Here is a 144,179-nt window from a genome sequence, read left to right as displayed (position 1 = left end):
GTAATCTAATGTGACACAAGCAGGCAGGAAGTCCCATGATGCTGCCTGTGCTATATTAGGAAGACACTTAGGTGCCATACCTTAATACATCTAAGCAAATGATTACAGAGTTAAGATAATAAAAACATAATTTGTCTTATCGTACCTAATCATTTTAATGTTTCACATGACTCGGTAGGTAGCCCCACCCACAATGAAATATCACTAGTCCAAAATTCCACTCCACACGACCACATTACGCATAATATATCTCCCGATTGGCTGTGATTGTGTAGTGCAGTACCTTCACCATCAGCGTGGAAAGAAAAATCACTTGTCATTCAGAGAGAGAGGTATATCCAGCAGAAACGTCTCTAATGGTCCAGCTTACACCTGTTTTATGACAGATATAGTAAATCTATAATATAAACTGCATGTAAACAACTTGACTTTAAGCACTGCTGGATAAATCCACAGTCTGCGATAAAGCTTGCTGACTTATCCAGAGTTGTGAAGAGTGTGGCGACTAATCTCTGTCTTCTAAAGGGCAAAGCTCGGAGGAAAAGTTTCCTCTGTTCCAGTTTACCACTGGCGACTTTATACAGCAGCTACTGCACCTTTTCAAAGACTTTTAAACTAGTGCTTTTTTTGCAACTTTTATTGATAGTGACTACAACAATGACTGCGCCACAGCTTCAACAAATTGGCATTCATTTTATCCTGTTAATATGAATTCAGTCCTGTTACCTTAGAAATTATAGAATGTTTATTGAAAGGATAAATTAACATTTTTCAATTCAAAAACTTATTCTGTGGAACATAAAAACAGTATTTTGTAAATATATTTTTTGTTCTAAACCAGGATTCCTCAAATCTTACCCTGGAGGTCCAATGCACAGTTTAGCTCCAGCTGTGATAAAACTCAACTACCTGTGATTTTCTAATGATCCTGAAGACACTGATTAGCATGCTCAGGTGTGTTTGATTAGGGTTAATGCAAAACTCTGCAACAAATGGGATCTTGAGGTCCAGATTTGAGGATCACTGCTCTATACTGTAAAAGTGCTGTTTAGACCCCATTGACTTTCGAAGTACAAATTCTTCTTTTATGTTCAATGGAAGATAGTCAGTCAAATGGGTTTGGAATAACACAAGGGTAAGTAAATGAGAGAAGTTAAATTTTGGGGGGTGAACTATCACTTCAAGGATTACTTTAAAGAAATTATATTTATGTATTTATCTTTATTAAAGTTGTCTAAATCTTTATTATATAAATCAGTGTTTACGTCAAGCATCTAAATTCACACAATAGTCCCATATCGTGTGAATTTAGATGCTTGACGTAAACAGTGATTTATGGACAATTACGTCATTTCCATGATGCCAAATGAAAGCAACCGGGTTTACTTTTTATGAGTGTAAATATTTCATATAGCTTTGCGCAGGCAAGGTCGGTAAGCCGTTCTTTCACACCAGTCTAATGCTAACATGTGTAATGTGCTAAAGTGCTTTGGTTACTCTTTCAAAACAGTGTTATAGTTGCATATTTTATTTATTCGCAGTGCTGCACACTTGCCCGCTAGGCATCCATATTAAGTATTACTGTAAACATGTTTTTCATTTGTGTTTTTTTTTTTTTTTTTTAACTGAAGGACAAGTCAAAATTTTCAGGGGTTATCGACAGCACAGATTCTGTCCATAGATTAGAAGTTAAATGTTACCTAGAACAATATTAGAACTACAATACTTATATGGTACCTTTTTCTCCGTCTCTGACACTTTTGTTTGCATCATAATACTTTGAAAAAATTAAACAGCTGCCCTTCTTTAACATGAATGCGCATCCTAATGAGAACTAATGAGTGCCTTGTTAAGCCTGAGCTGCAAGTGAAGAGACAACTTTAAGTAGGCGAAAATATTGAGGAGGTTGAGAGACTGACTACTTCCTTATCAAAATGAATTTTTAATTAGCGATAATCAATATTCAAGGGGATGGCTTTTTGCCGTTTATAGTTCTATCAAGGATCATGAATACTTAACAGTTTTTTTTTTTTTATCTCTTCGCAGATATAGTTAATCCCTTACTGCTAAAAGGCAATCAGGCAAATCAGATACGATTAATTATGAATTGAACTATTACCGCAGTTCCGCCAACTCTGGAACCTCACATTAGCAAAGTGCATGCACAACACGATTCATACACAGTTTTGCTCTCTCCTGATATTTCTACTGGGCAAACGATGCAGGGGCCTGTTTCATATGCAGCGTCCGTCCCGCTCTCCGGGTTTCATTTATATCAAAAAGACTCAAATAGGCAGAAAGTCAGAGAGCTTCCAGAATACCATATCGTTTCCTCCTCACCTTTCCTTTGTGAATCCGGCCAGCTGAAGAATGTCTCATTAATGTTGATAGCCAAGTCTCAGACACAAAGACAGAGGGAAAAAAAACACAGCAAGAAATGTAGTGGGGTGGATGGTGGTAAAGCGGCAGTCTGGTATACGTGTCTTGCAGTTAACCAAAGGTACACCCTCCCTTCCCGTCTTCCTCCCTCATACCTCCCTTAGAAAGCCCAGCAGTCATGGTGCATTAGTGCAGTGAGCGGAAAGTCACATAGTTGAGATTTGCACTCCAAAAATAGTCATTTACCGTTGTGGCGGTGGCACAGGGTGGCATCTGAAAACCTGGATGCCTGAGGACACCCCCAAATAAATCTTCTCCATCACTTCTACCAGCAGACGGAGGGAAGGAGAGAGGGGTGCAGGGGTGCTGTAATGGGCTATGTGAGGTATGGAGGATCCTGAAGGAGGCCCACAGGAGAGATACGTCGCCTGTGGTCTTGCCTTGGGCAGGCCATGCACGGTGCTCAGGTGGGCTGTCAAACACTTGGGGTTGAGGGGAGGGGCTCCCAAAAGCCTTAACCTTCACACGGCAACTCCTAAAAAGAAGCAGCCTGGATCAGGTAAACAATCATTTGCGATAACAAACACAGAAACCTTGAACACAATGCATTAAGTTGTAAAAGTCATTACACTGACGTAATTATCTCTATAAAAAATAATAATAATATGGGTATTTTTATCTGAAAACATAAGGAAATGCAATGGGTTGACAATCAGTTGCATTTTGAAATGGCTACCAAACTGCATGCATACAGAAAGTGACGCTTTTGATAACAGCTGGGTTGTCAATGTAGATTCAAAGTGACATCTTTGTTTTCGCTTCTCCTCTTACCAGCCAAGGGCAATCATAGGAGATGAGATGAGACTTCCTATACTTGACCAGACTGGAGATTGAAGCCTCTGGCATGTCTAAAAATGGGAAAACCATACCATCTGTTCACTTGCTAATATTCAAACATTCATCATACATAAGGTCTGTATAAGAACGGATAACAACAGTGCTCCATCTCTCAATAACGTACATATTTACAAAGAGAGATGCATCGTTGCAAACATCAAAGTCTCTGAGCACTGCTCAGCGGGACATCTGGGGAACGCTGCTCTGGATTCAGCAGGGAGGTCATTATCAGCCCACGTTCACAGAGTTGTCTTCATGCACGAGTCTTTTTAACGTCTGAAAGTTAACGCTGAAACAACAGTCTGACCGTATTGTTATGGGTGGACTCCAGTCCCCGTCAAACTTCTCAGAAAGCACAGATGACTGGGACAATGCTCAGCTATTCAGATGACATGAGGTCACTGTGCGCTCGTAAACTGGCACATTGCAACAAGTGAAATCTCTATTCAACATTCACAAACTAGAAAAGGCGTGAACTTCCAAATAAGTTTGCTGTGTTTTGAAACCGGAGTGTAAATTACACATGGGCATGAAATTCCCAAAGGATGTAATAAATAAAGGGTAAAAAAAAAAAGCCATTAATAACCACGAAAATTAGAATGCATAATTTTCACCAAAAACATACATATTATTAATAGATAAGCAAACTAATCAAAAGACAGGTACACATAAAAAGCAATGGGATATAGTGTGTGAGAAAAAAGCAAGAGAAGGGGTTAAATCAAAAGAACCTTAAATCAAAAGAAATAGCCTGTAATTCTCTGACACTACATTCCATCTCCAGTTACCGCAAACAAGTATTCAAAAAGAGCAAAAAATAGCATGCATAGCATTCATTAGCTACAAATAAAAAAAATCTCTCTAATAGTTCCCTAAATCCCACAGCTCCTCGCACTATAGTGCAGCGAAAGAAAGATGCGAAAGAAAGCCGTCTCCCACAAGTGCTTGTTAGGCCCAAATTATTATTGCAATGAATAATTTTAAAAATAAATAAGTAAATAAATAAATAAATAAAGGAAACATTTATAGATCTAAGTATTATCAGAGGACCGAAAAGTTTGTTGGCAAGCTCCAGAGGCTCTTTTGAAATTTGCTTTTGTTTTTCACTTTGATCTTTAACAGTTTACCTCTCCTCCAGCACTTCACCTACCTTCCCACTAATGCGGCATCTATAATGCAAACCTTAGCAGGTTGGACACTAATGCATGACATAACTTATACAACAATTATGATAATAATAAAATGGCTGTATTTTTAAAGCATATAATTTATCATAAAGTACAAGATGTTCCTGGAACAACATTCCAATCAGCCAATCAGAGGTGAGTTTTAGGCTTATGATGAAGGTTAGGTGCTTCTACACCTTTGGTAATCAGGAAAGAATGTTGATCCAGGATCATGTCTTGCCTGGCACAAGATGAGCTTTTTGCTTCACAAGACATTAATTAATGGACTGGAGTTGTGTGAATTATTTATAGATCTTTGTAATGTATTTATCACTTATTTGGTCTCTTATTCAGATGGTGCCCATTCACTGCAGAGCACCATTGGTGAGCAAGTGATGTATTGCTAGATTTCTCCAAATCTATTATGATGAAGAAATTTACTTACATCTTGAACAGCCTGAGAATGAGTACATTTACAGCAGTTTTTCATTTTGGTGAAAAGGATGGCTACCACCAAGAACTAATCACATTTTACATTATATTAAATTAAAGGGCACCTATTATGACTCTTTTAACAAGATGTGATATTGGTTTTGGGTGCCCTGAAAGTGGGATGAAATCCTAACCCTATCCCTAAATGTTCAATTATGGTCTGATCAGTGAGTGAAAGTTAAAGTACTTTGATAACATAAGCAAACAAAAATGGTCAAGACGTCAACTAAGCACTACAAGACATGACATTTATTATGCAGTCTGGAATAAAAAATTTATTTTTGATTGATTTTGAGGTGAATTATCTTGAAAAATAAAAAAACAGTAATCCAGTGTGTCCTCAGTGGTTCAGATAGAAAATCCAAACACAGAGCACAGGGATTGCTTATTGTTGTCATTACAGATGCTTGACCACACAGAAAATAGAGGACAGTGTACAATGGTTGAGAGCAGAAACTGTGGCAGCTCAAGACTGTCAGTCAGAGCCCATGGGTGGGGCTGAGAATCAAGACAGCTTGCCTAGTAAGACTTTTTTGGTTTAATGGGGATTAAAAAGTGGGTGGATTTTTAGCATTATTGTGTGGTTGCCAACACACATTTATGTCCAAACACCATGTAAAGTGGATTTTGCATAATAGGTGCCCTTTAATTAATATTTACAATAAAATCTTTCTTAATTTGTTTATAATTGAGTTTCATCTTTGACGAAAACTGCTTCAGACTGTTACTCAGCATAGCAGGGTGCTCGAGGAAGGCCTGGGCTGTGCAAGAAAACTGTCTAGACAGAAAAACACAGCAAAATAAATCTGAGGAAAATGGGGCAAGAGACAAGGCACACAATGAGCACAAAATTGGGGGAGACAGGCAGAGAGAGCAACACTCGTACTGGGCTCCAGACAACTCTCCATCCCATCCCGTGGGGATGTGCACCAGCAGAGGGGGAACAACTCAACCCTCGGCTCAGGTTCTGAGTGATATTGTAATGAGCCAGTTTCACTGGCCCTTCAACAAACCCCCCCCTCAACACACACACACACCTCAACCAGCTCCCAAAGCCCCCGAGCGGCTCGCTCCATTCCGTTTCATCACACTTCAAACGGGCCTGACGCACTCCGCAGGCCTGCACCAGACCAGGGGACCGCAACATCTGCATGAGGTGGGAGGAGGGGAGGCGTGTCTCACGGGGGGACACGTAGTGTCTCGGAGCAGATGTCACACGAACCTGAACAGCAGGACGGGGGAGGGATGCCGTGAGGCACGCTGCAACAGGTTGAGAGAAAGAGAGAGAGACCGTTCCAGCATTGTGGCATCCCCCTGTTCCAATTGCTGCACGGGGACCATATGATTCAGATCTTTCCCTGTTGTTGCCCCCTTCTGCCCCCTTTGACAATAAAATTAGGTAATTAGTTACCCTCACCCTAATAAGCTAATCATGGTCCATGTGCTTTTTTCCATTATTAAAGTCATGTCATCCCAGGGTGCTCCCCAAGGGCTTCTCGTGCCTTGCAGGAGATGATGAGGACACTGGGGTGGGTCCAGCTGGGAGAAGACACACTCCAGGCCGTTGTTTTAACAGACTCTCTGGCACAAAAAGCCATGCGTTATGGAAAATCAAACTGTCTGTAGCATCACTTAACATAAGCACCATTTCACCTCTCCCTTGTTACTGGTGGTATTGGTAAGGCCTGGTGAATTTTTTAAATGTCACGTCAGGAGCAATGAAATTTTCAATGCAAAAAACCCCCCAAATGAACTCTAACTAAATAGAATAATACAAAATTGGTAGCACTTTGTATTTACATGAGTAACAGGACTCTAAAATAATGTACTTATAATAACTAGTTAATAACTAGGTACTTACTAGGTACTCACTTCATTGAACTATATAATAACTATATAATTTGAATAAGCTTTGCCTATAAATGTATGATCACATATACTATTGCTCTGAGAAATTTTGCAGACCAAGTAATTTCAATAGGAATCAAAGATACAGAAAATGTTTCCCTCTAAAGGCCCATTCACACAGCACAATAACGATAAAAATAACTATAAAGATATAGTTGTAGAAAGCATAGTCCACACCAAAAACAATATCGATAAAGGCACAGAGAAACCGTATCCTTGGAGTCATTCTCAGAACAATTTTTTCCACCTGATGTGTGGTCCCTGAGAATAAATGAACGTTATCCTTTGCCGGTGTGGATGCTAATATTGTTATCTTTATAGTTATATTTATCGTTATCGTGCTTTGTATGAACTAGCCTTAAGATTCCTCTTGTGTTCACGTTGGTTACATGAATTTGCCTTCTCGGCCAGCAGAAAGTTGCTTGCTTTTACAGTAACATAAGTAACTTTTTCCAGCCATGAGATTTCACTAAAATGTCGCTAATGTGACCACACTGCAAGCCAATCATGTCTGCTGCTACAGTACCTGTCATCAATAATATCCCCTTAGCAATACATAAAATGCTTCCCTCTATATTGAAACTGTTAAAAGCAAAAAAAAAAAGCAAATTAAACAAGAATGACCTTAGAAAGAGGAAAATAACTGACAGATCCTCTTAAATCAGAGTGGTCCAAATGTGATCGGCGCAGTGTAATCAGGCAGCGCTCGCACTAATTACGGCAGCGGAGCAGTTGCACTCCCAATTACCAGCAAATACGGCAAAGCCTGCGTAGAACAATCAAGCACAGCATACGCTCGACTAAACTGATTCCCCATGCTGTTGTCGGATAACTTCTGCTGCAGTGGGCCTCGATTGGAAACAAATACCTTTCGCTGACCTCCACCGACGAATGTAGCGGCAGCCGAACAACCGCTGATTCACCCCCAACCCTTTCACTCTGCGTCCATGTACTCTATCTGCTGCTGTGGCTAAATGTAATTAGAGAGCACATTAAACTTTGCCACAGCAGTTTCCAACATCGTTTCCGTTCGTTTTGTTGCCTTTATTTGTTTTGCAGAGTGAGGCGTCCCGCAGAGCGTGGAGACAAGCTGCCGTGTTCTTCTCATTACACATTCAGACTGTTTTTGTCACCCAGTCGACTGGTGCCTCCAAACAGCTGTTTTCCCTGGCAGTATAAATAAGCATTTGTTCTGACATGAAGGGGAAAAGAGGGAGAGAGATAGATGGGGTAGAAAAGCCAAGCTCTGAACAGGCAACATCGGGAAAAGGAGAAAGGATACCACGGAGGCTTTGTAGCAGGTAAAATATTCTTATTATAACCTCAATAGCCAAGCAACAGATAACATATTACGCTGTTGACTATTCAGTCAGGATGTTTAGAAGAGATTTGAATACTAACGCAGAGCATAAGCGTGGTTTTAGCTATTTTCAGCTGTGATGGGTCCTTCCAACTTATTGCTTGAAGCTGAAGTTGAGCTTGGCAGCTGAAATGTCTCTACGCTGCTTCTTTTTCAGAAACATATAAATAAATAAATGGAGTCAGGAGTATCACTGAGGGGTAACAGGCCTTCACTACATCAAAGCATTGAGGGTACCAGTGGTGCGGGTGTACAAATGCAATAGCACTTTTATCACAGCCCAGTAATGAGGGATAACTTCACCACAGTAATGGCAATCCCAGGAACCCCATTCATTATTTATCAGCCACAATTACTAATTTCTGTTGATATTTCTAATCAATTTCTACCCGTTTGACACTCAGTAATGCAAGGGAAACTCCTTGGTTATTTAATATAAGAAAAAGATGGATAAATCTTATGAAGAACTGAGCTTCAATTCTGTTTGAGAATACTTTCCAGCAACTTGTATGCACCTCATTCATTGAGCTGAGGGACACAAAAATAGCTGTAAATAAAATATTTAGACTATTAAATAAGATAATAAGATATTTAGATTGGTTGATAAGGGTTTTGTTTTTCCAAAATTATTTTTACAGCTGAATTTTGAATCATTAACATAATTTTGAAATTAAAATTCTGTCATTTGTTCACCTTTGTGTCATTCCTAACTTGCATTACTTTACACATAAGGAGATATTTTAAAGAAGGTTCAACAACATATTATCCATACAATGAAAGTCCAAGAACACTGGACCCCACATTGTAGGAATAAAACACAAAATACAAAAACTCTCTTCTTGTGATGTGCAGAAGAAAGAAAAAACTGTTTAGAAAAACACCAGGGTTGAGTAAGTGATGACAGAATTACATTTTTTGTTGAACTCTCCCTTTAAGGAAAAGATGATGACAGATAAAGCAGAACAAACCTGTAGTATCACGAAAATGTGGAGGGGGTGTTCAAAAAAGATCTTCCACATTGTGATTCAACAGCATACTAATAGCCCTCTAATTAAACATCGTCTCCACTCAGTAGCTCTGAAGGGATCTGCCAATCATCCTGCAGGAACGCATCACATCCTGTTAGCTGCCAATCACGCAGTGCTGAGTTCATGACAGGTGCCCGCAAAACCGCTTTTGTAAAATATGGACCTGCTTTGCTTCAAACCCACAGCTGGAAAAGGAACAGAAAGAGCACACATGAATGTCCTGCTGGAGTTCCATGCCGTTTATGTAGATTAAGTGCATAATAAATAAGTAAAACTGATAGCTACTTTCAGACATTAGCCTGAGGGGATAAACATCTATTAGCAGATTAAACAAAAATAATAACCGCAAGTCACTCATCTTAAAAAGTAGGAAGTTAAAAGACGCCAAGCTAAGGGGGGATAAGTCATATCAAATATCCTTTCAAAACAATTGACAGAATTTTTCATGAAAGAGAAAAGAAAATCAACATTTTCATTATTCAGCTGCAGCTAATTTTTTTTTTTTTTTCAAAGAAAGTGACACTTAAGAGATGCTAACCACCCTTGATAATCTGCAGAACACCCTTAATTGAGAGTAATTAATTACATATTTATGGCAAGAATAGTCTCGTACAACAGAGCTGTTAAGGAGTCCTAGGAAGCACGACAAAGAGGAAGTTTAAGTGAAGCTGAAAGTGACAGCTGTTCCTCTGGGAGCCATAACTCTGGAGAGTGAGGGCCATGGAGAATACAGGTGTGCGCACACAACTGGGTTGATGCATACTGGTGCTGAAGAACACATAATGGATTCAGGGTCTGACAGTGCGAGTAGACACATCGTTCACTTGTGCTTTGAAATCCAGACCAGTTGCTATCAAAGAAATGCTTCACATGCCAAGAATGAAACTGGAGACGAGGTGAAGATTTTACTGCACAGTCATGGGTACAGAACTACGAGAAGAGCCCCTGACGCTTAACAACTGATGTCCAACCTGCTTCCATCAGCAGCATCATGTGGGCCAAACATATTTGCATCCATTTTGGATTGAGATTAACACACACTACCAAACAGTTCCAAAACACAAAAAATAAAATAAATAAAAAAAGTTCAAAAGAACAGAAATGTCTGTTTAAAACAAATGTTTTTGTACCATTATTACTGTCTTTACTGTCACTTTTAATCAGTCCTTGCTAAATAAAAGCATTAATGTTCTTTCAAAAAAAGCAACACTGTGAATAGTACTGTAATCAAACCTGCTGTGCCATCCAACGCAGTGTCAACAAACAGTGTGTAACATCTATTTGCAATTATTGACAGTCTTAGACTGGTTATCAGAGCTTGAACTCGACTTTCCTGATACGATTTTACAGTATGCATTTAAAGGCCAGCTCCCTTGGAGCCATACATCTAGCCAAGCCCCAAACATGGTGTATTGATTTTTCTAATCTGTTTACTCCTCTCCTGCACTTTTGAGTAGACTGCTGGAGAGCATGGTTTGCCCTGGGGCGTTCAGTGGGGCCCAGCATGTTTTAGCTTTGATCATCGTTCAGCCAGCGGATTAACATATGCAGACTCTCTTCCTTCCTTTGTCGTCAAGCCTACTAATAAATCTATGGCTTCCCTCTGATCAACGGCAAGCCATGAATCAATCAACCCACCTCACTATCTAAAATGCAATCTCTTTGTCTGCTAAAAAATGCAGACAATATCTAAGACGCTAATGTCTATTCATGCAAAAAGTAAAGATGTAATATACATTATGAATTTAAAAGGGATTATATGCGTTTTCAAGTTTTCCTTTTTCTTTTGAGTGTTGTAAGCTGTTAGTGCATAGATAGTATCCCTAAAGTAGCAAAGATTAAATTTTCAAAACCAAACAGATATTCTTTATAAAAAATTATGATTTTTCCACAAAAAACTTAAACGTGCCCCCACTAATCTACGTCACAGAGTGAGTTTATTTTCATAACACCCCGCAAATGTTTAGACAATGAAAGAAGGCGGAGCTGTTTTAAAGTGCCGGGACACGTCATCACATTACGTAGGGAGTGTAACATTTCCGACACATGCTTGAGGTATTCGGCCAATCAAACACACAGGATAGCTGGCCAATTAGAGCACACCTCGCTTTTTTAGAACAATAAGCTTTGTACGAATCAACCGGTTTCAGGAAGGCGGGGCTTAGAGGAGAAACTTCAGAGGTGGAAACTTTATGCGCACATTGCATTACACAAAATACACGCGTATGATGATATGAACAATGTTGTCACATGACTGCATTTTTGTAAGTTTCAGCTGGTCCACACAAGAGCGAACAGTGTGGTGTGAAAAGGAACCAAAGCAGCTGAAATAAGCTACCATGTATAATCTTCTTACTTTGGTCCAGACCGAATTAACCTTTCTTTTTCAGGTCATGGTCATGGTACACACCGGGAAACACCAGGTCGTGGTATTTTTGCTGTGAAAACAAATTTTCAGAAACTAAACATAAGAATGACTTTTATATTAAAAGTAATATTTCAAATTGCACACTCACTGGACTAAAACAACTTTAAAGGAAAACATTTTTCTAAAATTGTTATGTGTAAATGGTTAAACATTTAAATGAGTATAATACAGGCTTTTTGAAGAACAACTATTTGTACATCTTCCAGTCATTTTCATTTTTCAGTCATTTAAACATCACCTTACATTATTAACATTATTGGGAGATATAGTGACAACTTTATATGCATTTTATGTACGTTTCTGCTATTCCATCATAAATATCTCATTGATTTACGTCAGAACTATCAGAACTTAATCTTACTTTTTGGCCAAATAAATATCTGTATCTGCATTTTTTTCTGTGTTTTTGTCCTTCTTAAGTTTAAGCTTTATATTCTTCTATATTGGTAAACTTTTACTATGAGGTGTCATTTGTTAGCATTAGTTAAATGTACTAACTACAAACCATGAACAATGCATTTATGACAGTATTCATTCATCTTTGTTATTGTTAGTAATTAAAAAAAAATACAACCATTCATTGTTAGTTCATGTTGGCTCATAGTGCATTAACTAATGATAACAAACCCAACTTGTGATTTTTATAATGCATTAGTAAATGCTGAAATTAGCTTTAACCTAGATTAATAAATTCTGTAAGTATAGTTCATTCTTAGTTCATGTTATCTTTATTTAACTAATTATTTTAACTAATTTTAACTATTGAACCTTACTGTAAAGTGCTACCCCTATCATATTAAGCCATAATAGCCTGATGTATCAAATGCAATTTCTTTATTAACTTCATTTTGTTTAAAATATGTAGAAAAAAGTCAGATTATTATTTCTTGTCAATTTGTCAATTTCTTGGGCTAATAGACAGAGAATGCACTGACACAGGTAATCTATCCACCCAAATAGTAAGTGGTACAATCTTTAAGGATGACCCCCTGAAATCCTCACAAAGTGTGAAAATAAGTAGTGCGAAAAGACATGACCTAAAAAAGAAGAGATTATGTATTGCCGTGGACTAAAAGCTTAATTTGTCTTGAAAAAAAAAACAGAACAGAAAGCAAGTTTTTTCTGTTTCACCAATGGTAACTGTGCACTACACTCTTAAATACAGACAAGTGAGTATATGACCTCCTATATTTGTCTGCACTGGCAAACACAGGCATTCAGTTTAACAAAAGCAAAAGCTCATTGGGGACTGTAGAGTACTGGCCTCATTGGCAGCTGATGGAAGTAGGGCAATAATGTTACCACTGAGCATTAGCTCTGCTAAATATTTTCTGCCCTTTCAGAACGCAAAAGCCACTGGTTTTGACTGATGCTGCTAAGAAAAGAAAGTTATTTTAATAATCACAGCCTACATAAATTAAGACTATATTGTACAAAGAGAGGTGAAAATGCAAGGAATGATCCAAGTACAATATTAGTTTATTGCCACAGAATGTGACTTCAAGTCTTAAATTAATGAATTGGCACCTCAGAAATCAATCTACCTAAAAAAAACAAAAGGCATGGTTTAGAAAAATGGAGAGCTCCAAATAATAAAAATAAATAAATAAATAAATAAATAAATATAAAATACTAAAATATGTATTTTTGCCCTGATTTAGTTTCACTGTGAGAGGCTAATTTTAAAAAGAGACCTATGCTTTTTCTAAACTGAATGATGAGTTATATTATTGATGTTAATCAGCATTATGCCACAAGCTGGTTTAAAATGGCTTAATTTTGGCTAAAATCGAACCTGGAATATTAAGATGATTCACAGAGCATTTTTACTATGCATTAGAGATCTGTTTAGATGTGGTTTATCGTGTAACTGTGAGATAAGACAACTGAGAAACACATCTTCCACGAGACTACAGAAACAGGCGTGCTACACATTGCACTGCTAATGGGCAGAAAACTGCAGTGAACTAAGTCCATAAACAATCCTGTGCAAGCAGCAAGGAGTACAGCGACCTTTGAGTTTGGAGTTGAGGCCCTATTAAAACAGAGCCCAGCTTACTGCTAGGACGCATATCCCCTAACCGTGGAAAAGCAATCTCGCAGCAACTGCTAGGCAATCAGCGGTGCACCGCGCAGGGTTGAGACAGCGATGACCTGCTGATTCCACAACAGCAGAGGTGAACCAGCCTCAACACACTGATGAGCGCTGCACAAACATCAAACAGGCACAGAGGACCTCCCTACGACCTGCTTCGCCAGCCCCGTCTGACGCCCGTGCCTTTTATTTGGGCTGATAGTGGAGGACGGATTGGCAAATATCGATCATGGCAGTGTTCGTAAAACTCTCCCTTCAGATTTGAGAGGTGATTATAGTTGGACCCAGCTGATGCCGCTATGTGACTGTCTGGTTCAGTGTGTGTGTATGGTGGGTGATTGTGATCAAACTAAGAATTCAAACAGCACAATCTCATCTTTTGTGAACTGCTCTTACCCTTTAAATCAGCGTTTCCCAATGCTTTTTGTCTTAAGTACCCCCCGCAGCCACATCAGTAAGGCCCAAGCAGCCCTTCATTGATACAAAACATTAATGTGTTCCTTTTAAATGGATAGTTCACTCTGAAAATGAAAATGATGCCATTGTTCATTCAAATTATGCCATATGCCATCGTTCACTGCCATGTCATTTCAAACCTATATGAGTTTCTTTCTTCCATAGAACACATTTCAATATAATATTGAACAATATAATATTGTTGGGGTTTATTGCCCAGACAATGGGAGTTAAATGGGTCCAATGCTCAATAACGCTGAGGACGATAATTAAAATGTTAATAATCATTGACAATAGGGAAATTTATACCACAGCTATAACAATACCGACACAGAGGAATGTTACTGTTGGAATAACTTTTTTTTTCAGCTGATGAATGATAAAAACATTGACAGCCAATCAGAATTTGTTTGTTGTCTGGTGTGGATGCTATAGTTATTCTTCTTGGTGTAATTGGGCCTTTAATAATGACAGAATGTTCCATTTTCGGGGTGAAATAGGCCTGCATATTATATGTATGATGGAATTGATTATCATAAAAGTATGAAAGATCACTCACAAGTGAAATACACAGCCATTTTAACATGTTTTATACAAACTTTTCAGTAGACCAAAAACATAAGCTATTCTCAAAACTTTGGAGTCTACATTTTTATTCCTTCCTCGAACCACCAAATCGTACGCACAGGATTCTCTGATATATTATACAGCAAATGATACTGTTGCAGCTGAAGGCATGTTATACAAGAACACCAGATTCGGACAGGTCTTGATGTCTTCTTACCTCTGTATGCTGCATTTTTCAGCTCTCGGAGAGCCGAAGTTGAACATATCCACTTGAATCTTCACAAATTATTCCTTAGGGTGCACATTCCCCTAGTTGACATTGATTGAGAGGCATCCTGAGTAAAAACAAAGACAGAAAGGTGAGAAAAACACTGACATTACAGGGACACATTTTGCAATAAAGCGTAGCCTAAATTCCAACAGATATTGGTGTAACAGATAACACCGCCTTCATTTCCAGCACAACTCGTTGTCGGAATTGAGACTCCAGTAACGAACAGTGCCAGTGGACTCCAGACGGGCACTCTTTCTCCCCCCTCGTGTTTGCAATAGGAAAGGAGTGTTATTAATTAAGGATACGAAGCAGATTTTGACAAGGGTTCCCGAGTGGCAAGCGGTGTGGATTCTTGGCGTTGACCTGGCCCAGCGGGGGTAGCAAGCGCCTGTTTGAGGAAGGGGGTGGAGGAGGGTTGGGTTGGCTCCATGCTGGCAGCCAGGCCTTCCACGTCTGCGTTGGTGCTTTGAAGTGTCACCTTGAGAGAAGAGCCAGTGGCCGGGTAGTGGAGGGAGCAGGAGCAATGAAAGGAGTGGCACCGCTTGCGTTGCCAGACACGGCGCTTTTAATATTACATGGGCTCCCGTCCATCTCTCTACACATGCAGGATATTGCTTCTGCTTGATTTATTCAGAAAGTGGATCTTTCTCTGCTCCTTTTCATGCTGTGGTTCAACACCTGTGCAGGTTTTAGCCGGGCTTCTGCACTCAAGCGTGGTGTGTCAGGTTCTCTGTAACTTTCGATGAAAAGACATTAGGTGTCTGTCAGAGAGTAGTTAGTCAAAGTGCGAGTGACGTTTCGATCACAGCAGGTGTTTGAACAACGGTGCTTTAATGGGCAATTGAAAGGTTCAATTAAGATGGGTGGGCAGTCACAAGTCACATCATGTCATCATCCCATGTGTGTACGCAATAATGTTCATTACACAGCTTTGATTAAATGATGATTCCAGTTGAAATGATTGTACATACATACCTGAATACATTAAAGCTTCCTCTAAAGAATGAGTCATACAAAGCAATCCTAAGGAACAGTCTAAAAAAAGCATTTGTCCTTGCAAATAACGAATACTGCTACAATATTAATGCTAGTTACCAGAAGGAGCCTGCTATGTACCGCTTAGCCATGGGAAAATTACCGCTGAAATCCAGGACTGGCCAATCAGAAGCGAGTATTCCAGAAAGCCGCAAAAAAATGTCTGTTGAGATGTGTTAACTGACATGTTAAAAACAAACAGATTTCTATTTGTCAATGAGGCGAATCCACGCGGCCAATTTCAACCACTTGTAAAATCTGCACGGGGAAAATCTTTCTCCGAAAAGTATATTTCCAGTCGCTGAATTGAAATTATTATAGAAAATAATTGGAAAATTCAACAAACAACGGGCCTGAACTAAATCACACATTGCACAATGTAATTAAAATATAAAAAGTAAGCTGGCCAAGCTAGAATTCTGTTCATAATTACATCTATCTGCAGTGATGATTTGAAGGTGATTGAAACAGGAGAAAGGTATTTTGAACAGATTTTTTACAGCAGTCCCAGATCATAAATAGCAGCTTTAACTCTCCTGATTAGTTCTGACATCCGCAGCCTTTTATCTCTCCCTCCATCTTGCTTTTTTTAATCAGATTAACCCAAATGGGCATCCTTTAATGGCCCCTTTTTTTAGAAAAGCCGAAAGAGGATGATAATTAAAATAATTAAACCACTGGGATTGGCGCGCGCATCCCTTGTTCTCTCTCTCCCTTTCCCCTTTTGCTCTCTTTTCCTTTCTTCTCTCCTTTTTAAGTTTTGAGTCTACTTGGCTAACAGATTCAGAAGTGAGGAAAACACAAACCACCCTCGGTTAATTGAATTTACTCTCATCTCAAAGGTCCAACTACGCAAGCTTTTTCCCCCTCCTGTGAAACCGGATGTAGAGGTGTGTGTGTGTGTGTGTGTGTGTGTGTGTGTGTGTGTCAGCTGTCTAAATGTGATTGCAGGGGTGGGCTCAGGGATAAACGCTCATATTCATTCAATTTCTGTGCACTTTGCGTTTAACTAAACATAAAGCAAAAAGTATCCTTTTTAACGATTATTTATTCATGGACTTTTAAGCTATTAATGAGGACAAATGAAGTCGTTTTTAGGAGTGTCAGTATGAAATATGCTTACCAAAATTATCTTGTTTAGCATTTCTGCTTCAGCATGCGTCCATGTGGAATAAACACAAACATTTAAATATAACCGGGACTTTAGGATGCTGGAAAATGAGCCTGCACAGCATTAAAATAATATATTAAGATTTTTAAATCACACTGAGACACTTTAGTTCCTGGAAAGATAAGGGGGAAACACGTTGCCATGCTGCAAAAATAATAACCAATCGTGTTAATTGTAATTAGTTTTGCCTTAACTGGGTTTCTAATTACACCCAAGACCTAGATACTACAATACTGAAAGTATTTCACACATTTTCACAGTTGGATGCAGTTATCCTTTAATTATAATTTTCAAATGCATGAAAAAATAAAGACGAGCCCTTGATACCAGGAATCTACAGCACTTTCAAGAGAAAACGGAGAAATAATGAAATAAAAATAAGACTCTTTATAGCCCAATCATGACTGCATGGCACTGCTTTAACTCCACGGCTTGCCTCCTCCTGTGTCCTGACAATTTCACTGGGTTGCATTTCAAGTTGGCAAAGAGAGAAGAGAGAAATCCCTTTGCTGTGAATACTTAAGATTTATACTTAAAATTTCATACAATCTTTGAAAACATTGAGGAGCAATTTCATATTTGCACTGACATCTAATTTCTCAAGTAGATTCTGAAATCACAAATTGGTATGGATTCCCTCTGCGTCCAATTATTCTGCATCAGTTTCCCTGACCCCTCAGAGTACTGCTAAATTAAACATAAGATTTTTTTTTTTGACTCCGTCATGAAATAGTCCTACATATGCACACGTTTGATAAACTAATCTTACTTTCTCAGTTGTAGCAGCTCTCGTCGTGTTTCGCTCTGCCACTGAATTTCAACAAGATGCACAGAGAGGGAATAATTGCACCCTATGTGCCATATGTTTAGGTCAGTCACTATCTACATAAAAAATAAGCAGTTTTGAACTCCCTTCTGTTCACAGACTTCACTGATATATAATATTTTGACATCGAGCTTAGGTGTATGAAATGTAATTATTTTGTAGATGAATGATTAAAATAAAGATACTAAAAAATACTAATCAAATCCATTTGTTGGTCTAAAATGGCAATGCTAGGTTAATAGTGTTAGCAGCTAGCTTTCCCAGGCTGACCTGCTGTACTCAAAGCACTTGAAAAACCAATCAACTGACCAGACCTCCTAAAACCAGCAAGTTGATTTACACCGTTTCCCATCTCAATTAGGACATCGACTGAATCTTACAGAACTGTACGCTTTTTCACAGCGAAAAGCAAAGACTTGAATGCAACGTATCGTTTGACCTCAGATGAACGTCCATGCTAATCTGTAGACATGTTTTTAGCCATAACGCTCAGGAAAGTCGATAGCGATTCGGCTGCACCTGTTGATTAATGGCTGATAATCAAGAGCAACAGTGCCCTCTAGTGGTCGACCAGTCCATCTTTATAAAGAAAAAACATAGGTAATTTTGGTAGTAATAATAATAATTCAAGTGTCTTCAGTTGAAAGAGAGAATGTTAAAGTGATTCTAAATGTATGTGGAACTTGAAGAGAAAATTCATTCAGAAATGAGTAAATCACTCACCTTCATGTCATTCATAAACAATGTTTGTCATCTGTGGAATTCATGGGAAATTTGGAGGGAAATAAAATATTGACATGAATAAGTCACTATGTAAAGTCACTATGTATCATGTCAAATGTAAAAACAGACAATAGGGTCTTCTAAGTCCTTTAAGAGAATGTTATTTTGCTTGTTAAGATTCATATACAGTAGCCAACAGTTGAAGCGGATCAAAACCTGTCCTAAACCAAAATGCATTCTTGTCTTAGGACAAATTTCTTTTCACTTCAAATGCTGACTAGCATATATATATATATATATATATATATATATATATATATATATATATATATATATATATATATATATATGTGTGTGAATTATCTTTTAATTAAACTATTAACTAATTAAAAATAAAAATGAAAGCTTAAAAACCAAATTCTTACATATTAAGTGTCTTACGTGTGTGCAATAATATATAATAATTATAATACATAAAAAAAAAAACTAATTGTTGTCAACAAATATTACCTATTTAAATCAACTTCAAATAATTATATCTGGCAGCCGCGGCAGTGATGTTTCTTGCCAGAGTATCTTGTAGGCCTCAAATTGTGTTTCATTTCCATTTCAGACATCAAAGGGAAATTAATCAAGGAAGAAAATAATCAAGACAACCCCAAATCTGTAGTGCAAAACATTGAAGACGATTTTATTTTTGTCATTCACAGTTAACACAAGCAACTGCTTTAAGAACCTTTTCCAACCGACCCTGCCTTTCCTCCCCCAACAAACCCCAGAACTTTCATCTTCAGCAAAGGAGCTCGAATTCATACCTTCCTTTCATTTCACACTGATTGTACCTTGTATCTTGTTAAGTCATAGTTCCTGTTGTTGGCATTAAAAGAGGATTGTTGTACATGCTCTAGATAGCAAGGCAGAAGGAACAGCAGAGACTTCAAGAGGACAACAGGATTTGGGAACGATTTGTGTATGACCACCCCATCCACAATTCCTAAACGTAGCCTATTATTATGGCCATTTTGTCAAAGAAAATTGATATTTTACACTGTCTACTTGGCATTGCACAGATCTCATTGCTTTCAGCTCATCAAAATCAAGTCTTATTTGCTCCCTCAAGCTGATATGTGGTAGTCTTAAGTATATATGTGCTTGAATATTAGAACAAAACCAGTACATTTAAGCTCTACAGAATACTGTATCGGGTATTTGGCACTGAGAAAGCAGAGGGTAAAATACAGATCACCGTGTCCTACCGTGTTTTCAGCAAAATATGACTGAGCTTGAGACTGAAGGTTAGTATCGTTAAAGCAAATTACTTGACTGATGTCTGACTTATTATTAAGATAAGGCTTCGAAAATAGTAACTAGATGTTTTATAGAGATTACTGAAGGATAGGATTCATAGGTTTGACTCGTGGGTAATGGTCAGGAATCTATGGCCGCTGTTCGTTTACGTTGCTTTACAGCTTTTAAAAGAACTGGTAATACTTGAAAATCTAAAAAGAAGAAGAGGACGAAAAAATAAATAATTAAAAAAATATATTAAAAAAAACACGTTGAACCTTCCTCTCGTTGTGGCTGCATCATCTCTCGGATCCAGATTTAGTCTAGTCCAAGACTGTAACAGATTTTTTTCCGTAATCAGTAACAACTTACAGTGCAATTTAACCCAGAAAAAAGTCTGGGATACAGGCCATCACTTTCTCTCTCACACATACACACACACACACACACACACACACAGAAAAATAGTACAGAAACATGATTTGAGCACATATAAATGCACCTGACATGTCTGAAAGGTAAAACCTGATGGTTTTAAAAAGAAACACTGACTTCTGCTTGGCACAAGACAACCATCCACCTCCTGGCATCCAAGCACACACTTCAGCTCTGTGCGGGTGAGCTGTGAGGGTGTAAGCATTGTACCATCACTACAAATCAAATCAACTTATATTGCTTCTAACAACATAAATGCAAAGTTTCCACGAGCTGCAACAACTTGGTTAAAGGGAGCAGATAAATGAGCAAAAAACAACAAATAAAAAGATGCAGCGGTGACATTTCTGGTGAACAACGCAGTGGGGTTGCTAGAAGACATTTTGTGACCACTTATATGTTGGTTTAGTCTATTCTTTTTACTCGTCCCATCTTAGTGAGGGTTTTACTGATTTATTAACTCCAAATCCTGTTGTCGGCTTGTGGAAATGGGACAGATAACACTGAAAATTGAAAGAGTCTTGCCTTGCGCTCTAATATTCTAAATTTGCAATCTCTCGACCCTCTACCACTCTTTTTCTCCATTTTTCCATAACTTTAGCTGTGCTCCTGATGACTTTTGTTATAGTCCATGATCCTTAACGGTTGCTGCCTGGGCCTCTCTGGGCATCTTGACCCGAACGTGTCTCGGTTTTTGGCTCTCTGAGCATCAGGTTGGGTTTCTTTTGCGGATGTGATGAGCGTGAAGCTCTGCGCAGTGGTGGAGCTGGATGTACTCTTCGCTGTCGGCTCCACGCAGAGCTCAGTTTTCAGACCCTGTGATAGGCCAGTGAGACGGGGGGGCGGGGCTTCATCCTCATCGCACTGGCTCTCGCTTTTGTTGCGAAATAGCTCTCTTGCACGCATACCCAGAAAGCTCTTGGCGCTGGGGTAGGAGCCTACAGTGAGTGGGGTGTCAGACGGGACCAAAGGTCCTGGGGGTCCCAGCGGGGAATGAGGACGGTGAGGGGGCGGTTCCACTAGGACAGGTGGTGGAGTGTCTCGATTGCCGTTTACAGAGTTGGCCGGGGAGGAGCTGGCCTTGCTTGGCCTTGGCTGTGCTGGCGATAAGGTGCTGCCATTGCCATGTGGAGACTGAGGTGACTTGCCGTCTTCTTTGGTGGCTGTTTTTACTGCACCATCAACCACTATGACACTGTGGCACAAGAAACAACCAGAAAAAAGGTCACAATTGTAAGAATTATATATATATAATTTAAAGTTTCAAATATACGGATAAGTCTAACAAGGTACCCTCTTCATGGAAAGTGCCAACAGCACAAACTAGTATGATACAAACTCAGAAGTAGTAGCATGCTGTACTGGATAATGGTATCCTTGTTTTAAATGTTTTTATATTTACCTGGGCTCGGGGGAACTGCGGGGTTCAGTGGCGCTCTCTGCTGGTAAGGCTGAAGCAGTGCCAGAGGAGTCCTCTGTTTCCAGCCTGCTGTAGAGTTGCAGAAGCTCAGTCTGCAGAGCCAGAGTCACTCGCCTCTGTGCCTGATATCTGCTCTCGGAGGCCTGCAGTTCCCCTCTGAGTAGTAGGCAAATAAGAACGATTGTGAGACATTGACAGATGATGGAATTAAGAAAGAAAGTATATTATATAGAAAACTGAAGGACTGAGGAAGCTTTGTTTAAAAGGTATCAATAAATGCAAATAGAGGTTACTAAAACAGATCATACTTAGCCTGAGCCTTGACATCTTCTAGAAACTTTTTTTGCTCTGCAATTAGGTGCTCTTTCTTAGCGAGTTGAGTCTCTAGCTCTGCCACTCTCTGCTGAGCAGCATCCAGCTTTTGGCTCTGAAGTAACAGATTCTGCTTTAGACGCTCCGTCTCCTTCCCCCAGGATGTCTGCAGCATCTGGACCTCCTACAAGCGAGAAGTGGACAACGGCAGAGAAGAATGAGAAACTGTATTTATGGCAAAGATGAAAGAGACAGGTTTCTTTTTCCTTTGACTCGCACCTTGCTAGTATCTGGTCCAGCCTGATGCAGCTCTTGAACACACAGTTTATGGGCTTCTCCTAGCAGCAGCAGCTGCTTGTTTAGAAAACTCAACTGCTGCTGAATACTTTCACTCGATGACAACTGAAGAAAGGACAAAGTAAGGGAAGATAATGACACATAGGCACAAAATCTTTCAAATTAATCATTCATTGAAATTACAAGTGATAGTTTACTTTTGAAATGGATTCAAATGGACTACAAGATGGAAGACCCACTCTTTTTGGAGCTCAAGAGATAGATTGTTTTTACCTTGGCAGTAAGCTGATTTAGCAGGTGTCCTGTGTGGCACACTTTGTTGTTCGCCTTCTGCAGCTCCGCCTCCATCTCACCTATTCGCTTCTGGCATTCCTGTAGTTTACTCTGATTGGAGGATCACAGGTACATGATAAATGCCACTACATTATAGCTTAGAATCGGTTTGATTTTCATTTACTATTATTAAATTACATACAATACAGCTTCAAGGTTAGCTTAGAAAAATGAATAAATCGATTAGCACCTGTAACTCCTGGTTTTTGGTGTAGTAGTCATCTCTGGCCTGTTGTAGCTGGCGTATCTGGCTGTGCAGGCGTGTAACTACAGTCTCTCGGTCGTCCCAGAGCTGCCGGTATCTCTGCTGCTCTACCTGCAGGCTCTCTCTCAAAGACATGATATCCACACTCTGCAGGTTCAGCTGGTCCTTCTGTACAAACAAACACATCCATACAATCAAATGCATTGGTTTCTACCGCCCTCTAGTTGTCAAAGTTTATATCAAGTTTATCTAGCCTTGACTCCGACTGAATGCTGTCCCATAGATCATGATTTACCATGGCGTTATTCTGCTCCTCGAGCGCGGTGGCATTGATGATTCGACGAAGCAGACGTCGGTTGCGTACGGCGTGCTGCTCCCGCTTGTAGCGCTCGTATAAGAGCTGGTTGTGTAACAGAAGCAGCTGACTGCGCAGTGTGTGCAGCTCATCCAGAGGAGCAGAGCCTATGCATGACAAAATAAAGATTTCTCAGAGATCTCAGAGAATTTTTGAGTTTTGTTATTCTTAAGCATTAAAGGGATTTATTTAATGTTTTATCATTCGACCATTTAAGCACACCTTTCTACATTGATGTCCATCTAAATTTAGTTTTAAGCAAAATATGAAAAAGGATTAGTTTTTACCATGTTTTACAAGCAACATGCCGAACAATGACATTACTGTCTTTCCTAGAGCTCCTTTATAGCAGAATTTAAACGATTTAGACATTAGATTGTTATTTTTCCATTTATTAATGTAAAACTGCTTTGAAACAATCTGTATTGTATAAAGCACTATATATTCAAAAACAATCTATTCATAGGTATATTTGTCATCTATGATTAATTGCACAACCGAAAGTGTCAGATAATAGGGGTGTTACTACAGTGTGTATTAATTAACTTGTCACATCATGACCACCAGCATATGAGGAGGTTTTAAATGGAAACAATTACTTAAAGTTCACACAAAAATGCATTCTCTGTCATCATCATTTTGTCAAGCTCATGTATTTACTTCTTCTGTAGAACATAAAAGAAGGTTTTGTCAAATGTCTTATACCTGGGGGGGGGTGCAAACTGTTAGATTGCCAACATTCTTAAAAATATATTTTCATATGTTGTAACGAAGTACGAAGTCATGCAGTTGGGCACCCTATTCTTTTAATAGTCCTTTAAATGTTTATCCCCAGCGGTGCTTCTCGGTACTCCGAAATAACTACTTTTCCACAAGTAGCAAATGTGTGCTCATGTAATGTTGTTTACCTCCAAAGTGTGTCCAGTCAGCTGACTTGCTTGGCAGAGGCAATCTGAGAATGATTGCGGAAATGTTGGAAGAAAAGGAAGGGAGAAAACACAGGATCAACAAGGTCAGTGGCAATGTGACAATAATTTCGGACACACTGCTTTTCTGGCAGAAGAAGCCTTTCCACACAGAACCCTCTCTGACCAGAGCCAAAACACCTCAATTTGTGTGAGGCCAGTAACCCAACTCAATTACGTGTCTTCTAGTATGGCCTGTGCAGGGCAGAGAGAAAGAGCTCTGATTGTGTTGTGATAACACAGGCTCTGCTGTTGCACTGTGGACTGATTTGCGGGCAGTGGATATGACTCGTGACAATGCAGATAGTTGTTTCAGTGTTATAGCGAGTTAGTGAGCAAATCTGCAACTAGTCTGACCCAGTTCTTCCTGGAAGAGCCTCAGAGCAACACATGGTTTTACTACAAATAAAACTTTGCAACCATTAATTAACCATAGTTTTGCCACGCTAACAACAGTTTTTACAAATTGTTACGACACTACCATACAATGAAATCATGGTTAATTTTGGTACAGAGTAGTAGTCTATTAGTTCTAGTTCAGAACCTGAAAGGTAAGCTGTTCGCATTTTCTAAAGAAAACTATTCTTGTTATGTTTAAACCTCCTCATCACAAAGAAAAGGTGTTCTGAGAGCTTGTTATTAAGTTGCTACTTGATTGCTAAGATGTTCCAGATGTTTGTTAGCATGTAGCTATGTGGTCTTTTCGGACTTTTTGGTTGGTGTTTCATATGGTTGACAGCTTCTCACTGTGTTAAGATGCTCTCAATGGTTGTTATGAATGTTGCTAATGTTTCCTTTGTGTGGAGTCAGAAATATCGTAATTAAGAGATCTGAGTCTGACTGAGCAAATTGTAATTATGAGTGAGAAACATAATGAAACCTTTCTCTCCACCATATTACTCATCAAGTAGGCCTATGTCTTGATTGGCTTATTTTGTTATGTCACACTTTGGTTAGCTTTGACAGAACCAACTACTGGCCTGACATACATAATACTATTTTCCATTTTTGACTATGTCCTTGTTGTGTAAAAGTAGCCCAAGTGTGACAATTTTTATTTTTAGGTGAATTATCCCTTTAAGTGCCTTACTCAAGAACAAAACAGAAACAACTAATTTCAATGCCTTGCTGTGTTTGAACCTGTTAAGTCACATGACCACAAGCAATAACAAGAGTTAACAGTGAAAACAAAAGGTTTACCTTTTTAACACTTTGTCATGGGCGTCACCGCCCTGCTGCACGAGGCGATCTAGCACCTCCAAAGGTGAGGCAGACACAGCCCCCTCAACACACCCCTCCTCCACTTGCTTGCTCACATCACCTCTCTGGATCCTCTCCAAGGCTACTCGCTGCACAATCTCCGAGGTTTTCCTCCCCACGAAGAGAGAGGCTGCCCGAGGCAGGGCCAGGTCAAACAGAGCCTCGTAGGCAAGGGGTGGGGGCTTGCTTGGGCTCGGGGAGCAAAAACTGTATTTAAGGGCCTCGTCCTCAGGTGCGGAGGGGCTCCGATGGAGGTGGCTGTGTGTTGGGTGTTCGATGGGCATAAACACTGGCCGGAAGTTCCAGGGATGCTCCTGGGATGGGCCTCTGCTGACTCTGCCTCTGTCGCTGGCCGTGATCTCGGCCTTGTCAGGTGTGGAGATCATGTTGTGAGGGTCTCTAATTGAGCTGCCTAGGATAGAAGAAGGAAGGGGTTTCTCTTGCGCTCCGGTCAGGGTCTCTGTGGTGCTGAAGAATGGAGAGTCAAAGCCACGAAGGCCAGCTAAATCCCGCTTTTCCTCTGTTAACTTCAGAAGCTCCTCTGTAATGGCAGCTGAGAGGATGGAAGATGGAAAGTTATAAAAGGATATTTCCAGAGCATAATGGTCTAGTTTAGCCTGTCAGGAAAAGACACAACTGGTACGAAGCAGCTCAAAATACAGCAAAGGCCACACACAACCACTGAGTGCTAGTTCATACCGTCCTCGCGCTCTTTCTCGATCCTCAGTTGTTCTTGCTCCTTCATGTACACAGACAGCTCGGTCAGGGTCATGGGCATGTTCTCACCTCTCTCATCTGGGTCAGATAAAGACTTTTAAAGAATTCTGAATGACTCATCTAAAAGCTCATTTACACAAAAATTGTGACTATATCATTGGAAGCTTGTTTACAGTTTTTTTTACTGCAAGAGATAAATGCAGTATTGTGAAAACAAGACAGAACAAACTCAGAATTCAAGACATACATGATAAGTCAGTATTGTGTGACAAACATATGAATATGTGAAAACTGAGAAAAGTCCCAATTACATAAACAGACTTGTGAAATGTAACCTTAAAATTGTTCAACTAAAATTTCTCACAATTATTAATCTATCACATTTCAGATTTTTTTTTAAGAATTGTGAGAAAAAAAAATAATTGTGAAATAATAACCTGCAATTACATTGTTTTGGTTTATTCTGTGATAGAAATGCTACCATATTTTATAGTGTTCATACCAATGGACGATAACTTATAACAATACCTCACCTATTAAAATGGTTTATTATAAGAGTGCACTGCAGTTATGTTGTCTGCTGCTTTTAATGCTCAAACATTTTTAAGTGGATTCTGACTGGTTATCAATGTTTGTTTTATTCATCAATGATTTTCCTCTGTGCATTTATTGTTATAGCTGTGTTGTCGACTTCCCCATTTCCTTTTCTGCTTGGTACTTTAAAACGCTGACCAAAGATTATAGAATTATTGACAATTATTTTTAAGGGAATTAAACCTTTAATTTAATGTTGCAGGTTTTAAGGTAATATTATGTATTAGATATGTCAAAATACAGTTTTTGTGTTTTAAGTGATTCTAAAATGTAACATACCTCTGTGATTGATGGTTTCAGGTCCAGTTTTCTCAAACTCTCTTTCTAGCTCCTGTCTGACTGGCTCCTGTCTGACCAAGATGGGTTTGGTGTGGTCTAAAGGTCTACCATCCTAAAGTTAAAATAACTTCTCGTGAAACCATACACAAGCAAAAAGGTCTCAAACTTGAAGTTGTTTTAACAAAGACAGTTTAAGGATATTTCACTCAAAAACGAAAATTCTAGAATGTTTTATTTGTCCACGCAATAAAATGTCAAAATCAAACTGATTTTTATTTGTTCAAATGTACATATTTTAAGTTTTTTGACAAGTAAACTTTCATTTTTGTGTGAACTACCCCCTTAAGTGAATACTACTGATCCACACACAAATGTCACCCTCCATAGAAGTACCTTGCATGGTGGACTGGCGGTACTGCAAGGCAGAGACACAGGGAGAAACTCATCAGAGAGGCTAGGAGGAGGTGAGGCGGCCGCAGGGGTGCTAGAGGACGGGGTGCCTTTACCACCTACCACAGGGAAGATGACAAAACCAAATTCATACTAGAGGAAATGGAGACCCGGGCTTCCTGTGCCAACAAGCTAAATGTCAATATTGTCTTTGAACAAGCACAGGCAGTATAGTCACCAGGTGTGCTGTAGAGGCGGGTTGGTAGGTGAGAGGCACTCTGGGACACTTCCGGATTCGGTGACATCCCACGGGAGGAAGGAGGTGTGGCCATGCCACACTGAGAGGAGGGGCTCCAGAGGGAATCCTTAAAACCATATGTGGCATTAAATTCACAGCTGGAGTTCTATAAATAAACACAAGCACACACAAAATCAGTCCCATGACTGCTCATGCAGACTCCAGTGATTATCAGAGGGCATCTAATAGATTCATGTTTTATCCATCCAAAACAACCAGTTCACAAAATGTAAATTTTATCAGCAATTTCAAAGTATAATACATTGTGTGGTGGAAAGTGTAATAAAGCACATTATATTTATAACATACTGGTTATGAAACAACACTGCATATTTTAGAATCAACTAACATTTAAACGGTTAGTTTTTCAAAAAAATTATAACTAATTACTCGAGTTATTAGTTTTGTTAGCTTTGTGCACAAAATGTATTCTCATAGCTTTATGAGAATGATCTAAATCTTTTTTACAATAGAATGTCCTTACTATGTTTCTTGGTCTAAAAATATTTCAGTAGCATCACTCGCTATGGTGGGTCAGAAAGCTCTCAGTTTTCATTAAAAAAAATATTGATATCTTAATTTGTGCCCAATTATTTTAATTATAATTATTTTAATACTGGCATCTTTATCTAGAACAAACATCAAGTTTAACTCTTAAAACCGCTAGATCTTGAAAAGCACCTTTTCCTTTTAAAGAGATGTTGTGTGCTGAGCTCTCTTTGAGAAAATGTAGCAATCAGATTGTAAAATAACCATTATCTGCTTCAGCCTCTAATTTCCAAATCAATGCACCATAATAGAAAGTATTTATCAAAACACAACAAAAATGTGAAAGCAACCTTCAGTTGTGACAAAAAAATGGATCAAATGTGCTCATTAGAACACAAACGCAACACTGTTTGTTTTCAGTCTGTAGAGGGTTCAGCTGAATAAAGGTCCTGACCGTGGGAGGTGACAGGCCTGGAGAAAGCTTCGGCGTCATTCACATTGCCAAGACAACCGTTTCTGCGTCAGCTAAGAGATGGCATGTTTTTCTCTTTTTAAAGCCCTGCACACCCACCGGAATGACTCAACACCTCTCCCCTCCTTTCCTCTCAGCTCCTCAGCCTGCCTGGAGAACAAGGAGATGATTCATGGTGGGAGAAGGAGGGGGAGCTCTGGTGTACAGCAGGAAGGGAGGGGTTCAGGGATGGGTGATTTATGGACAACAGCTGACAAGCTGACAAACAACAAGAGGGAGGAGGGAAGCAGACGCTGATTCCTGCACTAGTGCTGTTGCACAAACTAGTGTGCCAACCCCGGATCGGTTTATATGCAGAACACTGATTCACTGGATTCAAACAGGTAGTCCCAAACACAAGCTCCAATACTCCAACGAAGCTGCTAAAGCAAGTTTGACTTCCAAGTTTGGCGGACCCTCACCTGTCGACGGGTTCCAGTAGGACTGCGATAGGGGGGCTGAGTCCCTGAGAAAGAGGACAGGGCCAAGGGAGGGACGACAGGCTGACGAGGGGTTGAGAAATGAGTCGAGGAAGAACTTCCTGGAAAGGCACCGAAAAATTATGTCCACAAAAAAAACATCCTGTCACTGCTATAAAAACAGAGTTTGCCTGAAAATAAGACGTGACTGAATTATAATGTTAGCTTTTATCTTGCCTGTCTTCTTTTGCCATTACATTTTATGCATTTGGCCCAAGTTTTTCATTCAGTTGTGTATTTGAGGTATACATTTTATCACTTCACACATTCCCTAGGAAGTAAACGTATGGCCTTGCAGTTGCTAGCAGAAAGACTGTTTCTCTAAATCATAAATCTATTTATATAGCTCTAAATAAACACTGAGAAGTGCTATTACATGCGGAGGTTAAAAAAGTAATTCAAAGAGGATGAGAGCGTTACCGTAGCTACTGTGGAAGTCGCCGTAAGGGCTGGCAGTGCAATCAGCCGGACGTTGTTGTAGATGAGCACAGAAATGCTCAGGCATGCTGGCATAGCCCTCTTCGCAGGACGCCTCCTTTGGGTCCAGAGAGACTTTGGCACACTCAATAACGATATCGTGGATTTCAAATTTCTTCCACCTGGAGACAAAAAAAGAGACCAAATGATTATGACTATAACACTCATGGTTTATGCATTTAAATATGTGACACAAGTCAGTATTTTCTCACCGACTGGGGTCTAGTTCATGGTCCTTGGTTCCAGTCACTAATTCGGGATGTATTCTCACATGTTCAAGCATGGGCTGAAACACGGACACATACAACATAAAAACCATCAGTTAATCACACCATCACTAACTAGGCATTAGTCATGGATTAAAATTCTGACATACATTACCATTGAAAAGTTTGGGGTTAGCAAAAATTCTTTAAACTGAATTAAATGTTACAGTAAAGACATTTACAGTATGATTTCCATTTTAAATGAATATTGTATTTTAAGATTCAAAGAATTAAGTTTCCTCTAACATAAAGCAACATGACTATTTTCAACATTATAAATGAAAAAAAAGTGTTTCTTCAGCACCAAATCAGCATATTAGAATGATTTCTGAAGAATCATTTGACTCTGAACATTGCAGTAATGCTGCATAAATTCCAGCTTCAGCATAACAGGAATAAAATACATTACATTTTTCAGTTGTTTTAAATTGTGAACATTTTTTACAATATTACTGTTTATACTGTGTTTTACTGTATACTGTATTTATCAAATTAACGCAGCTGTGAGCATAGGAGATTTATTTTCAAAACCATTAAAAATGTTACCACCCCAAATTTTTGCACTGGTACTGTATAATGATAATAATTACAGTTAAATGGTAGAATACTATTTTTCTCATATAAATTAAAAATAAAACAGTAAAAACCAAAATCATAGTTTTCACCATCATTTTAAATGCTACAAGTGGCATTAAAGTATTATAAGTAAAAAAAGCTGATTCATTTCGAGGTTTGCTAAATATTATTTTTAACAGTATCATTTTAGTGTTAGATTAAGTGAGAGTTACAAAGGTACAAAAGTACGTACCTCCCAAACAACTAATATTATTTTCTGATAATCAATATATTGCTCATTTATCCTGATCATATTTTATTCACGTTTATTCTATGGAAAATCATTATGGACAGAATGGAATTTCATTAAATCTTGTGTATTTGGAAAACATCCTGGGCAAGCACCTGCATGACTGAAAGCTCACCTTGACCACCTCCTCAAAAGTATCCATGTTTTCCTTCATGCTGTAATGGGAGCGCAAGTAAGACACAAAATTGCAGGGATACATCCCATACAGCCGGTGGAAGAGAGAGTAGACGCTTGCATGCAGGTGGATGAGATAAACCTCTGGGACGTGTCCTGTCAACAGAGATTGACCACACAGCTAGTTAACCATCCAAAAATATTACTAAGCATCTTATTACGAATCATTTGTAATGGGATGCCTCACTATATTTTTGGATTTCTGTGGGAGACTAAAACCTTCCGGAGGCTTTCGATACATGCCTCAGTGATACAAATATTGCATAACTGAGTCATACAGTACTTGCATGCTTTGTAACTCTTACCTGGGTTTCTCAGGTTCCAAGAAGCCAGACGGCCAAAGATATCAAAAAATTCATAGAGATGCTGCTTGCCAGCTTGGGGAATCATGGGTAATAGTGTGATGAGCACAAGGACTCCAGTTATAAGAACCACAACATCGGTGTCTGTCTGTGGAAACAGAAATCATCATATGTATACTGTAGGTGACAAGATACAATACCAAAAGGCATATATGAGAGATCTATCACATTATCAGCTTACCTTGAGGCATTTCAGGAGAGATAGCAGCAGCGGATAGCGAGCAATCTTGTGGATCCAAGATGGCTGCTTACGGACAACGTGCCCCAGAAGAGTGAGTGTGGGCAGGCGACAGGGGGCTTTAGCCATGCATTCATTCATTTTATCAAAAAGGTGCTAAGAAACAGATAGGAAAGAGACGTCAAACTGCAGACAAGACTCATAAGGAATGATAATGTATTCTCTGCCCTAGACGTTTATTGCTGTTATTAAATATTAATGAAGTGAAAGAGAAATACTCCATGAAGAGGTTTTGATATGCTTTAGTTTAATGCTGACTTTAAATTAAGCTTCTTAAATTTGATTATATTTCAGGTGTTTTTTTTTTTTTTTTTTACCATAAGTAGGCTGGTTGCATATTATATTCACGCTTCAATGGTTATGCTTTTTAAAGGTGAGGTAATATTTGCATTACTGATGGGAACTAATCTGGACTGTAAGGTATTGGGATGAAATTGATGGTGAGATATTTGATATTTTAAAAAAATTATTTTCACCAGATGAAACCATTAATAATTCTAGAATGATTGGGGATGATTTTGTAAGGTAATGCATTTGCATAAAAATATAATTTAAAAGGCTGATTTATTATTATTATTATTTTTGTGAGTCTAAGACTAAGTGCAATCCATGCTTTTAGGGCATGATTTAGAAAATATTTTTAAACAAAGACATAAATTTTAATGATTTTTGCATATTTTTTTTTTTTTTTTTAAATCAATACAATTTTATGCAAAATGATACAAATGTATTTTTTATAGCTTGTTATTGGTTTAAATTACATTTCCCCACTTCATTTACCACATTTCAGCTCTTTTAGACTCACTAACTTTCACTATAAAGTAATGATTTTATAAATTATAAAATAATGCTATTTTTATTGTGAAATATTAAACAAAATAAGAATTAAACTGTAATAGAAAAATCTCATGTTCAATAATAAAAATAATATTTTACTTCATTGTACAACAGTAAATTACATTCTCAGAGGTAATATTATCATGCTTTTAATTTGACAGGAAACTGATTGAGTAAAAAGCACAATATTGCAAAGATTTTTTTCTCTACGTTTAGGCTATGTTCAAAATAAAACAGAGAAATCAGTGGGCCGCCAGTCACCTTATCATGTGGCTCCCTCACTGAGGACAGGATGTGCACTGCCTGGGCGGAATTGGTCTCCAGGAAATAGTCCACCAAGCCGTTCAGCAGCATGGACCCTCGATCTGCAAAACATGAATCGATCTGAACAGTCAGTCATGCAATCAAACACCGCAGGGATTTATAATAGGGATCCAGTAGCAAAAATCGAGCTTAAAAATTCAACACAAAATCTAGGTAAAAGCTCTAAAGGCCGCCTCTGCTGAAAGTATTTGGCTGGACCTGTGTTGAGGTGTTCATTGATGAGGCCTTTGATCTCATCCAGCTGGCGGAGGTCAGAGGTCTCCAGCAGAGGAAGCAGGTCCCCCACGCTGAGCTGTTCCCTGGACATGGTGGTATGGAGGGTTCGGAGGCGGGTGTCTCTAAAACAGTCTAGGGACAGGGGAAGGACTCTTAGATGTCACTCTCACGCCGTCCCGTGTCCTGTCCAGCCTGGAGGGGTCCCTGGGCCACCCATCAATACAGTCTCCAGGCACCACTGCAAGACACATTAGAGGACTTACATCACTTGTCTAGAAACACCTGTCCGTCTCGGTGAAATATTCATGAGAACATCCTGAGGTTTCTGCCTTTAAGTAAATTTTCCAATCGAGAGCGAGTAAAACACTGCAAGAGTGTGCAGGAAAATTCCCCCAGAATTACGATGTACCATTACAAGCATCATTAACGTCGGCTGTGGCGATGTGGGCTGGCTGTTTCAGGCAAGTGAACAACAAACCCGACAGATTCTGAAGCATACAAGATTCACATGTTGCGACCTGTTCTTGCACAGCCGCGACAAGAGTGAGCAGTTGTCACACCAGCCTGACAACATTAGGTCAAAGCATGAAAATTCAAGTATACCAGGGAAATGTGACATACGAGAATACACTACACATCACAGGAGTGTTAAACACACACAACACACTTTTTTAAAGTTAAGCAGTGAATTTTTGATAAAGTAGCATGTTAAAGGCTAAAAAAAGTTGTTTTTTTTACTGTGACAGCAAAGCTGAATTTTCAGCATCATTACTCCAGGCCTGAGTGTCTCATGATCCTTCAGAAAGCATTCCCATAGGCTGATTTGGTGTAACTTTGAAAACATTTGCTGACGCTTTATATTTTTGTGCAAAACCATGATCCATTTGTTATCAAAAGAAGAGCATTTATTTGAAATAAAAATCTTAAGTCCATTACAAACGTCTTTAATGTAACTTTAAATCAACTAAAGCATCCATGCTGTAAAACAAATCAGCTGTTTACAATAATCATATACAATAATTCACAAAAATACAAATGATTGTCGATCAATGAATAGCAAAAAAAAGTATATGATCAAGAAATGCCAAATTTAGTAATTTGTCACCTAGTAACAATTCCATCAACTGACACATAAAGCCACAAAGTTTAAAGGCAGACTTTCAGGACATCATTTTTCTCATGTAGTAATAGATATTCCGTTTAGTATTTGACTCTAAAAGGTCTGCCACCTTCGACATTTTATTATATAATAATTGTATAATTATATTGTAATTGCTGTTTTAACAATGTGCAAGTTTGACAATTGAGTATTTTGCAAAAACCATTCAAAACAGAGTGCACACATACAGTGTGTTCTTTTAGGTCTACTGCATGATGCAGTCTAGTAAAATATCATTTAGATTGATCACATATTTTTATTCATACTACTACTACTACTACTACTACTACTACTAATACTATAATAATAATAATAATAATAATAATATATATAGAGAGAGAGAGACAGAGAGAGAGAGAGAATTGATATCATGTCTACAATGACTCCCTTGTTAACAGTGACTTTCTTTAATTTCACATTTAAAGTATCTGATTATTATTTAAATGCTTACAAATATTGAATGTTTTAGGCTTAATGTATAAAACATAATTTATGCATTTTTAACTGTTAACAGTTTTTTAACAGTTTAAATGCATTCACATCCTGCATTAAACAGTGTGTAAGTACATATAAATGCCATTTCAGAAGTTTAGATGCAGCTGTTTCTGCACAGCAAACATTTATTTTGTTGACATTTCATCATTCAGTGATTAAATGTTAGATAATAGTGGACAACAAAATGGCTTTATAAAAGATAAAAATAGAATCAAATCCAGAAGTTTAAATTGATATCAGTCTAAACTGATCACCACACAGACCACGAAGAACATCAGAAACTTTATGAATCAGATGTCCACAGATACCAGCACAACGACACATTATTTTTTGTTAATATCGCACAACCCTACTCTTCACAGCAATAACTTCCTCTAGATTTGAGTCTAATCCTACATCCTAAACCAGCTTGATCTTGACAGTAACGCGAGTCACCAACACCTCAAGCTGACAGTCAGACATGCAACATGAAGAACTGCTAAAAGGACGCCGTCTCCTTGCTGGAGACCATTCCGGCTCTCGACCAAACACACAGCTGTTATGAAACACAAAGCACTGCTCTAAGCATAACTTTGTGCAAAGCGAGAACCGTCTAGGGAAGGGTGGTGGCAAACTGACCTCTCAATGGAAATCACTCAGCACAGTAGATACAAAGAAGTTCATTGATTAACTTCATGATCGTAGCCCACAAAGAGCACGCATTGCATTCAGAGAGAAAAAACACTAATAAGATGAAGTTCTGGACGACCTCAACACGAACTGTGGCTGTGCCTGCCAACTAGAAAACAGGGCAGTTAACAGCACAAAGAAGCTTTATATCCCACATTCAGGACCACATAAGCTAATTCCTTAGAGAGGTTGTGTATAAGTTATCATGTCTTCCTTCCTCTTGCTTTTTGAAGCTTTTATGTCACTTGAACATTCATACAGAGAGGTACAAATGTGCATTTTTTTTAATGTAGTTACTATGTTAAAATATACAGTAACTGTAAGACCGTTATAAACAACACATACGAGTTATAGTGCACAAATGCAGATATGCAATGATCACAAAATGAAAAGAAGGCTATGTTTGAGGCTGCATTGCTTGATTTGCCTGCACAAGGATTCCTGTTTAAAAACGCGCAAGAGCGTGCAAAAGCCAGCAAATCCCTTAACATATGTCTGCATTTCAGCTGCAAAACGGTGCACACATGTGCAGATAGATGTTGTGGTTTCGGCTGCATGCACTGACAGCAGCTCTGTGTTGAAATGACCACTGGCGTAAACAACGCGAGAGAACAATGGCCAGAATCTGCGGGACTGTCTCCAAAAAATGCGCCAACAAAATGAAACACTCCCCCGTGCATTTCAGTTTCCCTCTTAAACTCGTGCATATGCACGCGGAGATTTGTTAAGATTCAATTCAAAATTGTAACAATCACTGAAGACTGTTATTTCACTGACACTGACAGTCCCAGACAAGAGAGCCTTATTATCGACAAGCTTAGTGCAAATCAGAAAAACCGCCTGAAAGACTCCATAATGCACGTTAAATACTGAAGAGCGAGCAAATCTAACATTCTGACTGTCACTGCATATGATGCAAAAATATCACTACAAAAAACATCGTTTAATAAACCTGTTTACCTGTTAGAGCAACTGCACTCCACAGGGCGCCGCCATCTTGAACACCTCACAACCCTCCCTGCGCAGTCACCCTCCGCAGCTGTGCAGGAGAAATAATCCCAGAGCGCTCAAAAACACGCCTGTATCCGGACGCAAAACATGGACATACGGCGTGAATATTGTCTGAAATCACCGGCAGTAATACTTTATAAATACTGTGAATTGTGACGGGAGTAAGACTCATCTATGAAAGTTTTAGAGAATCCTGCAGTTAGGCCCTGAGTTGTTTTTCTGAGGGGTGGAGGGATGCAGCGCGCTGTGATGCGGTTTTCGCGTGACTCAGGTGGTGAGCGCAGACGCTGAATCTGACCAGCAATGGACGCTAATTAACAATTTATACTTAAAAAGTAAATTGTATTCATACATATAAATAAATATATAACTTAGCCGTGATAACAAGCTGGCGAAGAACATATCAAGATTTTTTTTAATATAGACTAAAACACTATTTATATACGTTTATATACTTTTAATATAATAATTTAAATTTAAGGTCATGAATTTGAAAAAAAAAAAAAAAAAACATTACCTAAAATTAAAATTTTGTCATGTATGTCATGCAATCACATGAGGGTGAGTTCACACATTTTCAAAGAAGAAAACAGGTAATCGCTGTGTTTATTCACAGCCTTATCCATCATTTTCTAACATTATACTCATTATCAGTTAGACTATCTCACCTCTTACAGAAATATATACCATAAATATAAGAAGTGAAAAATAATTTCTGACATATAATAAACGCATGCAATGGTTTAACGGCTCTGGGAGACAGTTTTTTGGTGGAGAGGTCCCTCTAGTGGTTCATCATGGTCATTTCTATTTATTCCACTTTCCTCAAAATACTACAATTTAAATAAACGCCTTAATCCTCAAGTGTTTGCTCACTCGCACTGGTGTTTTCCGTATCTGACTGACCAAATCGGTAAATATTTTGAGGATCCAAGATCTACATGAAGCTTAGTGTTTAGTCTCCAGTAATTCCTACAGCTGTACACAGTATAATTTTGCACTACTGCAGTACTTTTTATATTTTTCATTAGTTAGTTTTTAAATTAAACTTTAGTTCAAAAGTTCGTGTTGTAATGTCTTTTTTTAACCACTTATTTTTTCACATTTTGCTATGTCGCTGCCTTATAACTGCTCTAAATTACTTTTTTTTCCCACATCAATCTACACTCCATACACCATGATGGTGCAGCAAACATGTTTTTAAAATATTTGGCAAATATTTGTTAAAAACAAAAAACTGAAATAATTCACACACACACACACACACACACACACACACACACACACACACACACACACACACACACACAAATAAATAAATAACTGAAGCATCTTTAGTCTCAAGCAATTTGCTCATCATCAATTTTGCAATGATCTGCCGTTTCGATTTCAACTGTTCCAGATATGAATACTCATGCAGTGGAATCCTTTTAGCTTTTTATTTGTAATAAATTTGCAAAGATGCTTAAAAACATTTTTATTGCCGTACAGTTATGGTCTATGGAGTGTAGATTGATGTGGAAAAAAAAGTATTTTAACATAAGTATAACATAAGGCGGCAATATAATATATCAAAAAGAGAAAAAAATGTAGGCACTGTATTTTACAACTCGGATGTGTTTCACTTATTAAATTATTAAATATATATATATATATATATATATATATATATATATATATATATATATATATATATATATATATTTTTTATATATATATATATATATATATATATATATTTAGTTCTTTAATATATATTTTCTTTCTAGCTAATTTATGCATGGTTTTAGTTTTTTAGTAACGTAGGTCTATAATAACCTGGTTGCATAAACTATATTTAATTTGAGATTGCACGCTGTATATTTAAATCGCCAAACAAAACAACAAGCCTAGCAGAGGATGGTTTCGATCCATCGACCTCTGGGTTATGGGCCCAGCACGCTTCCGCTGCGCCACTCTGCTCATGAAAAAGCATCCTGAAATGCTCTGTAATGAATCTCGCGACACCCAATACCTCAAATACAGCTTTTATTATAACACCATTTGCGACATTGAGCCGAACCGGGCTGTCAAAATAGCAAACGTTAAATCTGCTTCATGCAGACATTCAAATGTTAGGGGTTTGAACAAAACGTTTACACTTGTATTAAATACGAAGCAAAGCTAGCTGAATAATAATAAGACTACAACGCGTTTTTTGAAGACTGACCTAAAGATGCGGCGCAATTCACCACTCATCCACACGGGGGCGTAAATACATTAATCGATTCCATATTTCGCGCATGAGGCGATAATAAAATTGACCTCCGGTAATCTTTAAACGAACAATGTGGAATGGAGAACAACGGACCTAGGATTACAGACACTCAGTAAATAAAGACACAACACTCTTCCAGCGCTTAGTTTGACAAACAATGCGTTAATAGCTTAACGTCGTGCTTTTAATAATCAAAGATCTCATAAAAACGCCTAAGGCCGCGACCAAAAACACAACTGCGCAAATAAAAGTAGGCAAACATTAGGAGATACCAACTTTACAGGTTTGGTGTGTAGTTTGAGGGGTATGTTCAAGCAAAGTTTGTCGCTGGTTTATTGGTTTTATGTTTTAAGCCCGCTAGCTGTTCTACAGCAGATAAGTCAACAGATGACCATTAACAAAGATGATAAATTACCAAACTGACAGGAGATAATTAAAAGAAATGTCTTGCATGATATCTCCGGCTTTTCGCGGGTTGCTCTGGTATCAAATTAAGCCCCTAAAAGTCCCTTAGAAGTAAAGATGTGGGCTGACGCAAAAATACATTTTACAAAAACATTGGGGTTTTTTTTTTTCAAAATAATACTAATAAAATAGACTAATAAAATATGTAAAAACGCTAACGAATAATGTCAAGTATTATCACGCAGGTCTATTTGTTAAAATATCTTAAATATGCTGTTAAGTCATTATGGAAAAGAGTGCCCACACCAGGATGTTTAAGTTTGCGTTTAGTAGGCAAATGTCGCACCTGCTCTGTCTGTAATTGGTCGAAAGCTCAGTCAGATTCCACCGCAGAATTATCGGATTGAAAATCAGGGAGGGGAGCCGAAAAAAAACTCAACGCAACTGACTCACAGCGATGCAGTGCTTAAGTTTCTAAACATCACAACGGATTTGCCTGCGCTTTTCAGCACGAAGTTTGCCACTCAAACAATCAAAGGACTTTAAACATTTTTCAGGTGAGATATTTTCACAGCCTACAATGCATTTTCAATTAAAGACAAGTTTTTAACCTCAAAACTATTATTATAGTTAGTTTTACATGTGTATATTAAAAACTATATAAAACAATGTGTTATAGAATTTGTCTACAATCAAAATTTGACTAAAACTTGCAAAACAGCAAATATTGTAGCCTGGTAGGCCTAATAGATCTTTTTCTTTTTTCTTTTTTTTTTTGGCCATTACATTTTTTAGACATATAAACTCTTATTGCGATATCTTTAAATTTAGTCGTTGCGGTTTGATATGTACAAATGATACAGTTTTATTTTTCATTATTATTATTCTTTCATTTTTAATATACCATCACGCACGTTTTTTTTTGTTTGTTTTTTTTGTAATTTTTTATTAGTTTTATACGTTTCGTTATTTTAGTTTAGTTTAGTTTAGTTTAGTTTTATAAGTCCGTGATAGTCGATAGGTTTTTCGTAGATCATAACACGTGAAAATGAAAGCGTCAATAAACAAATCTCATTTTACAGAATCATCATGCCTCGATCATTTTTGGTGAAAAGTAAAAAGGCTCACAATGTGCACCGACCCATCGACACCGAGCAAAGTGAACACAAACTCCCAGACCCGACACCCAAAACAAGTAAGTGACATTATTATTATTATTATTATAATTTTTTCGTATCACTGGATTTTTACTTAGTTATATACGTTCTGTTGAACTGTTGCGTTTTGAAGAGTTCACAAACGATTCGACTTAACCCCCAAATTCACCTGACATATGGTGCTTGTGAGATCCACACTAATATATGATTAAAACGTTCTTGTTTTTTTGTGTTTTATACCCATTGAGATAATTGTGCATCTCCTCCGTGGGGTAAATGAAGGATTTGTGTGGATGTGCTGTCTAGAATCTGAGGTGCTGAGCACCTGTCAGATTGAAGTTTGCTGATGGTGCCTCAGCCTCAGGCTGACTGCTAGATTACAGGGCTGTGTCTAAAACCCTGACGACTGCTTACTTAAGACAGCAGTGCGGGTCCCGTGTGCTGTTTACTAAGGTAGCTTAATAGGCTGTATTCCGTGGAAGTCTCTAAGCTGTTGAGCAGTTAGCCTGGATGTTACGAATATGCAAACTAGTCTTATTCAAACAAGAGAGCAGTATTGTGACTGGATGTAACTGCTCTTTATAGGGTTCATTTGGAAAAAAATTGTACTTGTGTAATGAAGTGTGAGGAACAATCTCAGATGCGTCTGTTTGATGTAGTCGAAGCTTTTCGTGCTCAAACCTCCATCTCATTGCATAAAGGTTTATTTAAATGGTCGTGCTTTACCCGTTATGCTTTAGAAAGGAGCTAAATAAAATGGTCATAAAAATGATTTGGATAGTTAAGATACTATTGCAAATGTTTTTGGATCATAATGTCATTGCATTAAAACAGATAAAAACCATAAGGGTATTTCTTTCTGAAGACACATAGCACAAGCGTACATTTGAAGCAAAACAACGTCGGATTAATATTTTGCTTTCATATGCGCTGACGTTAAGTTTTTTGGCATATGGTTCCACAAAATACTTGCAACTTCCATGAAACCTTTCCGTTGCACCAAAGGTTCTTCTAGGTGAAAAGGCTTCTTTAGATGCTCCTAATTTCTGCTGAAAGGAACCAAACATGTTCTGTTTGTGGTTTGCTTTTTGAAAATGTCATTTCTATGTTATTACATTTGATAGCTGGTCTGCTCCATTGCACCGTATGCATTTTTCAGTCCTGTGATGTTATATTTTTTAGTCCCGGCGCTGGTCCCTTTGGAACCAAAGGAATGTAATTCCCCGGAGCGGCCCAAGGTGGAACCGGTCACCCGGCCGTCCCACAGAGACCCGTATGATTTCATCAAGTGTGAGCGAGAGCCCGACTGCCCGATGCCATCTCTACCTGAACTGCCTGTCACAACCAGACGGCCATTTTACTTGTCCGGTAAGAGACGGGGCACTGACATAGATATCTGAATGTACATCTTGTTCTTCTATTAAGAAACGATGTTAATTATCATGTAACGTCTCTAGGGCAGATTTAGACTAATAATGTAATGTTTCTGCTGTACCTCTAACAGAGCCTCAGCTGGCAGAGTTCCCTCCCTACTACAAGAGCTCTTATACCTGGGATCATGTTCCTTCATCGTATGACTTCAGGCAGATGGGCTTCTCTCCATCACTACTTCAGCACGCCAGCAGCCTGTACGGAGCTCACCTGAAACAGAGCTCTGAGCCTCAACAGCCACTGGACTGCAGCACACATTACTCTCCCACGTCTAACACCTACCACTGCATTACCTGTGATAAGGTTACATTCATCTCTGATTATCTAAACTTTTTTTTAATGTATATTTCTTATTTTTATGATTATTTTCATGTTGTTATATTTTTGTTTTCTAAATCTATTATTATTATTAGCGTTAATTCCAATCCGTATTTTTATTAATATGAATGTATATTAATATAAAAAATATTATTATTTTGGAGATTTAATTAAATATTATTGTTATCAAATAAATTATACAAATTGTAAATAATTAAAATAATAAAAATGTAACATCTATAAATAATGTGTATATATATATATATATATATATATATATATATATATATATATATATATATATATATATATGTATATATATTAAAATCATCAAAAAATTCATATAAAATACATGTTTTATGTTATCATGTTTTCTATTGTTTTATTGTTTGTTAGCTGTTTTTAGTTTTATTTTTTTAAACCTAGTCACTTCATTCTTTATCGTGTGATTTTGAATATTCTTTTAGATATACGTATGTTACAATGTTAATTTAAATGTAATATAAATGCTATATTTTTATAAATATTATATATATATATATATATATATATATATATATATATATATATATATATATATATATATATATATAAAACAAAAATAAATATTTTCTCAATTCTCATTGCTGTTTTCTGTCCTCTTCTCCAGGTGTTTTCTACCCCTCATGGGCTGGAGGTTCACGTCAGACGGTCTCACAGTGGCACACGTCCCTTTGGATGCAGCATCTGCAGGAAGAGCTTTGGCCACGCTGTCAGTTTAGAGCAACACATGAACGTCCACTCTCAGGTAACAACCACGGCATTAGCACGCTGCATCACCATTAGCTGGGATTTGGACTGCCATCGTTGTTTTGCGTTTAAAGGAAAGAAGTTTCGAATGCAAGATGTGCGGAAAGACCTTCAAACGCTCCTCAACACTGTCCACGCACCTGTTGATCCACTCGGACACGCGGCCGTACCCCTGCCAGTACTGCGGGAAGAGATTCCACCAGAAATCTGATATGAAGAAACACACCTACATCCACACAGGTGAGACGCCAATGCTGTTATGTTGGGGTTGAAAAGAGATCTGTGGCGGTGATAAAGAGCACAAGCGGTTAATGCCACCTCAATAACAGTTTCCCCAAAACCCTTCCCATATTATTTGGAATCGCGTGTTATCTCTTTGAACTCGTTCCGTGTAAGTCATTACAACTATATATCCTTTCCATGCTGAAGTTGGCTTTCTAGGGTGTGTTTCTAAGAGCAGCACAGCTACAGATAAATCAAGAAAAGAAGATTAAACAAATGTTGTCTTGATTTGCATAGCTGGTCTTCCTGCTTTCCTGATGCCGCTTGGAAAGTTTGCTTTGCATGTAGCAGACAGCCACTCCTGCGTTGGAAAACAGAACAAATCTGGGTGGCACGCAAATCCAAGCTGGCTTTAAAGCAAAGACTCTTCAGTGTTTTTATACAGATTAAAATGGGTTTCAGTTGACATTTTTGGGAATGTTATGCATTTTTGCAGGTGAGAAGCCTCACAAATGCCAGGTTTGTGGCAAGGCCTTCAGCCAGAGCTCTAACCTCATCACGCACAGCCGCAAACACACCGGATTCAAGCCGTTCGGCTGCGAGATCTGCTCCAAAGGCTTCCAGAGGAAGGTAGATCTTCGCAGACACCACGAGAGCCAGCACAGCCTGAAATAGCAAAGGCATCGCAGACGACACGGAGGGAATGAAGTCCACCGATGGCTGGAAAAAAGACTGTGTTTCTGTGTGTCAGTCGACTGATGTTAAAAGCAAAAGAATTACTATTGTGTCAATTACTCACCCTCGTGTTGTTACAAACAATTTAGTTAAGCTAAGAGTGTCAATAAAAAGAAAGTTTGGTAATTGGAATACATCTGCAATTAAAAAATGTAATAAATATAAGGTGAAAAGCTTAAAGAAAAACAGAAATACATAAATTATGTAATTTGTAAATTGTTGGCAACTGAAGTCGAAAATAAAAGGAAACCTAAAAATTAAATACAAATAAATAAATGCAATATAGAAATATATATATATATATATATATATATTACACACATCTAAAGAATATAAAATAAAAAGTCACTTCTAAATATAAAAAAGCTTAAAAACGTAATAAAAATAAATTATGCAATTTCATAGATTAGTAATGTCGGCAAATGAAGCTGAAGTACTAAATTAAAACTAAAACTTAATTTAAAATAAATGAATGATATCAAGGAATATTTTTTTTAAAAGCTAAAGAATATAAAAGTATTATTAAAACAACTACTATATAATATAAACACAGTGAAAGTCAAAGGGTTAAAGTCATAAAGGTTTGGAACAACTTGGGGTGAGTAAATTATTTTCCTTAAGGCCCTATTAATTGACTTCAAAATTTAAAAAAATGTTTCTTTATTCTATCTAGTAATTCATCAAAACTGTAATCTGACACACAAAACGTCCTTTTAAATATTAAATCATAACCAGATGTCAGTCAGTGGCCCATGAAGGAGTCCAAACATATTTCTTTTATTTCAAAACTTGCTTTTTAAATGCAGTGCAAAGATTGTACGTTAACGTTAAGGTTGATCTTTGATTTTGTGTTATTTATAGAAACTCTTGTCTCCCAATAAATACTCCTCTTCGAAATTTGGCCTTGATCGGTAATTCATAAAAGTGCGTTTTCAAACCTAGAGAGGGGGAAGGGGTGCGTGTACTGTAAATGTGTAAAAAAAAAAAAAAAATCAGTCCCGGTACAGTGAAAAACGAGAAGAGTCAGCAAACACGGCTTTGCTGTGTTTGTCTTCTTGTGTCTCCGCCCTGTCGAGGATCCGGATACACAGTTCCGTTGGCCTTACTGATGGTTCTGCACACTGCCGGAGGCTGTGTGAAATCTCTGGTGTGACTGGAGATAAAGCTTCATTCAAATAGCTACCTGGAACTCTACATGCAAATCTCCTGCCTGGCAGGTTTGTAAACTTCATGCGGCTGAACGAACGGACCTTCTGGGCCCGAGCCTGGCGGAGAAAGCAGCAGCGAAACAAAGAAATCGATATTTATGAACGCAACAATTCCCGCGATTAAACTTTGACCAACCCGGGACTCCTTAGTCTTAGCTGTGCAAACATTTCGACTAAGAAAACTCAGATTTACTGACGTCTGCTTCGAGGGTCACTCCCATAAGCGGAGTTCAAGCTGCTTTGCCAAACAAATTCTTACCGACACAGCTTTGCGCACACCGCCCCTCTCTCAAACAAAACAGACAGTTAGGAAAATCCGATCAGTCTATGCTCCGCTGTATCATAAACCAACCACGTGTGGGACGCTAATCGCCAAACAGGGTAAGTGCGGTTGTTCGGCGAAGAGGAAGTCGTCGAGAAAAAAGCTGAAGAAAGCTGGTCAGAAATCTCATCACTTCCACTGCTGACCTGTTCCCCATCTGAGCCCTGCACACCTGCTCACCTGACGACAACAGAAAAAAAAAAAAAAAAAGTTAGGAACAGAAATCAGTGTTCACATCAGGGTGGAAACAGACGGTGCATCTCTAGTAACAGTCGGTAAACAAATCTGTGGTGCCCATGCAAATGATTCTTTTTATTACCTCGGCGACGGGGTGTGAGTCATGAAGAGGACAGTTACAGCCACATCCTGGAACGAGACGGTAAATCCAACAGCAAGTTACAATCTTGGCTCGGGGAGCCAATCGGTGTTGGATTCGGATGACAATGTAGGAGCAAACCGGATTTTAGGACTGAGACGAGAGGGTGGGGTGAGGTGTAGCTCTGAAGGGAGAAAAAGGGGAAATGAAGGGGCAAGCGCACACCTGAGTTCCACTTCCTCTTTTTCTGTGGCGTGTGTTGATTTTGCATGATTTTGTAAATCAGAAAGCTGTTTGTCCACCATTCATGCAACAGTGCACTAACAGTAATTTTTGATTATGAAAATTAAACTGCTCCAGTCTTACGCTATTCATCAAAAGTGTGGCAAAGACAGAAAACACAGTAATATTGTAAAACATCATTACACAATAAAAAAACATTTTTATTTTAATATACTTTAAAATGTCATTTATTCCTAAGATGGAAAAGCTCAATCACTGTTATATGATCCTTTAGAAATCAGTAAAATATGCAGAATTTATATAAAATTATATAAATGCTTGTATTGATATATATATATATATATATATATACACACACACACATATATATATATATATGTGTGTGTGTGTGTGTGTGTATACATTTTATATATTTTCTGAAGGCAAAAAAATATTTGTTACTCAAATTAAATTAAGACACAGCAAACATCCAGTCGCAACTAATAAAACTAATAAAATTTGATTTTTTTAACATGGTGCTGTAGAAGCAATATTGCATCTCGCGGAACAGCTATTGACCAATCAGAAGTCAGTATTAGGAATAAGCGCTCCTACAGTAAACATTTGCTGGCACCTTTTCCTTTTCGCCAATTAACTTATGCATTTCAAAAGCTTTTAAAACGTAATTTCTTTTTAATTCAAATCCTTTTAGTTTTATTTTGTGAAGTAACTTATAAATAAACAAACACATCGGTCTACAACACTGATCCCAAGCCTTTTTGCACATAAATATTTACATCAAACGGTTTCTAAGTTTAAATTATTTTAATCTTCTAATATATTCCAACGAATCATACACACCATATGTTATGAATTCACTCCGCTTTGGCAGCTGTTTTGTATTTGTAAAAACAGTTGATTTAGAATCAATTGTGAGGAACAATAAAGAGATGTGCTTTCAGATATTTGGACAGGCCGTCGTCATAAAAAAAAAAAATAAGTTGGGTCTGCTGCCAAAAGCTGTTAAAGCCCGCAGGCAAAAAAAGAAATTTGACCTTTAGTGTACATCAGTCCACATAAACAATGATTAAACATCCACTGAACCAGTCAGCCCAACATGACACCAATACCACACAAAAACAGATACATCTCATATACATACATATATATATATATATATATATATATATATATATATATGAACAAAAAATTACGAGAGGTCAGAACATCTTTCAAGACTACAAAAGAACAGAGCAGTAGAGCGAAAGGGAGAAAACAGAGAGAGATTTGCTTAACAAATGAGCAGATATGCAAAACACTTGCCTGAGGCAAAGTAGCAGGCAACTGTGTGAGCCACAGCAGAGACCTTATCACAGAAAGGACTATCAAAAATGAAAATGATCACATTAGAAAATATAGACTTGAGCTTTCCATTAAACTGCCTCCTAGTGCAGCAGAGCATGAAGAAGAAGAAGAAAAAAAAAAAAAAAAAAACTGCCGCTTTAGTCAAACATTCTGTTATTTTTCTTTTAATGAGCTGCTTTTAGTTTTTTAGTTCCAAAAGCAAAATTAAAAAAAATCCTGAACGGCCCTCCAAAAGGCACTGCACAAATCAAATCGTGCAGAGAAACGTGTTTGCTTTAAAACATGTTTGGTTGAGTCTCTCCGCTTGTTACAGAAGCGAAAAATAATATTTATTTTAAGTCCGGTATATGAACAGTATATGAAAATGGTGTGCATATTTACAAGTGATATTTTTTCTTGCTTGCGTATGTAGTCGTGCATGAAATGTATTTTCTTATGAGACCTCAGTCCACATATTTTAAAGTGCAACTGGCGAGTCTCGAAAACAAAGGGCCTGTCAGTGAGTTTTATGGGTTTGGAGATGAGGAGAAGACGCAGATAGACAGCTGGCACGTCATACCAAGAGCAGAGCGGTGACACAGCGAGGCCCGAACCACACTGATTAGAGTGGGACGCCAGATAAGGGGCAATCATTATTTAAATCCACTCCACAGAGGATTAGGAATGTGCCTGTAAAGAAACTAAAGATATATGGGAACTAAATGAAGTGTGTGTACGTGTGTGTGTGTGTGTGTGTGTGTGTGTGTATATATATATATATATATATATATATATATATATATATATATATATATATATATATATATTCACAAGTTGCTGCTCAACAGTTTATGCACCACTTGCAGAATCTGTGAAAATGTCATTTTAACAAAATAAGAGAGATCATATAAAATGCTTGTTATTTACTGTCCTGAGTAAGATATTTTAAATATAATTTTTTTTAAACATTTCATTAAACGTGTTTTAGTTCACACGACTAAAATCGCAGACTAAAGAATAGAAAATAGTTGAAATTATTAAAATAATCCCATTCAAAAGTTTTCACCCCCTGGCTGGTTGTGTTTTGAGTCCCTCAATTGTCCTCAGTGTGGATCTAATATCATACAGTCACTGCTGGAAAGGGTTCAATTATGCAAAAAAAAAACAAAAAAAACAACAACAACTGGACAACTGAAGAATCTGCAGGACATGAAGGATTTTTTCTGAAGAACAGGGCTCAGTTGAACTGTTCAAAACAAACAGACTCGACCATCACAAAAGAAAAAGTTGTTCATCATTCAGATCATTCAGGTTAACGAACAAAGTATTAACAACTTTTGAATAGGGTTATTTTAATCATTTCAGCCTTTTTGTGGGAAAAATGTAAACATCTTTTATGTAAAATATCTTACTCAGGACAATAAAAAAAAAAAAAAAAAAATGCATTTTGCATTTGTCTTATTTCAAGCAGCACTGTGTGTGTGTATATGTATGCTGCTTGAAATTTTAAGCACCCCTTGCAGAATTTGTGAAAATATCATTTTAACAAAATAAGACAAAATGCATTATTTATGCATGTTATTTTTCATTTAGTACTGTCCTGAGTAAGATGTGTGTGTATGTTTATGTATACATTTTCTGAAGGCATATATATATATATATATATATATATATATATATATATATATATATATATATATATATAGAAAGGATAGTATAGAAACTAATTAATAAATATACTTTATGAACTTTAAAACCTGATCTAGCCTTCCCATCATCATTAAAAACCAATATATCTTATATTAATTTAATGAATTATATAAAAACTTACTAATTTAGAAATATTACTTTATGGAGGAATTATGTGAATTTGAATACAATAAAATACTAACACAACTAAAAATCAATATTAAACATAATAAAAAATATTATTTGACCCTCTGACACTTGCACTCTCCGTTCTGTTTTCACCCTATCTACTTGTTTACTTTTTATTTATTATAAAATCATCTAATATTTCTATTCTTTTTCTAATCTCTTGCCTTGTTTTATTTTAAAAGGTCCCTCTATCACTATAGCATTCCTATTCTTTTCACTACTATACCTAAATGTTTTCGTTTTATTGATTATAAAAATATTTAATTAACAATTCAAATATATTAAAATCCTTGCACAAATTGGATTTTTAACATATTTATGAATAAACAATACAAAGAAAATAAGCATCGCAACATAAATCACTACATTTGCACATTAAAACCTTTTTTTTTTTAAACAACACACGGCTCAATACAAAAGTTCCCTCACAAGATTAAGGGAACATATCTGCCTCGCTGTGCACGCAGGAAACGTGCATCGGGTCACACGCAGCAATGGCAAACTAGTGATACCGAGTGATTGACAGATACCAGACATCAAGGGGTGGGTTGGTTTGAACAAGTTTGGTGACCGGCCAAGAGCAAAACTGACTCAGACACAACAAGGATTAACAAACCGGCCTGCAAGATGAGATGACAGAACGAGCAAACAAAAACAACACGTCTGAAGTCAGCAAACATGGAAATGAAATGGGAGAAGGAGGAACAGAAAAAGAGTTGGTGAAATCTGAAGGGAGCAGGCCTCACGGAGCAGGCAGGGCCGCGATGGGAGGGGTACGGTCTTATCTGAGCCCATCCACCCTGTAACGGTCAGAGCTTTCATGGCCTGCTGAGGGAGGAGTGACAGCCGGAGGAGACAGATAGAACCGAGGACGCGAGTAATCAGAGACAAACAGACACACGGCGCTCGCCTTCTCACTCGCTCCCATAACAGCTCTATGACAGAATGTCAGGCTGTAGTTAAACTCAGTCCATCCCTCCTGCTCCTCAAAGCTCGGAGTCTCATATTATGAACAGGAAACAGAGCTTCTTATCGGACCACAAAAGCAAAGGACTAGACATAAAGCACCAAAAATAAATCTACTACTCTGCTCTCAAAGGAAGCTGCCATCTTTCCTGATGTCATGACATGCTGATTAATACTTTTAAATAGGGAAGAATGCTCTGCGTAACGAAATACGTGGAGTTACAGAAATGGGGAGAAATAATTAAAATCCCCGTTATATCAAGTTTTCTCGAAGTCGCAGCGTTTCATTTAATAAGTGTTTTCGAACAGCCACGTGATCCGCGTTTTTTCCCGCTTAATCTATACCGAGCAGAGCTAACGTTATATTGGACAACATCTAGAACGTCAGCATCGAGGAAAATCACGTTGTAGATTACAAATAACGAGGTGAATCGCACGAGAAACATGTAATAAAGTCAAAAAAGGAAGTAGAGGAGAAAAGAGAGAGAATTTGGAAAATCGACGGCATTGTTGTCGAAACGTGTTTCTCTGTATTGTATGCAAAAAGCAGTACGTCAAATGAGCAGATTGATCTTTATCCAGATTACCTCTCCGTCCCTCGTCTCCTAATGGTAACGTTAGATTGTTATTTTTAAAGGTAGGCATTTCAGTCACATAATAAGCGTGGGTTTCTCCCCCCACCAAAATAATTAAATTGTAATATATAATACATAAAAAAAAGAGCGCCAACGAGCAAAGACGTGCTGCCCCCTGGTGGACACACTGATACATTACTGTTTAATACAGCTTTATAAACATGCACAAAAAAGTAAATTTACGAAAAAAAAAAAAATATATGTGTATATGTGTGTGTGTGTATATATATATATATATATATATATATATATATATATATATATATATATATATATATATATATATATAGAGAGAGAGAGAGAGAGAGAGAGAGAGAGAGAGAGAGAGAGAGAGAGAGAAAGAAATCTAATATTTAGAATATGTTAAAATATGTTTATTCCAGTGTAATACAATTAAATAATTTTGGAAAAAAAAAACACCACGAAACAGCAGATATTCATATACAGGAGGTTTTATTCAACATTTTGTGTATAAACATAGGCAGCAAATGCCTTCCAAACGTTTCAGTCTGCAGAATTCATTATCTATTTGTACAGTCCTATAACCAGAACATTAAGATATTAGCAAGAATAAATAGTGACAAAAACCTTAAGAGGAAAAGGGGAGGGCATCCACAGCCTGTCCCAGTGGCTGTCCAGCATGTCTTCATGTGTTTAAAGGCAAGGTTTGAACATAAACCATCATAACATTGTAATGGACGACACAGATGGAGCCTTGCAGTGCTTTCATGACCAACCAATTAAAAACGAATACTTTGTGAATACAAATAAATCTGAAGATTATAACGTCTAATGCAGGTTTTGTTTGTAGACTTGTGTGATACAATCTCATTACGTTTAAAAGAAATTTCATCACATTAGTCTTTAAACTATGTGCAGTGCAAAGAAATCGCCTCTCAAACATCATGCGCTGTATCACTCCCAATAAACCGGAGCGTGTGTCCAATATTCCTTACTCGGTAACATTCAACAATCTATAAAAAGCACATTAAATAAGCAATTAACACCACGGGAATGCTTCGAATCACCGAATGTTTTCTGATAACAATAGATCACAGTTTGATTTATGCCAAGAGTTTCAAAGATGCAAAAGCGGGGCAAACCCACGCGTGATGCCGACTTCAGTTCGGACAGGTGCAAGATACAGGAAATGTACATTTAGTGTCGACAATCAAGAAAGAGGACACACGAGATGAAAAGTCTCAGACGCACCTTTACTGCACACGTTATTGAAAAAACAAAAGACTTTGGACGGTGGATTGACAGAAGTTCCTTTTTTTAAAATTGCTGCACCCCTTCTTGTACGCACGATAAAGTCTTCAAAAACCCTTCTACAGTAGCCAGAATTTGGTTTAACGTTACAACTCAAACGCACAACACGTATCAAACTTAAAAAAACAAAACAAACATTAAAAAAAAACATGCCTGCATGTTAAATAAAGTAACTAAAGCACCTTTAACTGAAATAATAAACTTAAGAGCATTCATTTTTACTGATATAATTAACAGAATTGCTATAAAGACCTGTACTGTTCCTGTACTGCATCCATGATTAACCCTTCCTTCATTAAACAATCCGACAGGATTCAAGGATAACAGATTGTGCTATATACAGCGTTGTTTTTTTTGTTTTTTTTAACCTTAATGTCTTACGATGAGACAGAGAGGCACTGCTGTATGGTTCTCGGCGAGACATAAACCACAGTGTGCTGTGAAGCTAGAGAGAGAGCGGATGGGAAAGACAGTTAAAAACCTCTCCGTTTGGTCATCTCTCAACACTAGATAGAAGGCAGGGGAAATGCTAATGTTGTGTGCTATCCTCTGAGCATTTTCACGGATACAAAAAGACAGGAAAATGAAGAGGATATGTAAGGAATCTACAGTACTTCATAACACGGATAAGTTAGCGATAAACGTAGACGTACTTTGAAAAGACACTGATGTTGATATCTGTCCCCAAATAAATAATAATTCTTTTATATGTAAAAAAAAATCTGAATAAAGAAAAATATATTGACCCTTTTGGTAATGTATTTCTCTCCCAAAATCTCAACTAAGAAAGCAAAATTAAACATGTATCATGTATCACACTCAAGAATGCTTAAATATTGCTCGATAGAGAGGTATGGGCCAAAAAAACGAAGAAGAAAATTTGTGAGATTTTTCTCATTTTTACGTTTGTTTCTCGATGTTAACTTAGAATCACATCAACACTGACAATAACTGAACCAAACACCATCTTCTACACAGAAATCCTACTAAATTAAGCTCTTGTAATGATTGACATACACTAACAGAAGCTATTCATTTGACTTTTAAGAGTCTGCAATAAGAACTACGTTGAACCGCCATGTAATTACCTATTGTATAAAAGGATCCTAAATCTGGAACGGTTTGGAGCTGGATACTGAATTGTAGCAGCACAGAAAGAGCATCGGTGACCAGTGGGGACACGTGAAATGAGGACAAATGCAAAAAAGCCAGAAGAGACAGAATTCACCGTCACCAGCTGACATGCCTGGTCCACGTACAGGACGCGAGAGCGTGCTCAGGGTCTGGGTCACAAAATGAAGAGCGGAGGTGCTGAACGGACACTGTTCAGAGAAAAATAGGCGGAGGGTTCAGTAATGTTCAAGATGTGCTCCGAGCAAGTCCAGTTCTATAACGTTTAAAAGGGCTGCGGCGCACCCTAGCGGAAAATGCGCGAAAGGCGAAGCACTCCTGCTTTTGCCCAGGAGGAGATGCTCTTGTGCATTCCAGTGTCCTGTTATACCCAGTGGGTGGACATGCTTGCTTGATCCCTCTCCCACCGGTTTGAGACTTACAATGAAAATAAGGATTCCTTTAGACCTCTGTGGAAAACAGGATACTCTGTCTCTTACTGTCTGGCGTCGGGATGGTCTCCAGCTGAAGGAAATACAGCAAAACTTGCACCTGCAGAAGCAAAGGAGACAGAATTATGCACCTATTAGGACACGAGTAATGGATAAAACAGAAGTGCATTACTATAAACGTGTTTTCCGTTGTTTTTACAAATACAGTTATATTAGTAAAGTGATTTTCAATGGTGCTTTGTATGTCCACAGTCCTTGAATTGTAAATAGTCAGATAATCATGGTTTTGTTATGTACCTGTGACATGACTTCCAGTGACCAGCTGTCCCCCATCGTAATAGGCTGCGTGGGGTTAGTGGGGATTTTGCTGTCCTTCTCAGCAGGTCGTAGCAGGGTCGGGCCAAACACGGTGGCCAGATTGTGAAGAGACATCTTGTTTACACTCTCCTTTTCTGCAACCCTAGAAACAAGAGAAAGAACAGGAAGAGAGGAAATAAAGATGATCGGTGTACGAGCACGTCCAAATTGCCATTACAAAACTTTAAATAATTAAAATACATTACATTTCTCTCCTTCCAATTATTATTATTTTTAAATAATAATATTATATATTAATAATAATGGTGGCACTTGTAGTGAATAAATAAAGAAATGTGCTCACACAGGATATTGTAATGAATTTTTTTTCTTTGCGGTAATGTTTTAAACATAATATTCCTTAAAGCAATATTGTCTTAAACTGTAGTCTATTTTTACTTAAAATGGGGTTGAAAACTGAAATTATGGTAAGATTCACCCAATTAAAATTTTGATCTTGATGCCAGCACCACTGTTTTTTAGGAACAACATTTCTATCAGCTAATCTATAGCCTTAACTCTAACCCCATCTCTAACCCTTGGTTTCTTTAAATGAATGTTCCTGAAAAAATGGATTTTGACCACTGATCCCTATATTTTGACCCAGAAATATATCTCTCTTATTGTTAAGCCTCCTAGAACACTGCCAAAGCCATCAGAATCTTGTCTACCTCTTGAGATGATCCAGCAGGAAAAGGAAGGTGACCAGGTTGGGCTCTGGTAGAGACAGCAGGAGGTTCAGCATGCAGCTCTCCTTAGCTACGCTGTCTGAAAGAGCTGCAGAAAAACAAGGACATAATCAACATTCACAAAGCCAAGCCTGCTCAATACTTAGCAATGTGTTTTCCGAGTAAAAACAACTGACGCACCAATGCCTCCTGCAAAGTTAGGGTAGAGCTCGTCAGTGAACAGGGGCTCAGGGAGCTCCCTGAAGTATAGCTTGAGTGTTCCTGCAATGGCGTTCACATCCATCTCACTCATCATTACTGACACGTCTTTATTATCTGTTACAGAAAGACAAAGAGAGAGATCAGCAACTTAACTGGCTGACTAGATGTGTCTGATCAAAAAAAGAAAAATCAAGTATGATAGACACTTACTAGTGTCAAAGGCCGTCTTCAGTGCCTGAATGTCAGTGGCAACTCCTGAGACACGGTAGATGCCCACTTCCTCCATTCCTCTTCTCTCGATTTCCTCTAGACACTGTCTGACGATGTAGGGCACTTTGGAGCGTTCCCGTCTGAGACAAGAAATAACACCAGCATCACAAAACCAGCCAATTGATGATTTGAACAACAAAAATAATATTGTAAAAATTACATTCAGCAAAAATGTTATATTTGTCAAACTAAAATTTGTATATTTGTCATTATAAGCATTTAATTTTGACCTTAAAGCTACCATTACTATTTGTGCTTGCATATATTAAAAAAATTATATTACCGCTATTGTTAAATGCACAACGCTATCACTATGCTCACCCTTGCTGTATTTTTTTAATGAAAAATTAAGCAAAAATGGCAATATGGTAAAATATTATTACAAATAATTTTTTATTATTTTATAGCTTACTCTTTTTTACAAATATTTTTAAATGCTGTTTTTTTCCTGTTATGGCAAAACTGTATTTTCAGCAAAACTGTATTATCACCATTCTAATATTCTGATTAGTTGTACAAGAAACATTTTTTAGATTCATCAACGTTTTTCAAAATTGACAAGCTGTGTTCACTGTACATTTTAATTGTAAGAAAACGAGGTTAAGCAGAATAATGCCTACACATATACATTAATCAGCAGTAGATGCTGCTAATGTAGAGACCTTTGATGCACATGTTCAGATCTGTGCATCTGTACTGGTGTTGTCATATTGTCTTTATAGCATTAATTGGTTCTGCCCTTAAACCCATTAGGAAGCTCATTACAGGCAATCCTCATTACTGTCAATCAAATCCGACCACAAACACTGCACAGAAAGCGCAGGATTCTATGAAGCCTATGATTTTCTATACTAAATATTCAAATTTTCTTTGACACAATGAAAGCCTGAACAAGCATGACCATTTAAAGCATCAAAATGTGTGTGCATTAAACTCCTTTTTATAAGAAATATATATGTATAAAATGTGTGCTGACTCACTTTGTCACTGTGGAAATATTTACTCCAAACACACCCATGGGCTTCCGTGAGGGCATTCTCTTCAGGCTGAACTCCCGGCTGGTGAACTTCATGGATATCTTCACCTCAATCTTCAACAAAAGGTGAGCAATTAGTTATTAAAGTGTCGGATGGTAGAATTACAGCAGAGGAGCATATGTGAAAGCACTTACCCCATTCATAGGGATGACTGTTCTCTGCCAGTCCTTACCCTGGAGCATCTGAGGATCCAACTGGATAAAAACAGAAGAAGTACCATAAAATACAATAGGATTTCCAACCCAGACACAGAACATTGGTCTTTTCATCTAGAGGGATTTTGGATTGGCTACACATCCGTTATAAACACAACAGATGTTATGAAGAGCTTGAAGTGATGTGAACATTTTTCATTCTGCCACTTCTCCTTATACAGCAGTATTGAACACCACCAGCCAATTTCTCTGACCCCTCTAAGCAAACGTGCGGCCATCTGGAGTGGCCCAAGTTCAGCATGTTCCTTTCTCTCATCCTGGCCTAATCTCCATATGGTCTCGTGTAAGGCCTGATCCTGCTCTGCTATCTAATCTCATCATCTCAGTCATTACAACCTGTCTGTCAACGGGGCAGGGAGAGAGAAAAAGTGAGAACTGGGGCTTTGGCCACACACCAATGCCAGCTTAGGTCATTAGAGCTCCACTTACATAGGAAGCCCCCCATTTTTCTTACATATAAGTCCATGCGTGTGTATTTATATATACATAATATAGACAGTACAGATCCATATATTATGTAAACAAAAACATATTTTGAATGCAATTAATCACAAATAATCATTCTGACAGCACTAATATTTTTATATGCAACATCTCAGCGTGAAGCAGAAAACTGACATGATTGGCAAGCAACATAAACAATAGTTATAATATATAAATACTGTCTAACAATAAAGAGAAATTGCATGTCACACTACAATACACTGCTGTCAATACTAAACCAGTTACCCATACAAAACCATTTTTTAATTTACCTTTCTTCTGTGCAAGACATTTTGTACATGGCCCCATAACCTTGTTGCTCTGCCTGCTATGTCTACGGCCACAGCCTCTATCAGCCCCACATCACAGACCTCGACGAGCGGAGAGAAGCTCCTGTTCTCCTCGTTTAGTCCTGCCACCTCATCTTCACTCATCTCCTTCATATATAGTATACGAGCTGAGCAGAGATCTTTGGCTGGAATCGGAAATCCCTTAGGATGTGGTGTGATATGGATCTTGCAGATCCTTTGGGTTACATAGCATTCTCCAAAGATCCAGATGTCTTGCATTAAAATAAGTCAGAGAGTCTTCCGTATGAGATGAAGTGTTTAAGTAGCTCTTTTAACAATAATAAATCTTTAGTCTCGTGCAAGCTAGAGAGATCCAATTACTCTGTGCACTGCAAATGCTGACACTGATGATTCATCCAGATTCTCTAAAAGTCACAAAATATGTTGCTGTTCACTTAAATGCCTATTTTGCTATTATTTGCTTCTTTACTGTCTCGAAACTGTTTCCTTTCGTAAATCTGTATAACTTTCTCTTTCCGCACCTCCAGCTCGTAATAGATGATCCCTTGATTTACATCAGTCTGAGTAAGCTGCCCTGCCCTGACCGAAACACCCATCTACAGCCACAAACGTTCAGTGCACCAATCAGAGCATCTCTCTCTTCTGTTGAAGGTGTATTCTGTTGCCATGCACTATTTTAGCATGGAAATAATATATAAATTAATTAATTATTAATCTTTAAAAATAGCTTACTTTTAGTTTTAGACCCTGAATTTAATAAATGATAAATATTAAACATGAAAAATGTAGTGATACGCCACACAATGCCTATAAGAAACGTAACAGGTTTAATGTTATATATTTAAATAATATCAGTTAACACATTACAAGCCCCAAAATTCTAAAATGAAAATATGAAACTAAATAACTATTTTAAAAACAGCAGTTTAAAATTAAAACTAAATTGACTATAAAACTGATTGAATATCAAAAATACAACAAAACAAAACAAATGACACTTTCATTTTATGTCTATAATTCTGCCTATTATATTTCTAATGGCACAGATTTATAGAGCAGTCCAGCTTTATTTAATTTTTAAATATTTATTTGCTGGCATACCACTGCAAAGTGCTCTTGGGTATAAAGAGAACTAAAAACCAAACACCAAAGCAATAGATCAACATCATGTTTAAGAAGAAATTCTTTGATTTACAAAGACCACATTACATAAAAACACAAAAGAAAGATGATCCCAACAAAAATGCATTTTATGACTTAGAGACTACAGCAGAGTTTCCCAAAGTCACAGCTGGCTGATGGGGGGGCTACAGAGGGATCATATCACAGCCCCCTAATCCCTCCCCCTTCCCCCATGACACACCAACCGTCGCTTTGAAACCAAAAGAATCCAAACCTAGACTTTACAAGCAATCATTTGTAAGGCAAGAAAATTTTGAGCTGTTTGTATGACCCCACAAACCTCTCTGGAGAGTGGACTGATAGGTCAGCTGATCTGACGTTGTTTTGAGTGTGACATTTTCAGACAGGACACATGAATTATGGATGATTTGATGCCTAAAAAGCCAGGGCAGAGTGAATAACACCCTACCTATTAAAAAGCAGATTAAATGTCTGGAGTATAAAGGCCAGTCCCCATCTGGGACTGTGTCTCTCATAAGAGCAGATATACCTTTGACCGGGCTGAGGGCCCAGATGGAGAATGACACTAAGCTCACAATAGTTCACGTGAGAGCCAAGCAAATTTATGCTCGCAACCTGTTAACCTGTAAGGATTTGTAAAAACAACTAGTAAGTTGGATTGTGTGAATCATTAGCAAGTCTGGTATAAATAGCCTAACGTCAAGTGAAATTATTTTTTTTTGCTTATTGCAAAAAGTCTGAAATAAAATAAATAAAATGTTGCCTTTTTTAAAATTAAAATTGAAGAGCTATAATTACTAAAACTAAAATATAAATGGAAATATCGGACAAATATGTGAATAAAATGTAAACTAAAATAACAATGAACTGAATGAAAAAAGCTATTTGAGAATATTAATAGTAACACAAAAAAAAATTCTCAACCCTTTTTTGTTAGTGTTTAAGCAGTGAAGATCATACCGCGATTTGTCCTTTGCCCATAATTCTGTCCGTGCTTTCTCCATCCTCCTTGTTCATCTTCGCTTTGTTGTAGCTTTTCTCGTAACACAGTAGACGTAATGTCTGGGAGCCCTCCAACTCGATCTCAAACTCCTAAGACAGAAACAATACAGAAGAAACTACATCAACCAGAATATATACAACATTGAATATATAGAACATTGTTGTTAATAATAAAGCAGAGAATGCCCAGAAAAACTTCAGAATTTGCTTTACAAAACAGTCTAAGGGTACTTTTGATCAGACTTAGCACCTGCCTAGACTCATTTGCTCATTTTCTCCCCTTTACTTTTGGGGATGGTAATTGCTCTTAATTAAAATGTAATGTAATTTGTCCAGAAGGTCTTTATATTCCACATGGCCTCTCTTCTGCTGCTCTTAATTAGGATTTAATGCCTCAAGAGCATTTCAGCAGGCAGGTCTTTTGATATCGATGGTGTATAGACAGGGACGGGCACGTGGGATTACCTCATTCCACTTGGGTTCTGTGGTGTATCTGTATACTCTTGTTTTGGCTTTATTCACAAAGATGCCGAAGGAGTCCACCTCTAATGTGCAATACAGATCTAAAGAGAGGAAGCGGTAAGAAATAAGACTCTTTACAGGTTGTTACAACAGGCTGAGCAAATGTGTACATGACCTTTAATAAGCACAGAGAGAAAGAAAGAAAGAGACACATACTTAAGCTCTGTTTAAGTCCAGAGGCAGAATGGACAATTACATTCAAGAATCCGTACAGTCCAGTAGATTCATCCTCTGTAAGTGAAGAAAAAAGAAAACGGTTCAAAACATGGCTAGAATTTCAAAAATAAATACTGAAATAAAATTTTAAAAAGCAATTAAAAACTATTATTAAATAAAAAATAATATTCTCCTAATTTGATTAGATTGCTATGAATAAACATGACATTACCAAACTCTTGTAAGATGGGAAAAATATTATCTATTTAATTTTGAATTAACCTGAAGAATCATGCACAAGAAATCCAGAACAATCTGATAAGACTGTAAACAGTTTTGATTTCATATTATCAACTTTCTTACCTTCTTTATTGACAGTGAGGGGTAACTGATGGACTGTCTGGAGTTTGACACAAGAATTGGTGAGCATCTGAAGCTCCATGGATGTCAGGCTGAAGGTCTTAAAGCCTGGAAAATAAGCAAGCATTCAAATGAACAAAAACTAAACCTAACACCTGATCTCCTGCTGATTTCAGTGACAATGCCACTTACATTTCTTTTGTTGTTCTCGGATCACTTCCTTCCACTCGGCACGCTCAAAGTCCGATGAGATCAGAAACACGTAGCTCTGAAATGCATAACCGACATGGACTGTGAGCATGAGCAGGAATGTTGAAGAGGAGTGTGAGGATAAAAATCAGATATGACAAGAAAGGCTGTGAATCACTGGCGCTTACCTTTCCATTGCGGTTGTGTACTCTGAGGGGCATGTTAGGAGAGTTCAGCAGCAGTAGAGACTCCTGTTCCGACAGCTTCTTTTTCAGCCTCTCCATGACTTTTGACCCTTTGTTGGCCCTCTGTTGAAGCAAGAAGCAAAAAGTAATTAAAGTCTTGCGAACGTCTGAATGCATGTATATTGCCCAAAATAATATGTCCAGGTCAGAAGGTGATGAGAAACAGCAGTCAAAAAGTTTTTGTTCAAAAATGTAGGACTGGTCAAAATTTTCAATGTATTTAAAAGCTGCATTTATTTGATGAAAAACTGTAAGAACAATTATATTGTAAAACATTATTGCAAGTGTCTTTCTTTTTTTTATATGTTAAAATATAATTTATTCCTGTGATGGGAAAGCTACATTTTTAACAGAATTGTTCTTATTTCATAAATTATTACTCATTATATCATCACTATGAAAAGTGAAAAGTGAAAATAATGGTAAAATATTGTACCCTCTCTCTCTGAATCTCACTCCTTAGGGACGAGATTTTGATCTTAATGGCATCCAGCTCCTCGTCAGGGGCTTGTGGGATAGGCAGGGGACTCTCAGACTCTTCTGCAGATTGGAAGGTGAGATCTGAGAGAGGAATGTACCACTTGGAGTCATACTGCTGGCTTTTCCTGCAAGACAGACAGCACGAGAGGGAAATGGGGTGATGGGAAAAATAATTTAATATCCAGGCAAAAATACTTCCTGAAATCTGATTATAGAGCACTGATGTTGGTGCAGTAGCCAGGATGTTAGGCTAAGGTTGTGAAAATAATACAAGTGTATCTGACTCAACAATACTTATATGGTAAATGAGAGTTGAAGTGCGGTGAGAGAGCAGACAGTATTAAGCAAAGATAGAAATTAAGAGATTTTCCTTACCCTCCAATCTGCTTCTTCAGTTTGGCACAGAGCAGGAGGTCAGTAAAGAGAAAAACATGACGTAGTTTCCGAGCCCCTTCCACAAGCTCCACCATGAAGCTGTCCTTCAGCAGTTGACGGTTCTGTCATAGAAGATTTAAAAAACGATTTCTGTAACCATGTAAACTAAAATTTTTACTCTGTGAATATTTTCTGAATAAAAATATGCATTTCAAACATTTATGCACACAAAGTTCTAAACATCTAAATGTAATGCTACAGTAATGCTGTCAAATCTAACTGAACAATTTTTGTTACAAAAGTGCCACTAGGGGGCAGTCCCACTCTATTTCCAAAACCATGGCATCAACTCTAAGAAAAGAGCAGTGAGCTGGTGTTGATGAATCTTCTTTGTGTTTATGAAATGAGAAAATTGGGAGGACATTTTGAAACAGGTAACTCTCGACCAGAGATCATATGCTCAGAGAAAGTCCCGCGAGCCTAAGCAGCAGTTAATGTGTGAAAACACACACATATGCGCATAACACAGCCCCCCGGCCACATGTCACGCATCAGTGCTCCCACAGCAACACGTCACCTCTGCAGTGGGGAAACAAAAGATGATATCACAAGCTCCTCATCCAATGAGACGCTCTAACCTGGCTCCTCTCACCTCCACATTCCAAGACAACTCATTTTTGATGCAACATCCCTGCCGTTGACTCACCCAGAAATGTATCCCTGGACGCTTGAGTGAATTTCCCAGCATTGTGTGATGTGCTGTCTGCAGCTGGGGACACGGAAGAGATGGAAGAGTCACCACATACTCATTCCAAAACTCCCAGCATGCCAGCCATGCTGTGCGTCATTGCATTTCCAGAACAAAGTGTAATGGCTTGATTTCAGTTTATGGCACTGCCAAAGATGAGATTCTTATTCCACATGGCTCTATTTTCTGCATACAGAAGTGCAGCGGCAGAGAAAAGAGCCTCTTTCCACATCTCTACCAACAGGAAGAGCAATTACATCATTTAGTCAATGCAAACAGTTCAATCAGCGGTTAACGGTGCCTATTTCTCCTCAGCTCAGCTGTTTTGGTGGTAATTAATGTGCGGGGTCTTGTGTAAGTAGATGGTTACTGTCTTAAAATGGGACAGATGAATCCAGTAGTGAATGCAGAGACTCAAAGAGCTGTTTGTGCGCAAAAGGCTGCACTCAGCAATCCTGAAATGGGATCCTGGGAAACACAATGTTCCTAAATGCTCCCACACCACCAGGGTTATATTGGTCCTGTTTCAAAGGGGAATCATGCATGAAACACATACCACATTTAAAGAGATTATCTAAAACTTGATGACTGAACTCTTCATAAGAGAGGAGAAGAAAAAGAAAGGAGGGCAACATGTTTACAGAAAACAATAGTGTCTAGTGACATAACTGTGAGAGAAGGAACATTTTGCAGATCTCACTTTTCCACAAGCTATTAATCAAAGGGAAGATGTGGAAGACATTTAGGATTCTTGTCCCACTGGTAATTCACTCAGCCCTCCAGGGGTTGGTATAAACAGGGGAGAGCTTTATTCTTGGGATATTCTGTGGTCCTTTATTTTTATAGAATGACCCCTATATTGTATGAATGACCACTGATGAGTGTTTGTTTTTCATGTTCATGAGCAAATTATATATATATATATATATATATATATATATATATATATATTATATATATTTTGATTTATTAATATTATTATTAATGGTCGTGTGTGTGCTATTGTATTTCAGGAAAAAAATATTACCTTTAACATACAGTGCACAAACATCACTAAGTCTGAAAGGCCAATGAGATGTTAACATCACGTTATAAGCTGTTCACTCCCTTAATTTTTTTATCCAACAAACAACAGTACAATAAAAAAACATACACCTAACAGAAGACACAACATTGTGTTTCTTTCAAAGAGCACTATCTATCATCATTTACATGACTGGCATTTCCAGAACAATCTGACTGTAGGCGAAATGCAAAGCCTCTCTTCCTCTCTTTTTCTTCTTCACCCTACATGACACAGGCGCACACACGCGCACACACACACACAAATACATACTCACAACCAAAAACAAACAAGCTTGGTATATTCTTAAATTTCTTCTGCAAACACTTGTACTGTACACTGTTTGCAAATCTATACCGGTGTCTTACCAGTCTACAGTGAACATGATGTGCATGTTTTCCTCTCTATAAAAGAGGAGATGCTCAAATGAGCTGTCTCAGCACATCAGATGACATTTTCCAACGGTTTGCCTCCAGTACAAACATGACAATAGCAATATCTCATAATCACCCACTACAAACAGACTGAAACCACCGAAAATTAAACACACTCATCTACTCAGAATAAAAAAATAGCAGCTCATACAGTTTGTGTGGTAAAGACAGAAACTCTCTGAGTTTTACGTTTAGCCTACTTAACATGCTACTAAAAATTATTACTTTCATTAGTATTACAGGCATATCGCTGAAAGCATTATCATAAAGAATTAAGTACATTTGTATGCGCTTACATTATCTCCGTGACCTAAAGGTATAGTAAGATGCAAAATGTTTATCACAGTCTGTGTGTGGTATATGTTGATGCGCATACATTTGTGATGGGCTTTTGAACAGAGCAGGTGGCTTCGACGAGCACAGGTCATCAGGTTGTGTATGTACACACATTTGATGTGTATATTCAGGCATTAGCATGTTTGGATTGCTTCTGTGTGTTTATGTGTCTTTTGTGCACACTGCAGACACTTCATATACATATTTACATTGTGAATGAGTGTGTGCGTACGGGGTCTGCAATATCACATGTGTGCAGCTTCATACAAAGCCCATCACACATCGCTGCGTGCGCATGTATCGCAGGCAATGAAAGCTGCTTTGTGAAATCGGCAGGTTCATTTGCATTTTAATTAAGTGGCTTCGACCCAGCTAGTGCAGGCCTCTGGGGCCACCCTGAATCTCTCTCTCTCTCTCTCTCTCTCTCTCTCTCTCACCCACATACCTCCAGTCTCCAGCACGGGTAACACTAGAAGCCCATAGCTAATCAACGCAACCATGACCTGAACAATCATGCTAATGCTTCAAGCTGCCCACTGATATCAGTTCTGAAGTTACTCTTAAATAATAAGATCATTGTTCATTGGCATCAACCAAAGAAGAAAGCTTAGGGCATCATACTGTACCTCTCCACTCAAGCTAGACGCATCTCTAGAATCACTAAATGAAACAAATTAATGAAACAATAAGAGGTACACTAATATAAAAATTACAGCCGATACCAATAAGCCAGTAATTATTTTTGATATAGCAGAAAACCAATAAATGGCTAAAAATATGCTGTCAAATTATTAATTACAATTAATAAAAGTTTTTGTTTACATAATACATTTGTGAGCACTGTGTATATTTATTATGTATATATAAATACACACACACACACATTATATATTTTGAAAATATATACATGTATGTAATTATATTTATATTACCGATAATTATATTTAAAAATATAAAAAGCATGTTTTTCCATATATATTTACATGCATAGGTTTGGATTTATATAGACAAATAAATACACTCAGTACACATACATATATTTTGTAAACAAAAACTTATTTTGGATGCGATGCGATTAATATAGATTAATTGTTTGACAGCACTACTATTTTGTGTAAAAAAATAAAAACTGCTATACCAAAAAACCTACAAGCAAACAAAATAGATACGCTTCAGATGTTACCATCTAAACAGTACTGTATGCCAGAGCTACGTACCAAAGTTTAATAATCATGGTCTCTTTAATTCCCTGAAGTATGAGCAATAGTATTAATGATGCAAAAAATCATGGTTATTAAATCATCAAGAAAGCATAAAAACAAAAGGAAAGTAAACTAAGACTTGTGTTTTCTCAGACTCGACTGAAAGACAATAAGCTCCACAACAACACATTGATTTCCACCAGTTTCTTTCATGCACACACTATCAATATTTGATCAGTTGGTTCATCCACACGCGCCCGAGGGAGGAAGAAATGAGGGGTGTAGAGAGTGGTAGCAAACTCCTCCTCACAGTTTACTCCAAGTAGGCGGAGCCCGCTCCACACAAGATGGCCTTTTATGAATAATCAATGAGTCGCGAGTCAGAGCGAGGTGGCTCATTAAGGCAAATTACATGCAAGTACCATCAATCACACACTGCAACAATTCATCTGCCACTCTCCTGAGGCCACATTGCTGGAATGAAGGGGGCGGCACAGGGAAAACCAAATGTATCTTCCAAAGATAATTCTCTTTAAGGGTCAGCAAGGATAGGCGCTTTCTTACCGTCTTTAACATATGACATCACCATGACTCAAGAGCATTAGTAAGCAGATACCAAAGAGATGATTAAAAATAAATCCCACTAGATCTGAGCACAAACAACTCAAATGCAGCAAAGAGTTCAGTAACAAATAGAGGATGTTTTATTTATAGCATAAACCCTCTGTGGAGTTGAAGAGTATATGCTAGTGTGAAATAGAGAGAAGGCAGAGTCGCCCAAGGATAGTTTTTGTGGAGAGCAGAGGGTGGGCCGGCTCGGAGATGGATGGAAATGCCTGGCTGTATATCCTGATGGGAACTCATTGGCTGGATGGCTTCAGGGCACCTGCACTATGTGCGACCTGGAATTTTGACATTTCTGTGCCCTTTAAAAATATGTTTTTGACAAACACTCCATCGTAAACAAGATGGAAGGAGAGGGGTAAGATGGAAGATGGAATTCACCTCTCCTTTCTTCACTGTCATGGACTGGCGACGAGGCGTGCTCTCTTCGTTAATGCTAGACAGAAAGTTCTGTGAAATGCGGAGGGCATCCTGCAGGAGAGGGTAATCCGGGTGACTAGAAGGTGTGTGTTTCAGAAGATCCTGTAAAAAACAAAAACACAAACATTCAACCAAACAACAGATATAAAGGAGACATATTACTTTCTGGTGTCCCCAGAATGTGTTTGCAAATTTTCAGTTCAAAATACCCTAACGATAATTTATTATATAAATTTGAAAATGCCTAGTTTGAGTATAAGCAGAAACAGGCTGTTTTTATCCATGCCGTTATCCCTTTAAATGAAAAATAAGCTGCTGCTCCCCGCCCCCTTTCCAGAACAGGGCTGTGTCTTTACAGTTGGTTCCCCAGATACTAAAAAACATCGGTTTTGCTGATCACGCTGAAATCATCGGTTTTAAAGATCGCGCTGAAATCATACGTTTTAAACCATATTAGTTTAAAATATTTTCTGACGCACGCATCCAAAGCATGCACAAAAAACAACGTCTTATAGTGCTTAAATGGTCAAATTCACAGTTTATGTGGAAGAACACACGAGTTACAAAAACAGTTGGTTATGTCTGAAGGTAAATAGCTGGGAAAGAAATTGCAAGTTTATATTACATCTGTGTGGCAGCAGCATAATATAGAGTGTATTAATCAATAAATGCAAGGGGTCTCTTGTCTCCTCTGAGGCTGGGACTCCAAACAGTGTTCTGTGCTCATCAATGCAGCCATAGACAGAACAGTTAGGTGTGGACTCTGCTATTCTTTAATATTGAGAACGATTTTTAGAACTATATCTTTATTGATATATTTATAGTTTTTGTGCTTGATGTGAACAAGCCTTAAGGGTTCATTGTCACGCTTTTTTGTATTGGTAGATCCAACGATGCTCCCTATGTTGTTTAAAGTGCCCTTTAGACTAAGTACACTCCTTGCAACATGGAATCTCACTTAAGATGGCCGTGGAAAGTAGACTTCCCAAGGCGATTGGAACATATCCTAAATATGAGTAATAGTAGCATTAATAAAAATTAAAACATTAATCTAACGCATAAAGAAAATATGATAAACTTGACTCACATGTAAAACAAGCGTGCTCCGGGTCACTCTGTCCACTGGTTTATAGAGCAGAGCTGGCAAAGTCAAGACAGAAGAGAACACACACACACATACAGTGGGCGATTATTCACAAGAGCCACTTTCATACTGCAGGCTCAAATGCCGATGTTTGAAACCTTATCTAATCCACCCACTCATTGGGTTTTATGCAACTGAATTTAAAATAAGGAATGACATGACATGCTGAAAGCAAAATGTGCAACACTTAAGCTCAATGAAAATACTACAGATAAAATAATGACCGTATAATACGAAAACAATAAATGCCATCCTGTTGTTTCTTACTTTCCAGTGAGTATTTGGCTGTCAGGTCCTTGCACTCCTTGGTGCTCCTGACCTTGAGACTCTGCAGAGATATCAGAGACAAACTCAGGATCAATAAACCTGTAAAGTGCACACCATCATGCAGGGCTGGTAACTGTGATCTCATAAAGAACATCAGATTACTATTACAAAACAACTATTTTCAGCAAATATTACAGCAGATTTTCTCCCGACAAATAGCTAGTTATGCTAGTATATTGCTATCAGAGAGCTTATCACAATTGTAAATAGCACACGATAGTCCAAACATTACAAGAAAAATAAACAGAAACTGCTGTTAAATACTTGACTGCCTGCTTATTCTGTTATGGTGTATATTTAACTGATCTGTCCTCTATGCTCTGTATATTAAAAGAATCCCTTTCGGCAGAGACTAAATGAATAAAATTAGCTTGTCACATTTGATCTACGTACGGTAGGAACTAAGCAAATGTTTCCTACTGCAAGCTTTACAGCGGTGGCAATATGCTCTAGAACCTACTAGAAATTGCCCACCTCCACCAGTGAGAACAAACAATTATCCTAATGTTCGCATTTGATCGTGCTAGAAGGGAGGAATATCCAAAGTGTAAAGGAAAGTAGTAGTTGGCATGACAACGGTTGGTGGGGGGAATAAAGTGGGACGAGGTGAGCATCATCATGTAGATTTTATTCCAGACACCCTCTCTTTCAAACATTTAGCAAGGCATAAAATCTCCCGCTGAACTCTGAAGAGCGCTGAGCGCCACTTTTAGATTTGCTATCCTGGTCTCTTCGGTTAATCAGTCACTCTGAGTGACCCCATGGAGGAGTGCTGCAGGTAAAGCCCTGCATAAAACCTGGAATTACTCATTCTTTGATGGCAGGATGCATCACAGTAGATCTGATTGGAAGCTAAAGGAGGATAAAAATACTTGTACTTTGTCCATACCAAAATAATGTTTTGGCTTTGTTATCAAAGTCGATCTCCAGAATCAGTAAATTTCAGTGGTACTAATAATACCAACTATATTAAAGGATTCTATAGGGCCTTTTTATGGCAGAATAACAGAATCCAGTCCTAAAAAAATGGAATTTATTTTATAACACAGAATGTCATAGATTTTCCTAATGTTTGATGAATAAATCAAAAGTTGGTTTGTTTATTTAAAACTAAATGTGACAGAAAATACAATTTAAATATGAATCTTGCATGTTCTGCATGCCTCTGTATGAATGAACATGCGGTTTCATTTACTCAGTATGTAAGTACAAGAACACATGAACATGAGAGTCATTCATAAGCAATTTACTGTTTATTTTGATAAAACCTATTGTCATATCATATAAACAGAGAAACTTAAAATGTCTTTACAACAACCTGTTAAAAAAAACTTTCAAAAACTGTGGCTACTTAATGAAGCGAAAGCACTACTAATACTGCATTTATTGTATTATGAAAATATTAATTTTTAAGGAATGTTTGCAAAAACAATTATTTAGCAGAAAAAACTTAATACAAAAATTTCTGAATAAATATATTTTTTAATCAAATAAATTATTATTTGATTTTGATTATTGCAATTTAATGAAACTAGTAATAATGGATAAATGTATAGAAAACAGAAATGGATCAAAATAAAACTATATTTGAGAAAAAAAACTTGCATTAAATTGCTGTAAAATTATGCTGTAAACATTAATTAGACAAGCTTTTTCATTAACAAAATGTAATATAACCATTAAAACAGAGTCTAGAAAAATTAAAATGGCAAAAAATGGAATTTGGAAAAATATTAAACAGATTTAAACGGACCTTGAGCACTCCAGTAGGCATTACCTCAGAGATCTCTGCAAACTGTGTGTTTGCTTGACAGCACTTCTCCGCGGTCTCCACGGCAAGTTCATAATTATCCACAAAGGCCCTGTACACTCCAAGCTGGCTAGCCTGCAGGAAGAGAAAACAAAGTGAGTCATATCCACTCATGCATCTTTTTGTCTATGTTGCCCATGTATGGTGGACTTTAAAACAGTAGGATGCAAACTGTTGAGATTTATGAGCATATCCAAGATGACAGTTCCCGCTTCTGGCTAACAGCGACACTATCAGTAATGAGTGAGATGCACGCATGGACTCGCCGTGGTGACATGGGGCGGACAGACGGGACAGTGTCATCTCTGCAGGAGCAGCTGGGCCGTTGCTGTGCGTGGCTATAGAGCCTACAGCGGTTGCCATGGCAGCAGAGGCCAACTCTACAGTGAGCAATTAATGCATGCGGCTGGCGCTTGTAAAAAGCACATTTGAAAATCTGATTTAGCCCATCCAAACTCAATAACCATCCTGTTAGACCTGGAAACCTCTCTCTGAAAACAGCTCAATCAATCTCTCAAAAACACAAATATACATTAGATGATAAAAGGGTTGTGTGGGTGTATATGCATAATAATAAATAAGCTGGAGCTGAGCTAGCTAAAACATTTGTCTGCCTGGAATGACCACGTGGATTTGACAGTTTAAGATTACATATTCAACCATACTTTAGAATACGTTTTGAATTTCTTTTAACAGTTCTAATCTGTAGTAATTTAGCTTTACATATTCATTTTATTAGCTTTAGATTACATTTTCTATTAAGTTTTTGAACTTATGTTCCTTATTGCACCAGTTAGTTCACCAAAAAAAAGTTTTTGTCAAAATTAAGTTATTCATGTATTTTTATTCTGTGACTTACTCTTATTTGTGTACTTTTTTTTTTTTTTACTTTTTATTTAGAAAATTATAGCCTCGAAAACATACAGTACCATTGTGCTACGGGCATTCACTTCCGGAACTTTGAAGCTCAATATCTGAACCCTGCTCAGAATACAGATAGAACTTTATCATTCCTAAGTAGCTATTTATTTATTTTCATGTCATTCCATACCTGCGTGACTTTAGTTATTTAGTCAGACTTTAGTTTCACCCCACAACCAACCCCAAGTGACCCCAGTGGCATCAATCCAGGTTTGGTGTTACATCCGGGGATAAATCTTTTATTTTGCACAGGCCAAAGAGACCATAAGTGAAGTCGTTTTCGCAGTGTGTGCAATCCTCTCCATGCTGAGCAGAAACAGCCGCTCCGGGCCAGAATCTATCTTCAGCGTGGCGGACAGGAATTTACTCTGCGACAACCTCATTACAGTGTGGAGAGGGATGATGACCGTAATAAAGCAACGACAACACATGCTGGGTCGAGTCAAACCGTGGCTGAGGACTGTGAAGGGATGTGTTAGGCTTAAGAAACTGAAAATTTAGAAAGGCAAACAGTGTGAAGCAGCTTCAATCAAAAGTGTTTAATACATAAGTAACCAACTAAAACTGAGAGACCATAGTCAGAGTAGACACCATGGACCTCATTTACAAAAACAAAAGTATGACGAAAAGTGTGCGTACACTTGCTTTTTTACTCAAAACTGGTAATTGATCAATAAGGACGTGAGGGGTGGTTACGACCAAATCTCACGTCAGTGTTCACGAAAGCAAGATTTTGAGTTAGGCCTACCTGAACTTATTGGAGAATTGCATTATGACAGAATTTTGTTCATTTTGATTATTTTCCAGACCGAAAATAAGGATTCACTTATTGCCACATCGTGCGCCTGCAGTGCTTATGTTCACGAAACTGATTCTACAAACAAATAGGACTTCGCAATCTAGGTAATCTATTACTCTTAACAAAATGAAATAACAAGTATGGGCTATGGTCATTTTTACGAAACCCAATGCATTTTTTTCTTTTCTTTATATCTTTATTTTATTAAATTCATCTGATCACGCAGACACCTCACGCACCCACATAACATTAGTTCTAGTTGCTTGACACTTCAGCCATTCATCATCAAACAAAAATGCAGTCAATCAAACAAAAATATACAGTTTATTTTAAAAGGTATTGTTTAGAGTTTGCAAATATGGCAGAAATGGATACATTTGGATTCTTGTCAAATAAGAGAGACTCGTGAGCTCAATGCCTTTTCATTTTTTTTAGCTTTTCAGTTATAGTAAGTGCCACTTTTTTAATATTATAGTTTAATATATAGTTTTATAGCTGCTTATTTTGTCATTCTTGTTCTGTATTACATCAAAAGTCAAAGAACTATGGAGTGAAGTTTGAGATGCATCAAAACACAACAGACAAACTAAAAAGTTGATACGTCAGCTGTTTGAGACAGCTTGAGAGAGACTTCAGCACAGCAGTGTTCACATCCTCTCAGCTTCGACACACTTCCTCGTGATGACATGACCATATGCCAGGCCCAGCTGAAGATGAAAGCACGTTCCTCTGCTCTGTGCATTTAACGATGTTTAAGTAGGTCACAGAAAAAAAATGTCTGAATTTCTCGCTGTTAGTAGAACAGCCTCCAGAGAATTTACATACATGTGTCAGCGACAGGCGTAAAACATTTAGTGCAAGTGAGCGGGAATATTAGCATCTTCCTCACAGCTGAGCGGGACAGCGAACATCACCTATGACATGCAGCCTCCTGTAACGACTTTGCTCACGATTTGCATTGCGCTTTCTTACTCAACATGAGCTGTCGGGAAGGAAGAAACAACACAAACAGCGGGAGACATTTCTATCACAGACTTTGACTATATCTTGTGCGTTCATTCATCTTCTTGTCTCTCCTGCTGCGAGCAAGTGTCTTTTTAGGGAGGCTGCCTCCTCGAGCACTGCCTCGCCTCCTGCCTACGGATTCTAGTTAATAGATGCGGGAGAGGGTGAGGGGGATCAGTGACAAATAGCCTCCGGTCAAAATGACTGCCTGACTGACTAACTGACTGTCTGAGGAAAGCCCAGCACCTTCTGGGAGAAAAACACAACTTGGCGAGTGTAGCTTCCGTTTATTAAGCGTGGGATGGTGAAAGTGGAGAACAATGAAGGGGAAAATGGGAAGATAAATAAACGTGGAATATGACTCCTTAGTGTGCCGGCCGGACAGACAGAGGAGGGATTTATCCACCCCTCCCGACAGTCAGTAGAGTCACGTGAGGAAAGAACTTAATGGAAAAGAACGGGGGGGTCAGAGATAGAGAACACAATCTTCGAATGGCACTATTAATAGCCTCTCCTCGAGACACAAAGCACACACTGTAGTATCTGCCCAAGTGGCTGGGTGAAAACAGCCAGCATTGAAATGTGATTTTCAATGTTACACAGGCTCCTGCAGTCCAGACCGTTGTGTGACTGTGCGGTGTCGCTCTAGGGCCATAAATGATTCATTTAGGATTCCTTGATTTAGAGATAAATGTTAATTCTTATTCCGCCTCATGGGGCACAAAAGTGGAAAGAGACTAGACAGCCAAAGCGTTCCACTATGATCAGAATTAAATTCTTTACTCTAAATCAGATTTTCAATTACAATTAAATTAAAAAGCAGATTATGAATACATACGTGCATTTTTTAATAGCGAACATTAATTGTTGTTTACTTCAGAGTAAAAGAGGACATATTTTATGTACAAAAAGGAGGACAGGATATTACTCATGATTATGGTGATAAAGAGGTGCACACTAAAAAAAGAGTTGGGGACTGAGTTGGGGGGTTGACGTTATACCCTGAGCATTTTTTCAATTTTATGTTGTGTTTAACTTGAAAAGGGGTCCGTTTAGAGAATTTCACTTACTTGTTTTTGGAAAAGGTCTCCCACACGTTGGTGGTGACTCCACTGCTGCACTCTGGGTAGAAGGCTATCGTAGAATTCTTTGTGGATCTCATAGAGCTCAGGCACTTTAAAGAAGATGGTTTCTATCTGTTGAACAGTCAGGACAGGCTGGGAGGTGGTGGCTGCTGCTTTCAAGGGCTTCATAGGCTGACAAAGGAACAGACATATGCACATTTTAGTGAAAATAGTGTAGTAATCAACTGCTACTAAAAGAAAAAAATTGGGTTGGTATAGCAAAAACATTTTTTTTTTACCAAATATTTTACAATTTAAAACAACCATTTTCTACCTTAATATATTTTAATAAGTAACTTATCCTTGTGATGGCAAAACTACATTTTTAACAGCCATTACTCCAGAAATGCCACTACTTTAGAAGTCATTTAAAAAGCTGATTTGGTAAAAAGCGAAAATATATATAAACTATAATAATTTTTTTGTAGCATTATAAATTATAACTTTAAACTCACTTATGATTCATTGAATCCTTAAAAACAGCAGCAGTTTCTTTAAAAAAATATGACCTTCCTTAGACTCCATATACTTGAGCTTCAGTTAGTGTGCATGTGCTTTACTAAATTTGCCCTGCTAATGTACATCATCACAAAGACATATTTATATGTATTTAAATGTATTGCTTTCTTGTTGCAGATGATGGGTTCATGATCACCTGACTAACACTTCTCACTTATAAGACCCCTTGTGCAAATTGAATCACATACTGTTAGCAAAATCAAACTTGAGGCACTTTTACCAGTAACAGCGCCTCCAGATGGCTGAGGTAGGTCTCTTCACTGGCCAGGATTCCAGACAACACCCTTTTCCTCATCTCCAATCCCTTCTCCAGGTCCAACTCCGCCTGCATGAACATAGAAAGAGCTCACACGCTTCTGAACAACATGGTCTTAAATCACATGACATTAAATTACATACTGGCAATGCTGAAAAGAGCTATAAAAAAGTGACTTGGCACTGGTTCAATGGAGCTGCTTTATGGTCTTATAATAACTGTCTTGGCTACATGAGAATCATGGGAAATTCATAACACCTTTGAACTGAATAAGTCCTTTATGTAGTGTACACTATTCACAAAGCCCTAAGTAAAGTATTAGAGATACTACAGACCTAGAATCCATCCAAAAGCAAGGCATATCTATGTATAGTATGTAGGGTTAGAGTGCTAATCATGGCTAAGTGGGCCTGAAATATTGGTTTCCATGGCCACAGCACAGGTAGTGGAAACCACAGATGTTTGTGATAGTCTCATGAGACTTTCTAGTTTAGGATAAAACATCCATCTTTTCAGTATACTATATTGACTTGAATTGAATTTTTAATCCGAGGTGATGCTAAAATTCTTTCACTGCACACATTTCTTCTAATCTACACATCTTAAATTAGATGTAAAACCCCACCTGGTGACAGATTAAATCCCGCCACTGAAACCTTCAAGTTGGGGGAAGGTGGAAATCAAGGTTTTATTCATGAACTCTTGGGTGCTAGACGTCTCACCCCAGGGGGCAACCCTGTATCTCCAGACCACCATCTTTTATTCATCCACATATTTATTAATCAAAGCATGTCAGCGTTCCAGCACATGGGAGATGAGTCAAGCTCATCTCAGATGCTCAAACAATAACCCTCGCTTATTGAAAATGCAAGGACGAGAAAGTATTTCTCATCACGCACACAACAGGCAAAAATGACAAATGGCTTCGACAAAAAAGGCACAAGTACACAGTACAGTATGTCAATATCAACTAGGAATATACAGATAAGTTATTCAAAATAATCAGCCATGTTAATGACAATTTTAACATAGTTTATATAATAACAGAGTTAAATGTTTAAAAAGGATTTGACATTAACATTTTTCACATTTTTCTATCTGAATGCTAAGTTTTGGATTTTTATATTTATATATTTAAATTGCAAACCTGAAAAAAACCCTGATATGTTACATTATGATGCCAAGTTGGCCAAAAAAAGATATTAAAAAGAGTTAAAGTGATTTCTTATACACAATAATTTGCTTATCCAAATTCCAAATTCAATCTTTTTTAGCATGTAAGATTTCCTTGACCATCGTTAGCTTAATTTAATTAGAGTATCATCTAAAACAGCTTTTTGTGACAGCATGACAAGACTATTCTTAAACATGCAATTTGTACTCATTAAAATCAAATCTGGTTCTGTGTTTGAGGAGATTGTGAAAAATGTGTGACCACCCCTCTGTAGTGTTAACTGCAGGTTTATTTGCAGCTCAATACCAGATGTTTACATAGTATGTCCCTCTTTGAAACCAACCATATTCAAAATTTCCGGGTTGTGTGTATGTTGGGTAAACAAGTAAAGCATGTAGGTGTTACTGGGGAAGGGTGCATGAGTGTGTGCAGGTGAGTATCTACTCTGTATTGATTATAATCCATGTGGGAGCTAAACACAGAGGTCATAAGGGCCCAAATAAACTGCTTGCCTCTGGGCCTGATATTGGCAGGGAAGGACATCAATCAACCTGACAGTCAAAGACTGTGTCTATAAAGCAAGAAAGCTCTGTTTCACAATCAGTAATTTAATTTGATGGCCACTATGCATGATGAAGACAATTTCCTAGGGCTCTTGAAATGAAATACCCAATCATTTCAAACCATATTAGATAACAACAGAAAACAGAAAGAATTTCTTTAGATCAAGCATGACTGAACAACGTGAGATTCTTCTGCACAGTAGCGAGCTATATAATATTTACTTTAGTGCAATAAGCACTAAATGTTCAATTAGAATTGTACTATGCAGACTCAGCTATTCAGAATCTGCAAGCTTTGAAATCTGCCAAATTTCACAGTTCACTGGTTTTGTTGTGCACCATTACTATTGAGGCTATAAATATATGGGTTTACTGGTACAATTATTCATAATGGACTGCTTCACAGATGGCATATACTTGGTGGATTCATGCATGCATAAAGAAATCTCTAATGCGTATTCTTTACCTTTGCACACCACCACCAAAGCATTCATCTCTCTATGCCCAACAAAATATAAGGAGTCTGACTAGTCAATTGTGGCATTCTGAATCTGTATTTTTGTATTTGTGAAATAAAAGTAATTATTCAACGATCAAAAACATAGATGTCAGATTCAGCACTGTCTGGTTGGTAAGGAGGTGACTTACAGACTTGGATGATTCGATCGAGCCGGAGGAGAGAGTGTCTCGACTGCTGCGGCTCTTGGAGCTGAGGTGAGGGGAGGAGGAGGGCGAGTCGTCGATGTAGGGCAGAATGTCATGGTGTCGGCGCTGCTCCTCCGCTCGATCCGCATCGTAACCGTAGGTGGGCGGAGTGCCTGTAAACGGACCATCTGTGAAAAGTAGGAAAAAAAAAATACGGTTGACAAAACCAAGTGGAAAAACGGGATCATAATTTATGGAACGTAAAAAACATCTTTTGAGCTATGCTTACTAAAATGAACTGCACGGAAATAAAGCTTCTGATTGGTAAACCAAGTTCATGCCCCATGTCTTAATGTCATCAGCTAAGAGAGTCTGTGTCAAATTCGCAGTGTTCAATTGATTCAGTTTAAGTGGCAATCTAACATTAGCCTAGAGCTCTTAAAGAGCAATGAGATTATGTCTGGAGTGGGTTTTAAGTTTTGATATTAATGCAGACAGGCCAGAACTTTCTGTATACATTAAGATCACAAATAACTTTATGGCTTAAAGAGTTTCCCTCACCAGAGGAAGAGACATAAAAGGAAGACAAACGCTCTCACTCTTGTAGAAGAGCAGCCCGAGTTCCCTCTTCCTGGACCGGTTTGGCCATTAAGCTGCTGGCAGCCGCACCAGAGGAGCTCATATTTATTCAACACAAGCTCTCAGTTAAAAACTGAGAAAACTGTTTTGCCCTCTTATAAGACAAGCACATCTGCTACCCTCTGGAAGGATTATGCAGGACATAAAAGGGTAAATTCTTGCAAACCAGTGTGAATTTCTTTTTTCTGCACAACACAAATATTACATTTTTGAAGAATTTGGGTAAACAAAATGATTGATGGTCTTTAATTTTAATTTAAAGTTTGGTTACCCACATTCTTTAAAGTGTGAGCGTCCTGTGCAGCAGCATCACTGCCTGGTTTGGGAATTGCACCGTATCGGATTGCAAGACCCTCCAAAGGATAGTGAGGACAGCTGAAAAGATCATTGGCGTCTCTCTGCCCTCTATCACGGACATTTAAACCACACGCTGCATCCGCAAAGCCCACGATATAGTACAGGACCCCACACATCCCTCACACACATTATTCACCCTCCTGCAATCTGGAAAGAGGTATCGGAGCATTCGGGCCCTCACAACCAGATTGCTTAACAGTTTCTTCCCACAAGCCATCAGACTCCTCAATAACCACACCTGAATGGACTTCCTGTTCCATAAGCATTCTTGCACATCATATTTATTGTTGTGCACTTCATATTTATTGTTGTTTGTATTTTGTGTTCTTGCACTGATTTTGTCTTTGCACTAGTTTGCACACTGGGTTTGCACTCTACTCCCCTGCTGTTTACACTAGTCTGCACACTTTACGTGGCTAAGACACTGTCTTAACTCAGTATGTGAGTTCTTTTGTATTGTGTTGTAAATGTGACTTCATGTAGCACCAGGTCCTGGAGAAACGTTGTCTCATTTCACTATGTACTGCACAGCTATATGTAGTTGAAATGACAATAAAAAGCCACTTGACTTGACTTGTCTTCTTTTGCATTCAACACAGGAAGAAATTCATGCAGGTTTGAAAAAATCTATTTTTGGGTAAATCTACCCTTTAAATTCTTCAAAGAGGTGACAGCAAAAATGCACTGCCAGCATTAAACAACTGACACACAGTGAAACTGTCAATACATCCCTCCCTTGTTTTTCAGAGTTTCCTGTTAGCAGGTGGGAAAACTCCTGCAGTTCTAAAACCAGAGAAAAGGCTACAGAAACTTTTTTGTTTTATCAAACAGAGAGAGGATAATCAATGTAAGTGTTTACTTCAAGTTAAAAAACAAGTTTTCTAAGACTTTCATGCAGTTTGATAAATGCACAATGTTCTTTGAAAGAAGTCTCATGCACACCAATGCTGCAAATATTTGATCAAAAACCAGTAAAAATAGTACTGTGAAATATTATTATCATTTAAAATTAATATATTTAAAAATGTAATTTAGTTCTAAGATTGCAAAGCTGCACTTCAGCAGTCATAGCTCCAGTTCTCAGCATTACGTGATCTTTCAGAAATCATTCTAATATGCTGATTTGCATCTTTAAAAACATGTCTTCTTATTACGAAGGTTGAAAACAGCTGCTTAATGTGTGATGCACTTTTTCAAGATTGAAATGAAATTCTAAAAAATCTTGAAATTTGATTAATAGATCAATGCTTTAAGCATTTTTATTTACTATGCTTTTGATCAATTTAAAGTAAATTTAAAGTAGTTTCTAAAAATTGTACATATAAATATGGCCGAATAGACTGTAATGGAGTAAGACCCACTGTGCTTATGCGTAAAGTCAGATGAGCATGAAACAGCTCTAGCTGACTGAGTCACACTGCCATGTCATTGCCTCAGCGTTCATCCTCCCACTCTTGCCTCTGTCATCTCTCTCTCTCCCTTTCCTACACTCTTTCTCATCCCTTCCTCTGGCTTCCCGCAGATGTCTACTGCTATTTGGCTGAACTAAAAGCATGCCATGCACATCTGGAAATCTCATCATCATCACCATCACTATAAACAAAATAAGACTATACTTCCATCCTCTGTGTGAAATCTACATACACTTGTACAGTAACGACAAAAAAGAATTACATATAAATTGGACAGTCATGACAGCGACATGATAAAATTTGTTAAATGTAAACAAGAACGCTACAATACAATTGGTTAGAGAAATTAATTAAAAAATCAAGTGTATTCAAATTCTATAGAACTCTGCGGGCCTGCTCATGGGGAGTAAATCCCAGGATCTCTCTGTGCTTGGCCTTCTCCGGTGTGTTAACAGAGGGTTATTCCCTGCAGGATAAAGAGCAGATTGAAACCTACAGCATGTCTTCCCTCAGCGGCCAACGGGTTTATGGGAAGCAGGGAAGCCTGGGAGGTGAACTGCTGCAAAACTGCCAAAATCTCATCACCATGTGTGCCAAAGGGCTTCAGATAATCCTATCATTTGGGTTTGAAAGAAAAGGAAAGAATTTGTGGGAGGAATTGGGGTGCTAATGTTTCTGTGAGAGCCGACGTCTCCTTCAGGGCTCTTTGGATGGAGAGGTGAAGGTAGTGATGGGGGCTGAGATGTTGCAGAGGTCTGCATCTGCCAGATAAATTAAAGACACGCCTTCCTCCTCCCATGTGTCACATGTTCCATTAAAGTCTGGAAATAAGAGGGCAGAAAAATGTGTATGTGTGGTACCCATGAGTGGCCAGCCTCTAGGGAGGAGAAAAAAAAACTGGGAAAAGAGATGGAAAATGACACATCAGGGATAAAGAAGTCAGTCCATTTTTTTCCCCACAGTTGGTTTCCCTAAATATCCAATTTTTGGGCAATTTAATACCCCCCACCCCTAACTATCGCAAGCACTGAAAAGAAATGAATATGAAAAACGCAAAAAGGGAGGTGAAAATTAAACAGAAATGAGTAAAGCACCGCCTCAGGCCACGAATGAATCAAACGGGATTGCACAGAGACGCTAATTTGATGAGAGGTGTCATTTTAAGGGCATAAAATAAAAGAATACTGTCTGTGTTGGCAGATATTACTCTTTCAGACTTTTCCTTAAAAAAAAACATTTAAAAATATAAAGTCAAAAAGAAAATGTAAAAAAAAAAAAAAAAAAAAAAAAAAATCAAACAAGTTTGCATTTGTGTAACTTTAAGTAGAGGTTAAAAAAAATCAAAAGGAAATCAAAAGGAGGTTACCCATATTTTTTCCTTCTTTCTGTTCAGTGTTGATTACAATACTCTGAATTTAGAAATGTGGCTTCGCAAAATCTGTTGACAGTATAAAGAGTTTTTAAATTTGTCCCATCTAAAGTACCACTGCCACAACCATCTAAGCACCGCTTTTATAAAAGTCACCACCTTGAGCAATACATTTTCAAGAAAATTACTGTCAGACTAACCCTAACCCTTAAATTTGAGGGTCTAGACGTCCAATAAAGTCCATTACAGACCATTCCAAATATGTGCCTTGAGTAAAACAGGCCAGTTAGATTTTCGTGCGGTTATCGCATATCCAAGTGGCATGTTTATCCGCAAAAAAAAATAAACATAAGAAGTGACTGGGTTGAATCCAGGAAAGCAGCCAAAACTGGTGTGTTGCAATCGTGTAGGGAAGCACCCTAGTGTGAGTAAATCAGCCTTTGTCCCAGCAAGAGGAAGAGTGAATCACAACACAACAACACAGTGAGCCACCCTGCAATCAACACAACAACCAAGCTGCCATCCTCCACCAGTCCCTATCTTTCGGTTTGCTCTGACCATACTTAAAAGCATGGCAGCAGAATCGGATTAAAATGTGTCCAAGATGATGCCAAAAATCCCCCGAGTCCTTCCTCTGTCGCAGGTTTATGTGAACGATTTAAACACGGATGTGTCACTCTCAAATCAACACCTCGGTGCATGTCTATGTGTATTCTAGCAATCACTTTTGTCGATTGTTGAACAAGCTGAGATCTGTTACACTTCCATTTCCAAACATTCAAGTGTTTTGGAAAATATAGTTCTTAAATGGCAAAGAAAATGAACGCTGTCTGGGTGAACTGAGGTCTATACTACTGCCAACTATGTCTGTCCTGTTATGTAAACAAAGAAAGATGTGTGCTGTGCTTTCTGGAGGAGGGAGGTGCTGTTGCAGAACAGGCTGAGAGGGATTGAAGTCATCAGAAATAGTTTCCTTTGATTGAATCATGACTAATTCAGTAAAGTCAGAGGAAATTCCCAGATGCATCTAAAAAGCAAGCACAACAGGGACCGTCTTATCTAGCACTCATCCCAAAGGTTATTCTGTTTACCAATCTACTTTCATGACTTATCATTCCAGTTGAAGCAGACATGAAGAGAGAGTGCTAAATATGAAAAACTAGCATCCCTTTCAAGGAGTTGGCTGCCTTGGCAGGGAACCTGGATGATAACAACTGCTATTATGTCACAATTGATTTTGGCTTTACACAATTTGCACTGATGTCAGACTTACCAACTCCACATGGTTTATATCCCCCCTAGAACCGCACGGCAGACGGAGGGTGGCCCAGTGAGGCGACTTCCTGCCAAGTGTTTGATCAGTGTAGACGCAAGAGCATACTTCTCTCTGCAGACTCTTCTAATGACTCCATTAATTAACAAGTCCTGTCATCTGCATGACTTTGATACTGTGCAACTTGCTACGAGTTCGACAACCATCGAAATCTTTGAGACAAGCGGGCAATTATGCCGTCAGGCCTAATTGAAAAGCATGACCAGAGATGGCCGGTATACATTACATAAAAGGATCTAATGATAGTATTAGTTAACATACTAGATTTTTGATGAATATTTAAGATTTGCTTGATTCACTAAAAAAGAACCACTCATTTGTAAAAAAAAAAAAAAAAAAAAAAAAAAAAAAGTTTACAAGTGTCAAATGTTTGTGAATGAGATGACATTACTCGTGCTGTAACCGATTCACTAAAAATGACCAGTTTAAAGGAGTCTTTTGTTTGTTAATTGGATTAAACTGATTGTGCTGTAATAAGAATCATTATTAAACGTTTATAAAAGTAATTGTAAATTAAGTTACACTGGTTGCAGTACATGTTTCTGATTTAAGAGGACTGGTTCATAGAGTGTTTGTGAACTGGATTATACTGGTCACGCTTTAAGTTACCGATTTACAATTTTTAGTGTTTTGTCTGTAGAGTTATTTGTTTGTGAATGAAGCTGCAAAGCAACAGTAATGCCTGTCTTAGAGAGTGACTCCACCCCAAAATAAAAAAAAAAAGGTTAAGACGAAGCTCTAAATCTCCAAGATGCTCTTTTAACACATGACCGCTTCCCCCTAATGCACCATCAGTACTGTGTGATATCCTGGATCTGGAGTGGAACCTCATTAATTTATATCTATGCATTACCTTGTGTTTTACAGTCCTCACATAGCTTTCATGAAATGTTCCATCCTTGTTTGAGGAAAGACACAGAATGCAGAAGAGCATGTTATGGATGAATAAAACAGGCAGATTTATTAAAAAGTAATAAATCTTATATCAGTGCCCTTTATGGTCTTAAATCTATTCTAAGCCTTTGCGGGTTCTTTCATCCACCACTTGTGTCACTAAACAAGTGTGTTTCACTCAAAAATAGCTTTTAAAAAGAACTGTACAGGGGCGTGTGGGGTCACCAGTGGTGAGAGAGGTTAAAGGTGGCCTGTTGTGTGCTCATGTATCTCAGGTTTCAAACGGCATATGGCTCTCAGTGCAGGTCACCAAGGAGAAGTCTGAAAAAGCTGAGTCAGCCCAGAACATTAGCACTGAAAAACCACATGCTCTTTTCCACCTCAATACTCTCTGTGTCTCTCATTCCATTTCCTATCTCTGTTCTCTTTCTGTAACGTATCCTGACAATGTTGCATGATGTTGACTAAGTCGAGTAAGCCGAAATACACATACATTCTGAGCCCAGCAGGAGCAAAATTGTCAGTGGCGTACCGAACAACTGACATAGAGTTCTGTCTCTTATCATTAGCAAACAGCAGTCTCTGACAAAAGGGGCAAATCTTCCTTAATCGGTTGTTAAACAGATGGCCGATATCACACCCCTGCCACTGTGGCATTAGCTCTTTTTAGAAACCAAGCTGAAAGATTTGTTACTTAATGTGGAGAAGTAGCCTAGGTAACCACCGAAAACTGAGAGGTTTTGACTGGCTGCTACCTGAGATTTAGATGACTTGTTTAATTAAACAGTTTGATCATTTTAATGCATCCTTGCTAAATGAATGTGTTAATTAATTAATTTCTATTTCTAAAAGAAATCTCCATCAGCTGTTTTCAAATGAAGCAGTAGTTAATACACAGAGTCACAGATCACTGACAAGCTACGCAAAGTTGCGGTAAGTATCGCAAATAAATTGCTTGCGAAACTGAACGCATTATTGCTTAGCTTGTAACAAGTTAATCTGTTTCGTTTCTTATCCAACATGTGATAAGCTGTTCTGAACAACCGTTCACTATCTATACCTGTGCAGGGCGTGGATAGATACGCTCAAACAACTTTAGCGAGTGCGAGGAAGCAGCTCTTATTTGTTTGCCAGTACACCAGTAGCTGTTTTCTTCTTAGTATGTGCTTTTCTGTTTGTTATGCACAAATGTTTACGATGTAGTGCACATGCTGGCTCACTTCCAGAAAAATCGGCTGCAAAAAAAAAAAAGACGAAAAATCTGAAAATGTACGGCCGATCAACACTACTACAAACCATGCATATACGTTTTCATCAGAGTTGTCTCTCTTTCCAAATGATTTTGTTAGGCGTTTTTGAGCAACACCTGGTTCATTCATCCTTCATCACTCATGTCACATCAATATCGTTCTTCACTTTGTCAAAACAACAGAGCCCAGCAAGATCTAAAGATACGTCCCACTGTAACGTACATTATTACATCCTCCAGCTGCTCTGGAGACAAGATCTTTCCTTCCTCCTCCTCCGGGAGAAGTTAATATATTCAATTTGGGCTAAAAGAGCACATTTAAAAGTGAAAACTCTCAGCTGACTTCCGAGTGAAGCATGGGGATCCAAGGATTGACGCAACTCTCTGGGTTTTATTCCTAGCTATAACAGAGAATCAGACTGTAAGACTAAAATACACCACCTAGTAATAATACAAAGATCTAACTTCAATTAACACTTCTCAATCTGTTTCTTTCTGGGGCTTTTTCTCTCCCTCCCATACACACCAAATTCTGTCATTATTTACTGACCCTCATTTCATCTCAAACCTGTATGACTTTCTTTTATCACTGCAAACATCTCCTTTTTCATTTCATGGAAGAAAGAAAATTGCATTGTAAAACAACATGAGGCTGAATAAATTTCATGTTCCTAAAACATCTTGTTAATGTCACTACTGCTGCTTCATTGTGTGGAAGCAACCCCTTCCGCAATAGAAAAAGAGAGGAGGACACATCCTTGAAACAGATGCCTTGACAACACAAGAGATGGATTCCACCATGGAGACAGCCAATCTGACCCAGACTCTGAAGCATCAGTCCCCCTTAGTGCACAAACATCTAGAGAATTGTCAAGGAGAACAGAAAGATGTTCTTGGACTCATTCCTGTAAAGATTTTTGTTCTTCAAACATTTCAAATTCCACTGTGAAATTTGTCTTTTTATTCATATATTTAATTTACATATACAGCCATTGAAAAGTTTGGAGTCAATAGGATTATTTTTTGTTAATTAATAAATACACACTAAGGACACACTAAACCGATCCAACATGACAGTAAAGTGTTAAAATGTTAAGATTATTTCAAATAAAAATGTTTTGTTCTGTTCTTCACTGTTCTTAAGATAATAATAGTAAAAAACTTTTCTTGAGCAGCAAATCAGCATATGCATAATCAGCATACAATTTGAAAAGAAACATGTCACAAGTTTCGATTTACCTATTATTTATGCATTCTGGAATATCGCATGAAATAAAACACGCGGATTGTAAATGTGAAGATGCAGATAGATTCCAAAAATTATACATTTGTTATGTTACATAAAAAAAAAAAAAAAAAAAAAAAAACGTATGTGGGATTAACTTTCTATCCAACAAGAAAAGATTTACATAAACTGCGATGGAAATAATAAAACACATCAAAAAAGTCAGGTGTCTTTGTGCGACAGGAATAGCTGAATACTGAATAACCAGCGGACTGATATCATTGTATAGAATATGAAATGGTGTTTTGGTTCTGAAATGGCTGGGCAAGTCTGTCATCAAATTATTTCCCAAAAATCAGGCACTCACCTCTCCGAAAACAATGACAGCATGTATTGCGCGTCATCTGCTTGCTCCAAGACGCAAGCAATTCAACAAATATTATCATTTTTATATAAAGTGGCTTCTCCCACTTTTTTGCAGATAAACAGTAGTTTATTCATTTAAACAGCAGTGTAAGAAAAAAATATTTTATTCTTTAAAACTCACATTGCACAATTTTTTTATTTTAATTTTACAAAATCAATTTTTCAAATTCCACTAAAATGTAACTACATTTTTTTTTTTTTGCCAACTCTTCTAACAACAATAAATCATGGATGTTTCATGTCATCCACCTGCTAGTGAATGCTTTCTTTGAGATTTAATGTCTTTCTAATGTATCCGTCAGCAGAGCCAGGCCTCTGTCAAACAAAGGAGATTTCCCAGTAGAGCACGTGTCCTAAAATGATGTGGAAAAGACCTCCGTGTGCGTGCTGGGGGTCTAGGCCTGAGATGAGAGAGTAGAAGGCGGGTTGGGGAAGGGGTGAAAAAAAGAAAGGGATAATGGGGAAGTGGTGCTACAAAACCTCTGCAGTGCCGCACCACCATCTACTACACCTACCAGATGTGCATACAGCTGCCACACACAATACAGCATATGAAGGGCATAGGGAGTGTGTACACACAAACAGAATTTACAATACACATCAAGGTCAACGTGAATATGAGGTGTGGATACAAGGTTTGCTGGATATGATCCCGTCTGACCAGAGAAAACAGTGTGTACAGTAAATCCAGAACAATAAGCAAAGATGCGGATCATAAAGAATAAGAGATAAAGAAGGGATAAAAAAAGAGAAAGGAATGGAAAAAAGAGATCATTAGAAGGAGGGGCAAAATGCAGCATGTGTCATCCTAAAAGAACAAAAGAAGGCAGCGTTCGGTCATCATTATGACATGAGAAACAGAAAAATCAATACATTTGGGGAGGATTCACAAAAGCTGCTATTCAATAGCACAAATTGAATGTGGCCTATTCCCCTGAGACTTCACAAACAACCCTCAAGCCACGATAGGCTCTTCTACAGATCAACACATCAGACCACTTCAGCTGGACCACAATCGAAAAACAGCTACTATCAGATATATATCAGCTAAGGCGAATGCTATAAAACAGCATTATTTTCTGAGAATTATCCCCAACAGCACTGGTCACCCTCCACAGATATCCCATTAAGAGTACAGAGAGCAAAACGACCCATAGGGGGAAGGAAAAGCACAATACACAAAGGTATCTACTAAATATCCCATAAATCACTCAGTCATGATGTTACCACAGACAGATGGTTTTCAGGCATATAGAGTGTAGGCATCGAGGATGGATGTGTCACTAGGACAGCCATCATGCTGTCAATACTTCATCCAGGTTGACATGCAGTTTTCCTTCTCTGACTGATAAAAGGACTACACTTAAAAGGTCCATAAAAGGACTGAAAAACAACTTGAGGCATGACTGACTTCTTTTCTCTTTGTCTGTCTGTTCCTCCGAGCACAGTAAGAAGCAGTAGAGCAATCATTCATGATTTCTGGAATAATTTGATTATGATTCAGTTACCAGAAGGAGTGTAGTATTCAAATTTCATTTTTATAAAATTATGTTATAGTAATCATGTGCTCATTTTTATTAGTTTCTATTTATGGTTTATTTTTATTTTAGAATTAGTATTCCTTTCAGTACTTCAAATTCTTTCAATTATTACAATTTTTCATCTAATGTTTATTTTATTTCAATTAAGAAAAATGGTTTTAAGAGTTTTAGGTAAGAATAACAACACTGGATCTCTATGACGAGAGCACAGGTACTTGACTGAAAGCCAGCTCCACTGCGACCAGCACTAGCTGACAAACAGAAACTAGCACAGGTCACCCACCCACGCAGCAAACCTCTCAACAGGAGCTGTCATCAAAGCAGAAAATGAAGAGAGAGTTCTAATTCAGCACACAAGAATATAATACAAGAGAAGCCAAAGATAATTCATTAAATGTTACCAAATTCATTTTTTTTGTTTGAATTTTTCTAGACTTTTTTTTCTAGAATTGTATTAATCAAAAAGCATTTCTTCAAGCAATTCAGGCTTGATTTATATTTAAATAGTCTTTTTGGGAATTCATATTCATAGGCACTAGTCCATATCACGTTTTAAGTGTACTGACCTGCTTTTGATTTATTCATTAAAAATTTGGCAAATTGAGACATTCCATGTGTTATAAACTAAATTCCGTTTTTATGACTGAGTAATTTTGTCAGTATTTTCCGTATCGTTGAATTCATTGGGCCTTAGTTACAGTAGACAAGCAAAAGTTGTTCACGTTAGGAGTGTATCTAGAACCGTGGGTGTTTTTGCTGTATGTGCGGGTTGAATCACCTCTCAGTCAATGTTAAACAACCAACCATCACACGTGTTTAAAAAGGATACAGTTTTGTTTGTGGTGATTACTGTTTGATATAAAATGGATCATTCTGGCTCTACATGCTGATCAATACATCATTACAGATGCGTTAAAATACATGTTATGACAGAAAACACCTGTTACCTAATGCAAGCATGCATTTGATTGATTTCCTTAACGTTTTTAAATATTTGTAAACCAATGAGTGCAGGTTATGTCATAAAATGCCTAAATGTACCTTGTGTCAACCACAAAGAACAATACAACAAGGCAAACAGGACTCGAGTGGGAGCATCTAGGCTCTTAACCAATCAGATGACAAGGTCGATGCGGTGTCATGGCAACACTATGTTGGATCCTTCCATGCAGTGAATGATGTAATGGGTTCACCTCCAGTGGAATACAAGAGATGCAGCTCTCCAGCATTTATTTACCTGCAACCTTCTAAGATCTTATTCTGAGACTTTCCCACATTCAGGTGTAGATCAACAGAAGGTTAATTCAAAGTCTGACCATAAAGAGTCAATCCGAATCTTTGCTTGCTCCAGTTATCTTTCAGTAGGTATGTTTTTGTAGGGGTAACTGGTCGCTTTGTGGAGGAGAAATGTGGAGAAGAGAATCCTGTGTTAATGAAAATAAAAGCTGTGATATCATCAAGGGCTCCCAGAAGAACCTCAGGGCAGAGGCAGCACACTGTGGCATATCAAAGTGAGTCGTGATGTCATGTAAAGATGTTTTACATGTGGGTCTGTAATCTGTACAGTACATTTACTCAAAGGGAGCTGCCCATGTCCTTTAATAAAGATGGCAAAATAGTTCTTGTAGAAACGAATAATGCATAGCAGGAGAGGATTAAACATTAAGTGGAACACAAAGTGAAATATTGAATAATGTAATGCTCTCTGTCATGTGATATATTTTAGAAATGGAACATTTCAGCTTCAAAAGTACAACAAAATTCAGGCCTATAATGACAAGATGACATTTACTATAATGCATGAAATATGAATGACTTTCATATGGGCAATAACTTATTAACGGTTGATATTAAAATATTTATATTATAAATACTATAAAAATATTTTGCAACTCTTCTATTTACATTAAAACGCAATATAAATTACACTTTAGGTATTACTGTATTATATTGTACGAAAAAGTATTTTAAAAAATATCTAATTTCATTTATTAGTGTTAAAGGTTAACTGTGTGTTAAATAATGATAATTTATAGGTTACACAATAAGAAAACAAATCTGTAAGATAGATAGATAGTATAATGTTGACATATTCCCTATTATTTTGTCATAATTACACAGATTGTCACACTTTGGTCATCATTCTTTTCATATTAAAAAGTGTGGCCAAAATATTTTTTTCAAAAATGATCTGTGTACGTGATGCCGCAACCTGAAGAGCTAATGCACAAGGGTCTACTGTAGCATGTAAAGTATCGATAATGCTTTTCAGTTTGGGAATTTCAGCTGCTTTTCATTACTTTTTCATGAGTTTCTGAGTATGTCCGAATATGGAGGCAGTATGCTTATGTACAACTCGTGAGCTCAGTGTGTGTCTGTGTGTAAGATGGATAGACAACCCTAACCAACAGCCATCAATTATTAATGAACAGCCTCTCCATCAGACACCAAAAACCCACCCTGATACATGAGCCTAAAGCCATACCGTATGCATCCATCTATTTAAGACACAACAGAGACAACTAATGGGGTGCTCAGCAGGGCCTAATGAGACAGTAGAGCTTTGGCTCAAGCTACCGAGTTATCAATCAGCATCATAATATTCCAAAACAAATCAATCCACCTTTAGTGCTTCTCTCATGAAATATCTATTGCGAACAGCAGAGTGAAGTTTACAGTGCTTTCAATAAAGTAAAAAATTATGCTACACTGTACATGTCATTTCCATCAAAATAATTATGGTGATTACGATTACGAAAAATGTGTTACACTGAACAGTTTTGCAACTGTTTAGTGCACTGGCTCCTGAGAGTTTAGTTTATCTGAATTATTTAGTGCACAGCTACATCAAATCATTTCAGTTCTCGTACAATGCAGTCACACACTGGATGTACCAGAGCATGCAAGCCTTAAAATCTCTCTCAGAGAGGCTTTTCTAAAAATCCGCTTTTAAATACTTGACAAAACAAATAAAAGTCAGAGGAGGAACTCATTAAAAGCACTGAGGAAGTCACACTCTAATGTAGCTACACAAAAGCTCTAGAGGGATTCAGGGAGACCATGTGACTCATGCTCTCTTTGGTTGACCAATCATACGCAATGGAGTGGTGTGGCCATAGTGGGAAAAACAGGGTACCCAGTCAAGCCAGAATTCATTGTAAGTGTTTGTGTGGAGGGGATGTCACAACCCTTAATCGCTGACCCCAAGAAAAATGAGCATTAGAAAAGAGGAGGAAAAGAGTGTGAGAACCCAGCACGTGTTCACACTCCCTTCCTCCTCCTCTCCCAAAACAAGTTCAGTCTTCCATGTCAACGTCTTCACATTCAGAGCGATGCCCTCCCATCTTTGTCCCCCTGGGCTCCGGCTGTCTGTGGGGGCGTTAGGACTCCAGACACAAGGCTGCCCATTAAAACAAGATAACCCATGACCTTATTCTGCCCTGCCCCTTAACTACCAGTCATGAAGAGGACTGTGGTCTAAGTGTTAGGGATCACAGAGTTTATCTAAACAAGCAGTTTTGGAGCAAGTCACCATCTGTTTTATTGATTCAAATGACAGAAACTCTTAGTTCAGGCTTCAATATCTCACTGCTGACCTATTTTTGTTCTCTCTCTTCCGTACCCCTCCGCCCAAATCACTAGCTCTTTCACGCCTCTTGAAACAACACGATCCATCAACATGTTCCCAGCTAAACCTGGTCTCCTCTTCAGCGTCTCAACACCTTTTAATGAGAGTGTGTCAGCTGATCGATAGATGACAGCACAGGGAGAAATGTATGTAGTTTTTTTTTTTATTATTTTATTTTATAGATGGATGAATGGATGATAAAAAATAACCCTATGGAAGCATGTAGCCCACATCTCAAACAACTGATATCACTTCAATTTTGTTGATAATGGCTGATGCTGGTGGCAAAAAAAAAATTAAACACTTCGCCTTTAGATATTCCAAAATAGCAATTTGGGACAGAACAGAGTCCTGAGAGGATCATGTGACAGAGTATCTGCTATACACCTGCTGTGATTGGTCACCTCCTATAGAACAGTATATCAAGGTGAGAAGAGAGCTGTCATATGACATCAACACACTGACACAAACTCTTACTCCTATGTATTACACAGCCTCTCATGTGCAATAAAGCACACCTATAAACACACACTACACTATGGGTGCTACACAAACACTCACACCGCCGATAAGTTTATAATTGAATTCTTTAATAACCATCATAAATCCTGAGTGTTCTGACAGGCTGTATGTAGCTCTTGCATTCCTTAGGGCACCATGCCACTCCTGAAGCTTATTACTTTTCCCATCCCCAGGAGAGACTGGGAGAGAAGGAGACAGGAAAGGCTCCAGCAGTCTGACCCCTGCAGAGCGTTCGTCTCTGTCTCTCCAGTCCTCGTCATCTCCGTCTACATCTTTGTCTCTCCCTCTTTATAGCTCATAGCAATGATGTTTTAGACATTTTTTGACTCCGACAGACACACACACACACACCCCTTAAAAAAAAGTGTTTTTACTCACCAAGCTTGCATTTATTTGATAAAAAAAAGTAATATTGTGAAATAAAATGACAATTTAAAATGGGTGTTTTCTATTTTAAGATATTTAAAATGTAATTTTAAACAAATAATTCAAATATACTGCTCATTCCTATTCAATGAACATTTCTTACTACTATCAATGACAAACACAGTTGTAATATTTTTAAACAGTATTTTCACAGCATTTATTTCAAACAAAAAGCTTATAACAATACAAATACCTTACTCTCACAGCCTTTCACTGTCACTTTTGTTCAACTAAATGGGTACTTGTTGTTAAAAGTATTAAAAAAATGCTGCTGACACTTCAAACTTTTAAAAAGCAGTATATATAAAGCAAGCACCAAAAAGTGAATTGGCCAAAATGAAAAACTTCACATCTTGCAGTATGGTAATGTAAATGTGATGTAAAGGTAAATATAGTCTGATTAATCACATTTGCATTATGCTCTTTTACATTTGTTAAAGTACAAAAATAAGCCATTTGCGGTTCATACAGCGCATGAATTCTACATGCATCAAAAATTCAGTAAATGGGTCTTGGCTTAAGTCTGGCTACGGATATAAAAACCTCTTAATATGAATTCAGTGAGCTACACAAAAATCTAGGACTGCTTTTCGACATTAGCAATAACTTGATAAAGAAATTATTAAATCCAACCTTGAAAAAAAATATTATCTGAAATGATAATGGTGGTTAAATGTTCAGGCACGAATGACAGTATTAGGACATCTGAGCTTGTAATATAACCGCAGCACTAAATACAAAAAAGTGCATAAGCCATGACTTCAAATATCTTAAAAAGTTCCTTGAGAGTTATTTTCATAAGCCATCTTAAATCTCTTATCCTTTTAAAAAAGACTGGAGGAGCTATTTAAAACTTGCTGAGCTCATGGAAAGCATAACATGTCTGGAGGTATCTAGTCCCAGCTGAGGATATGTCTTCTTTGTGGATTTTAATCCAGCGTTTGATTCAAGTTACATGTGTATGTGAGTTTTCTGATGTGTACGGTGGATACGATTTCTCAGCAAACTGCAATGCAAACTAAATTACAACTTGGCTCTTAGGGGGAAAAAACAGCACACAAATCCAGTACCGTTAGCACTCCAGTTAATCAATATCTACAAATGTTCAGCAACGTGCCAAGCAAGGCAATTTATCAAATACAATGATTTGTTTAGTCATTTTCGTCCATTAAAGTCCTGGTCGAGTGGAACACAATGTTTGACAGTGACATAAAGCCTCATGTCAGGGCAGTGGAAAATTCAACATGACCTTAATCAAGAACTTACTCTAAAAAGGTCAAAGTAAATATGAAAACTAATATGAAGCTACCGTTCATAATTTGCGGCTTCTGAAAGAAGTCTCTAACGCTCATCAAGGCACTTTTTTAGAAATCATAGTAAAACCAATAGCTATGTTTTCATCCAAAGTTATGAATTAAACATAAAACTGGAATATCGCACAAACCTTCTGTAAATAAAGCACAATTTCTATCCACTAAGATGAAAAGAATAAAATCATCATTCCTGATTAACTTCCATTAAATATCACAAAGAATATTTTTATTTGCTGCAGTAGGAGAAATCATTGTTTATAATAATTTTTGAATACTATAGATTACGAGTTTCAAGAGTGTGCAGACCAAATATTGTCATGTTATCTAGTTAGTTTTTCAGCCTGCTGCTTGGAAAAGTAGTTCTGGGAGTTAAATGTAATGAAGCACTTTAACGAGACTTTGCTTCAAACAAACAATCACAGAAAGCTCTGGTCAACAATTCATCCACGACTATGGATAAATATATTTCACTCAATACGAAAAATATCAATAAAAGCATTTTAAAAAATACAGACTATTTAAAAACACAGCAATGTCGCTCTCTAATATTGCTTCATCGGAATAAATTTGTAGTTTTCAGGAGTTACTGACCAAGTTGAGCATTTCATAGTCTATTATTTCACTTAGTTTGCTGCCCTTAAAATGCAGCTGCCTATGAAGTACGGTAGACAGCAAAGCTGCAGATTAAATTTTACTGTAGACCCATGCATCAATCTAACATATAACACAGTTACCACAATCACGTCAAAATGGTGTCTGATGACCCAAAATTAGCACCAATAATTAGAGCTCTCTTGGGTCAGTAATCTGCCTTATAATTAGGAAGTTTAAATAGCTCTGGGTGGCCACATTGGCACACGGTAAGTGGTGGAGTGTGTGTAGCAATGTGTGTGTGAGATGGGGGGGCCACGTCCTGGTAATTGCTCCAATCTGGAGCCAAAGCACACACATAAAACCAGAAGATTTGTGATGCTGGTGTGTGGGTGGGGTAGAATGGAGAGACAAATGTAAAATAGGTCTCCCATTCAGGCATTGTGCTTGGGAACAATACAGATATCACACATAAAATATTATACTGTCTGCCACAACCCATATTTTAGCCCTATGCCTATAAAACTAGTCATCTAGATTTCTTTTTATTGTCTATTTTTGGTCTTTTGCCTTTAAGTGATTGGGAATGGAAGAAAAGGGTGGCTAGATTTGAACTTGTGATGGCAACATGAGAACTATATGCAAGCTCCATTACTGAAATAAAACAACTGAAAAAAAGAGGTTGACATAAATGGCTCAATTAAGAATGTAAAATATGTAATATCTCTATTTAGCGTGGGCAAGCCATTCCTATTCATTGAATTCTGCTTTTTCGATGAGAATGCCATTGCTATAATAAACAAACAACACACACACACACACACACACACACACACACACACACACACACACACACACACAAGGTCACAGTAAAAAGTGAGTGGTCTGACAGACAGTTCGCCAGCAGGATGGAATAGCCCTGAAGGAAAATGTTAATAAGTGTCAACAGAGAGGAAACAGAAACACAGATGAAGAAGTGAAGGTTCAAAGCCAGACCAAAGCTATCTAAGAGAACACCATATAGCCGCTAGGTCTCAACTAGGGGTGTCTTTCTTTCCCCAGTACACTTTCTTTGCACAAACCTAGCTGGTTTTCTTTTTAGTAACAAGTGGTTAGTGTTTAATGAATAATGCCAGGTAAAATAAAAGTAGTAAAACAGGACTGATACCTTTTGATCAAGATGAAGCCATTTTGATTTCGTCCAACATCTGGAGAGATTATTTAAGGCAGACTGTACACAGCACAGCAAATCCAAGGAATCTGCCCTTCCCCCGACCCAATATCAGCTGATTATATTTCGCCGGTACTAGCTGCCATTCAAGGTGGTCTGAATTTAAGCGGCATCAAATTGTATTCGATTATGTTTATTGTACTCTCAGCTGCAGCCATTTTACCTCAGAGCGTAATTTAATTCATTGCGTGTAATCACGTTACTTTACTGACTGAAAGTTTCATGTTGTCCTTTTTGCCCGAAGAAAAAAAAATCATGATTTTAGCACAGTGGACTGGTCCCTCAATGGCTGTTTTCAGTGGGTTGAGCTTCCTGGATACGGCGACATCAAACATCATCTCTTGTTCTGTGTCTACACGCAAGGTCACCTTGAGCGCAGTTCCCCTCCTCCATTTCACCCTCCCTCCCTCCCTCACTCACTCACTCGCTCCTTCTCTTTTTCCATATCAGCAAGAATATTTCACGCCTCGCTAAGGGAGATTTTTCCTATCGGATAACACAACTGCAGTGGCAGCCAGGAAGAACGTGCAGCATTTTAGCAGAGGTGTGTAGGTGTCTGGTACTTTGTATGGAAGGAGGAAGCTGAGTCGAAACTGATGACACTGAGTAAAGTTGAACTGAGGACACAAAAACATAACCAGACAACACAGAGCATTTATGATGCATTAAATGAACAACTGTTTGCATTTAAAACAGGGCTTGAAATTAGGCATACTGCAAAAGCTGTCTGGTTGAGCAGTATTTGAACATAATACACCATGTACATATGCCACCTTCACCTAAAAAGCATTAATGTTGAGCCCTGCATAAGTGTTTACAGAGAGAAAGTGATACAAGGCCTTCCTTCATTGATACGTGACACCTTCTACAACATTGTAACATCAAACCACTGTGTAGTCTGAGGACATAGCATGACTACATATACACTTTCCCTGTGGGGACACCACTCCGGTTACAAAATATACATCAAACAAAGGTTTAATAACTGATTTCATAGTAAAGCAGAGGTTCTCCAACTCTCCAACTTTTTCATAGACTTATTTAGTATTTATTTTTATTACTTATTTTTTCACTTATCGTTTATACTAATATATATAGGGGTGGGCGATGACTTACAGGGGAGGGGTGAGTTACATATAACTTAACATAATTTTGTTTCATGGTAGCGATAAATAATCACAAATTGCTATATTTTTGCTCTAAGTAAGGTCTTTATGATATCAAACTTTTCTTGTCACCCGTGTCAATAATCACAAAAAATTAATACTAGTGCAGATGAAAAAAACAAACAAAAAAAAAAACTCAAGCTCACTGAAGAATTAGCGATTAAATATGAATCCAATTACAAGCAAGAGAACAAAACTACACTAGAACAAATAAATAAGAAATGCTACATGCACTGCATGAAGTAATCAAATAAATAAAACACTCTGTACTAAAGTTAAAAAAGCGATTTAGTCAAAAGCATACAGAGATTTTCTGCTTGATTAACATGAATGACGTTACATAAATTACATGAATGGCAGGAATATTGGACTGCAGTTACTTTAAGAACTGCCAGGACGGGTTTTCTTTCTCAGCTGTTTTCTTTCATTTAAGACCTAAATTACTGTGTTTTTGAGTATACCTGCAAAGATGGGCATTTTGACACACAAGTGTGTGTATTTAACTGTTCAAGGCCTATAAAACTGCAAAGATATGAGCACCAATGTGCATGCCTCTCTGATAGTGCTGAGAAACAGTCTTAGACTCTGATGCATAAAGCAAAATTAGTTTTCAATAGCTTAAAATATCTTGTTTTCGTGACCACCAAGCACAGCAGCTCCATGTGAGTGTATAACCGCAATAGAGACAATACTCTAAAATCTCTACTGGTTGACATTTACTCATCTAATAACTGCTAACATTAATTTGCTCTGGCTTCAATACAACAATTTGATATAAAAATTCAAGCTTAATATTTTTCACACACATTACTAATCAGTTGTTATACATAAAATGCCTTTCTATCTTGGGAAGGAAATCATATTTGGGGGTCCTTGATAGCAAATTGTTTAAAAACATGAAAACTCCTGCACAGCAGTCGTTGGTGGGGCAGGAAAAGAGTTCCAGCATCAATAACAGTCACCAGCACATGCCTAGCCCCTCGGGAGAAGACATTATGTAGTAGGATAGTAGAGTGTGAGTGAAAGAAAACAGAAGTGAAGATAAACTTTGCCATTTGGGCCAGAGCGTGTTTGTTCAGAAGGACACTGCGGTGTGGGGAGTGCTGTCATGAGGCTTTGTTCATAATGGCCACCAATTTTCTATGGAACTTAACTGTGTAACAGCTGCAGTGTCTGGTTGTGGCCATAATATTTGGGCTAATCTGTGGCCTTAATGCAGTTAAAAAGCCCGAAGAGAAGAGAAGAGAAGAGAAGAGAAGAGAAGAGAAGAGAAGAGAAGAGAAGAGAAGAGAAGAGAAGAGAAGAGAAGAGAAGAGAAGAGAAGAGAAGAGAAGAGAAGAGAAGAGAAGAGAAGAGAAGAGAAGAGAATGCTATCAACCACAAAAATAAAATACAATGTGTATATGAATACACATACAGAAAGAAAAAGAATAAAAAGTCAACTAAAAATAAAAAACAAACAAACAAAAAAGAATAAATAAAAAGTAAAAGCAAAAAAAGTGAAGTAAGGCCAAAACTCGGCTTGAGTTTTATTGCATATCTAAATAGCACTGGAGCCAGAGCATTAAAATCCAAAACACATTTTCCTTTGGAGATCGCAAGGGGAGAGACCAGAAGCTGGCCAAACCTTGATCCACTACCGCCTGGAGAACAAGAGCAGAGACACAGACATGCACAGATGGATCAGAGACCACAGCTTCCTCCAACTCAGTACAAGCCCAGAGTTTAAGACATTCTGTACTTTAACTGTGTCTTTTTCTCTAAATATTCAGTCCTTTCCTGTCAAACGCTTGTGTTCCTCAGCTGTGTCCTTGGCTGATTTGTATTCTGGCTGACGAGGAGAAGGAGACATCGCAGCTCAGAGTTGTAGCCAGCTGCACCGTGGCGCTCCGCCCGTCCTCTGAGCTTTAAATCAGAACTGGCCCACCTGCCTTCAAAAGGAGGGTGGAGGCAGAAAGGAACGAGCAGCCCGGAACGCTGGATACAAGTGCAGCTGGCCACTACACATCAGTCTCGCTCATTAATCTGATAATGTGTTATTATTATAACCAAAATTCCCCTTTGACCTGACAGCAGTTTATTCTGAAAACTCTCCCTATTGAACCCCACTAATATAAATCCTACTACAAAGAGCCAGAGGGTATGAGATGAGAAAATGAAAATGGGACAAGAATACCTAAGGGACAGAAACAACTAAAGTATAGCTGAAACAACATGAAACAGCATCTGTACCATTTAATTTTTGTAATGCGAGGAAAAAGAGAATATGCAGAAATAATGTACTACGGGACTTGGTTTTTATCTATGGTTATTTGATTTGATTACAAAAAGTAGGTCCTTAATTTAGTCATTTTTTACGTAAGTTTGCAAACTAAGTGACATAACAGGCACAAAGTATTATTTCACATGTAGAGAAAGTTACTGCATTGTAATACTAAAATTTTTTCTTTGAACATGAACAATATTACCAGAGACATATAAAGTATAATTTCATTTAATTTGGTCCATTTAGCCAGTATAGGGTCTATTTTGATTGGATTTATTTTTGTTGATATAGTGATTCACACATACTAAAATTCTGTACAGTAAAAAGCTCATTTAATGCTCATTTGAAATGCAAGCATCACGTAATTATAACTGAAAATACACAAAGACAAATATTAATTTTGAGATTTTCTAAAGATTAAACAGCTTTTTTAAGCAAGCATTATGTAACGGGTATAGAACAAAGTAATATAAATGTAACATAAAAAAAAAAAAATCCAAAATTAGATAATTCATCGGACCGCTAAAGTCATTAAAATTAGACAATGACCAATACGATCCCTATGTATATTTTGTGCCTTTTGGTCTTGTTTAAATGCATTTGCTTTTGGCCATTATGAAATGAAATGCACATATGCATATTACCATAAAAACAGCAGGCTGTGTAATAGAGACAGAATGATCCTGTCATTGCAGCCACTGTACGATGTTCACTGCAGTCAGAGAGAATGAGAGCAGAAACAAATCCATTCCCCAGTGTCCTGCCAAACCCAGTTCAGCCTCTCTTTCCTCTGAACACACGGTCCTGTTACAGTGTACCACTAATACCAATCCACCATTTAACCACATACTGATAACTGCAGCTAGCTATACAATTACAAGCAACTTTAACAGATTTCACTATCACTGCCTACATTTAGTGGATTGTAGTAACGGTACAGTTGAGTTAGAGCTGGCTGCGGTATTCAGTGACTTCAAAGTCATAATGGCATGTAGACGCAGCTAAATATCAAAGATCATTTGCATAAATCATAAGCAAAAAACGCATAGTCTAATCCTCACCCATAACCTGATTATTAACCTTTCCGCTAAAAGCCACTTTTAGCCCTATTATAACGTTACAGTCATAACACTCTTCGCCACATCCCTGACCCTAATCCTTTACAGTTGTGCGGTGATGGAAAACAGACTTATTGTTCTTGACATAAGCCTCAATAGACTAGTGTTTTGATCTGTCATGATACACAATCCATTTCTTGCCTAGAGTACAGACCACAGTGTCATTAGTTTTTTTTTTTCTCCTGAATAGACTGACGGTTGAGTTTGACAGCTGGGGAATGGAAGAGAGTATTGTGAAGCCTCAAGAAAATAGAAAATCTTGATCCTGAGCATGGAAGAAGGGTGCGTGTGGCTGGTGAGGGTGACACATCCCATTACAGTCAGACAGGCTAATAGAACATTGTCCAGTAGAGTCTCCTAAACAAAGAAACTAAGCGTGCCAGAGAACATGCATCAGTGTTAGAATCAGTGTTGTTATTGTAATTTTTTTTTTACATTTTTATATTAAAAAAACTGTAAATAATATTAGAAGAATTTTTGAACCTAAATATACGTTTTGAAATGAACTGAAATAAGAATTAAAAATCGCTAACTGAAATAAAACAAAAATGGGAATTAAAAAAAAGTTCAAATAAACAAAAATCACAAAAAAAAAAGAACAGAAAAGTAACCCTCTCTAAAAACAAAACTAATTCAAAATATTAATGAAACACATATATAAATTAATAAAATAACATTTGCACAAATTAAAATGTAGTTATTGTGTGGAATGTGCTGACAAATGTAATCGGATAAAAATGTCAATACGAGCAAATTAAAGATTTTTTTATTTTTTGGTCAACTATCCATGTTAATACCTTACTTGGAGTGAGAAAGGAAACAAGAGATTGCATGGATTGCTTTGCGAGAGCAACCTTTGGCATGGGTTCCCACTCTGCTCTTTAAAATAATTCAGTTATGAGGGGACCCCCAGTGTCCTCTGGGGCCAACGCTTTGATCTCTTCCTGGTTTTCCCCTTGTTTGGTTGAAAACCCAGAGGCACACCACAAAGGTGTAAGTGTAATAATTGGCTGCAAGCAGTCTAGATTCAAAGCAGCTGTCCAGAATACATGAAGGAGCAGTTCTGGCTGAAATAAACGAATGCTTCATTAAACCACAAGAAAGAACAATCTGGAATGTCTTAGTTTTATCAGCGGAGGGAGGATTAAGGTTGATTTATGTCATGCCACAAAGAGCAATTGCACAAAAGGTACTGACCATGCAAACAAGCCCATTTCCATAAATTGACTGTAAATAAGCCAAGAACCATTTGCTTGTTTTTGGAAGGTCCATTTGGTGTCTTATATTCAACATAATGAATGAAACACAGATTAAAATGACTGTTCCCCTCGTGATTTAAACAGGATTTGAGATTATACGCCGTGTTTGTATGACAACATGGATTTGCGTTGTAATCTGAAGTGTGACAGAAGTCACCTCCTATACTGATCCAAACACTCTTCTCTTGTCTGACTCATACATCTTCAACGTAAACTGCGATCGCTACAATGGTCCCGCTGTCAGAAAAGGCCAGCAAACAGAACAGCCGTAGTTTACATAAGCAGTAAATCTGTGCAGGGTGGGCCTCTGTAATGCCAGCTTTTCCCTCATTTTTTTCTCTCCATGTGCTGTCCGTTGGAATGGCTGCATCTGTGCGGTGACAAAAACCCCTGTGTTTGAGCACTTGGCACATGTGGCCCCACCGACACACGCTCAAACCCCGCACGCGTGCTTGCGCATGCTCTGGAAAGGGTGACGAAGCCGTGGTCTGGGTGGAGTGCGGCAGGGTTATGGTGTGATGTTGGGTAGCTCTTCTCCAGTGGGTGGGGTCACTGTCCATTCTGCGTTCCCTGGAGTGTACAGAGCTCATGCCAGCCAGAGCAGTGTCCTGCGCTAGGAAACGCTCTGCAGGAGTTTGGCCATCTGTGCCTGGCCTAGCGCATCAGCTTGGCCAACTGCCGTACACCTCTCACATCGCCGGTTATGCCCTGATCTACAGCTACAATGCCAGCCATACATCAACAGCTTGAGTGGGCGGTGATGCCATGTTAGATTTGTGTTCATAATATGCCTAATGAAACTACAAGTGAAGCATCACAGCCTTAAATTATGCAAAAATTCTGAGAGCTTTACGGTCACTAAGCAGAGCTAAAGTGTAAAGTCTTAAGTCAGACACTTATGAGCCATTAAACATTTCAGCAATTTATCTAACTTCAACTTCAAGTTGTTCTGACTGAACACAACAAGCTCCCTCACGAAAACAATGTCTTCTAAAATTAGCTCAAAAAGTCAAAACCTGTTTGATACACTCATGCAGAAGAAAGTCATGTAGTGTATTCTGGCCTTCAAACTAACTTCAATAAACACCTGATTGGGGAGCAACACAAATTTTGTGATGCAATTTGGATTAACTTTGATTAAATCCTGACTGATTTAGATATCTTTCAATAATAATAATAATAATATATAATATCTTAATAATGATATCTTTTCAATACAAAATAACATGTCAATGCGGCAAACAGAGTTCAAACTGTTACCTTGTCTTTTTACTATAATAAACAGTGGAACAAATAAGTAATTTGTTTTAGCATATTTTTACTTTAGTTGCCACTTTGAGATGTTAACAACACCAACCATTGGCTGAGTAAAGTTCTTATTCCCCCTTTTCATTCCTCACCAGAAGAGAAGGAAGCCAGAAGGGGGCTGTGAAAAGTTTGCCTTTACTGCTATTTGGCAGAACGTCTTCGGACAACAAGCTCTCACTCTCTCGTTCCAAACATACTGGGAGGCAGCATTGGTGTTAATCAAAGTTTTCCTGCTCATGCCCATGTGATTTTCTCACAACACGACTTTGTGTGATTTTCTCACATATATGCCCCACTAATGCTTTGCCATTTTTTCTGTTAGTCTTGCCTTTCAATTTCTTTTTAGAAAACCCAACAGCTATCTTTAGAGTGGAAATCTTTTCTGTAATACTTTGCATTCACAAAACCTGGCAAAGATTACAAAACATAGCAGTGGAGAAATGTGGATTAGCCAAATATTCTGGGTTTGCCTAAAACCAAAACAACAAGAGGGAAGACCACAGTCATCGTTTCCACATATTCAGTGTGCATTCTCTCCTTGATCTTCACTTGACACCTTAAAAAGGAGAGTCTGTCTAAAAATAAGCGACTAGGCAGTCTGACCTCAACGTGGTGCTGCTGGACAATGCAAGCACTGAGCTGAAAGCACACCTCCATTCCTGTCCGCACCTTCTCTCTCAATCTCACCCTTGTAAAGGCATTCATATGTGACAAGGATAACACTTTTCATGAAACCTCATGACAAATCTTAGATTGGAAAATATTTTCTGTGAAGGAGCAGCAGAACAGTCTCTTTTAGTAAATCAAAACCATATAGCCCAGTGAATGTAGTCTGACTGCTGTATAAATGACTTATGAAGCAGTTCTTTTAAGCAAATCAAAACCATACAGTACAACAGCCGTATCCAAATATTCAAGATTGTGAAGTGAAATTAGAAATATGTATTATTAAAATGAGTTAAAATATGAATAAATTAATCATTACTTAAATAATTAAAGGGTTAGTTCACCCCAAAAATTAAAATGTCATTAATCACCCTCATGTTGTTAAAGACCCTTGTTCATCTTTTTAAAAAAATACAAACTTAATTAAACTTGATCCAAGAGCTTTCTTACTCGGCATAGACAGCAATGCAAGTGACACATTTAAGGCCAAGAAAGGTAGTAAGGACATCATTAAAATAGTCCGTGTGACAATGGTTTGACCTTAGCTTTATAAAGATATGAGAATACTTTTTGTGCTTTAGCAAGAGTACCACTATGAATGCATGTGATGCTGCTGATGCAGGAGCCAGCGTTCTTATTTTAACGTGCTGTGGAAGAACATTTAAGAAGAATCTTGATAACTAAATTCTTGCGAATTCAATCCTTAGTGTCACATCTCACAGTACATTTTAATGTTCTTTTTATTAGCATATCTTCCCACATGACACCATTTAAAAAGCTAAGCATTCATATTCATGCAGTGGAGAAAAAAAAAACACAAGAGACAATTTTCCCCTGTGTACTACAAGAGTTTCCACACAACCGCCAACTACCTGGAATGCCAACGTCATTTTTGACTTATGCAAACATATTGAACACAGAGCACAGCAGCTGCCTGGTCTTTTTAATGAATGACTGATGTTTTCCTTGGTGTTTGTCTGAGAACTTTCTGTCTTCTGTCATCCCCTGCCTCTTGTTTTCTCCGTGACTCACTCGCTCTTCACCCCAAAGGACACTGCTACTGATCTGTAAACCACAGAAAGACATTTCTTCCTGGATGCCCGCTTCAAAACGCCAGAGGACCATCGGGAAACAATTACAATTGTTGTTTACAAGGGGGACATTGACTGTGGGAACAGTCCCCAGAGGAAGACGAGGAAACAAGAGTTGCAGAAACCTCAGCAGATGGGCCTAACTCTGTGTGCTGAAATAATGCTTTTATTAAAATACTTCCGAATTGCAAAGCTTCAAGGATAACGAGGTTAGGCTGGCAATTAGGAAATTGTAATAAATATCGAAAATGTTATAAAGGCATGTAAACATCTAAATCACACAAGCATGCGCGCACATGCAAGAGTAAGACGCGGTTCACACCATTATGCAAGGAGAGCCTTTCCTATCTGTGTCTCAGCAGCCCCCACATCTTCACATGTCCAGTGAAGCGAGAGACAGCAGTTCAGCACATGCTATGTCCTTCTGCCTCCCTCTTCTTTTACAGCATTATGGTTTTGGGCCACTGGATTTTAGTCCTCTCCTTGGCAGTGTCCTTTAAAAATATCTTGTTTCTAAGCAGCAAATCAATCAAAATAAAAAGGCAGACAAGATCATGTGATATAGCATTTTTTCTTGGCATATAAGTTGCATACTGCCGTGCAATGGCCAGCGAAGGCTTTCTTGATTAGAAAAATGCTCTTTTGCTCTATTGATTTCATTATGACTGGCTTGATTCACTGTTTAAGAGGAACAAACGTGCAAATCATCTCAAGCTAGAATGTAAATTGATCTGCAGATAACAGGTTGCATATTAAAGAAGAAAATCATTTGATCAGGATAAAGATCTACAGACCTTTACTACAATGACACCTGGTTATGTGAAACCATGCTAAGTGTTAAAAATAAGCAAGGTGGTTTTCAAACGTATTCACATTGATTTTAAGTCAGTATGAGGACAAAAGGACCTGGAGCTTACTGAACTGTGCTCAGCTGGTGTCTATCTATCTTTGTCCGCGCTCTGTGTTATCTCACTCTTGCACAAAGAGAATCTTCCTGGCATTTGAATGGACGGGTCGTGCCAACGCCCTCTGGGTCTGTCTGCTTCACACCAAAGTGCAATTCACCTCATCAGCTCAAAGCCTTGGGATTTCAAGCCAAGCGTGCCACATGACACCGCCGCCCCTCTGTAGTCATTCTGATAGCTGATGTCATTCTGATTCTTGATGAGAAACACGTTAAAAGATACTGGATAAAACAAGAAAACCAATGCAGCTCAAAGTTTGGAATGTTTATAGAGACAGACTGACCATGGAAATAGCAGTCTGTTGAGTCACACTCACGGATATCGGGCTTTCTGGCTAAATCTTCCAGACACCTGCTTATTAGGTAACACTACTATGCTGTACTTTTGGTCAGTAAGAGTTCCTGCTTCCAGGGCTCAACAAAATGAACTGCTCACTAGACATGGACCCAGCAGAAGTCTGAGGCTAGTTGAAAGAATAGTCACTGCTGAAAATTTAGCATTCATTGATTATGTACTTTCATTTTAATAACTAAAAATATTTGGTTTTCTGAGATGTAATTTATGTTGTGGAAAATTCTGCAGAATCTAAGTTACCTAGCTAATGAGGTTTTGTTGAAATTGTAAAAATAAATAAATAAATAAATAAATGACTTTTCCACCAACAAATTTAACTACATTTGCTGAAAATTACAAACCAATCACTAATGTTTTGTATCACATGGCACAGCACGACAATCAGACTGAACAGGGCAAATAAAAATTCAATTGAATTGTGAGGGGTATTTCATTCCTTTTAATCCGAATCAGAGGACATGTAAACACTTGATCGGATTGAAAAACTGAAACTTGAAAGTACTTATGACATATAACGTGCAGAACGAGCTGTTACTCCTGGTGAATAAAATGTCATAAATGAGTTTCAGTCATTCTAAAATTCTGCTTTCACACAGCGTCTGTGAAGTGGAAGAAGGCAAATGTCCCACAAGTCTTACAACTCTCATCCACAGGTGACTGGTTTTGGGCACAGAAAGGGGGATATTTTACTGCTTTCTAAAGTAAGCAGAACAGCAGTTATAGTTAATGTGCCGGTCGTCACCTTATTAGGAAAGTAGATAAATATCAAGTCTGATTTTTAAAATAAAATGTGAAAACAGTGGGAAGCTCTTTATATTCACGCAGTATGAGTAACTTTCAATTAATCAAACATAAAAATATACACCAATGATAACTATTAAATACTATTAAATAGCACAATTGTTAAAAAACAAAAAAAAAAAAAACAGGATTGCCATCACAGAAATAAGTTACATGTTAAATAAATTACATTTTAATTTATTTCAAAATATTGCTGTTTACTGTATTTTTGTCAGCCTTGGTAAGCCTGACCCAGGCTGACCCAACTGGTGCAGTAGTTCATTTTACTTGCCCTCTCACATCTTCCCTGGCCCTCTACAAAACAAGGGATTTTTTGCATCATGCAGGAAAAACATTTATATGTAATCTGATTTTCACATGATTTTCAAACTCCTTCAGAACAGCAACAAGATTTATCACATCTTATTTTTTCATACCGCCGTACTTGGACATCAGCTAGAAAAGTGAAATCATTCATTTTTCCCCTTTCTTGCCTTCACTTGACTACAGCATTTCACAAGATGGATAACATGAGTCCCACTGATTCACTCCACTGAAACAACCACAGAAACGGAATGATTTCTTCCTTATAAACTTCAAAGTCAATTAATTATGCTGTTAGTTTACGGTGCCGCAAAAATGAATACTTATGACAATTTACACTCATTCATTGGGTCTTTGTTCTGCTTGGGAGATTCCCACAGCAGCATGTGACGTGACTGAAAGCTCCTCGGCTCCTCTCCTGCATAAAGAAACAAACTCTGACACGCACATCTTAACCTCACGATCATAAATAACCTTGTCCAGTTAATTACTCCTCATAAGAATCTCATCGGACCGGACTAACCGACCACAGCAAGCAGTCGCCATGGTATCTGACCGATACAGACAGAGCGTGAAACAAAAGTGGACAATAGCTTGGGACAGGAAGCACAGAAGCTGACAGAGGAGGGATTTAATGAAAGAACAAAATATAAAAGGTGAAAACACAGAAAGCTTGACTGATCAAGCAGGCAGAGTAGAAGAAAAGCACAAAACGCCCACTCATTACCACTGTAAGGAAATTGTGTCTGGCCAAAAGCTTTGATTTGCAATTATTCAGCCATGCTGCACATTGCTACCCAGTGTATCAGCTTGACAATGATGTCATCAGTGACGTCATATCTCATTTACGGTCCCACAGCGGCAACCAGTTTTGCTTATCTAAAGCCATTAATTTTGATCTACATTTGATATGTTCCAGGAACGGCTTTACCTGTGATGAAAACAGAACAACAACAATATAATCATGACTTACCTAGATCTCCATGGTAACTGTTATCATGGGAAGCCCGACCGGAGGCAATAGAGTCTCCATCATGGGGCCAGATTTGTCCTGTTTTCCTTACACCTACAATGGTGGCTTCAGAAACCACGACATGTTGCTGCCGGTGTCGTTTCTGTGTCTGCGGTGTAGGGGGACTGCTGCTGTCAAACGAGTGCTGAGAATTCTGGGAGTTCTGAGAAGGTGAGCGGCTCTTCTCTCGGAGGGGGCGGCGGTAAGCTGTCGTAGGGCTGGGCGACACGTGACTGGACTGTCCCGAGGAGAAGTCTTCCTCACTGGACGTCAGGTTCTCATTGGAGCTGCAGTCTGGTGTGTATCCACCTCCTCCGCCTCCCACATCCTCAAAGCTTCCGGGTGAGTACGACCTTCTGGGCCAGGTGAGAAGATGGTCATCACTTCCTCCATGGTCTCTCATAGTGACCCTACCGTCGCCACCTTCTCCTGACATCATACCTCCGACATAAACACTAGTGTATGGCTGGAAATCTGATGGTTGCCATGGTGGCGGTGGTGGTTTGGCCCCGTTCGGTCTCGCAATGCTGTAGCGAGGACTGGGTTCACCGTCTTCATACTCTGCGTCGTATCCACAGGTGCTTTCGGTAGAGCGCCCCCTATAGACAGGCCTGGGGCGAAGATCACCTGCGACCGTAGCAAGGTTTCCCGGAAGTGAATGAAGTGACCTTTTGCGCTCCATCTGCATGGCTTGGTTCCCAAGAGAGCTAATTTTGTCAGAGACCTCACGGTCATTGACTTTTACCAGGCCCCTGTCATGATGGAATTCAACGTTGGTGTAGAATGGTTTCTCTTGGCTTGATTTTCCATCACTGGCGGACTGTGAGTTGGCCCGTTTGATTCTCTCAAAGTTCGAGCGCAAGGCAGCCACCCCGAGCCCCATGCCCGGCTTGTCTTTGAGGGACGGATCCGAGGGCAACTCCTTGTCAGGCGGTGGATGGGGTCTACGAGGGGAAACTCCACCCCTCTGTGTGGATGGCGAGAGCCCGTCGGTCTCACTGACCGGCCCTGCCTGGTGCGCCTCGAATGATGACTGTAGCTCCAATCCATCACCGTGGGAGGCTGACTTCCTGGCAGGGGGTGGTCGTGGTTTCGCTCTGGACTCCCCCACAGGCTGAAACCTGCTGCGCTCTGGCTGTCCCTGCTCCTGTGCATGGAGATGCTGAGAATCGGCCCCAACAGCTTGGGGTTCCCCTTCAGTCATATGAGGTGGTTTCCTGAAACCCCATCTCTGTCTGTCATAGCTCTTTCGCTCCTTGGCCAGCAACGTTTGAAGGTAGATCATCCGGAAGCGCTCTTTGTTCACCTCCATTTCCAAGCGTCTTATGGACGCTTTGCACTTCTCCAGTTCTTGTTCAATTCCCCCAACAGACCTCAGCTCCATCTTCGGAGGCTCGGACTCTGGAAACTGTGCTTTCCAGGCTTCAATGAAACCCACAGGCTCCACCATTGTGTTTGCTCAGGCTATTTGAAAATACCAAATTGGTCAGAAACACACGGTGAAGTATCTCCAACTAAGTGGAATTTAGCTAAGGAAAAGTGAAATTGAGGAAAGTATGAAAAGTCGGCAGTGCCCGTTCATAATAAAGGGTATTTCTTCGATAACACTTAATACAAACGTTTACAAAACACTTCGTTCATGATTTCCCTGGAATTGTCACTAGAAGTCTCAGTCTTTCCGTACCAAAATTGTCGTCGTTGTGCTCGAGTTGTTCAACGACAGAACGACCGTTATTGAGCATGTCGCGCGGAAACAATAAAGGCACGCGCAGTCTCATCTCTCGCACCATTCCGACGAGACCACTTGCAGAATATCACGCGCACAAATCTCGGTCCCCAACACAATGACAGCATCTGTTCTCCAGACCGCACGAGATGAACAAAATACTCCTTAAAATGCTTCAAATTAAACCGGTCGCCTTAAACAAATTATACGGTCCGGTCGTGTCTGTGGCGACGTATTCCAGCTGTCCTGCGTTCATAATGTGACATTTTTTTTATCTCCATTATCCCCAAAGCCCTTTGTGCTTACGTCTGTGTTGACTGGAAATAATAATAATAAAAAAAATCACTCTCCTTGATCGGTCGCTTAGTTCCCGTTAACGAAATTCTCTAAAGACTCTCGCGATTATCCCATTTTGTCGCTGATAATTAGACTGTGCAGATTTGGTGTGCCTGCTGTACGTAATGCCTCTGTATGAAAAGCACTAGACGCCGCCGCCGCTGCTGCTGCTGCAGGAAGGGGCGGGACTAAGGGGCAAGATTGACAGCTCTCCCAGCATGGGTTCGATTTAAAGCGACAGGCCGCTACACCGCATAGGTCAGATGAGTTTATGGTAAGCGTGGTGTGGTTTGAATATCAAACTTTTAATTTTTGTTTGAAATGAGAGGCGTTCACATGCTCATGCAGACTTTTTAACTGTAAGAGGAGCGCACATAATTTGTGGAATATTATTTTTGCAATGTCCTATATGTCACTAAATATTTCATTTCAAGATGCTTTTTTAAAGATACAGATAAATAGCGTTAACGTTAGGCCTGTATACAACGTAATTTGCATATATAAATCCTTTCGTGTCTTTACTTTTGTGTAGCTAATAACAGGCGCTGTAAAACACCCATTCTGTTGTGACAGGCTTCATTTCATTTAACTGATTTTGGTCGCTGGTTACATAAAAGATGCAGCTGTGTTTATATGTGAAATAAGATGATGTCATTGTAATCGGACCGTATTCTTGCCCCAAATATTGTCTCTGTCGCCTTCAAGTGTTCAATTCTAGGCACTACAGCCGTAAGGACCGCTCAGGACATCTTTATGAAAATATACCTTTAACAAAAACACACTAATCGTTTACGACGGAGAGTAATTAATACAGCGCGGCTCATGGCTTTATTGTTGGACAACAAGAAGCACATATTGTCCGCTTTTGAGTTCGTTTCGACGACACTGATTCAGGTAACCCTCTGAATAAAATAAAATCCTACTCCTTCATGTTATGTATATTTAAATTTATTAAATGGCTTTTCCTAACAAATATACACAGAGAGGCACAAAGCATGTACGTCAGCATTGGTAAAATTAACTGCAGAGTTTATTTGTAAAATGATGTGTTTAATCATATCATACCATTTAGCAGCAATGTACACAGCAAGTTGCTATATAAATATAGATCAAATTATTTGGCTAATTACAACTGAAGGCATGCATTATACTATATAATACATGTATATAAAACTATGACAATTTACACAGCAAAAAACTCTCCTTGCATCAGCATTAGGCAATGTAGACATTGTCATGCAGGGTAAAAAAATGATGTTGATGATGCTGCTTGCTTCCATACACATTCGTTTTTCTAATTTCTGTTATTTATTCATTATTACTAGTGAATAGTTTTATTATTAAGTCCACTCTTACGTTCGATATGGCAGTGCAATGGTGGCTATTTTTTTTCTGAACTGCACATTCAACATGCAAGTTCTGATATTCAGCAAAATGAAGCCACTCAAAACAAACATGCAGGACACAGAAGCCCGAGGTTTCCCAACACAAGCCCAGGCAGAAGCGATAACTGCCATTTAAAACAAAAGGAATTTTTTTTTAGGTTTATAGAATGGAACAAAAATGCTAAAGTGCACTATTAAATAAATATTTAGCATATTAGCGAGTATGACAAAGAGGAAAATGGAATGATTAATACAAAAGGCAACAAGAAGAGACTGCAACATATTTCTAATTGCAATAGTGTTTTCATTTGAGTCATTTATGCCAACATCCAAGTTCAGTTCCTGAGCAAGTCAGACCACAGTGTACGGACCATTCTAATAAAAACTAATGGTGTATTCATTTCATTCAGACAAGATTGAAATTATATGGGGTAGAGAAAACAATCACGCAAGTAATTTGACCAAAGTCTTTACAATATATTATATATTTCTTAAAAACAGCATATATTGCAGTGGAATAAAACAGTGGAATGTATTTAAGATGATATGGCCACGTGTTAAATGCAGCTATAAACAGCCACAGTAGTCCTAGTGGGAATTCAACAGATTTGCATGTTAGCAGGGTTGGTCCATTGTCAGAAAACTTGAGGCTTAGGGACATTGTTGTTACATGGCGAAAAAGAGTGCGACAGCAACGTCAGCGAGTAAGTCCACTGAAGGCTAAGGGAATGCGCATGATTGTTAGAAAAATACTGAAATTGAACACCAAGGGCATAGTCAGGGACATGCATCCATTTTAGCAAGCAAAAACTAGTGTGGTGCAATGGACAACTAAACGCCAGAAAGCTCTATTTCATAAAAAGAAAACGAAAAAAATCTTTGTACCGTTCGGATATATGTGCTGCATGTGTACAAATATACAGGCCACTACCAGACTGGCTGGCGAGCGCCAAAACAGGAAGCCGCTTCACAGAGAAGCCCCTCCCAGCTGTCAATTTTGTGCTCAGCTGTGCGACTAAATCTCTGTACATCAATTTCATTTATTCAAGTATATTTGTTCCTAAAACTTGCCCTGTTGCATCACAGGAACAGACCAGCTAGTAAAATGAAGACACGCATTTTAATTCAAATGGTTCATGAGTGTATTTCCCTAAAAGTAGAAAAAAAAAGTAGCATGAAACATTTTGGTTTTGCACTGTAAAATTCATATTTTGAATGCAACACCTAAACCTTTGCTGGTTGAATTTTATACTCCTTTGTCTCTGGCCTTACCCACTAAACGGTAACATTTACATCTTTTGTCCAACCCACCCCTGCCCCAAAACAAAACCACTAAATTAAGTTAATGCAAGTTCAATCAGTTATAAAATACAGTGAAAAACAAACAAACAAAAAAACTTAAGAGATTAGTTAGGGCCAAAAGAATCTGAGTTCTGTTTATCATCAAATAGAGGCGCACCTCATGCATTAATGTGTACAAGCGGTGTAAAGCTAAGTGGGGGGGGGAGCAACCAGAGAGAGTCTAATCTGACAGTCCTGAGGTAGCTGTACTCTGCCTAGTGCAGAAAGACTGGCTTTACTAATCAAAAGTGTCATGTAATAGTGGAAACACAATGTATACCCATAAAATGGAAGTTGTTACAGGAAAGACATACAGGTACAAATCATAAGTGGAAAAACCACACAAAATGCATGCAAAATACAGAACATGCAGCTTTCGTCTGAGGATTTGACCGTGAAGCATTCAAACATTCAGTCCCGCACTCTCTTTCCCATGCTGCTTTGAAACACTGTGCTTGTCCATTGGCTCTGAGCGATGTTCACGGCGAAGACACAAAGGTAAACGTAAGTAAACAGTTCTGTCTTGATCTCTCTCTTTCTGCCCTACCCACTCTGCTCTGTTAGCAAATTGAACAAATAACAACAAATGAACAATTGCATAAAATAGTGTTAAATGTCTGTACACAAGCACCTTTCCCCCTCCATTCAGCCATTTAAACATAATTTGGAGCCAAAACAAATTTGATATCATCATAATTGATATTAATGGTTTGAAATAAGACATTAAACAAATGATTAAAAAAATGCAATAACAAAAATAAACCAATGGTCGCTAATACTTGAAGACTTCAGGTTTGTATGGTTTCCTCAATCCCCACTGGACATGTTAAAAAAAAAAAAAAAAAAAGGTTATATTTCTATATCACGGTTATTTTTGAGTTAATCCTGTCCTTCTCGTACACATTCTCTGTTGCGGAGGCACACTTTAAACGCACAACCACACATACAGACACACGTACACACTATCTACACACATCTGTACTCATTTCAGTCAAGACCAGAACATTTCGGCCAAGTTAGTGTCAGTGCTGTAGATCCACAGCACCAGGGGGAGTGAGAGAGCCACGAAGGGCCAGGAAATGCCCTCAGTGCAGGTGCTAAGCGAGCAGGCCTTGCCCTTGGGATTGTCCAGGTCTTTGGGCTTGTCCAGGTAGTTTCTGGCCACGAACTTGAGCACTTCGTCCAGCAAGATGACAGGCAGGGAGATCTTCAACACCATAAGCCACTGGGTCAAGTTCAGCGGGGTGATCTGGAAGATCATCTGTAAAGAAAACGCAGCGTAGAGTCACTTTTACTATTATAGAGAGTAAATAATAGATGGACAATATACTAAACTCAGAGCAATTTGATCACAAAACAACATAAATGCATAAATTGAACTTAAAAATTGGAATTAACAATACGTTAAGCTCTGCAAAGACTGTAAAACAGAAACTAAAAGGGCCAATACACTCAAACTGATCACCTATTGATCGAAATTAATCTTACCGGCAGTGGCTCCACGTAAAGGATAAGGAAGTGGAGGGACATGGAGAGACAGATGGCTCCAAGCAGCCACACGTTCTCCCAGGGGGGCATGCGTAGCAGAGACTGGTTCTCTGAAACACTGCGACAAGATAACATTGTGAACATAAGAGACTGAATATTTATATAATTCACCACTTGTGCAGTTAACACCTGGTATTAAAATCCATTTCAGCTGACAGCTAAACACAAGTATAAATGGGGTTTAAAAGTCTTGTCCCTCATTAAAAAACAGCAAAAACTCTAATATTATCCCTAAAATATCCTTTAGTAAATTATTTGTTACACTCGTTTCTGATAACAAAATACTTCTCAATTGCGCCACTGGAAAAGCATTTTCTGTAGAGCTGTTTTAAGAAAATGCATTGTGAAAAGTGCTATATAAACGAACTGGCAAACTAAATTTAACCATGTAATGAAATGCTATCCCAAAATAAAAGCACTTCTGATACTGACCTGTTGAGGGCGTTGCACATCTCAATGGTGACTAGTACAGACAGCGCCATAGTCATGGGATAGGGAGACTCGAACACTTCACACTTTAGACCCTCAAACTCAGGGTTGTCTGGTGCACACTGAAGGAAGTGACTCTGTGGGGGATACAAAAAAAATAAAAAGTTGCAGGGGCAAATGTAAAAATTTGAATGCATTTGTTTAAGAACAAAATGTGTATTTAAATGTAAAGGGAGTTTCTAACCAGTTGATAGATGGTGACTCTGGGCCCATCTTCAGCAGCAATGAACCACCACGCAGCAGCACCTACAGTAGCAGCACCCACATAACCTACAGGGTGACATGGAGAACAAGGTCTTGAGTCTCACTTTCGCCAGAAACCAAAAGGAAAACAAATAAAAACTAAATCGTAAACAAAGTGTACTGACAGCCAATGGCCAGGTATCTGAAGAAGAGCCATCCAGAAATGAGAGGTTCTCTGGCATTGCGAGGGGGTTTACTCATGATGTCCAAGTCGGGTGGGTTGAAGCCCAGCGCAGTCGCAGGCAGACCGTCGGTCACCAGATTCACCCACAGAAGCTGAACTGGAATCAGAGCCTCGGGGAAGCCCAGAGCTGCCGTTAAGAAAATACTGCCAGAGAGAACACACATTGTGAGTTATATGCGATTAGATAACAACTGGAACAATGTCAAAAAGACCTTGGCAGTGATCTGAGTTTGCTCAAGGAAATAAATTTTACTGTGCTGACGTTTATATAGTATCACTTCTAGAATGGAGCCTTTCTGGCACATATAGGATGAATCATGAACCTTGATTAAATAATTTAGTGAAGAACATATTATTACAAACATTTTGTATAATAATAAGCAGTCTAGTATGTACACCCAGGCCTTCTTATTGGTTTGGGACCAGTAAGGTTAAATATTTTATTCAGAAAGGCACACTAAATTTATCACATGTGAAAAAACATTTATAATGTAAAAATAAATATCTATAATAATAATAATAAATAATAATAATGCATTTATTTCAATTTCCTGAGCATATTGGAAATTTCAAATTAATTTTACATTCATTTTAAAATCTATTAAATATAGAAACTGTTTAGAATACAGAAATAGTTATTTCTAAGTTATTTAAATATAGTTATTTGTAAATATTTTAATTTCACAATGTTCAGATTCAGATGCATCAGATTGTGTGTACAAATGAAATGGATTGACAGAGCTATTTTAAATGAGTCATACAAGTTGTCAAAGAAAATACAGAATGCGTTTCTGAAATGTTAGCAAAAGGTTAAAATCCTCACCAGACCACCTCGCCGACATTTGAGGAGATGAGGTAGCGGATGAATTGTTTCATGTTGTTGTAAATGGCTCGACCCTCTTCCACAGCGGCCACAATGGTGGAAAAGTTATCGTCAGCCAGGACCATCTCAGAAGCAGTCTTAGCCACAGCTGTGCCTGACCCCATAGCAATGCCAATTTCAGCCTTTTTCAGAGCAGGTGCATCATTTACACCATCTCCAGTCTGTGGGAATGAACACAAGATGGCAGGTCAGCTGTGAGACAATGATTCCCACAATGCAAACCATCAAGAAGAAATACTTCTATGTTTAAAGTCACTTAATATACAATTATGTTTTTATATAAATATACACTACTGCTGAAAAGCTTGGAGTCAGGAAGTTTTTTTCTGCAACTCGTTTTTTTTTTTGGTGGAAAGAAAAACACTTTTATTCAACAAGGACATGTTTAATTGATAGAGTCACAGTAAAGACATTTATCATGTTAAATAATAAATGATGCTTTTAAAATTTCTATTCATTAAAGATGTCAAAAAAATATGACCTTTGAATGTTTTTAACTCTGACAATAATATGAAATGTTTCTTGAGCATTAAAATCAGCATATTACAATGAGAAGTATCATATGCCACTAATCATGTGACTGCAGTAATGGATGCTAAATTCACACAAACAAAATTTCTTTTTAAAATATATTCAAATAGGAAAGTTGTGTTTAAAAATATACATTATACATATATTATACACACACACACACACACACACACACACATTACGCACACACAAAAAAAACAACCATTCAGTGAGGATGTGTTAAGATTTAACCGGATTCTAGTTCTCACCATGGCAGTGATCTCATCGTAGGACTGCAGAAACTCCACAATCTTGGATTTGTGAGATGGTTCAACACGGGCAAAGCAACGGGCCGTGAGCACTGCCTCTCGCTGGGCGGCAGCAGACAGATCGTCAAACTCTCTGCCAGTGTAGGCCATTCGTGACACATCGTCGTCCTCCCCAAAGATTCCAATCCGCCTACAGATGGCGACAGCCGTGCCCTTGTTGTCGCCCGTGATCATGATGACTCGGATGCCCGCTTGACGACAAAGTTTGATGGAAGCTGCCACCTCAGCTCTGGGCGGATCCAGCATGCCCACACATCCCACAAAGGTCAGGTCCGTCTAAAAAAAAAAAAAAAAAAATACCCCCAAAAATCAGCAATCATGATAACAGACTATTAATAAATAAATATCTATACTTAATTACTTGTTTGATTCAGAAAAAATGCCCTTCTCACCTCATACTCAATGAATCTGCTTGAGTCCTCCAGTGCCATGCTCTCTTTACTCAATGGGTTGTCTCGGGTGGCAAGAGCAAGACAGCGGAGTGTGTCACGTCCTGTGCCGTACTCCCGGATCACAGACATGATCTTCTCTTTAATGCCTGCTGTCAGTGCAACCTTGTTCCCACCTACACGAATGTGCGTGCATCTGTCAATCACTCCCTCTGGAGCACCCTGCACCCACAAATAATAAGTTTAAAGAAGTTGAAGGCACCTCAAACATAAAGCAGACCTGTGTAGAACAGATAAATGAAACGCTACAGTGTCTTCCTGTTACCTTAACAAACATCTTGCCAATGGAGGAGTGAGCTTTGTTGGGAGTGCAGTAGACCGACATGGACTTCCTGTCTCGGGAGAACTCCAGTGTGAATTCCTTCTTCATCAGTTGCTTGATGACCTGAAATCAAGATCAACAAAATACTCAGATATTAGAGCTGCCATGACATCAAACACCAGTGGTATTTTGGAAATAAATGCGGGCTTCCACAACCACACAACCCACTAGGGTTGCAACCAACTTCAAATCTGCATTTGGAAATGTCTAACTTACCGAGTTGCAAGCATTCGACCTCTCAACCTTGGAAAGGCCCTTCAGTTGCGTGTCAAATACGTTCATTTTCTCCACCAAGCAGGTGAGTGCAGTCTCTGTGGCTTCACCCACCTTCTCGTACACACCTTTGGCCTAAAAAGAGATAGAAACATTTTAAAAAGTGCAGTTTTTTAAATAATTAAATGCAAGCGCTAGGGTACGAGCATGCCGCAGCTCTGTTTTGGAAAGGGGGTGGGGACCAAAAGCTTGTGTGCGTTTAAAAAAAAAAAAAAAAAAAAAAACTGGCACGGAAAGTTTGTGTTTTCATTTAAAATAGGCATTTTCAAAATGGTATAAATGATCTGTAGGACATTTTAATCTGAAATCTCACAGACACATTCTGGGAACGCCAGAGACTTAGATTACGTTTTGTAAAAAGGGGGATAATATGTCTCATTTAACATATTGGCTGTTTATTGTGCTTATAAAGCAGATATTCTGCATAACCACATTCCACATCCCTAAACATACACAATACCTAAAGCTAACATCTACCTTACTGTCTAACTTTTAATACGCAGCAAATTATTATTCTGAGGCAAAAGTCATAGTTAATGGTTTGTTAATAGCAAGTATAGGGCTTTAAAATGTGGATAAAAATTTAATATACTATATCAGCCAATATAGTTATGATAAATTAGTATTCCTCATTTACATTAATCATACATTAAATCATAAATTTTTTCTAAACAAGTAACTAATAGAGGTTTTCATAAAAATACCAAACACTAGAAAATGCTGGAAGTTGTTACACAAGAAAATTGTATTGAAGTAACATTCATCTACTATAACAAACAGTTCTAGACATTATTTCCTACCTTCTGTATGTGAACAGGTGTTTTACATCATAGCTGTGACTACATTGTGTATTCCAGCACGACAGGGGTGTTGAATTTACCATAACATGTTAATTACAAACCTCATTGTAATCCAGAGACGAGTCATTGCACAGAGCACAGATGGTGGCCATTTCAACCAGAGCGTCATACTGGGAGCATCGCACAGGTTTACCCTCATGAAACCTAAAGCATGGAGAGTGGGGGAAAAAGGATGATCAGAGGTGGCTAATGCACTTTGAGTTACCAGTGTATACATGGGGCATTAAAACTCACACTTGTCCATCAGGGGCGTATGTGGAGCCGGAAATGGTAAACTCTTTGAGAGAGCAGTTGTTTCCATTTGCCTGATCAACAATGAACATCTGCACAAAAAAAAAAAAAAAAAGCACAAAAAACATGAAAAATCAAGTAAGACCTCTACCAGCAGGTGGCAGAACAATCCTCTACAGAGCCTGTGTAATGTTTGCAAACATCCCTACTCCACCTGACCTGGATATACCAGTACTCAGATGTAAACACTTCATATGACACTCACTTACGAGTGAACCTGAGTTCAGAGGGGTTTTAAAACCCCTCCAAAAGTCTTGAAACATAAGCAAATGAGCATTAAGGATATTTTAAGCACTGAGGACATTCAGATCCCCCGGATTTGTCAAGAAAGAGAAGAGAATAAAAGAGATGAGCGAGTGGGACGGTAAAGTGGAACAGCGTTCCTGCTGTAGTGCTAAAACCCAGCGGACAACAGGCGAAAGATGGAGACAGACGTGTGTGTGTGGGGGAGACAGGCATTAATCTTTAAGCCACGATTAGAAGAAAAACTCAAATATGAAACAAATCATAAGCCATTACAACTAGGTTGAAGGATTTCCTTCAAGAAACAAAAGAATAATTTGCTAACACATTTCTGTGGCTTGTCAATATTTTGCATAATTTTTCTCTCTTTAAATTATCACCATTTCCCAAATTTTAAACATTGTATATCTTTTATGTGTGTCCGGAATAGCCTTTGCGGCCCAGGTAAACAGTAAGCAGTCAGCTGAGGTCCCAGTGCAGGTGCAGTCAGTGACACGGTTCCCAATATAAAAGGCAGACAGGACACAAAAATAAACAAGCAAATTACATTCATAAAAACCCCGATCACTGCCATTAGGACCCAGACAGAAGCACGGGCACACCATGCACACTCAAACATTTTCCTGTGGCCATTTTACATGCTAAACTCCTCCTTCTGGAATGTACCACTCTATAAAGGAGTTAAAACCGAAGTATCCTATAAAGTCTTTTACCCAGCTCAGGTTTAGACAACTGATGTTTTACTGCTGGTAAGCATAAGTAAAATCTATATTAACTTCTATCAAAATAAAAGGTTTCAATTGTATAAATGAGTCTTGGGGTTATATAAATCAACAAAATTTGTACTAAATTACAAGCACAATGAGCGTGTGCATACTAAACACAATGCTCCACACTCATAGCTTCAACATTACACAAGTCCATGTACAGATGTCAGTGTCAGCCAACAGACCATGTAACGCTGCATACTCTGTCTGTCTCTGTGTGTGTGTGTGTGTGTGTGTGTGTGCCCATAGTTCATGCATAGTCACGGGTTAGATCCATGACAATGTTATTGTGACTGGGATTTCACTCTGATAGTAGTAAAAGCATTTACTAGAAAGCAATGCACATGGTTGCTTACAGTGTTTTCTTGCTTTTTATTTTATGTTCATAATTTATTTTTTTATTACACTTACAGGATTACAGTGTTAAGAAAAATAAATGCTTATTTTCAATGGCTAATTTATCAAATGTATTTTTATATTGATTCATATTTTCTGATAAATAAGATATTTATATAATATAAATATAATTTTAATTGTATGATGTGTTTTAAATAATATATTGTATATCGGCCACCCTGCTCTCATATTAAGTGAACGTAATGGCATCTCAATAAGATGCAAGATTAGAGGTATCGTGTGTCCGTAGCAGAAACACTTTTAATTTGAGCACAAGTTTAATACTTAGGGTTAGGGTTAACAAGATTACATTCCTTCTGTTGAAACATGGCTAATTTTAGATGCACTCTTCCCATATAGTATTATTTTAGACAGTCGAGGCAAACGGGACATTTAGGGTAAAGATTATTTTGGTTCAGCCACATCCTGAACGTTCACAGAAATCATCTCTATTAAGAATAAAAACAAGCCTGGTACTAACTTCAACCTTTATAAGGCAGAAAACAGACCGAAATCATCAGCACCACACATTCGGCTTGTATGAGTGTACAGTACAGCCCACAGCGAAGGAGCTGCTGTGGATCACAGACAGATCTCTCTCACACACACACACACACACACACACACACACACACAACGGTCAGTTATGCAACACTACTGCAAGTAACTGACTACCGCATACTGATCAGCTCTCGCAGTAAAGGTGGAAAAGAACAGAGAGAGAAGAACAGATGAGGGGGAAGACAAAAGTTGAGGAGAAAAGGACATGATGAGGGGGAGGTAATAAAATAAACAATAGTCTTTGAATTTCCTTGTTACTTGACGAGGAAACTGGGGTGGTCCAACACAAAGTCACAAGGAATGCAAAGATTAAAACAAAATGATTAAATCATGCCAATATCAAAGCTGCAGTTGAATAGTTTTTGCACGACTTTCATTTGAGGCACTTTCATATTAATGCTAAATCAATAGCATCACGATTCACGAGCGTGTCTTTTTTTTTTTTTTCATGAGTATTTTCAGCCAATTGTCTGCAGTAATATTACTCTTGGTTCTTGGCTGAACCCCAGCCCGCAAATTTCTAAACAATAATAGACTCACTGTTGCCAAGGATTGAAATTATGGGCTAAACAGAATTTGTAATTGCCGGGGGTTGTAAATTATTACATCCTCTTTGATGAGCCCTGAAGCTGCTCACTTCTATCGGCTGTAATATCCCCAGCATTCTTACCCTGCAAACGGACATCTGGTTGGTGGTGAGGGTGCCGGTCTTGTCCGAGCAGATGACGGAGGTGCAGCCGAGGGTCTCCACGGAGGGGAGAGAGCGTACGATGGCGTTCTTCTTGGCCATGCGACGGGTGCCCAGAGCCAGGCAGGTGGTGATGACGGCGGGCAGGCCTTCCGGGATGGCGGCCACAGCTAGAGCAACGGCGATCTTGAAGTAGTACACGGCCCCGCGGATCCACGATCCGCCGTGAACAGGATCGTTGAAGTGTCCGATGTTGATGATCCACACAGCGATGCAGATGAGAGAGATGACCTTGGAGAGCTGCTGGCCGAACTCGTCCAGTTTCTGCTGCAGCGGCGTGCGCTCTTGCTCCGTGGATGCCATCTCGTCACGGATTTTGCCAATTTCAGTGTTCACACCTGTGGCGACCACTACGCCTACTGCTTTACCTGCAGCAATGTTGGTACCCTGTAAACATGAGGTCAAAGTGAGTTTTAAAGCTATAAATTATGATCAGATTTAATATCACCAACCTTTAAAGTTTACTAATAACGTAGCTAAAATTAGTCTTAAACCATGCAGATAAATATGCACAAATCACACAATATTTTATATAAAATCACACAACTTTTTTTTTTTTTTTTTATGAAATTGGACCAGTATTGGATATTTCACTGTGCATGCTTATTTGCTTTTTATCAGTTTATATCTACATTTATATTTGTATTATAATGTTGTGATGACTGCATCAGTTTTTAACAGTTTCCATTTTATATGCTTTTTTATCGGCCATTATAAGCTGTAACATAAAAAAAACATGGGCTCATCTGTTTTAACCATAATTTCAAAGTCTGAAATACAAATTCCTTACATTTGGACAAAAATAACCATTTTGCTTTTGTTAAATGTTATTCCAGATATTGCAGCAATATACAATTACACGGTAAGATATATACATATATAGTGTTCAAATGGCTGGGATTTTTTTTATTTTATTAATACTTTTGTTTATCAAAAATGACAAATCAGAATGATTAATGAGAATCATTAGAATGATTTCTGAAATATCATGTGACATCGAGGACTGGAGTAATGGCTGCTGAAAATTCAACTTTAAAAACATTAAAAGAAATCTTACTAAGCCCAAACCTTTAAATAGTACCGTACTTGAATTTGTTTGGGGGACCAAAAAATAAATAAAAAAAATCTAACTGTAAATATGAGCACAAATAATAACAATGTCTGCATAGACTTACAGAGAAGAGCATGTTCTTCTTGTCCTGGTTCACAGCACGAGGGTCAGGGACAGGGTCTGTATGCTTTATCACTGACACAGATTCTCCTGTGAAGACACGGATGGCAAGTTGGTGAAATCAACATTCTACTACTACCTGACTGCCCTCTAAGCTTAAAGCAGTACAAGAGGATCAGGTTAGTAGTTCATCAGGCAGCAGGCCAAATTTAAGTCCCTGATGGGTATTTGTGTAATTGCTTAAACGCTCCAGTACTGGTCAGGATGGCAAAGAATCCCAACCAAAAAAAAAAAAAAAAAATGGATGGGGCAGCTAAAAGATGTGGAGAAGTCAGCCCATTACCAATTAAGGCAGTGAAGCAAGACCTGACTCCTACAAGAGCACTTCCTTTCTGTCTCTTCCCCTTACTGGACTGCAGAAACTGAGCACAGCTGACCTCCCTTTAAAATAAGAAGCACTGAACCTTTTCAGAAAAAAAAAAATACAAAACTTATTTTCCACCTCATATCAACTACTGAACTGACTTTATAAGGTGGCTTACTGTGGCTATGTTTTCTGCACTGCTGTTCAATGGAATGTCTGAATGTAACGCAACAATAGAAACTTTATGCTTTAAAATCAAAAGTTTTATGATTAGATAAAACGCTAATGTGTAATTATACAAAAACAAAATAGAACAAGAGAAAAGAAAAAAAAAAAAAAAAAAAAAAAGATGCAAGAACACGAGTAGTAGGTCTGCCTTTAGTTTAGTGAGCTCTATGCAGATATTCACATTACAAAAAGATATTTGACCAAAACATTACATTAACCTCTCAGCACAGTACAAACTAAAGTAATATATAGACTGCTAGAGAAAACTGAAGTAGATTCAACACGATGAGTTTAATTCATGCTACACGTGATTCGTTATTTATTAAAAATAGAATCCCTAGAGTATAATATATCCTGTTGCTGATAGTATTTAACTTATTATTTTCACCCATGTCACCTTTAAAAAGTTAACTCTGATTAGTAAACCTATTGTTCTCACCTGTTAAAATGGACTGGTCCACCCTCAGGGTCGTTGACTTGATTGAAGTCAAGCGAATGTCAGCAGGAACTTTGTCACCCACTAAAAGGAAACAAAAACATGCTGTTAGATGAAGATAAATTCTGTGCTTGAAGTGTACAAGGCCAACCAAAATAACACTGTCATGACATTCCAAATTCATAAAAACATATCAAACAACAATAAAAGAGTCAGAACACCTCGGAAGAAAGGTACAAGCAAAGCAAGACAGCTATACCACCAATGACAGCAAAGGTGCCACGACACTTTCAAATGTCAAGTTGAAGTCACGAACCACCAAGAAAGAAGCTCTTGAATCTCAAGCATCGGCTTTACACCTAATGGCTTGACAATTGACGATAATGGATTGCACTTTCAAAAGGACGAAATGAAGGCCAAAAATACACCACTCCGTTAAAAAGAAAACAGTACAAATCATGTTATCATAGGGTGGTTGGGTTTAAAACTTTTTTTCCCCCACAAACCTTTTAAGGCGCACATCCTAAGTTCTTAAGCAAGCTTTACACAGCAAAATATCGCAAGAATTATGGCAATGCTTCCTCTCATCCAGGCCTTTTTAAGTCACACAGTAGGATCATCTCAGCATCTACAGATACTGTTGGCATCTATACTCAAGAAAAGCCTCCAACATTTTTCTGGACAGGACTTACATTAAAGAGGTTAATGAATAGCATCAAACGCTTTGACTCAGACATAGACAAAAATAGACTCCGCTTCACTCTTTCCACAAACAGAGGGGGGGGTTAGTAATTGCTACTAGGAAAAGAGCAAAATGTAAATACCTTAATCTTTTCCAAACAAATCTCTTAATGAGCAAGGCGGTGGATACTTGAGCTCGCTAAAACACTTGACGTTTATTAGTCATTTGAGATGGCGTCCGTTTGAATTTGCTGCTTGATGTGTAAATCGAGTTTATGAAAGACCAGGCAATGACGAAGAATCTTTTCACAGGATGTTCTAGGTGGAAAGAACTTCAAATAACCGGAGGATAAGGTCCTGGAAGCTTTGCCTTTTCTGGACTAAGTTTTCACCAACATGAAAATGCACTGATAGGCCTCTTTGCCCCTTATAATAGAGTGGAAGATATGACGGATGGTATCAGAACAACAACCGACACAGGTCCTAAAATGGAAAAGCTATTTTGATATGAACTATGGTGTATGGTCAAGCTAACACTCAACCTAAACAGATTTTTTCTATATGAGACTATTAGTGCATAGAATGCAGAGATACTTAAAAACCATACATAGCTGACATTGCATTTTGCACAATATATTACTTGTATTGCCACTGAACATGCTTAATTAGATTTATTCACCATACACTTAGATTTGTACTCAGTGCTGCTCTGAGAGGGCTCTAGATATTAAAAATAAAAACTATGATCCATTTTTTAAAAATACACATTCAAAATGCCCCTAAACTAAACTAAAGAATGTGGAACATAATCCCGATATATAGCTCAAGAAAAAGGTCATGTAACAGGGTAACCTACTTTAGGTAGACAAGGAAAGGAAGTCTTAAAAAATTATTGTTCTACGGTCTATTCTTATAAGCGTTTAATATTATTTTAATAACACTGGTTAATGGCAAAGTTAAAAAGTTAAAAATTGCACAAGCCTCAGGCCTTTTAATTAAAAAAATGCTATGCCATAAAGCTTAAGAGTTATCGATCCCTTGATGATTTCATCTAACAGTGCTCAGAGGCCAATCCAAAACACAAAAATCAAGGTCACTTTCACTCAAATCAAAACAAGGAATTTAAAAACTAACTGTGAGCAAGTGGTTGTATTGTATTTGCTGCTAATAGGGGGGTTGGAAACTGTCAAACACTCCTCAAGGACTTAAAGAAATGCTTTGGCTACTTCCTGTTCCTGTGAAACAGCATAGTGCCTCATTTAGGTTGTGATACCAGTTGCAAAAATCCTAAGTGAGAGTTATTTACTGGTAAACCATGTGGTCTTAACTCAACAAGATATTCAACATTGGATGATCAAGCCATAAAAAAAGTGGAAAGTTTACCCTCAAAAACAGTCTTTTTTTTTCGACTGAAGAAAAGAAGACATGAACAGTTTTGATGTCAAGGGGGTAAGAAAATAATCAAGAAATTATTCTGGAAGTGAACTACTCCTTTAAGCATGAGACACGCTGCACAATTTTCAGATGGAATAGAATCACAGCGATTTCTAATTCACCACGATCGTTTCATGATGCAAATCTTTAGTCTGGGACAGCCAAAAATTGTGCAGTGTCTCTCAGACCTTAAGCAAGCATGCATCACTGGTTGACATTATTTCATATTTTCAAGAAGAGGACATTTTGACAGCTAACATGTTAGTAAGCAAACTTTAGGGAGGCCTAATCCCCTCTTCAAAGGGAGCATTAACAGTTCTTCACATTGTCCCTGACTGCCTTCAGCTGGTTTGTGTAAAGAATGCTCCCTCCCAGCAGTTTAAATTTGCTGGAGCTCCCTTAGGGGCTCTTCTCAAGGGAACCGACAGTAAGACTACAGTGTGCAGTGACGACTTAATCACGTAAACACACAGAGCCGGATATGCCCCCTGTCATACAGACAACTTGTCCTCTAAAGCCTGTTCCCACTGTTGCTGATGGGACCGAATGCGTGGACAGCAAGAAAGGACAAAGAGCAGAACACCTCCCTTCAAACATGAGTTAAAAAAAAAAAAAAAAAAAAAGAGCAGCCATCTGGCTCACTGATTATTTATCTCATCAAATCTGCTCGACTCTTAACCACACATCCTGTCTCTGTCCTTCATTCAGGCTCTTGCTTGCTCTCCATCAGGATGGGGTGGTCGTTTAGGCTACAGGCCTGCAGTAAGGTCATTTAGCACACTGAAACTTACCACCAGAGAGATTGCAGAACTTTGTTTTAGTACTTCTAAAGGACGATTCCCATGAGTCAGAGCCGTATCCATAGCAAAGGAAACAATCTTGGTTCATTAGCAGAGCTGCGCAGCAAATTTAGAAGCTGAAGGATTGTTTAAAATTTAAAAAAAAAACGTATTGTTGAGAGGAAGACAACATTAATTTGTGGCTAGGAAGTAATACATTGAATATAAAAACCACAAAAGCTTTAGTGATGGCCATTCGCACTGCAGTAGTTAGCATGTGGCAAAGGCAGTTTCTACCGCTTTCCAACCCTTTTTAAGGTCAATTCCTCAAGTGGGTTGCATCAGCATTGTGCTGTACTGTATTCCTTTGGGTCAAACAGGGACGTGGTCTACATTTGTCCCCATCCCCCAGCATCCTCCTGCGATTAGTCTCCTTGGCTGATGTCACCATACACTAATGTCCCTCAAGGTGAACCCTCGATTAAGAGAAGAGTGACTGAGTCAAGAGGTAACACCTAAATGTGACTGATTCAGAGGTTGAGATCATCAAATGTTAATGTGCAGTCTTAGCAAAAATAAGTTTCATACATTTTAGCTCTCTTTGACAAAGCACATGAAACGTTAAACAAGTTTAACTGCCCGTTTCAAAGACTGAATTTACAATGTGAGAAGTAGTGACATTTTCTAATCTGTCTTCAGTTTACAAGCCTAGAATAGTTCCCCAAAAAGGCATTTAAACTGCAAAATAGAAAGTACTAATTTTCCAGGTTAAACTCATAAAAGTTCTTGAAATAAGAAATTTTCTTGTGAAGCAAAATAACATAAGGCAGACTGTTTCATAGAACTTAGCTTTCACGCATGTATTTAGTCTTACTGCAGTGCTAGGTGTTGTCCACCTATAAGTATAAATAAGTTAAAAATAAGAAAATCTGCCAGTGCCGTAAAACAAAACATGTATATTCAAGACAGGGCAGCCAGAGTAACAAAACCAGCCCATCACCCAATCAAAAGGAGGCCAAAACTAGCCAAATTCCCAATTAAAGTAATAAATGTTATTTTAACAATTTCTACAATTCTACAATTTCTGACCAATGACAATATTTCAAGTCTAATTAAAGTGTTTTGCAGTGCCTGAAGAAGCTAAATGAAATAGTTCTGATTCATAATTTGATTTAATTTCCTGAAACGACCTACTTCTGGAACTCCCTTTGAAGACAACAGAACTACTAAAAAAAGGCATAATGGAGGACAACTAAGGCTTTCAAAATCCATTCTGTTCAGCATTAACAACAATCCTCTGAAACAATGCTCTGAGCTTTTACTGCACTTTGAAAGAGGATATACGCACAACTAAATGGTCAATTATCGCCGCTGGTCTGCAGATGACAGGATACGCCTCCCAGGCCCAACAGATCAGATGTTTGGAATTCGAGGCAGCATGATGGCATCATTTTACATGCTATCAGCCGGCAGATGTACAAAAGACGCAGATAATGACGTGGAAATTATGAGACACCGCCATCTCCAGCAAAGGCCTGCAAGGTCATTCTTCCATGAGAGTGAAGTGAAACAAAAGCGGCTACATGGACCAGACTTTATGACTCACCTTCTTAAGAGGAAAAAGAAAAAAAAAAAACCTGCAAAGATATAAATGTACAAGCAATCTATTGCTACCGCTACACCTATTTAAAAAGATGACGCAGATGTTGACAGGGTAACAGGGCCAAGAGATGGGGCTTTAGTGCTGCTATGCTACGATTTAGATCAAACGTTATTGTTCTCAAATTGCTGGAGGATTTAAGGCATAACTTATGCCTCTAACACAATGTTGATATTTAATAATTAAAAGTTATAAGTATGTTCAGAGGCATAATGTTAAAGGTTTACTCCTCCCCAAAGTGAACATTTTCACTAATTACTTACCCCCATGTCGCTCCAAACTCATAAAAAAAAAAAAAAAAGAAAAACTTTGTTTGTCTTTGGAACACAATTTAAGATATTTCAGATGAAAACCAGGAGGCTTATGACTGTCCCATTGGCTGCCTAGTAAATTACACTGTCAAGATCGTCAAAATAGTCCATCTACCATCAGTGGTTCAATCTTAACGATACAAAACGATGAGAATACATTTTGTATACTTATTTATTTGTTTAGTTTTTTTGTTTTTTTAAGTAATTTGTCTTTTCTGTGTCTCTCTGCATCACCGTAGCACTATTTGAGAATATCAGCTGGACACAAACTACATACATTCTGTCAGCCTTAAAACATTTTTTATATGTATTTACATTTAGATTTGAACAAAAACAGTGCATCCTTGTGGCCCTGTTGACACAGGAGAGCGTAGAGTTTGCATCTATCAGATATTCTCAAAAATGGCACTAGACAAATTGACTAAATTGTTTTTATTTTCTTTGCGTCCAAAAAGTATTCTCAATCCCTTTCTAACATTCAGATTGAACCACTGATGGCAGATGGACTATTTTGACATTTTTTTGTGCAGTAACCTTTTGAATATGATTGACAGTATAAGCAACTCACTAAGTGTATATAGTAGTATTCTTTTATTTAATGCATCAGCATATTATGCTATTTTCTTGGCAAATTTTTTTTAAAAACAAGCATAAAACTTTGGTCGACAAGACCAATAAATAAATAAATAAGCTAACAATATTTGAAAACAATTACATTGTTACATTAATGAATCCTTGCTGAATAAAAAATATTAATGTCTCAAAATAAAAATAAATATACACAGAAAACAAGTCAATCCTAAAGCACTTGCATGACATTTTAACATGGCAAATTATTGCACCAGCTTGCCTGAAACTGAAGTGCATGTAAACATTTTTCTTTGACTGCGTCATACAGTTGCGTCACATTCCAAGCCCTGCGGGTTTGATTAAAAATACGTTACGCAGAACTCGCAAGGGAACAGGGGAGCATCGCTTTTCAAACATCACTGCACCATCTGCTGAAGGACAGTTCACTGACCTCTGAGCAGAGGCTGGAGGATGCACGTGGATGCTGAAAATTCACTGGAAATCAGCTGCGAGCTCTGGTGTTGCTCGACGGCGAAGCTGCAGCTTCTAGACGGACACTTAACATTCCACTCACGAGACTCTCTTCCCCCCTGCAGTCACCTCCCTCTTTGTTTCCTTTGCTCCCTTCAACACCGTCTATCCGCTACACTGTTTGCCACACAAAGGGTTAACCCAAATCTATTTCCCCGGCTTTATCCCTGCCATATAAGAGTTTTAGTCAATCAGACCCCTTTATGACCTCTCTCTCCCCTTCACCAGGAGAAAAAGGAATGCAGTCGCCCACCCCCCCATCTCTGACTGCAGCAGCAAACGAAACAGTGCTGTAGAGTGACGCAGGGCAACAGTATCTATATCCCAAGAAACACAGCAAAGGACTTTTCCCCTTGCTTTCCTAAAGTGCCTTAGATTTAAACTCTATAAAGTAAAATAGGTTTGGGGAAAAACAAATAAAAATAAAAAAATGATTGCAAATGTGGCTCCAGACTACAACTAAACTGATTGCAATTTTAAATGTCATCTTAAAATCTAGTCGCCACTGGAAACAGTCAGAAAGACTACATGTAGAAGCACACAAAGTTTCATCAAATAAAATCATTTTACAATATGCTTCATTTATGCAACTATGAATACAGCACAAGCTGTGGTAACCAATTCACCAAAATAAAAAAATTTTGGGTGACAAAGTCAAGTGAATAATGAAGCTTTATTTTTAGCAGCCTAGTTTTTGCCCTCGTCTGGAACATAGCTTCTACAAAAGCATCTTATTCAAATCCCATAATGTCGTCCCTTAGATACAACTGCCACCCACACAGTGCTGTGGGGGGTTTAATAATTTTGCATGACCCATTCGTTTAGGCACCCCTCGCAGGTTATGTAACACGCACACTCACCTGGTTGCATTACCGCAGGGTATTAGTCAGAGCCGAGAGAACATTCCTCCTCCAAACCCCATTCTGCTGATGGGAGATCGTTTCACCTCATCATGACTAAGCAGCAATTTAACCCCACCTGAAGCTTTTGAGCTTCACACACACCCCTCGACAAAACCAGTATAGACACACGCAGTAATATGACGGTTACACATGTGCTGGCCCGAAGCCAAAAATGAAAATCTCTGAAGGGCACTTATGATGAAGTGTTTTGGTTAGTTTAGTCACTGTGAACTGCAAATTGCACACTAGCTAAAAAAAGTCTTAACAGCCGCCCAATGTGTAAAACACTGAGTGAAGCAATAAGGAAGCACCTAGTGATCTATTCCAGTGAGCAAAGAGACGTGGCTGTATGTGACGCAATATAGAGAGCAAGGGGCATTTCTGATAATCCCCATCCAGATGAATTCACGTGGGAACTCTTAACTCTAAAAGAGAACCTAATTCCAAATTTACAGTCATTATCTTCTAGGAAAACAGGTCAAAAGATATTGATGACTCATTGTGCATTATTCAACTGGTAACAAAAAAAAACCCTCTAAAATGAGATTGTCCCCTCCCCCTAAATCTTAAACCCCTACCGTTGACTTATGTTAAATGGCATTTTTTGCATTTTAGAACCAAACTCTTTATTTATTGCAATAACTGTATGGGTCAAAATTATTTTTCTTGAATGCCAAATTTTCCATTAAGATAGTTTATAAGTCTCCTACTGTAAATATATTATTAGTTTTGATATGCATTAATATATTAACCCTTATGATTGGTTTTGTGGCCCAGGGTCACAAATTAGATGCAATGGTTGCAAATGGTTTTTTGGAACCCATTTTCAAAAATGCTAAAAATAAATTAATTATTCAGAAAGGATGCATTAAGTTGATTAAAAGTAACAGTATAGCCATTTCCAATGTTACAAAATATTTCCAATTAAAAAAAAAATAAATAAATAAACAGTATATTAGAATGATTTCTGAAAGATCATCTCACACTGAAGACTGGAGTAATGCGGAAAATTCAACTTTACCATTACAGGAATAAAAAGTATTTAAAATAAATACATTTTAAAATGTAATACTTAATAGTTTTGCTTCATTTTGTATCAAATAAACACAGACTTCATGAGAATAAGAGACTTATTTTTTTGTGCAATATGTAATTTAGTGTGTGTGAAAATTAAGCAGATGAAGCAATTATTTGATTCAGTGCATTTTCTTAAAGTACCAGCAGAGCTCTAATTGGTACTCTCTAGGAAGTCTTTACTGCAAAACCCATGAAACATGACCTCTCCAGAGGCAACCGTGTGATCGCACACAAAGGTTCAGAGAGAGTGTCGCTGTAAGCTTAAACCACTGGGAAAGCAGGCTGTTCACACAGCATATGGATGATGGCGCTGCTTGCTTTACACTTGTTGCTGATTAGTTCCTTCTGCTGATATAACTTCACCGTTCACCTAGGCTGAATTTAATATTGAAAGTAGTCAATTAGTTGAAATTCTTACCAGCAACTTCCACAATGTCCCCGGGTACGATGTCCCTGGCTTTGATCCTCTGTACGGTCTTCCTGTCCTGGCGATAGACCTTGCCCATCTCGGGCTCATACTCCTTGAGGGCCTCAATGGCATTTTCTGCATTTCTCTCCTGCAAGCATAACGTGATTAGAAATTAAACATTTTCATATTTCTGCATAAGAGCTCATAATAGCTGCATAATATCTGACCCTGGAGCTTAAGTTGCACAGGTATACTTGCAGCAAAAGCTAAAAGTGCATGTATGGGACAAAACGATAGATTTTTCCCTTTATGCAAAAAATAAATAAATCATGTTCCATGGAGATATTTTGTCCATTTTCATACTGTAATCGTTAACTTAAATTGCACTGCTAAGAACTGTTTAACAAATTAGGGAGAAGAAAAAAAACTTTCTGGACAGGCTAATACAAAATATACACACTTTATTCCTCAATTTTATGCTCCTCGAGAAATCTTGAAAGTAATCAAAAATGCCAAATGTGTGAAAAAATGGAGCTGAGAACCAAGACTCTTTATTTATTATTTAATAATAACAAAACAATATTAGCTAAACTATTTTATATAGTAGAATATAAGCTTCAAAATTAAAATCTAAAATTCAATGTCATCCCAGAAATAGTAGAACCAAGTGCTATATCGGCTCACCTCACTATAAGACATTTATTATTCATTTAAGTCTTGGATGACTGAAGCGCTGACCTCTAGTGCTTATTCTTATGTAAAATGTTGAAATTAAGGCGAACGTATGCTTTCAGCACAATTATTTCCTCAGAACACAATTACTAATAGTAGTAGCCTGCTTGGCAGAGCATTTGGCAGCCGACTTCCTGTGGCTTCTCTTGCGTGATAGGAACGCAAAGTCTTATATCAAACAAAACCAGCGTGCCTAAGGGCGAAAAAAAAATTTCAATGTCCAGACCCGGACAAATAAAGGGGGAAGGGTTGTGGTCACCAAGACATTTAAGGCAATAAGCTATAAATACACATGCCCACAAAAGGCAGATCGTTATCGCTTCTCAATACAAGACGTTCTTAAAAAGTCCTGACATTACTGTAGAGTTTCTAGTCAGGCATCCTGCAGTAAGGTATATAAAAAAAAAAATCATTCTTAAATCACAGTGATGAGCTTATAATCATGTTAATAAGAAATGAAGCGGATGGGGTGGAAAGGCAGATAGAGTCACACGATGTGGCCCACGAGGCCTCGCGATTCTCATTTCACAGTTAAAATGAGCAGAACTGAAAGGAGGAAGGCTAATCTAACTCTGTAAGAACACTTTTGATTCAGACATCAATGAAGAAGCAGAGCGCGCTCCCTCAAAAAACACACTCCTTTCAAGCATGGAGTCTTTCCAGCAGAATGTGCTCTGCCAAAATTTGGATTTAGATTAAGACGATTGCCAAAAGACATAAAAAAAAATAAAAAAAAACAGTGACATAATTCATGAAATGCATTTCATTCATATAATAAGTACTCTTAAGTCCATGTGGCAAGGAAATAAACCACAAAAGATTTTGTTTACAGTGCTAAAAATAATTGACAAGAATAAACAGACACAATGTACTGCATCAGAGGATGAGTGCTAGGAGGATTTTTTTTTTTTGTGATCTTTTTCCACAAAACCTAGAAAACGACAGCAGTTATTTATCGGGTTAAAGGGTTATATTTGTGTTTCGAAGATAAATGAAAGTCCTTTGGATGTGGAATAGCATGAAGGTGAGTAATGACAGGATTTTCATTTTGGGTGAACTATCCCTTTATAATATAAACTTTTTTAAGGTTTTCCTGTTACTACTGAACCATTTATGTATTCTTGTTAAAGTATAATTTAAAAAAAAAAAAAAAAAAAAACACTTTCAAATGATAGTTGCGAATCACTCAGTTCTTTGCTGTAGATGTTTAATGGGCCTGTAAATCTACCAGAGCAGGTGCATGGACTGGTGCTCTCTGAAATTAAGTTTGCCCTGGGCTAGCAACTGCTACTCTCTGTCACTGATTGAAAAAGTGGCTACAGAGACCAGAGGATAATAAGCCCTCTTGCGTCTCACGTCACACCTGCCATTAGGGAAGCAATCCACCAAAGAACTGTAATGGTAACACTTGTGAGGCAAAACTACGAAGAGCAATTCAGGAAACAGCTAAAATCAGCCTAGTTTTAATTTCTTTGTAACCACATACTCTACTAAAAGCTGGACAAATAATCTCTTTTGTTTAAAAACTACCATTGGATGGTAGAGATTCTTATGGCTCATTTATAATGCATTTATTTGACCAAAACAGTAAAAAACAAAACAGTAATACAAGTTTCCTGAATTTAAAAGAACAGTTTTGCAGTATTGGCCATTAATATTATTTACTTATTATTTAATCTTTTGGCTGCTTAATATTTTTGTGAAGAAAATCTTTTGAAAACAGAAATGCGTTTACGGTCACTTTCTATCAATTCAACGCACACTTGCTGAAAAAGTATTAATTTCTTAAAAATAAAATATCTATTTTATATTTATTCTAACCACAAACTTTTGGAGTAGTGCTAGTAGTACATTGAAATAAAAAGAAAATATTACATACTAAAGAAAAATAGAACTAAATGCATTCAATTAATGATTAAACTGCATTTATCTGTTAAAAAGATAATACGCCATTGTATATAGATGACCTCAAAGCTACCAGACATCAATCAATCACCTTTATTTATATAACACTTTTAACATTGCATACCGACAAAGAACTGAAAAGATAAAATTTGGAGAATATAGTGTCAGTAATGTATAATGACAAGATTAAAGGCATTGCATTATTGAATACAAAAACGTCGCTGTTGAGATCCGGTCTATAAGACTCTAAAGCCTCTTTTTTTGGACTCTTTTACAATTATATTACACTAATGTTATCTGCAAAACCCCAGCCCAAGGCATTCAACACTGTACTGCTACTGTGCCCTTTGAGAAGACCATTTGAAAAAATAGAAAACTACTAGGAGGGGAGAAGGCTGAGGATTCTCGAGGCAGTCTGGGTAATGAATGGTGACTAAAATAAAATGATAGAGAAATCTGGGACATGAGTTTCAGGGCCGCTGAGAGGTGCTGGAGAAAATAGGGTCTTGGCTCTACGCTGGATTCCGCTGGGACAGCAGTGCTATCTTTAGAAAAGGGCAGGGAAAAAACGGCCACATGTTTTCATTTTCATAACAAGGCTAACTACACTGCACAAGAAAATCTACATTCACAGTATAAAAGTGTCTAAAACAAACTTGAAAGCCTGAACACATGTGAGCTCTATCAGTGGAAAAATCCAAGGTTTAGTGGCCAGTAAAGCCTTAAATCCCATTATATAGACTAACAACAAATGCTATCCTATTATGCTTATACCAACGCTGCATGTACTTCATCAAAAATACATTACAATTTAAATATTACAGCATTACATATTACAATTTAAAACCAGTGTTCCATTTGAATATTTTAATAATTAAATATTATAATTAATTTTTATGATGGCAAAGCTGAATGTAAGGTCCTCAAGAAACTTACTATCAATAACTGATGAAATAAATATATCTATATTTGAAATAGCAGTCTTTTGTAATATTGTAAATGCCTTTTATGATCACTTGTTTCCATTTCAACATTTTTTTTTATCGTTTAAACTTACTGACCCTGAACTTTGAATGGTGGTTTATTATCTGTCATGCAACAAATTACTCAAATATTGCTCATTAACATCTGGCAGAGCACATCAACATGAAAAAAACTAAATTTAGCAATTATAACGGGGCATTACTTGTCCAGTCTGTCCTTGTTTAAGTGAGACTACAAATATCAAAACACTCCTGTAACCTGTGCCAGTTTAGTAACCTCACAGCCATTAGTGTATTTGCAATTAGTGTTCACTTTTTCTAAAAAAAAAAAATAAGGCAAAGAAAAAGAGGTGTGAACTTACCTGCCAGACACCTACAATGGCGTTGGCTATAAGAATTAGTAATATTACAAAAGGCTCCACAAAGGCTGTGATGGTCTCCTCTCCCTCTTCAAACCAGGCCAGTACCTATATATAAAAAAAATAAATAAGTCATTTTTAAATCAGGATTTCATTCACATTTATATTCCTTCATTCCACCGAGGAAGTTCGCCAAATACCCACACATTACTAAATGACTGAAAAACACTATGTGTCTTTCAGGGAAGACACCATATAAACCGTTTAGTACGTCCTGTTTTTACATTTTTTTGTACCTCAAGCGTGTCTCTCTATATCATGAGGCTTGGAAGGAGTTGTGGCTTAATGCCATATGTCAAAACAGACTGTCGTCAGCAACTTCACAAGCACGACTATATTTCATTCATGCCACTTCTAGGCAGTATAACCAAGACAAAGTACTTAACGAGCCAGCTATGTGAATTTACAGGCATACTGACACTGTCCAGACAAGGCCCGGTGAATGCTGAAGCGCTTTATGTAATATGGTCCAAATTAAGACACACCAGCTTTCATCAATCTGAACTGTATGGGCATACCTGGGCCACACAAGAGGTCTCACTGGTCAATCTGAAAATGTAAATGGCAAAATGCAATACCGTGGTATACAGTAGTCAACATTCGAAGTGAATCGAAACCTCATCAAAAACCCTAAACCCAATACGCATTCTTTCAAATGTTGACTGCTGTAATGTGAACAATAGTGTTTTTGCAAACACCAATACAAAAAAAAAAAAACAGAAGCAATTTGCAGTCAGTGTATAAAACCAAAGTGAGTCTTTTAACACCAACCCACATATTCTTGTGAGGCAAAAAGCCTAGTATTCCCTATGCAGTCCCTAGAATATTGTTTCTGTAACATCCTGTTTTATCTTGCAGAGGGTACTCTAGGACGAGCCTGAGTTCTGTTCGATTAAATCTCTGACCTTGTATGAGAGGTTTCCTTTGCAGCTCTTAGTCATCCTTTCGATGATACACCGCATCCCTGAGCTAGTGCACACCGACAAATTGTTCTTTATCAAACAGTCTAATCATAGACATGCGTCTGGTAACATCCTCTACCCCACTGCTTACCTGCCCCAAACTTTTTAACGGTCTATAGTTATTTTTAGAAAATTACAATACTTCATTTCAAATACATTTGTTTTAATGTTTTTTAAAAAAGAATTCCTCAATTTTATTACAATAAATGCTACGTTTTTTTCTCTGTAGAACAACCGTAAGTCACAATTCAGATGTTTACATCAGCATTATCAAACTCATACCAAAACACACAAGTTAAATGTTATTTCTGGTGCAACGTTATGACTTCAGAATACAAAGCACAATGGCTTTTCCAAAATTCAGTCCATTAAATGAGAAACCACTCAAAAATCATTCAACTGACTTATAGAAGGCTCTTGTGGAAATAGCTGTGGTTGTAAATTCCAGTTGCTGCGCTTAGTCCTGATGGGATACACTGTGCTGATTTAATAACGCCCTTGTCTTGTGGGAATAACAAAGGTGAGTAACAGCAAGTTAATGCATCTCTACGATAGGTTAGTGAGGGCAAGCGTAACACTTTGGACCTTGTTTAGGCCTGTATGTGGCTAGGTGTAAATGGGGCCTACGAGATCTTAAACAATACACAGGACCGATTCTGGGGAAACAGCTTTCTTGTTGATGAGGAACAAGCAGCCAGCAACAAAAGCGAATGGATTTAAGAAACGACATCCCCCCCCCCCTTTCATATTTGTCATGTAAACAAGCATACTGTAATAATAATAATAATCTACTATGTTGATGCAACAAACAGTGATTTCGACAAACCCACAAGTTCAAACACAGGAAGTGGATGACAGTTGGTTTAACACAGTAACCTAACCTGGGTATTTTACACCATGTTCTCAGTGAGAGCACTCTAAGCCCTCTTAGACTTGCACCATGCTTCCCATTCCAACGGTGAAACATTATCCAGAACAGACAAGTGTTAAAGACTCCAGACAGCATAAATGAACCACTGAGTGAACCGCTGTACATCATCACCTTGTAGACTGATGACAGCATTTTGTAACATGATCAAAATATCAAGCAGAGCATTTACGGAGCACTCAGATACCTTTCAGCGCGGTACATATCTTCACTACGCATCGCGTCGCAGTTTTTAACATGTTACGTAATGATTACAAATTAAATCTACAATTATTAAACCGAACATGAATCCAGAGGTTCTGTTTGGATAAGATTCAATCGTCAACATTGTTTATATGCTATATTAGATATCTTTTAATTTTAGCCCATTTTAGAACATCATTTTTGGAACTAGTGGAAAACCTGGAGAGGAACATATGCTTTTCCAGACCGTGCTTTAGTTTTCACGACGCTTGTTGACAACCAAAGCTTGATTCTTTGGCTTTTTTCCCCCTTCATAAGCTAACAACCAAATACAAATTTCAAGTTTAGTTTAATTTCTCTTCTGGTTGTGCTCTGCACAACAATTACAGCTGAATCCGACCAAATCCACCTGTATTTAACTTACTCCAGAAAAAAAACGGGGAAAATAATTATTTAGAAAGCAGGTACCGTATTCTAATTAATACTGTATCGAGGTAGGCTACTTACAAAAGATATGCAAGCTGCCAGGAGAAGAATCCTAACTAAGAGATCCTCAAATTGCTCCACAACCAACTCCCACAGCGATTTTCCTGAAGACAAAAACATGTGAATACACAATAAAGACCAAGGCGTGAAATGAATAAATAGAGTTAAAAAAAAAAAAAAAAAAACATGACAAAAGATTACCCTCTTCCGCAGGCAATTCTGTGGGACAGCCAAAGATTCACAGCACGAGGACATAAAAAAAAAAGATATTCGTGCATTAGATCCTGAAAGTTCCGGTACAGTAAAATCCTGAATCATTCAAGCTTCACAGCAAAAGACGTTTAATCAAATTTTAACTAAAGTGAAGGAAAAAATTAATAAACACGTAACAAAACACGTTGTTTATATTTACAACACTAATTGCTGTCCAAATGAGTAAAACGAGAACACTCGCTGCTGGCGAGCAGCAGTGACGTCACGCCGCCTTCATTTCGGACACATGCCGGCTGATGAAACGAACCTCGCCGCATGTGCGCTCGCGCTCCCGCGGGCCTAACAATGCTCTTACGCTACACGAACATTGCGAAATCACCTAAACCGCTTTGCTTTCTATCGCACCGCCGATCCCAGTCTCCGCTGTTAGCATTAGCCGAGCCACGTTCGCTCGCTCGCTCACTCACCGTTCGGTCCCCATTTCTCCCGCTGACGCTTCACTTGCTCCAGGCCGAGCCCCGTGCTCTCGTTCACGGCGAAAAAGCTGTAAACTTCCTCCACGGTTTTCGTATGCGCGTTCTCCATCGTGGACGGACGGACACGCCGATTATGAACGGACTCGCAACCCCCCACACAAGCGGGCTCCTTCAAAGCCTTCGGTCCTGACTCCCAAGACCTTCGGACCCACGAAAAACTTGATCCAAAAACAACCGTAGTGACCTCAGAAAAACGGCACACGATCAAACCCGACGTTAACTGTGCGGTTCGGGCGTTTAAGGAGAAGAAAAGTTACGAACCCGGACTGATTCGAGCAAAAATTACACAACGCGCATCGCAAACTCGCTGGTCGTTCTCGGTTTTTAAGTTTTATCGATGCCTGCTGGGAGTCCCGCTGTCCTCACGATGCGCTAGGTTACCAAACGAAGCCCTTAACTAGTCTTTCGGCTCATTCCCGTGGACCGCAGCACACTGCCGGTGTTCGCAGCTCTAGCACCATCAGCACCAATCGCGTGTCGCCGCTCTGCCGCTCTCCTGATCCGCATGCACCGCTCTCGCTGTCCGCATGTGGAATGCGCTCATTGGCTGCGCGGACTCCGGAAATCCCGTTTCTTCCTTTGACTTTTCTTCGTCACGTCAGTTTGGATCAGCTGACCCTGTTTGGACGTCACTCCAGATGAAGAAGGGTGTAGCGTAGCACAGAAATGTCCCTGATGCGCTCTGTGTTGAACGGATAGAGGTGGTGGGGGGGTGTTTATTCAGGCTTGCGATTTGAATTTTTGAACACGTTTACCTAAAAGATTCGACATATTTACGCCGGTAGGTGGCGACAGGGAACGATTACCACATCACACACATTTGCTAAAATGTGCAAGTCTAAAAATCGGTTCTATTATTTTACTATCAACAAGATTTAGCTTAGTTCTCGTTTTTATAGCTTATATTTTCATTTTAGTTGAAGCTAAAATTGTGCGCGATTTTTCAGTAATTCCAGGTTGGGGCAGAATATCGTATGCAAGTCATTCATTAAAACATTTGTTGTTTTGGTATATTTTTGTTATCTTGTAGAGTGTTTGTTGTTTTGTGAATAAATTTTGTACGCTGTAATGTTTGAACTGTATATTTTTCCTGTATTGTTTTAATGGCGAGGACGTTAAATAGTTTTTGTATTGACCAAAACTTGGGATATGTGGACTCGAAAGCACCTACCAAAAAAAACAACCTAAAATGTAATAATGACTTGAAAAATTGTAACCAAACTACGTAAAATAAACCCGAGGTTTGTTATATGGGCCTACATATATAAGCTGGGCAACAATTAATCGTATCCAAAATAAAAGTTTTTGTGTATTTAAGAAAAAGAAATGAGAAATGATGTTAAAAATGAGTAAATAGCAATTATGTTATATATTATAAATGTATACATGTAAATATATATATATATGTGTGTGTGTGTGTGTATATAAAATAAATATATATTTATGTATATATACTGTATGTGTGTGTGAGAGTCGTTTAATATATTGATATAATATACACAGTAAACACATATAAACCAAAGTTTTTATTTGGTGTGCAAGTAATCATGATTACCAGTAATATATATATATATATATACACTACAAACAGATATTGGTGTTTACTGACAAGCTGTTTTTTTTCTCTAAACCCATTCCTAATTCAATAGATAATTTATCTTAGATTTGTCCGGCTGGTTAAACAGATTTTTTTTTTAGATTGGTCTAAAAAAGCAAGCTTTATTTTCTTCACATACGGCTTCGGGTTGCACGCTGCTTTTCACCATTACCCAGGCATCATCATTTGGAGAAAAGCTTATAACTTGAACATACAAGATAAGGCCACTCACCGTACACTGTCTCACTGATGAAAAGAAGGAATGAAACAACATCATAAGATTAGCTTGGACCCGGGGTCTGCAGCTGTTTTGCAACACTAAAGGCTTAGATAAAAAGATACGAAACTGCTAAATTAGTTTTGCTAAAGCTGGGTTGTCATGGAGATATGACACGGTGCTTTCCACGTCGCTTGTTTACAAGTCAATCTTGTACTCAAATGTCGTTCTTTCCAGTATTACTTGAGAGATAAATCTGCAAGAAATATTGACTAATTGATTCCAGTTCTGAAAGTTCTTTAGAACACTTTTGGATGAATGCGAAAAATAAAGAAATAAAAAGTAAATTACTGTACACAGACGTTCCTGTGCTTCCATAAAAGTTGATTTGGCTCATGGAAACATAAATGTCCAAAAAAGGCAATCGGCATAATCTTTCAGCTCAGAATCACATCCCATCGTTCGAGGTCTCTGACAGTTGCAGTAAAAGGTGTTTTTCCCTGACTGACACCGTCTTGCATATCTTCAAACTTTAACCTCAAATAAGCCTGTTCTGTAGTGTTTTGTACTTGATGAAAATAGCTGGGGGCTAAAATGGTGGTCCTGATATGCTCTTGGATTGTGTCGATGTAAAGAACTATATACCATGATAATGTAAAATTATATTTAAATAAATAATCTTCTTTTTTCATAATTATATGTTATGCTCATCATTTCAAGGCATTGACTGTTTTGAATCAGAAATCAAAAATGACTAGAGAACTCCAAATTCCAAAGGTTTGGAAAACCTGGATGCTTAGATGCATTTTCAGGTTTTGTTATATGAAAGGGTTATATGAAAAAGCATGCATTCTGTAAAAGTTAACCCAATGAACATCGTCTAAAAATGTACTCAAGCCTCAGGCCATCCAATATGCAGATGATTTGTTTCTTCATCCAAGCAGATTGCATGTGGTTAAGTGTGATGTTTTTATCTGATGTTTAGATTCTAATTCTGATGGCACCCGTTCACTTCAGAAGATCCATTGCTGAGAGCGAATCAAATCTAATCCAATAAAGAAACAAACTCATCTACATATCGGGTGGCCTAAAGATGACTGATTCTTCTATGGCTTTAAAAAGAATGCATTAAATTCAAACTATGAAATGCATGGGCATAAACTGCTACAATGACATCCACTTATAAAGTATAAAGCAAAAGACGTTCCCTTTTGTATCGCAATTCCGTTCACTAAAAGGTCAGCCGAGCTAGTAATAGCCCGTTTATCACACACCTCATGACTGACACATTAATTGCAGCTGGCTTGAGAGAGAACGCGGAGATCGGTCAGCATCTCAATGAAGTGTCAAGCTGTTTGGGCAAATCTTTACGGATTTATGCCTGCATCGACTTCCAATTAGCTACAAGATTCTTAAAATAATACCTGAACTGTAGAACCGTTAACTAATAACTTAGCATTTCTCGATCTGTGTAGTAGCCTTGGTGGTTTAAACAAGCGGTTGAATGACAAAAATGAGTTGGATTGTTTGAATCAGTTACAAGGCATCCAACAGTTCAAGAGAAGAGTCAAATGTTTCCGTAAGATCGTGCTGTGTTCGGCGTACCATCACTTGTCTGTGTAATACAGTGGGTTGACAGATGCATGCTAAACATTTCAGCAAAAGATAAGGCACAAGACAAATCTGTGGTAACCATGCGTCAGACAGATCTGAGAGGTATACCGTGCGTGCCATCAAAGGAAACACGTCAGGAAGAGCACACAAAGTCCTCCTTTTGTCACCTGAGCACGGCTGTTTATTCAGAAACCCATCCCCTTGTTTGAGTTTCACGGATGTGGAATGCAGTTGCTAACAACTCTTTCCCATATTCAGTCTATGTTTGGTATCAGTTTCTGGGAAGGGAGCCAAACGTTTGCCTTTTATGGTTCTGTAAAAAAGCAAATGTAAGATTCTGGCGTGTCAGGAGGATTGTAAAGCTCTCAAGATAAAGGATGGGCCAGGCTTTGTAAATCCTTTCAGATTCACCGATTCGGGCCGATCTGAAGACACAATTTAGACACATTAAGATGTTTTACTAAGTCAATAAGCGTATGCTATAATTGTATTATGTATTACTAACTAAAAATAAAACTAAACCATAGAATGTCTTCTACTAAGCGACTTTCACCTAAGGGATGTTTTGGGGAAAAGTTCACATGAGGAGTGACTGCCACCTAGTGCATTTTCTGTGTCATTGCAGGAAACGTCAGTACAGCGAACACCTGAACTGTCACTAAGCAGTTATAATGATGTACACAGCTAAATATAAGATACGTTAAACAAGGCTCAGTACTGATTTTTCCGTAGAGATTATTTTCAGTGGTTCAGTAGTTTGGTATACTTGTATTTTGAATTATTGTGTTTTGTTTTAGGGTTAAATAAAATGTCTTGGCAGAAAGGACAGTGCTGTCCTGGTACGTAATGTAATATGCAGTATACATTTTCCATATTTTTTTCTTACAGCGTTGTAATTAAAAACCAATAAAATATATAAACATAAAAAGTCTTCAAAATTAACTGTACAAAACACTGCTTTAAAAATTAATTGGAGGCGTTGTAATGCATTTATTAACTTGGGAACTTGTGTATTTCTTTTCTTTACTCTTTAAATTTACTTTTTTAAAATGCACGAGGCACAAGAAATTTTACCTTAGCATTATTTATATACTATAATAATATTTATCACACTGTTTTAAGTAACTTTTATTTATTATGTTTAATAATATTAAAATATTATGTTAACATTTATTTATTTACTTTAAGAATTAAATAAAAGTTTAATTTTAGTTTTAGTATTTTTTTGTGTTATGCTTTTTTATTAGTAATTTTATCTTTAATTACTTTATAGCTTCCCATTTCCATTATTTCCACTTCAGCTTGTTTCAGGCGACATCATCTTTAATGCTACTAATTCTAATACATAATTTCAATAAATATTGTGTTGAATTTTATTTCAGCTTTATTACAATTACCGAACACATTTTAAAGGGTTTAGTTTTAGTTAAAAACAACATCGCTACAGATTTATAATCGCGTATGTATTCGATATACATTCAGAATTTAGTTAAAAAAAACGTATTTTCTAAATTTTAATGTTAAAAATAAAGCATTTGATATTTGCTTTTTCAATTTTAATTCTGTTCGTAATAAAATGTCGCATATATTTTCAGCAGCACAGTCAACAAAGTGTTCGTCCCGTTTACTTTGGCTGTGTTTCAAAACCTAGTGACCCAACTGCACAGACAGCATTTTTAGGCTTGACGGGCGCGCGCGGCATTTTTTGTCATCATAATTCGGAACGCTCCCAATAAAGATGCCCACAACTAGTGTAGTAGGCAGCTACCTAGTGACACACAGCCTTGAGG

General features: G+C 38.0%; 5 protein-coding genes and 1 non-coding gene across 7 annotated transcripts in view; 2 read left to right on the top strand and 4 right to left on the bottom strand.

Annotated features, from left to right (window-relative positions):
• Positions 1-19,470: 19,470 nt before the first annotated feature.
• tsc1b (TSC complex subunit 1b) lies at positions 19,471-36,607 on the bottom strand. Its single transcript, XM_043221479.1, has 22 exons — positions 36,474-36,607; positions 33,173-33,428; positions 32,912-33,015; positions 31,757-31,909; positions 31,519-31,663; positions 31,155-31,309; positions 30,121-30,194; positions 29,852-30,030; positions 29,375-29,493; positions 27,893-28,058; positions 27,658-27,773; positions 27,265-27,376; positions 26,374-26,469; positions 25,615-26,227; positions 24,358-24,401; positions 23,390-23,556; positions 23,080-23,262; positions 22,830-22,940; positions 22,539-22,661; positions 22,256-22,443; positions 21,930-22,103; positions 19,471-21,722 (listed from the first exon to the last, which is right to left on the bottom strand). Exons 2-22 carry the CDS (start codon positions 33,279-33,281, stop codon positions 21,125-21,127), a joined length of 3,729 nt encoding a protein of 1,242 aa, XP_043077414.1. The 5' UTR covers positions 33,282-33,428; positions 36,474-36,607; the 3' UTR covers positions 19,471-21,124.
• Positions 36,608-38,414: 1,807 nt separating this feature from the next.
• Positions 38,415-38,486, bottom strand: trnam-cau. Its single transcript has one exon. It is a non-coding gene; the product is annotated as a tRNA-Met (tRNA).
• A 1,050-nt stretch (positions 38,487-39,536) lies between these two features.
• Positions 39,537-44,735, top strand: gfi1b (growth factor independent 1B transcription repressor). Its single transcript, XM_043220685.1, has 7 exons — positions 39,537-39,743; positions 40,269-40,381; positions 41,526-41,711; positions 41,848-42,077; positions 42,742-42,879; positions 42,956-43,121; positions 43,600-44,735. The coding sequence occupies exons 2-7, from the start codon at positions 40,276-40,278 to the stop codon at positions 43,776-43,778; spliced, it is 1,005 nt and encodes a 334-aa protein (XP_043076620.1). The 5' UTR covers positions 39,537-39,743; positions 40,269-40,275; the 3' UTR covers positions 43,779-44,735.
• A 6,430-nt stretch (positions 44,736-51,165) lies between these two features.
• bcr (BCR activator of RhoGEF and GTPase) lies at positions 51,166-109,403 on the bottom strand. 2 transcript variants are annotated; one of them, XM_043221608.1, is made up of 23 exons: positions 107,139-109,403; positions 76,716-76,900; positions 74,295-74,399; positions 73,502-73,687; positions 69,650-69,781; positions 67,837-67,897; positions 67,513-67,565; positions 66,387-66,527; positions 61,599-61,720; positions 61,180-61,348; positions 60,687-60,806; positions 60,502-60,577; positions 60,313-60,417; positions 59,950-60,024; positions 59,737-59,834; positions 59,230-59,361; positions 56,252-56,311; positions 56,061-56,170; positions 55,021-55,160; positions 54,790-54,924; positions 54,592-54,697; positions 53,861-54,023; positions 51,166-53,663 (listed from the first exon to the last, which is right to left on the bottom strand). In XM_043221608.1, exons 1-23 carry the CDS (start codon positions 108,625-108,627, stop codon positions 53,574-53,576), a joined length of 4,053 nt encoding a protein of 1,350 aa, XP_043077543.1. In that variant the 5' UTR covers positions 108,628-109,403; the 3' UTR covers positions 51,166-53,573. The 2 variants fall into 2 exon arrangements, with proteins under 2 accessions (XP_043077543.1, XP_043077544.1); XM_043221609.1 differs by having other exon boundaries at positions 69,674-69,781.
• Positions 109,404-110,907: 1,504 nt separating this feature from the next.
• Positions 110,908-139,613, bottom strand: atp2a2b (ATPase sarcoplasmic/endoplasmic reticulum Ca2+ transporting 2b). Its single transcript, XM_043221006.1, has 20 exons — positions 138,893-139,613; positions 138,414-138,431; positions 138,234-138,316; positions 135,597-135,701; positions 131,624-131,762; positions 123,264-123,344; positions 122,237-122,322; positions 120,984-121,448; positions 118,290-118,378; positions 118,097-118,199; positions 117,139-117,270; positions 116,866-116,985; positions 116,544-116,762; positions 116,092-116,427; positions 115,253-115,473; positions 114,371-114,573; positions 114,187-114,272; positions 113,946-114,079; positions 113,454-113,571; positions 110,908-113,226 (listed from the first exon to the last, which is right to left on the bottom strand). The coding sequence occupies exons 1-20, from the start codon at positions 139,008-139,010 to the stop codon at positions 112,957-112,959; spliced, it is 3,126 nt and encodes a 1,041-aa protein (XP_043076941.1). The 5' UTR covers positions 139,011-139,613; the 3' UTR covers positions 110,908-112,956.
• Positions 139,614-144,120: 4,507 nt separating this feature from the next.
• The window catches only part of ube2g1b (ubiquitin-conjugating enzyme E2G 1b (UBC7 homolog, yeast)), a 3,429-nt gene continuing 3,370 nt past the window's right edge, over positions 144,121-144,179 (top strand). Inside the window, exon 1 of the mRNA XM_043221152.1 lies at positions 144,121-144,179. This exon is cut by the window's right edge and continues 219 nt beyond it. The gene's annotated coding sequence lies outside the window, so the exon portion shown is untranslated.

The sequence above is a fragment of the Puntigrus tetrazona genome, chromosome 21 (assembly GCF_018831695.1).
Source record: "Puntigrus tetrazona isolate hp1 chromosome 21, ASM1883169v1, whole genome shotgun sequence".
NCBI lineage: Eukaryota > Metazoa > Chordata > Actinopteri > Cypriniformes > Cyprinidae > Puntigrus > Puntigrus tetrazona.
The sequence above is the reverse complement of the archived record's forward strand: the minus strand, read 5'-3'. Positions and strand labels throughout refer to the sequence as shown.

Bases quoted from the DNA above. Each gene is read 5' to 3' on its own strand.
- tsc1b (XM_043221479.1), bottom strand. From the start codon at position 33,281: ATGTCCAGGGAACAGCTCAGCGTGGGGGACCTGCTTCCTCTGCTGGAG. The intron at 27,774-27,892 runs GTGACTATACTG...TCCCTGTGGTAG, and splicing joins CCGCCTCTACAGCACACCTG to GTGGTAAAGGCACCCCGTCC. The intron at 26,228-26,373 runs GTATGAACTAGC...CCATCCTCTCAG, and splicing joins CGAGAAAGAGCGCGAGGACG to CTGCCATTACAGAGGAGCTT.
- gfi1b (XM_043220685.1), top strand. From the start codon at position 40,276: ATGCCTCGATCATTTTTGGTGAAAAGTAAAAAGGCTCACAATGTGCAC. The intron at 42,078-42,741 runs GTTACATTCATC...CCTCTTCTCCAG, and splicing joins ACTGCATTACCTGTGATAAG to GTGTTTTCTACCCCTCATGG. The intron at 42,880-42,955 runs GTAACAACCACG...TTGCGTTTAAAG, and splicing joins ACATGAACGTCCACTCTCAG to GAAAGAAGTTTCGAATGCAA.
- bcr (XM_043221608.1), bottom strand. From the start codon at position 108,627: ATGGTGGAGCCTGTGGGTTTCATTGAAGCCTGGAAAGCACAGTTTCCA. The intron at 67,566-67,836 runs GTAAGAAACAAC...TGACTTTGCCAG, and splicing joins AGCCAAATACTCACTGGAAA to CTCTGCTCTATAAACCAGTG. The intron at 59,362-59,736 runs GTAATCCCACGT...TTTCTGTCTTAG, and splicing joins CAGAACCCAAGTGGAATGAG to GAGTTTGAGATCGAGTTGGA.
- atp2a2b (XM_043221006.1), bottom strand. From the start codon at position 139,010: ATGGAGAACGCGCATACGAAAACCGTGGAGGAAGTTTACAGCTTTTTC. The intron at 116,986-117,138 runs GTAAGTTAGACA...TCTTGATTTCAG, and splicing joins GGTCGAATGCTTGCAACTCG to GTCATCAAGCAACTGATGAA. The intron at 113,572-113,945 runs GTCAGTATCAGA...ATCTTGTCGCAG, and splicing joins ATGTGCAACGCCCTCAACAG to TGTTTCAGAGAACCAGTCTC.